A 142,114-nucleotide genomic window follows, 5' to 3' on the forward strand; every position below is an offset into this window, starting at 1 on the left:
AAATGAGACACAATGTCTGGCAAGAAAACTTGCTCAGGGGTTTGAAAGATTTTTTTGACTCAGTTTGGCTTATTGCTTACTATGAAATTCAGTCAGTTTGTGTTTTTTAAAATATTTGGCTGTGTGATCTATAAATGCATATCAATCATGAAGATCACAGAAGTGTAGAGAGTGACCCAAAATGGGCTAATCCCGTAAGTGGCATCTGGTGAAATGAGACTGTGGGCAGTAATCTGGTTAAGCAAGGTGAATGCAATTTTACGCCTGTTTGAACTTTCTTCCTCTAATAGCTAGCAAGATTATTAATGCCTAATTAGCTAATGAAGAGGGTGAGATTTGCTCACAAAAAGGCTTTTGTAATAGTTGGTCCATGGCCAATTTTGCTATCAAGGCCAATTGCTTTTTGCTGCAAGACTACCTAATTAAATGCTATTTAAACCTACTGATGACAGTAAAGATGAGCATTATGGAATGGGCATAATCAAATATGAGTTATTATTACATATCATTTCAGACCTTGTAAAAATAGCAGATTTAAAGATTAAAAGAAATGCTTTGATGATAAAGGGTATGTATTTGTTGACATTTATTATTTAGAACTGTGTGAGATGCACTTTGTTTGTACAAATATAATACATTTCTTTGAATAAATAGAACTTTATTCACAGAAAAGGACATCTATTTTACATGGTGCGACTTTACACAAATTGAATATTTGCCTTAAAACATTAAATCTATTAAATAACATTTCAACTCAAGTGTTCTCCACACACCCACCCAGCGTACACGGCTCTCAATGAATCCCATTCAAAAACGTCTTATAAAGCTTTCTTGAAGAGTGCACATATTTGTTGACAAAATTGTAACTCACAAAATGGCAAATTTTATATATCTTATATATTGTATATTAAATAACTCTCATCTAAGGTGTTGTGCAAACGTTCAGTAAGAGAAATAAAGTAGTATTCAGCCTTCAGTACATTATTCAGCACATTAATCTGCACTGTTACCTTTCCACAAGAGTATGGAGGCCGTCACTTTAAGTAAATAAAGATTATGTTTTAACAATGGAAATATGATCATGTATTTGAACTATGCAGTCATATGACTCTTTAAGATATTAAGATCTTTACAACAATGCAACACTGGTATAATTTCAGTACTGTCTATGATTACTGATAGGCAACTGGTGTGGTCACTTTAAATGTACTGGATTTAGCTGAATTTGTTCACAAAATCCAAAAGGCGATTAAAATCTGTTGATTTGCAGAATATTCCATTAGAACTGCATAGCATCAAGCAGGAAGATTCCCAGTTTAAACTCAGTTCAAATGATTTGTGAGCTCTTTGAAGTCATGCTAAACTACCATCTACAGTATCATCCTTGCATTTGTGAATGGTAAACCTCAAGTGGCAGCCAGTGGAGAAAGAAGTGAAGCCCAACAACTAGTTTAGCTATCGATCAGCAATATCTAGTTTTATTCATTTGGAATGGTGCAGAGATGAAACCTCTGCTTTCTGAAATGAGTGACTGAGATTACTAAATGGCACTCATGACATTGCATACTTTCCACCACTGGCAGCCACTTGTAGGCTTCCGTACCGTACTATGCAACCCCAACACTAAGTGGTGAGACGAATCCTCACACTGAGATCACTACTGTAAGCAAACTGTGACTTTTTTTTTTTTTAATCAACGTGCCTGACGAACATAACAAAATAGAGAGATGACCGAAGAGCAACAACAGCATCGTTGACTAGCAATTACTCTCTTTGAATATACCCTGTGAAAGCACAGTCAACCACAACAATCAAACTGCAAAAAAACATACTAGACTTGTTCTGGCACAGTCTACAGGTGGTGTCTGAGGGGTTGAGAGCTGGCTGGGTGGGGGTCCCGAAGCACCCCCCCCCCTTTTCCCCCCCCCTCACAGCTCCTCGCTCTCCAGGGTAGCCTCCGTGGGGGAACTGGCGAAGAGGATGGGGCAGTTGTCGCTGGAGGGGAAGGCTGACTTGATGTCCAGGCCCTGGCCGGTCAGCGCAGCGTAGCGGCTCACTGGGCGCGTGCTCTTCTTCTGGGGGAGTGGAGGGATGTTCTGGTGCCACTGAGCTGCGGACAGGAAGGAAAACAAGCTCATCAGAATCTGCCTGAAGCTCTCCATCACACCACACAAAACTCCTCACTCACACACACACACACACACAGACACAGACACAGACACACACACAGACACACACACACAAAGACACACACAGACACACACAGACACACACAGACAGACAGACACAGAAAAGAAACGAGCGACGTTTGGTCACACAACCTGGACGAGCAAACCAGTAGTCACATGTCACAACTGTCCTAGGATGATCTATGTGATGCCGATGAGAAAACACTGCAGGAGTTCAGGAGTGTTAGTGTGATACATGGCTCCAACCATGCCTTGCATGCACAGCTACTGTTTACAAATGAGCATGGACCAGAATAACATGATTCTGAGGTTGAATGGCATTAGTAATCCAGACACAGGTCATGACTGACCAAGGACATGGTTGGCAGAGAGTTTGTCTCTGAGACCACCTTGTATCTCCAGTAGTACAAGAACTGTTTTTCTACAACACTTAAAATGCACAATTAACGGTCTTAGAACAACCATTCGCTCCCTTGTACAGTGAGTTTACCTTTTCTGAGCAGTGTGATCAGTTGAATGTAGCTGCAGAAGCTACATAAGAAGTGACATTGTTAAAATGTTAAAAAAGTGTAATATCAGATCAGCTTCTAGCATTGGATCAGTTTCTATCATGGCGGAAGACTGGTTAATGATATAATGTCAGGGGGTTTCATTTTAGCTTGTTTAAGAAACCATCACCTATTGAAAATAATTTATAATAAAAGGTATAAACATAAATGCTGTGCTCTTACCATAAATGTCTAGCCTTGCTGTACATGAAATGATGCCAGCCTCATTCTTGGCTGAAACTGTGTACCACCCAGCATCCTCTTTCCTGGTAGGCTGGATGAGAAGGCAAACGTATCCAGTGGCATCCTGATGCATGCTGGGTGAGGACAATTCAAAGACACATTTAGCCTCTTTACCTGCCAATTTACTTTGGCATAATCTGAAAGTATAGTTTCAAGACTTTGTTTACCTCACACGATCTCTAGAGTGGGGAATGGTCTCGTTGTCTTTCTTCCAGAAGATGACCGGTGTCGGCATGCCCACGACTCTGCACTCTAGTCGGACGGGGATACCCTCGGCGATGCCTGTGTTCTGCAGCTTCTCCACAAACTGGGGCGGGTGTTTCATCTCTTTCTCTGAAAGACAAAAAGTACTTGCATTATGTAACCACCGTCTCTCTATTGGGGCCACCATTTATGGTTAAGCGCAGACACCCCCCTCTTTCAATAAACATTTCCAAATACACTTGTAGGTATGTATGTATCATAATGGCAGCTCATTTCTCTTGTGCATGCAGTGCAGGTTCACAGGAGAAGCAGCTCACCCACGACTCTCAGCTCGAGGCAGAAGGAGCTCTGGCCAGCTTTGTTGGAGGCGATGCAGGTGTAGGTGCCAGCGTCCTTCTTAGTCAGCGGGTCAGTGATGAGCGAGTGGATGCCGTTTTCTCTCACCAGCATCCGGTGAGTGAAATCTGGATAAATGGGCTGCCCATTCCGTAACCACATGATCTCTGGGTTTGGTAACCCACTCACCTTCAGAATACAAAAGCACAGATTTACACAAAGTACATTTGGGGCTATTATAAACACAGTAAATCCTGATGCCATATCCTACTCAACAAGTTAATGAAGAGACATCATGGTCGTGATCTGGCAAGCTACAGAAAGTGCTATCTTTACACTGAGGTACAAACAGCAAGTGTCTAAATCCACTCTTCATGATGCATATTCATGGCAAATGTTGACACAGCACAGCAGGACTTCCCAGAACTCGCCTACTCATAGCTACCCAATACCAGCCAGCAGATGAGGAGCATATCATTTAGGATTCATTTGATTTTATTTTCCCCTTTCATTATTCTATTCTGTGTTTACTTTCTGTAGGCCTAGGCTTCTGACAGTACGGTAATATTATGATAATATTATCAATATCTTGTATTGTGGACAAACATGAGCGATGTCCATATTGACCTAAAGAACACACCATCCAATGACTTGACAATAGTTCTTTGGGCAAATTGCTGCTGTTATCAATTGGTTAGTTAATGCTTAATTTATTTATAGTACTGATGCACAGGGTGTAGTATTGATGTTGGGGTGACGTACCTTGCAGTCCAGTCTGCAGAGCCGCCCCTCATGGGCCACCATGTCCCCTGGAGCTTGCAGGAAGTGAGGCCGAAAGAAGCGCTCCTGGATTGGCTCTCCTTCCTCCACTTCCTGGACCCGAGCCCGTACTCTAACGTAATGGAGAGCACCAGGTCACCACCTATCACCATATGTTTTGCTAGTTGTAATAATTCTTACTGTACGAGTTGCCCCCACCTCTGAGAGTTAATAATTTGCTGCCGACTCCGCACAGGACCCGTTTGGACAATCAGATGGCCAGAGCAGCTCATCCTCCCCTTAGATACAAACATGGATTTGACTATGTGCTCTCTGAATGTTAATGAATGAAATGCTGAGTCCAAAGCTGTGACATACCTGTGGATTGGCAGCCATGACTGTATAGTTGCCGTCGTCGTCATTAGTGACTGCTTCTATGTGCAGAGCACACTTTCCATCGCCCTCCCTGTATTTCTTGTAGTGATCATTTTTCTTTAGAATCTGTTTCCCATCCTTGAACCAGTAGACCTAACGGAGGAAGCATGTTTAGATCACAAGACATGGACACCATGGTTTCCATACTGTGAAATGCCTCACTGGCAAACAGGGTTGTTAGAGATGCGAGGCAGTGTTTCCCACAGAATTAAATTCTATTTGTGGTGGTAGGTTTGCAGAATTAACTTGAATGCAACAGTTTTTAACAAATTAGTGCAGCGTGGTTATGATGCTAACCAGATTTAAGCACAATTTAGTACAACCTGGAAAATCATTGTGTGGTGGTCAATGTTGATATTGTGGTGGGCCGCCACAAATAAGTCAATGTATGGGAAACACTGTGAGGTTAGTATGAGATGGCACTACTACACCTTTGGGATGGGGATTCCAACTACTTTGCAGGTGAATGTGAGAGGAGCTCCCTCCATCGCCCGGTAGTTCTTCAGCTTCTTGTCGAAGAGCGGGGCGATGCACTTGCCCGTGGGGATCTCGTCATGCTGCACGTCGTCATCCGACTCCTCCACTGGGGTCCTCTCCAGACGGAACTCAATCTCACTCATCAGCCTCTGCTCGAAGTTCGACACCTTGTACTCCTGGAGAGAAATAGCGAAGAGTCATAGGGTTTCTCTAGGATTTAATAAACCTACCCAATACTGCCCAACTACCCATGAAAAATACACGTTTAATATACTCTCAGTTTTATTTTTATTGTATCTTAATTCACAGACCATTATTAATGGTCCTCAATTTAATATAAATGTCTTAAAATGATCAGTCAAATATGTGAGCATTTTGCTGATTCCGCATCTTACCCAACACTGGCACGACTACTGTTTTATTCATCTCACCATAATATAAACATTCTAGATCTGCATGACAAATGAGTAGATTCAGTCAGTCCGGATGAGAAGATGTGTATCGGTAGCTGCACAGTATGTACGTTAAGTAAACCTCCCTCCCAAGGCCTTAAAGGGACATTTTAGTAAGAAATGCTGGCACCCACGGCTCCCTTTCTAGCATGCCCGTCTCCAATCGAAAGGTGCTGCAAGTTGCGGGTCAAATCTGGGTAGGTGCAGGCGTGAGCAGGAGCGGTCGATCAAACACAATGCAGTTACAGAGGTACTGACAAACCAAGCACTTAAAGTAGAAGTGAATAGCTATGGGACAATACGTATAACTTATATGTTATGCATTTTATAAGTATTCTAGAAATCAGAAAACAAACTCTTCTTTTTCCAAAAGAAGATAGTTATGTTATGATTTCGAAAAGTCTGGTAAAGATGAGGGGAAAGCAGAGAACAGACTGAAATAAGACATTAAGTCATTTAATCAATGATCAATTATTTACAACATAATACTGTTTGATTATTGTTCGTAGGTACTTTTAATGATCAATTAAGATTATTTGTCTCTTGTAAACTAGGAAATTAGGGATTTGCTTCAACCATGTACAGTAGGCTACCGGTGACCTGTGATCACTGTGTGTGTGTATATGTGTATGTGTGTGTGTGTTGAATTGGGAGAATGATGACTGTCAAACAAATTCATTGAAGATACCAGATTCAGACATAAGAGCTATATTGGATACATGTTTGTTACCCTACAAAAGAGCATAGATTACTTCACCATATCTGTTTTGTATTTCTGTCTTAGCACTGACATTCAGCTATAGAGATTGGCAGAGAGAGATGACAAGAAAACTGTTCATCTATACATGTACTATAATCACTATGCCACTTGTTCACTTACTATAATCACTATGCCACTATGTTCACTTACTTACCCTTCAGAACATGCCAACGCCTATTCATGAGTTAATGAATTAAGTTTACATACAAGTCACCCATCTACAGTAACATTGACCAACCTGTCTGCAAATTGAGGTATGTGACTATGAGCTAAAGAAGCAGGTGGTGGTTTAGAAGGTGATATGAGAATTATCTTCTAATAGTGATTATCCATGCAGATCAGACTATTAATGAACAGAAGCCGAAAGCGCCCACATCACATTACAGGATGGAGGGATGAATGGATGAATGGATGAAAAGAGTGAGTGAATAAAAGCGGATGCTATAGGGCCACCTCCACCACACCCCTGCTGGTCTCCCACAGTGCTAGTAAGCAAAGCGGTGTGGGCGGTAGAGGGATGCTGGGTTTGTACCTCGTCATAGTTAATGACAGTTGCAGTGGGAATGTTTGGTCCAAGAGGTCTGCTCGCTGCTTTCCCCTCATAGGGCAGCTTCTATGAGAGGACAGGGATGAAGGGTGAAGACAGACATGACATGACACACACATTCCACTCCCATTCCTGCTGGGTTCGTATGGCACTGTTGCAGGCCCTGCACACTGACTCAAGTGTAGTAGGGATTGGATTAGTGAGATTTGTACGAGTGGGAATATTCTTGTTATGGGAATGATGATGATTATGATGATGATGATAACAATGATGAAGATGACAAGATATGACAGAGGTCAGTATGCGCTTCTAGAAGGTTCAGCTCTATGTAGATCCAAGGTCTAGTGTCCTTTGAACAGATCTGAGCCTTGTGCTGGGATGTCTGCAGATAGCCACTGTATGTCTGAATAAGATTCTTGGAAAGTTTATGTGTCTTCCTGGATAAAATTATGTCCATGACTTTGTCCTAAAGGTGTAAGCTACATACCACTAAAGAAGCTGACTTTGGGAATCCAGTCTGTATGGAATGTGTGGCTAATGCTTTGACAGACACAAGCTCCTTTTGTAGTGTGCGGACATTACATGTAAAATAAAAATGTCTGGTCTGGAGAACTTTATCTGCAGTTACAAATGTATTCCTCATATCTTTAGATATGGATGATTGGCTGCAGAAAAACACTACTCTTAGTTCCTGTGTTCTTGTAAACTGATTCTATGTAACGGTGGACGTTTTTGGTTTGAAATAACAAAGAAACCACAGAAACAAATCTAAACCGTATATGCTGGATCTCGTCATATGGTTTGCCTTGACCCTTGTTTCTTTTTCCAACATTTCTGATGTTTTTTATGACCTCTACCACACACAGTTTCAAAAAGCAATTCTATATTTCTGTTTTGTGTTATCTAAGTCATAGATTTTAAATGGATTTCTCATTTCCTCTATATCTCAAAATGCAACATCAATTTTGCAACATGCCTTGATTACTGTTCACTTCCTGTGTTTATTCTCTTGAAGTAGAAATACGCAAGCGAACTAAAATCACCAATTTAATATACATAGTGATAAAAATGTCTAATACCTGTGCCCCTTGGCGTATAGTGTCTTCTTTAAATCTCAGCTTTTTCTCGATATCGTGAATGAGGCTTTCTTTACTCTCACGGATATCCTCATCTGATGGAAGCCGTTGGCTTCGCGCTGTCTTCCTCAGAATGCTCTGAGGCCTGAGACAAGGCATCAGTTATGTGTCAAGCAGCCTCAAATGAGTCAAATGCCAATGTTCAATTCTACATTTGAGTGGGGTGTGTTAGTGTACTTACACAATGGGGGCCCTCTTTGGCAGGCCCATGGAGTTGGTGGACTGGGATCCCCCCAGTGAGGACAGCGAGGGCAGGACGCTGCTGAGGAAGGCCACGGGGTTCTGGATGGGGCTGGGCGTGGAGCTGCTGGAGCTCGGGGACGAGGCCTGGGGGGGTGACTGGGCCCGTAGAAACGGGGTGTTGTGGAAGGCAGGAGGAATCATGGTCGGGGAGGAGACGTACGTGGGGCTGGTGGGGGGCTCCAGCACCCTGGTGTGGAAGACGCGCGGAGACGTGGGGAAGTTGGAGACGGACGAGGCCGGGCTCAGCGGAGAGCCCATCTCCCGGGCCAGCTTGAGGTTGAGCTCGGCAGCCAGCTCGTGGAGCAGGGGCACCGGCGACTCAGTGGGAGAGGGGCTCCTCACGGGGGAGAGGGTCTGGGCGGCGATGAACTCTTTGGGTCGGGCGTAGCTGAAGCTCTGGGAGTTGCTGGCGCCAGTGAACAGGGAGCTGACGGGTGGAAGTGGCGGGAGGCTCTGCTGGGGTGCTGGAGCTTGGGCTACAGGTGGAGGTGGACTCAGCGGCGCCACTGGGGGTTTGGACAGCACCGGAGACAGAGGGGTCAGCGGAGCGATGTTGAGCATCGACGAGCTGACGGTGGGCAGAGACGAGGGAGCCACGCTCATCGGTGACGTGGGTGCGGTCATGAACTTGGGCACAGGCGGAGCGCCCACCGCGGGCATGTAGCTCGTGCTGTAGGGCGTGGCATTGAGGTGGGAGGAGCCATGGGACTCATGTGGGGCGGAGGGGCCGCACTCACACTCAGGCCAGCCATATTCATTGGGGGCATCTGGGCGACTGGGGGGGCTGCCAGCTTGGGTGCTGTGGGTGCAGACATACTAACAGGAGGTGCGGAGGTGGACGCCACTCGAGGCATCATGGGAGATAGAACAGGAGGAGCTGCTGGACTGAACTGGGGAACCAGCCTCGAGTCCTGGGGAGCGGGAGGTGGGATTGGGGTCGGGGCTGGCCTGGCCTGCACAGGTGCATGTGTTATGGGCAGCACACAGGACGAGTCAGTGAAAGGTGAGTGGAGTGGTGCTGCTGGAGCCTCCTGAGGGGATCTGCTGGCCCAGGGGGAGGGGGAGGGGGAGGGCTGGGGCTTGTCCTGGCTCGGGGGGCCACCCTCCTGCTGCTGCTCCAAGAGCACCTGGTTGTGGAGCAGCTGGAGCTGAACAGGGTCCCTGCAGAAGAGCACAGCCAGCGAAAGCTTAACATACATAATCACATCTGATCTCAGATCTGTGGTTTGACACCAAACAGTGTTATTAACATTCTTGAATTTCCCCTTGGGGATCAATAAAGGATCGATCTATCTATCTATCTATCTATCAATCAATCTATCTATCTACATTATTAAGTCCACAAAACACAATATTGACACACACACTTTATGACAAGACAAAGGCTGAGGTGACTTTTTGTCTTCTATTGTCTACGTTTACAAGTGTATAAGAGGCTCAGTGCTGAATAGAAATATACTGGGTGGAAAAATAACAACTATTTCTACTATATTAGTACTACCACTTATAATAATAATAGGCAGTGGAGAAGTAATCTTTTCTCACCTTATAAAAGTATGTCCTTGATCATTTTGTACACTACCATGAGTACAACAGTATGGAAACCATTCAGGGCAACAAACAGAAGGAGAGAAACACAGACGTACTTGATTGTAAGCCAACGTTAACCTCAAAACAATATTAGCCTTGTTTTCTTTCTTTAACAAAGGAGCAGTTACAAACAACCTCTCTGGTGCATCAGCCATGCCTTAGGGCTTAGGGCATCACACCTAACTGAAGAAAGACATGAAAAAACAATTCCAATAATTTTTGCTGCCAAGCGCCCAATATGGGGAATATCTTGAACAGCCCACACAACAAACAGATGGCACTTCACTCTCTGCAGCCTGAGCACATCACTCTTTGTGTATCACATGCTATGCTGCTGACTATGCTATGTCATGCAGACAAGAGTATCACAAGTTTTGAGTATCACCAGTTATTGTATCACAAGTTATTTGCCTCAATATTTGTGTTGATTTGTTCTGTATAAAAAAGATAAACGCATCATGTTGAACGCAGTTATAATCCATGAGACCATTAATACTAAAAAAAGCTCAGCTACCATTTACTTTCACAGGAAAGTTCTGCAAATAAATGTCCTCTCATGCCCCCATAAAGTGTACTGAACCTCTTGTTCCTTCACTGACATATTCCATTACACCCCAAAAATACCACCTGATACTTATTTACAAAAATAAATAAGTGGGAATGGAAGACGAAGGTTGATGTAAGGAATAAAAAGCTTCTGCAAAATGGATAGTCTGTCTCCACACTAAGCTGAAATAGTTGTGTTCTATGCAGAGCAACAAGAAATTGCACTTACTTTCTGAAATACTCCCACTTGCTCTTCCAGTGCGCAAAACTCCACATAATGCAGAGAGGGCATGAGCAAATCTCAGACTGGACCACTTTACTTTGACAGCAAGGACAGAGAGCACAGGCTCAGCCCTCCTTTGGTGAATGTTTACTTTTCCCAATATAGAGACAACACTGACTAGAGCTGCAGCTCTTCAGACTGGGAGCGCTCAGTCATGCTAATATGCAGAGGAGCTAGTTTACATCAGTGCCGATTCTACTGAACCCTTAAACAAGCTACATCTGAAGCTGACTTGGCAATAAATTCATTAAGTAAGGTTATTTCTGGTTTCATAATAAAAAACTACATAGCACTATAAAACATGCAGCAAAATATGAATGAATAGAGAGCAACAAAATATGAATGAATATTCAGTCCAATGAAATGTGTCTCCCATCAGGATGCGTCAGGGTACTTACAGTTTGGGTTTGGCCAGTACAGGGGGTGGCTCCTTGGGTGAGGGGTCCTCATGGGTGCTGGATCCGTCCCCACTCTCCACCTCTTCCTCCTCCTCATCCTCTGGAAGTCTGAAGTGCACCCGTAGGCCTACGCGCGACGCTGACCGTGGCTCTCTGTGGTTCACTAGGACGCCCTCCGGTCTGGACTTGAGGCAGGACGCAGGGGGATCTGGGAGGGGTATAGTGCATTTTGGCTCAGGCGGCTTGGCTTTGCTCTCAGCCCTAGAGAGCAGAGGCACGGCACCCACGGGGGGATTGCAGGAGAGGAGGGTCTGGGCTTCGGGGTCTCGTGCTGAGGGCTGGTCCAGCTGGGGTTTGAGGCAAGAGGTTAGAGGCTCAGCGGGGGCTGCTGGGGTGGGGACGGGGCCGGGCTCCGCGGGTGGACCGGGGTCGGCCGCATGGTTGTTAGGCCAGAGGCTGGCGGCGGTGGAATTTAGCTGGAGGGGGCGGGAGCTGGGGGGCTGGTATGGCGCGGCGCTCTGGTTAATGCTCAGCGGGTCGAGGCGCGGCATACTGAAGCTGGTGGGGTCAGCGGCACGGGGCAGGGTGGACCTAAAAGCGTCGAGGTGTGGGCTGCCGAGGCTTAGTGGGTCAAGGCTGGGCATGCTGGTGCTGTAGGCGTCTAAGTGGTGGCCGCTGCTGCTGAGGGGATGGAGGGAGAGGGTACTGGAGTAAGCCTTGTTGCAGTTGGTCAGGGAGCCGTCCAGCTGCGACTTCACACTGGATGCCTTATACTCCGAGGTTGTCTGTTTAGACACTTTGCTGAGCGTGGTCTCCAGATTTAGGCTGGACAGTGTTTTTACATGATTTGTGTTGGTGTCATTGCCTAATAGGGTGCAAAAATAACATAGGGGACACTCCTATCCATCAATGATGAAGTCAATCATTGTTCTGCACACTACTGTGTGGGACAATGTGCGTTTTCTTATACATACTGTGTACTGTGTCATTGTAAACGTCACACAAGCAAGCAAAGTATTACCTTTCACTTTCAGTGCTGCAATACTGGAGACTGTGCCATACTTATTACTGGCCGTGCAAGTGAACGTCCCAGAATCCTCAGGGAAGACTTCAGCAATAACCAAAGTGCATATCTCCTCTTGGGTTTACACACACACAAAAATAAACACACACATATTTCAGAGGCCGCCCACTTGGCTGTGTCCACACAAGGGTAAGGGATATGACACAGCCATAACATATTGACTACTGATAACATTAACACGGACTGTTGTTTACAGAGGCCTCTTATAAGGTAAATTAGGAATATTGAAAAAGTGAATACTGAAATTATAAATCACGGTGTCAAGTGACAAGTCTAGGTAAAAACCAACCAACAATATATTGTATTTTCATTAAACAGTGTCTTCTCTTTCTGCCTTTATGTACTTCTGTCTCGGACTATATCTTGGGGTTACTTAAATGGGTAAAGAACCTGTAGCACTGTTGATTCAAATCTGTCCTGGGCTTTGGACACCTTGAAAGGGTCTGTGGTTGTCAGTGTTTGACATAAGCCTGTTTGACTACCTTATATGGTTAGGACTCAGTTGCTACACTGGCTCTCATTCAGAGAGACACAAGAACACAAGCTTCCCATCTGAAAATTACTCCAGGCTATGAAAAACATTTCATTTATCCGAAAAGTTCTGGAAAGATTTGTGTAATTATGTTTAGACTATAAGTACTAATATGGCTCTTCAAGGAAGGTTACTGTTCCTATAAAAAGATGGGGAGGATAGATGGGGAGGATGAATCTCTCTCTCTCTCTCTCTCTCTCACACACACACACTCACACACACACAAGCACGCACCCACAAGCACGCATACACGCACACACGCAGACACAAAGGTTTCTGGTTCAGGTCTTTTTCATTATTTAATATTAGGGGTTGGGCCGATCGCCTCAATGTAAAATATATGTTTCTGTGTTTGAATGACCTCTAGCAAGGATAGTAACTGAATATGTGATTAAAATAAGTGATTATGATGGACTATATATAAACTTAAGCTTAAAGGTTTAGAGGGACTTGACAAGGTTCCATGCCAGAATATATGATTCAGTCCTGTTGAATTACAGTTTCCTGTTAAATGCATACCTGATTCTGCCAAAGACCTGGGCTCTGCAGAAAAGAAAAGCAGTCATTATTACGACACTGAAAGACATGACAATGTAAGTGCTGCAGATACTGTAGATTGTTTGGAATACGTGTTGTTTGTAAAGTTAGTGCACAGAGGCGCTCCCTACCATACTAGGGATTTCAGCAAGTCATTAACAAAATACAAGGATACAAGGAAGTTTATTGTCACATGCATATAGTTACTGGAAGTAAGAAATGCAGTGAAATTATGTCTGGTGTCAGCCTATTTGTGCAAAGTGGGGGGGGGGGGGGTAAAAAGTGCAGTAGAAGAGGGTAGTAGTAGAACACAAATAAGTACTGTACATGTACTGTCTCTAAAGTGAAATGAGTGTGAACTGCTGGTGTGCCGTCTTACTCTTCTGCAGGATCCTGAAGTCAGGCGAGTCCTCTATGAGAGTCCCCTCTCTGTACCACTCCACTTTCGGGGAGGGCACTCCTTTCACCCGGCACTCTAGCACCACCAGCTGGCCCTCCGACGCAAGCACATCCTGTAAACTCTGAGCCAAACACAGACACACACCGCTTATACTCACACACAGGCTCTTACAGGAAAACAGCAAACTGACCAGTATTTCTACAGCAGCAAGAATTACAATATTCTAGGACAAGTAAACTAAAGTAAGGTAGAAAGAAACTTGTACCAAACTTGTTATTTATTTCACTAGCTGCTACACATTTGTGTATAAGCAACATTTTTCTGAACTGCTGCTGGCAAAAGTAGTCACCTTTGTAAAAACAGGGGCCGCCATGATTGGCCTTCCATCTAAACCTTGCGGATAGCTGCCTCCATTCTGACCCTTTAAAGAGAAACATAAAATGACACACTAAATTCGTAACTGCCGGAACAGTGCAAATCAAAATATTCCAAAACCAAAGCAGCACTGCCTTTGAGGACGTTCTATATTGACGTTTGAATCAGAGTGCTACCTCGAGTCCATTGGACTGGGTGGACACCACAAGTGGAGGTAGCGATGTGGGAAGCACTTCAGCCAAAGGTGCCGCTGTGTCCTCGGGGATGGCCAGAGGCGCGGTCAAGGCGGGGGAAGAGGAGGGGACGCCCAGGGGGGGCAGCAGTGGTGGGCTTGAGTCCAACTGAGTGCTAACCGTTGCAGAGGCCACCTGGGTGACCTCTGGCTGCTCAAGTAAGGGAGGCTCGAGAGGAATCTCCTGGGTGAGGACTGGCACGCTGGTGTCTTGGATCGTCAGAGGAGCTGGCTCAAGCTGCGGGGCGGCCAGTGGAGACACCACCTGGGTAGTGGGCAGGGGTGTGGAAAGGACTTGGGCAGGTGGAGGTGGACACAGCTCCTCGCTGGTGGCTGGCTGTGTGGAAACCTCTGAGGGTGGCGCAGCTTCAGGATAAACTGTTGCCGGCGCAGACAACGAGTCCTCAACAAACGCATTAGCCTGACTGCTGGAGGCTGAAGGCAATGTGGTTTGGGACTGGACTGCTTTCCCTTGCACCCTTGATAGATTCACAAGAACATTCAAATAAGAGGTAAGCTTCACCATTTTCCATGTGGTGACAACAAAGAGATTTGTAAAAAAAATATCAGTACCAACTTAATTTGTATTTATTTCAAGTGCTGTTGTCTTTGTTGACTGACACTCAACTCACTGTGCTAAATGGTCAAAATGCTGCTCTGGTTCAGAATCTGAAGAGGAGGCACCTGTAATCCAAGACACATGATAGAAAACACAAAACATATTAAGATGTTGAGTCAGTCAAATGAAATGAGCTTTAACTTAAAGAGCCCAAATAATGACATAAAATACTGACCTTCAATATAAATCTCTGCTGATGTTGAATCTGTGCCATAGAAGTTGGAGGCGAAGCAGGAGTAGCGTCCTGTGTCTTCTTCAAATGCCTCAGCTATGATCAGGGAGTGCTGTTCTCCATTGTTGATGATCTGGATGTCAGGGCTGTTCTCTAACTCTTTCCCCTCACAGAACCATCTGAAGGACAACACATTTGACCAGAGATAATCATGGCATTGGTATTAACATATGACTTACATGAAAGCCTATTATAACTGATGCATTTGGTAAGAATTACTACAATTAATTGCATTTCTATAAATTGTAAATACATGGCTCAAGCATTCTAAATGTAGAAATAAGACAAATAGGAGATTTAATTCACTACCAGATATGACATTGTTTGTGGATTTAATAACCTTTACATTTAGAAGTGCAACAATCATTTGCTACTGGTTAGTCAGTAATGCAGCTAATTATTCACATGGGGATAAAAATAAATATTGAAAAATATGCTTTGAATGATTTGTAAACAGACATTATTACACATTTACATCAAAATAATAGTTGGGCAAAATATACACATGCAGTCCAATGTTGTCATGTGGTGTCAAAACAGTTATGGGGCTGAAGTTGAAACCCTTTGTTGGGTGGACAATAGCACATGATTATACACCTTATTAACATTTAGCATATATAGGACAAAACTACAACATATTCATACTTAGTCAATATTCATAAAATTAACATGAAATAGGATCTATTCAGAGGTACCCAAACCAAAAAATATGTACAAATATTTTGGAGCTAAGGCCTGGCTTGCTATGGCTTTGTTAGGCCACCTCATTTAGCATAAAGAACTCCAAATGATCATGTTTTCCCTCTGTGCTTTTCTCTGTCCATTTCTCTTTGGGACTGACATGAGCTCCTGACTCTGTGCGCATGCCTATGCTCTGCCCCCACCGCTAGATTCTAGCTTTTAAGATTAGCAACAGTTTATTTTGGGCTGATGAAGCATGGCTGGTGTGTAAAACACCCCCAGTGATAAACAAACAGGTGTGACTGAGTGAGACAGTCTTTGCATGGGTCTTGGTTGAATCACAGTCCCCACATCAACGGAATCTACTCATATCAGTGATATCAGATAGCAGGATTCCAAGACCTGATTAGCTGTGCCAGGAAAATACATGGCACAACAACAAGCCATCCAACGAACCAGAAGTTAATTGATACAGCAATTAACTTTAGACACATCCAATAGTGTATGTATAGCTTAAACATTGTTTATATATAAATGGTGAAAAATCTCTTAACGATAATATAAGTACACCATAGAGTATATTGAGGGACAAATCATATGATTCATTACAAAATCTGGCAATACTGGGTTTATTCTGCTATCCTCCGATACTCTCTCCGATACAAACACAGCATCTGTGGTAAAATGACTTAAACAGAATTAGCTCTCCACATTGAGACATAATAGCTACAATACAAACACAGCAAACACTAAAGGTATACAGAAGCACACTAACTGATAAATATGGGTATATTCCATAGCAACTATCTGTCCCAAGTAAAAGAAAAAAAAAACAAATAGCCACTTTCCTTAATAACTGAATTGAACAGTGACACTGGTACAATACCAGCACAAGCAAGACTTACTGAAAACATTTTCAAGCACAGTCCCACTGAACTGCATCTAGGAATACTAGCAAAGACTTTGTTAATCAGCCCTAATCAACAAAACACTGGAGAAGTGTAAGAGGAAACTTACTTCATTCCATTGACACATCACCCAACTCTCACTATCCTTACATCAAACCCTGGCATTCATAGGCTGTGACAGGGGTGTCCTATTGTAACAGTGCAACATGATCAAAATGTACTGTCAGACTTTGGCTCACGCATGTCCATTCTCATGCGTGCGGGTGTAATTGAACAGTGTGAGTGGTAGGAAAGTGGGACAGTCCTCTCGCTAGGTCCTCCAGGCTGCACCTGTCAGGGGTTAGTTTTCCTCCAGACACACAGGCCAACATCGCAGGAAGCCCCAGTTAAGCCTGACCAAGCACACAAATATGACTGCATACCCAACATACACACACACAGTGCTAAACATAGTTTTACTGCACATATGATCATGTTTGCTGACCAGGTAGTGCTGAGCATACACTCGACCTAGACACGTCACTGAAAAAATGACATGAACGAGGCTGAAAAGACATATTGGGATTTTTTTTTAAAATCCTTAATTAATAAGAACTTGATGGGATTTTTGTTTGGTTGGAATTTTGTTTAGGAAGTTGGCTTTAATTTTTAAAAAGTAATAGCCAATAATACTCTAATGGAGGTTGATGTCTTCTCCCAAAGAAAGTATAATTAACTGATGAAATAAGTCAGTTTGTTGCAGATTCTCACACTGACAAGCTGAATAAGAACAAAAAAAGATACCACATCACAAATTCAAAGAGAACCACATGCTAGCATGCTAACAAGACAGTTGAGAGTGTGGAAACTAACATAGACATTTGGCTTTGGCTTCATCAAGATAACCCCAATAAATAAATTGCGCTGAAAGCTAGAGAGCCTTTCTTACCGAGTCTCTCAAGTCAATTCCAATATCATCCTCCAAGTGTAAGAAACTAAAACCCAAATGTGCCCATTGTCCGCACAGCATGGAAGTCCCACTGCCAAATATACTTGCTTCTTGTCAACATTGTCCACTGGGACCTTTCCGTCACACCCACGAGTTGTTACCCTGACCGCTCTGGGTAACTTCTGTCTTTGTCTATCAATTCAAACACCACACAGGACCAGGCACGTGACAAATGCTGAGAATGGAGCATTCTAATGCAGCTATTTATTGCTGAGCTCTTCAGTAGGGTGAGGATTTGGACTATACACAATGAAAACTGTTTCAAGTGTGTCAAGTTCTCACCCTCACTCACACAAGCAGATGCATACGAAAGAACACACAAATTCAAACACACAGACACACAGACACACACACAAACAAACACGTACACGCACACATTGACTCACAAAAATGCACATGCTCATGTGTCTGTTAACAAAGCTGAGATGACCTAATGTTCCTGACATAACACGGTCTCAGACAGCTGATTAAATGACACTGGAACTAGTGACAGCTGTCCATTTGTGTCGCCTGTCAGACACTCCACTGCACTTCACACTACAGAAGACTTTCTAAGTCGACTTACTACCCCCACATGGACAGCTCCATTTAATTCCTACCCAGTAGACGCTGCTGTTAAATAATCTGAATGGACTGAAGAATGAGAGTGAAAATAAGGTGCACGAGACTGGTATCTATGGAGCTATTTTTGGAGGACGTGACAAGTATATGATTTATGGATATATCACTATGGGATTTCCTCTGAGAACAACCCTTAACATGATGACACAGCCGTACACCATTTTGTTTGTCCCTGAAATAGGATTTCAAAAACTGAGGAGGGAACATGGCTGCTACTCTAGATCAAATGTCAGAAGTCAACATAAACGGATGGGTTTTATTGTCAGCATAAATTACCTCTAAGTAGACAGCCATGTAAAATCTATACAGAGAGACTGATGAGTTTTGTTCAGTGGAGGTAAATTGATAGTTGTTACTTATGAATAGCTAGTTACATATTGAGCTAAAAGCAACTACTATAAACATTAGTGAATGTTGTGAAAAACTTTTTCTAGTATGTGTCGCTTTACATACATCTTAACATAAACTTGATTTTGAGGCTGTGTGTTTTATTTACCGAACTTCAGGCACAGGGAGACCTCTCACAATACAGTCCAGCTGGACCTTGCTTCCCTCAGGAACCTCTCGGCTTTTAATCTTCTGGATGAAGTGGGGCGGCTCATAGACGGGCTCCTCTGAGGTCTGGCCCTCCAGCAAGGCCGTGTTCTCATTCTCTGCCTCAGCAATGGCCTCAGCATCACCCTCGACCTCGGCCATGGCCTCACCTTCAGCCGCAGCTTCCTCCTCCAGGGCATCATCCCCGGGCATGAACGTTTCCTGCTCTGTCATTTCCACTTCCTGTTGGGCAAAGTCCTCACACAGGGCCTCTGACGGGTCAGTGCTGAAGGAGTGAATGGGCCTCTCCCGCTCATCAGCCACATTGAGACTGAAGGCCATGCCGTCCGGCTGGGGCTTGTTCCTGCTCCTGTGGGCCTTGCAGGACCGTGGCCGTACCCTCTTGGAGCTGTTGGCCTTAAAGAGCGAGGAGAGCTCCTCAATGAAGTCGGCCGCTTTGTTGAGGAACTCCTTTTTGGACTGAGTCTCAAGGCCATAAGGCTGGTTCCTAATGGGCCGCTTGAAGTCCTGAGAGGGCTCCCTGGGAACTCTGTTGTTCCTCATCACACCGTCATGGAGGGGCGTTGGGTTTTGGAGCGCTTGTCTGTTTGATGTGAATGGCTGTGTTAGTGAGGTGTTCTCAGTTTTGTCCGCAGGGGGGTTGATAATAGACGAGGTCATCGCTGGGGCCACAGAGGGGGCCGTCTGTGGAGGTTTGGCCTCATTGGACGTTTCATTCTCATGGGGCTCGTGACCAATGGCTTCTCTGGCAAGGTTGACACTTTTGTCGAGCTCCTCTTGACTGAGAAAAGCGGACAGATCGGGGAACTGAGTATTCTCACGCGTCCCAGAATCCTCTGCCTTGCCTTTGAGAGTCCCGTACAGGAGACGCCGCGAGGGGGACGAGTCCGAGTGACCCCCTTCTCCGTGTCTGTGGTGAGCTCTGGCCTCTGCCAGGTAGTTTTCCCGCAAAAACTGTGACAGTGATGTGGGCTGGTCCATTCTGTTCTTCTGTGTGCCTCTAGAAACAAAAACATAGCACTGTATCATTATCAGATATCAATGCAGAACCCCAACTTGATCATCAATAAATGAGGACCAAATCTCATACAAACCTATTGACACTTAAATGCAAGAGTGGATATGTGCAAACAGATCATGTGAGACTACAAAATAGCTCAAGAAATAGTTTTACATTGCTTTCCACAATTACACTGACATCTTAAAATATCACAGACTCACATATTTAGTTGTGCTTCTCTATTCCAAACGTTTGCATCCACCACACACTCAGACCAACTTTAACCATGCTAATGAAGGACATAAAAAGATACTGTATACTGCACAGATAGATTAAAGCTTGGTTAATGCTTGTGCTTGAAAGCATTTAATATATTTTGTTACCTTATAATTTATCTTTTTGCAAAGTGTGTCTTAATAACAGAAAATACAAAACCCTAACCCAAAACCCTGTCTAACAACAGTATGTAGACCCAAAAAGCCAAACATTGTACTAAAAGGATATTGAAGTTGTGTTTTTACTAAACAGTATTTAATTTTCATATCGAAAATGTCTAATACAATCCGTCATCTATCTCATTGATTTTGTCTTGTCTATTAAAAGCTTGAATCCCTTGACAGTTACACAGGCACTTAGTGCCACGAAGATACTAAACAGTTTTTGACACTGGTCCTCAGTCGTTATTGAATCCCGAAACGGGATAGGGCAAACAGATGCTACTGACACTCAAATCAGCGCAATTAAGAACAGCAGCAATGCCCTTCCAATAGACCTGCTGTGGCAGCTGGTGTGTACATTAATCCTTTGCAAACAGAGTCCAACTCTCCCAAGTCATATCTAATTATAGCGTGGGGTCACTTTACATGAAAAAATCAGGGAAAATCACTTTGCTTCATCACTCTTGTCACTTTGAAGCAAATAATAACACATCTAGTCAGTCTTAAAATCCGATCAGAAATGAAAGTGGCCAGGCCTTCGGTTTACGGTTAAGCCAAGGGAACATTATGCAAAGTGTGAAAACACATCACACGCTACCAACCCCCCGCTGCAAATCAGCAGAAATAGACACAAATTGAGCCGGAGTGCGCTCGCCCCTATCCATGTATTCAGCCAGGTTCCCTCTGGTTACTGTCACATTAAAGTTTGCATTCCCTGTCCACCTGAGAAACCAGGGCAGTGCATGGGAGAGTTGAGTCAGTCCAGGATGACTGCATGCGCATACCAAAACAAACAAGTTAATGTAATCAGCAGTGCAGCCAGTCCAACGGATACTATGACCATCAGGTAATGACAGGGAATGAACAGGGCTGCTTTACCTTTCTCTTTAACCCGGAGGAGGCTGCTCCTGAATCAGGCAGTCCTTGAAGCACACCTGTGTACGTGCGTGGGGCGTGTGTGTGTTTTGTCCCGTGGCCGAGCGTATTCCGGGGCTGTCCAGTGAAGGCCCCCCAGGAGAAACTGGCCCGAGGGCAGCTGCCCGTGTTTCCTCTACTTTTTACACAGAGTTAACCTTGGGGTTTGAAGGGGGAGATTTGAAGGCTAGTAGCTGGGGCAACCTGTCACCAGTAAAAGTAGCAACATTTGTCAGCACACTGGTCGCAGGTTATTTTGGGGTGGCCCGAAACCATGTGGCAGGGGAGCGCCCCTCCTCATTGGCCAGGCAGCAGAAATCGGTAAAGGGACTCCTGCATCAGAAGAGCACCTACGCTAGTCTGTCAAAAAGACTCAGCTCTACAGAATTAGAAATCCTCTCATCCAGCCTCTGACACACTAACGTTAACACAGCAGATAACTGGTATTGACTAACAGTGCTGTCACTTAAACAAAGAGTTGCACATTACTTCAACATGTCCATCAGTAAATAGTATACATTGTGTTAAAAGTACAATGAATGTTGCTGAATGTTGAAGTGGCGATGTTTATCTTTCTCTCCAGGGTAGAAAATGATCTGGTAATAAAGAAGTGAAATATCAGTAACATTCAAGAATACCCTGTTATTCAGAGATCTACTGAAATAATACAATAGAATAAGATTAATATATTAGAACTTTAAAATAATATATCAGAACTTTTCATTAAAAGCTGTTGCATAAATAGGATGCATATTAAACAAACATGTGAATTTTCAAGTGTGTTTAATTGAAAGAAGTAGTCAAACTATACATGATTAGAACATGGGTGAGTCCACAACATTCTACACAGGAAATAATGATTAACAGTACTTTGGCATTGGATTACACCTAAAACAGTGCAAATACCTGAACTGACTGAGGGTGTTAAACACAAACACAAAAAAAAAAAAAAAAAAAAAAGATCTATTTTGGCAACCCAAATGTTAAGACAAATGAATGAATATAATAAAAATATAATTTCCCCCATAAATGATCAATACACAACACCTCATAATGGATATCATGTCAAGATTTTCAAAACTTGTTCAAATCCCTGTTAGCTTATAATGTTGCATACCGTGTAATCAAACTTTCACGTGTGGCATGCAAAGACATTTTAAGAGCTTTTATGAACTGAATTATGACACTAATGTCGGTCACATTTCCTGATATCACAGAGAATTACATTCTGAATGCTTTAATGAAGGACATGTAAAACAAAACAGTGGATGAAGATGCATATAAACTCCAGCCAGACTTGCTATCTGCTGATTAAGTCACTTTACCTTCCAACTCATTTAGGTCTATCATGAGGAACCATGATTTCTTCATACCAAGCCACAAAACATGTTGAAGATCACTACAAAGTTACTGACACTAGAACTGTGTTTGACATCTTGCATACTGCTTTCCCAGACCTCTCGGTAATGCACTCTGTGGTAGTGTAAAAAAAAAACAAGTACGCACAAAACAAATATTACCATGATGCAGGGAATTCATAAATTATACAAGAATTTGTTTTGGCGTATACAGAATTATACAAAAAGGCACGCCTTTCGTCAACATCTGGACAAACTTTTTTTGTTGTTGTTGAAATGGCAAATCATACAAATAATCATCAAATCATACAAAATCATCCAGTTTTCTTGTTTAAGAGACATCAGATAAACAATCCTGAGAAGAACTCACAGCTATGGAGAGTGGGCTTTCGTCAAATAAAGCTGACACTAGGGGCTATCTAAAGGATGGTCATGCATAACACATGTGAGCCAGGGGGTACAGAGGCAGTGCCTGTGGAGAGAGGGTGACCAGTGTGCTTCAACAACTCTTACGATTACATCGATGTAGTGTGAACTGCTACGATTCTTCGCTTGCTCTTTTGCGTGACTGGTCCCCCCTGTGGAACGGCAAATAAATAAACATCAACCAACTTCAGGAGATTTCGAGTGAAATTAGGGCTACAGTGTATTCAGAAAGTATTCATCCAATTCCAATGCTGTTGTGTTTATATTACAAAATTCAGACAATTCTAATGTAATTACAACTGCACATTTCATGTCAGTCCTTCCCTTCCTCCTACCAGTTGATACAAAACAGCTTTGCTGTTCTTTCAAATAGGTTTAATGAGTGTCTTCAGTGTGCAACTTAGATGAATGGAAAGTATTCAGGTGAATCCACGCCAAACTGAACATATACCGTAGAAGTGATGGAATCAAAGGCCTGTAGACTGTTATGAGCACCACTCTTCCCCGGCCTATCTACTTCCAGCCTCTCAGCGCCCCCTGAAGTCCTCTAAAGAGCTTTCAGAACCACCAAGACTCTTGTTCAAGTCTATCCAAGGGAATGGTCCTGCTAACCGCCCATTCATCCAGCCACCCACCCTCATCTAAAGTTATGAGTCTATGGTTTTAACAGACCTAATGGTTTCCTTCAGAGTTTGCCCACACTAATCAGAGGCAGCCAATCATGCTAGCATTACTGTTGGGGTTTCCTACAAGACATTGCTTGCCCTTTAGAAACTTCTGCGGTCAGGACTTCTTAACTTGCATTTCCTTGCAGCATGTGGCAACCAGCTTCGTGAGTCACAACAGACATCTTGTCAGGCACAGACTAATGTTCTTCCTCCTAAACCTCTATGTGGTTTAGTTTCAGTCTTGCCTTCATCTGCAGATTCTCTCAGTCATCTGACTCTTACCCCTTCCGGCCAACAAAATTGAAATTTGGATACTCTTCATGTTAATCCACAATGAAAAACAACAAAACAACAAAATGACTCACACACTTGTAGACCCCTTAGGTCTCGTTTTCATGGCGACTCCTGTGGCACACTGCCCAATTTTAAAATGAAAACTTTCAAATGTCTGACATACTCCTGGCTTTGACAATGAAGTGGACTTTTTTGACCATCACAGATTACCCGATAATGTGAAACCTCTGAGACCTCTGATGAGCAAAAGCTGACAGATTCAAAAAGACGATCTTGGATTGCAAATCAGGGCTAAAATTAGGGTTAAAGTTATGTAATCTAACCACAGTTTAACCCATGTCTGACCAGACTGAGCATCTATCTCTTGGCGGCTGAGTCCCTTGGCTTCAGAGGAGTACCAGAAAGTACACCCTCAGATGGATTGCTTCCCTTATTTTGTTTCAAATTTGCTAATATAATGGCCAATCATTATATAATTTTATGAACTACTCTTTCCTTTTTATTGTAGTTTAACACACAACACATGACAGCCTCCTCTGAAAGTGTTAATAGTAAAGGTTCTGATGACTGCTACACTGACATGTTAAACAACAGAGGTGCTATTTACAAGCATGGTGATAAAATTGCAGTCCATGTTCCATACCTGGAGAACCCATTAAGAGAGAGTTCCATCTGCAATTTCTGGTCTTGGGCAGCATAATCGGAAAGCTGTGATTCCATAGTCGGAGGATGGATTTGAGGAATGAATTGGGAAAAAAGAGCTGGGGCGAGATTGGACCATTCTACAGAGGAATAGCAAGGCTTTAATATCACATAAGATACCATCATCCTTACACTACAACTGATACAGTCTTTTAAGAATACATAGAAAATCAAAATAAGATTATTAACATTATATACAACAAAAGTCACACATTTTCAATTCTATTAATTATAGAGTAGACAGAATATCGTTGATAGCATATCACAGAACCAAGTATACAATACTATGAGCACTTTAAAAGTACAAAGTCTCTTGCAGGCACTCACCTGGTCGAAGGGCATAGAGACCTTTCACAACATTAGCCATTGTTGATGGCTTGACTTGAAAAGGCATGGAATGGGCTTTTTGGAGAAGAGCTAATGACAAAAGCAACACATTAATGAAGATACAGTATAATGGATGTAGGAACTATTCACATCCGCAATACAACTTCATATAAGAAATACATGCCTGACTTGTTACTCATGCAGTTATTATTTCCTTTTTCTGAACGACGCTTTCACTAGATGATCTGGCAATCTCCAATACAATCACTCTCAAATAGATTTCATAGATATTGCTTTTCAAATGGCTTCAATATGGCTGTTGAGTTACCTCATGCCTACATGTTCTTGTATGTGTGTAAGTCTCTGTGTTTGTTTGTTTGTGTGTGTGTGTGTGTGTGTGTGACAATGGCATTAAGCCAGAGAAAACACAACATTTAGAAAAGTGACTCCACTCACAGTTCTGCATGCATTTGAGCTTGTCATACAAACATAAGCAGTAACCATATCCATGACTCATAAACCAAATGCTGCCAAATGCACTAATTGTGACTGTTGGAATGGTCCTAAGCACAACAGGAAAACACAGTTAGAAAAAGTGAAGGCACCACACACTCACGTATTATTGTGTTCACATGTTTTTCTGCAACATGATCAGAGAAAAGCTTCATAAGGATATCCCTTAGGTCCTGGTTTAGCTTTCTTTCAATGTAAAACTTGTTCTAGATGCCATGAAAGATAACAAGATGACACGACAGAAATGTACTGAGTGTGAAAAAATGCAAATTGTAACATTAAGTAATAAACTTTTGAGAGGTTTGTTTGTGCCAACGTCTTCCCCATTTGTCATCAAACACATTAATACCAATAACACAGACGCAGTACAGAATATGAGAATGAGGTCAAGAGAGTCACCATGTAGATGAACACAGGAACGATGCATTGCAGAGCCGCTGTGTACTGAGTGAGGACAAGGTTAAAGTGTTCTATGAACCCATCAGGTAGACTGCCCTGTAATAAATAAATAAAAAAAAATAAATAAATAAATAAATACAAAATGCCATGCCATTTCAGTAATTCTCTGCAATACTATGCATTTGACTAAAAAAATATTTTTAGTTAGTGTCCTTACCAAGAGCTGAGCAGAAACCTGGTCTAAGTGACTGGAAATTTTCCATACCAAATCATTGTAGAGTAGTTCTGAGTGTTGCTGACAAACACATTTATAGACATGGCTAGGGGAAAATACAACATGTGGAAATGTTAATAAATCAAATAAATGCATATCCTAAAGACCAAATGTGCTGTTTTTCCGTGAACTAGTAGCTACACAGCTGAATTAGTGGAGCCCTTTACTAATGTGACAATGACCAAATTACCTGTATATCTGTTCATAGGATATGGAATTGTGGTCGGAGGGGCTCTGGGTCAGCAAGTGCTCAATTGCGTTCTCCAGCTTGGGCCAGTAGATATTCTTGTAATCCTCTACAGTCATCGAGTTCATTACTATATCAAAACAAAAGGGGACACCTTGAGTGATCGGTAGGCTAAGCAGATTAAGTGGGGTGATGCTAATTGTGAGATCTGATCTTATTTGCAACGGGGGAAAAAAGATGCCAACTGAGACAGGAGAAAGAATCAGAGCTAGCACCATAAATATGCCCATAGCTAGTCAGGCCATGACCAAAATCAGCAAACGTTCTGGCGCATAGATCCCACTTACAAAACTTTGTAGCCGAGTTGAGGGTTAGTTTTCCAGGCGTAGACGCCGAGGCACTGGGACTGTCTGTGTCGCTGGTTTCGCTGCTGATGCTACTAGAATCCGAATCCATGTATCGTAGTTCTCGTCTGGACGATATCCCACTGCAAGATCCTGTTGGTTCTGTGCTAATCATGGGCGAGCAGAAAAGTTGGGCTTCATTTGACAGTTGTGCTCTCATGAAGGTGTGAGCATCTCTTGGGCCATCACGATAGTTGTGATTGTGGTCATCTAAACGGTCTTCTTCCATTTCCTCCATGCTGTATTTAACTGTCGTCGTCATGTAGCGAAATAGGCATTGAATTATGTTTCTAAAACTGCTAGAGATCACAATTCCCTATTTACACAGTGACTTCCCTGCTACAGTCAACCGTGAGTTTGCGACACTTTGCAGCATTCGTTTCCGGAAAACGGGTGCTTGGGAATTGTAGTATTTTGTCCCACACATGTAGTAGACAGGTGTTTTTCTTACGACGTTGTGTTGTAAAAACAAATTATGTTTTTCTTATAATTACGTTCTCCTCCTAAAACTTTCTGTTAAGAGGGAGTTTGTATATATCCGTATTGTACATAGATAGATAGATAGATAGATACTTTATTGATCCCCAGGGGAAATTCAAGAAATGCTTGGTAGAACTATGTCACTATAGATTTAAGGATATATATATTTTTTCTTCATGCCACCACAAGTGTTTGGAGGTGTATCAATATTCTTTTTATTTTTCAGAAATAAATGCATTAACATATCCTCCGAACCGACACAACGGCAGCCTAACACGTGTTGAGAGAGGACAATCTGGTCAGATAAAGAATTTCAAAAGGTCTGCAAATAACAAGCCCTGCAAGAACAACCTTTTGAGTTTGACAGGACAAAGAAGTCATACACAACACAGAATACAAACATATTGAAGCAGAGATAATAAAAAAAAGAAAAAGGCCGCTGACAGAAAATATCTTCAGGTCAAACACATACGGCATGGGAACATAAAAAAAAATGAAGAGTGCACTAATAAATGTTTTTATTCTTTGAGGTCAAAATTGACAATCATATGGCTTGCTGGTTGGAGTTTATAGTCATGTTCATAAAGGCTTTATTTCAAATATAAAATGTATCCTGTATTGTTCTGAAGAAAAAAAAGTCATGGAAAAAAGTTATGGACATCCATCATCTGGTTTGCAAGTGGATTATACACCAAAGAACTTAGGCTACTACTTACCATAACTACCACACCCTATACCAAATTAATGATCCCTGCAGTGGTAAACATGATTTCACGTGTCTCATCAACATATAAACATATAAATTAGCAATTCATAAAACACCCTAACAATGTTCTTTACAACCTCAACATGTCTGCATTACAACCTTGTGCTTTCGCCATACACATGCTTATGAATTTTCAGTGGAGGTGGTGTCTTCAGAATGTGAAAATGGTAGGTTGATTTAGTTTGAAATCCAGAATTCAACCTATTACAATTTGTACAAATAAAGTAAAAGGCATTCACAATTGTAATACAAAAGGCTTTAGTAGGGACTGGACCATTCAATCTTCTGTGGACCATATAAATCAGCTGTCACATCACATTGTTGGTGGCAGTTTTTAGGTTCATGGAGAAATGGATTTGTTCACTGTAGTTTCTTTTGTTGAGAACACTAAATTTTTCATGTGAAGATTCATTTGAAACCAAAGTGCATCATGGCTATTGGACAGCTTATTACATATGATAAGGCTTCTCATGGTTACGTACACTTTCCTTAACCAAAAAAAAATGGACATAAAAAATAACACTGCCAACTGCTTGCTGGCTGTCTGGATTCAACAGGATTTGTTTCCCAAAAGAAAAAAAGGAACATCACTGACACATCAACTGTAAAAAGTAGCTGCCAAATGTCAAACACAATGCCACCTGTTTTGCTTCAAAATCTTTGAAATTCAAAGACCAAGCGCTTTGGAGGGTTTAATGAAAACATTTCTTGTAGAGAAGTGGAAATAAAATGTTCTTTGGTCTACCTATATGTTCCCTTTAGTCATCCCATGTCTATGTGAATGGCCAGTTCAAATTACACTATTCATCGCCAAGAAGTACCCCATGAAACACAACTGCCTTACAACCACAGAGAGATAAACAAATAAAATAAGTTAAAGGAGTGACTTCACCATTCAAAAAGTTCCATGTTTTTCCATTTAAGTTGTGGATACCCCACTACCCTACTTTCATATACTCTCTCACCATTCCTTTTTGATGTTGAATGCAAACTTGCATGCATCTACCTAAGATAGCATTACGGCCCACCCCAAGTGTGAATATGCACAGTAGAATCTGTGCAATCTTAACAGACGGAAAAACAACAACATGAAGATGCGGGGTTGGGGGTGGCAGGGATTGGGTACAAAAAATATATATATATAAAATGTACTTCAGTACAATAAAGACTTGCTAGTGCTTGTGGACATGTAGTTGAGAAAAGAGTGACTCAGTTTTGTGTTGTTAAAGGTCTGTGGTGTCTGGGACATTCACAGCTGCAGTACTGTTTGTTGGAGAGCTCGGTGTGGTGCTCTCGTGGTTTTGATTCTCTGGCAGTGTGTCTCTAAGGCTGTTCCTCTTCTGCTCCTGCTTCTCCTCCTCCTTCTTCTCCTCCTCTTTCTCCTCCTCCTCCTGTACTGTTATGTGTGCGCTCCCTGCATCACCCTCCTCTTCCCTCTCGCACTCCTCCTCCCTCTCGTCCTCTTCCTCGTCGCTGCAGCAGGAGTCCTCGCTGTCGCACGAGCTGGACGTCTCGTCCTCCGAGTTTGAGTACACTTCGGCTCCGTGGAAGATGTAGTGATTTGGTGCTTGGAATAAGTACTGAGAGCCTGTCAACAAACAAATGTTTGAAGGTAAATACAAGTGCATGGTTGCTTGAATCAATATTAATTTCACATGGCTTTCTGATGAAGTAATTTCTCTAGAAAATTAGCACAAAAGCCATGTGTGGAAGACTTTACTGAATCTTTTTTTAACTTTCCTGCTCACATAAGAAGAACTGGTCTATTCTCACACCTCTGTTTTATCAATGTACAGTATAAATACCACTACTGATTCTTACAGTCTCAGTAGTTTCATTGTTATCTGTGTAACACAACTCCAAAATGTATTTGGTCCACAGCTCATTATAGCACTATCAACTTAGCAGATGTCTTACTCTCAAGGCGTTTGCTGATTGGACTACGACAGAGTCTGTTCAGCCAGCATCGTCGACGAGCGGTGTCTTTTGCTGCTAAGGCCTCGTCTTTTTGTGCGTCTTCTGAGTGTTTTGTGTCTGACGTCTTTGTCCCCTCTACACTGGGGGACTGTGCGTTTGGACAGTGTTCTGTGACTTTGTCTGCCGTCCCTGTTGTGTCCGTCCGTGTGCCCGTCTCGTCTGCAGGCATGTGCGCGGGCTCCACGATGGGCTGGATGTTGGCGTCTGCGACGGCGCCCTCGCTTTGTGCGGCCGGCTCAGGCTGCGTAGGGGTCGGCCGTGGGGGTTTCTCAGTGATCTCGGTGAGTCGGGAGGGCGTGTAGCAGAGCTTGGAGAAGTCGCCGCCCAGCCGGTGGCACAGCTCGTTCACGATGACGTCGCAGTCACCCAGGAGCTCCACATCAAAGTTGAGGTGCGGCAGCTGCTCCCGATTAATCAGGACCTGAGGCACTTCATGTGGGATGGAGCCTATCAACAAAAAAGGTCAGTCAATCAAGTCTCAATCAAGTCTCAATAAAACAAGTTTCAATTCAAATCAATGCATCATAGTCATTTATTCTGTTTATAGCATACTGTGAAAGCGGGAACTCTTGTGAAAACATACTTGGTATAAGTGCCACGGGCCGCACTTTTAAAGAAGACCCAATGACAATGAGAAGGTCCACCTCATCCTTGTCTTGCTTCATTGCCCTGTGAAAAAACTCTGGAAGGTTCTCGCCGAAGAAAACAATGTCTGGTTTCATGATTGCGAGAGGGATATCAGGTGGACACCTTGGACAGCGAGGAACAACCTAAAACACGTTATATTACGTCAGTCTCACCAAAATCTGTCAAGTGTTGTACAGACATTCCACAGAAAATGGATGCATCAAAAAAAACACCTGGTTGAGCACATCTTCAGAGATGATTTCACAGTCAACTTTGTATCTGCAGATGAGGCAGGAGGCTGTGGCAAAGGAACCTGTCACCAAAAAATAAATGAAAAAAAAAGGGAGCACATGTAACATCAGTTCCTTTTTAAAAAGCTATGGCAAGACAGCCTATCTATGATGGATATTTTAATAGCGGTGCTGTAATGGTCTATAGAGCAGCAAGACCTAATTCATGGAGCTTGCTATAAATGGTAACGTACCATGACACTGGATGATTCTTTGTACCCCTGCGGCCTGTTCTAGGGTGTCAATGTTCTGTGTGTAGTTCCGTAAAAGCTTCTCCTGCTGGTCTAGCATAGCGATGAATTTATGACATGGAGACGGCTGGAACTGTCCAGGGTAGATTTCCTGACAAATCAAAGTCAGAAGTCATGACACATGAGAACAAGTAATATCAGCATACTGTACACATTACAACTTCAATCCTATGTAAGCTTCATTACAACTTCAGCCATTGTGTACACTATAAAAGTAGTCCTGTGTATCTCAACCAAGATGCCAAGAACCTGGACATGCTGAATGCAAGGGTTTGAGTCCCTGAAAACAACAATGATTTTGCCCTCTGAACCAAAACAGTGCTACTACTGAAGCCATCAATTCAACTGCAAACATATTTATCGAAAAGAAACAAAAATGCAAGAATCTCTTCAACTGACATAGCATCACTTTAACACACTGTCTTTATAGATAGACTGGATACAATGCTGTGCTGTCACAAGCCACTAGGCCTTGCTCGCAGTAAGCACTTTTGACCAGAAGGTGACTCTAGCGAGCAGTCAAAATCAGGAGCGATAGACTGATTTTCCAATACAATAAGCTAAAACATGAAGGCCCACCTAGGGTAATAAAATAATTTTCAGTTGGTTGAATAACTTAACTTACACAATAGAAACAAACAAAGTAAGAAATAAACCCAACCATCCTGGTAACATGTGTATCTACCTGTTTCGCAAGTTCATGAAAATGTAGGCAGCTATGTGAGTGTCATAGCCGGCCATATCCCATTACACCATTTTGTAACATCATGATTCCTCAAGTAGCAAGCTATTTCCCCAAGCCGTTTCAGAACTTCTATGGAAATATTAACCCTTAAAGGAGTACCGTCACACCGGTGTGACGGGAATGTTGGGAAATGAACGTTCTAAAGAATATCTGGGTTCATTGAATTCAACATAGAATTTTAGAACCTTCAATTGTTGCGGAACTTAGAATGTTCAAAAACCTACACCTTTAATGGACAATTTGCCAGAACCCGCATGTAACTACTTCAGTTACATTTCAGCTCCACTGGCAGAAAACCTCCCCACAAACCAGCATCTCAGTCGTTTTAGACAGAAAACATCAACACATAACGTAAATGCTCTTTATCACAATCAACATACCTTGGCAAACTTGAAGAAAGGCCTTGGGTCACGTCTGAAGTACTCTATGTCAAACATTGCTTGAGGGTCTGGAAGATCTGGAAAATCTATTGCAAGTCTAGCATATATACCATCCCGAGATCGGAAATCAGGTATACCACAAGAAACAGATACCTTGGGGGAAAACACGCACAAGCAGAAATGAATCATCTAATCATTCATTACGTCACTGGTAACTAACCTCACACACACAAAAACTGTTAATGTATTTGCCTGTAAGCAAAGATACTTGCTTTACCCAATTAAAATCAGGAACTTACCCCGGCACCAGTTAGGACGAGGACCTTCTTGCTTTCTTGGAGCAATCTGACAACGTCGTCTAGTGTATTGATATCTTTCCTCTTCTTTCTTTTAGGTGGCTCGGAGATGTTGATGATAATTTGCCACAATGTCATATCATCCAGATCAGGTGGGAGTACCGTATCAGGAAGCAAATCTCTTAGGATGGTTCGAGGGTCTGTCTCCATCATGATGTGTTGCTGAATGAAACTGTACGAGCCTGTTGAAAACATGATAATGACATTAGGCATTGCACTGTACCATTTTGGTACAGATCATTTACTTATTTCCCCTATGGTGAAAAGCAGACGATGCACTTATGTGTGTGGAGGTCTACAGCCTTCCTTCATACCTATCTGAGGTCTGGGGGTCCAGTCACTGGAACTTGCGTGAGATGATCGATCATCATCATCATCATCATCATCATCTTCATTACCACAGTCTGGGGAAGCGAAGCCATTCAGAGGGACCACACTTTCAGAATCACCACACTCTGTTGACAAACAAGAAATAAAAAAAAAAACTTGAAATTATAAATGCATTCCCAACGTGGATAACTTTTCATTTTGCAATTAGGAATGTGTGCACCTAGCTTGGATCACAGAGGAGTAAGCTACAACTTTAGGGGGTATAAAATAAAGCTGCATTTCAAAAAAGCAAGCCAATCATAACGGTATTCTGTACTATTCAATTTAAGAAAAAGGCCATCTGAAAAAAAAAAAAAAAAAGGAGCCGGCATGACAACCAATTTTAATGATTTGAGCATCATTTCACCTCATAAGACAGATTGACTATTCATGCATGTAATTGATGGTGGAAATTTCGCTAAAATAGTCACCTTTCGGGTTTCAAGCATAAGGCATCTTTACGTTAACTGCTCTAAAAGTTTGTAATATACCGACATTAGCTACTTAAAACCAATAAGCTAAGACAGGTAGGTTAAGGTATCTTATAGCTTTAATGTTATTGGGCACAGACATTGAGGCAAGTTCACACTAGAAAGTCAGAATAACTGCTTTATAGTGTAAATGCATTACCTACACAAATTTAATCCGTTATTTTGGACTGTCGTTCAGCTAACTTAACTGGTTATTCAGTCAACTTTAATTGTTGCCCCTCTGTGCAGTGGCAACAGACTGTTGTAACGTAGCCTTCACGTTATTTTGATATAACTTAGCTAGCCAGTAACATTTGCGTTTGTTTAAACTAACGTTATCTATGGTTGAATTGCATGCTACTAGCTAGCTGTGTGTGTTAAATCCTAAACTAGCCACTAAATGGACGAACTGCTTATTACTGCTTTGTGGTAACGACAGACTTACTTGAATTAACTTACAAGTCGGTGTCTGACGTTAAGAGCAAGTACTGTTCAAAACCAAACGCTTGAGGCGAATTCGGCTAATAAGAGCTAGCTATGAGGCTACACCATCAACATCACAACAGGAAGGGGGAAAAAATCACATTACTGATGGCCACTGAGCTATTAGAGTAGTGTGTTACAAATAGCTAGCTATCTATTGGCAAGCAAGCCAGCATTTTTCGGAAGGAAGCTGTCTGGATAGCTAGCTTGCTTGCCATTTAATGTTAGTGCATCATGGAAATGGCCCAAGTCCGCCAAAACATGGAGCGCTTGCTAACTTGTAAACGTAGAGTACCTGCGAGTTCCTCGTCTTGCCCAGACACCGAGGTCCTCTCAATGGGTAAAATATTTTCACCGGGCTGCGGGACTAACAGTCCATTGTCTCCGCCTAGTGTTGCTGTGGCCTGTCCCACCGCCATCGCCGGCTCAACCTCCTCGACAGACCGCGCTGAAGTCGCCGCCGCCCAATTCTCTCCGGTCTCTGGTCCGCAAATTCCTGGATCTTTCTCAACAATTTTAAGTCCACAGCCAACAGACATACTCATCCTAGGTTTTTTCAAAACAGGTTCATTTGATTCAGATGTTCTGGTTTTAGCACCAACAAGAATATTCTCTCCGTCCGCCATCTTCAACTCTACCGAGCCGCTGTAATGGCCCAGCGCTGTAATAATTCTTCCGTGCTCGACTCGACAGCTGGGATATTTAAATGGCGCATGTGACTTTCTTTTGCTCACCGCTAGTGTCCCGACTGCTCACGAATTAGGCAGTCCCTACAATGAAACCGAAGGGCCATAAAACGATACAATCAAAAACAATAAGAAAAACAGAAGCAACAATCCATACTTTTTTACATAGAACAGAAGAAATAATAGGTTAGTCTAATTTATCAATATTTTTACTAACCATTCGCCATTTCACCAATATATTAACTTTGCAATGAATAGTCCTACAGCCCTAAAAAGTGCAATTGAACCTGCTCTTGTAAAAATATTGAGGAGCAATCTCTGATTGTAGGCTATCAGCCTTAGGCCTACACTGCAAAAAGTGAAATTTTACTACGTGTTATCTTATATGAAGATAAAAAATCTAGTTAGTATTGTTTTTAGTATAAGGATACTTACTTTGGGCTTTTTTATTGTAAGATTATTCGACTTGAAATAAGTCAAAATCTTCTTAAATTAAGACATAAAAAACAAGCAAATTTATTTGCCAATGGATTAAGAAAATATTTCGTAAAATTTAAGATTTAAGACAAATTGTCTTAAATCTCATCTTAAATTAAGGACTTTTCTGTCCAAAGCGACTTCAAATAATAATAAAAAAATAATACAAAGTTACAAATGAACTGTAAACCGTTTTAAAATGTTGGTAAGACTACAGTAAGGAAAATAGCAATAATAAACAGTAACGTTAATTTAATATCAGCGATCAATAGCCTAATGATAATAAACAAATACCATAAAAGACAAACCATAACTCATAAGAAGACTTCATTAATTAAGTGTATGCTGAACAGATATCTTTAGACCCCTCTTGAAAGACCCAAAACTATCAGAGGAACGGAGAGCACTGGGCAACTTATTCCACCAACGAGGACCCATTGAGGAAATGTGTCTTGAATTTGACCTAATAATTAATTTTTCTCAGATGGAAAAATGTCTCTCCTGTGTCCCACGACCAATGACATGAGACATTGTGCAGAATTTTGGGCTTTAAAAAAAGCAGATGCCACACAACAATGAATGAAACCTAGGATAAAAAATATTTGCATGTTTTGCCTTGTTATCGGTGTGGTCTGGTCATAACTTCTCATCATTGCTGTCATATTTTACACAATTATTTTTTATTTTGTACAGGCTTGTTTTTATTAGGGCTGGTATCCAACATCGTACATGTTCTACCAATTTACTTTTATTTCATTCCACAAAACGGACCAGAAATTTGTCATGGGATCGATATGGCTTGTCTGCCTACTGGGCTCATTAGGTTCAATTTCCTGTTTTTAGCCTAACTGAATATGCTTCATTGACATTGATTAGAATAAATTGGAGTAGGCTCATTCAAGACTGTATTTGACACAGTGAATGTGAACTTCTTCTATCATTTGACTAACATGACAGATTAACACTACCCTGTTTGTTGTCCTAGCTGTAATGAATCTAAATGGCTCAGTACTGACTGAGTAGTTATTATGCTCATCACAGTCTGTGTCTGTAGCAGGCGCTGCTACGTTGCACAAGGTACCGAGAGTTTCCTGAGCCACTTGAGAGTAGGTAAGTTGAGATGAGTTAGTGTACATGATGAGTTAGTGTACCCAAATCATGGGTTTACAAATTCAAATATGGCATTTCATTCTGATACTGGGGATGAATCTCAGAGGGAGAAGCTTTGTTTGTGCTTGGTTTCTATGCCCCACAGTTCTCCAGACTGACTGAGGTGGAACCATACAGCAAAGTGAGTCAGTAGATATTACTTTTGAAATATCATCTACATTCTGATCATGTTAGTTATGCCACTAATCGATCTCTTCCATTTAACACAAAACTACAAAATAACAACACATTTTGTCCAGTGTTTCATTCATCTTGATTGGCGAACCAGAGCAATACAAAGTTATACTGAAGATTTATAAAACCGAATGAAAATACAGTTCCAATACACAGCTCAAGTAAAAGTAAACACATCACTACCTACAAACCCTCTGCATGTTCATGTTCACATGTTTGTCAAAACTACAGACAATGATAAATGACACATAACAGGTAAAGCTTGTCATTGCAATCCGCTGGGATTTTAGGCTGGTTCTGAAAATACAGGGGATAAGAAATGGATCACTGATCTTCAGCATTTGTAGCCAGCAGGGACTGCCTGGATTTTTTCTTTTTTTTTTTAAAACTCTGTCAGTGGTAAACTAAATGGGATACTTGTGTCAAGTATTCTTCTTGAACCTTGAAGCAACATAAAATCTCAATTAACAGTGAAACATGACTCCCTATTTTCGGTTCAAATTGCTTTACATTTTTTAAAGCATGTATGGCACCAGTCAGTAAATAATTTTTGCACGTGTCTACTTGAGCCTACTGACACAGCACATCACGCTTGAGGTCTTGTCATTTAAACAGACAGGCTTATGCAATAATAATAAAACAATATTTATTGCCTAGGCTGAAATAGGAAGGTGTTTGTAGGGTGCAGAAGCAAAAATTAACTTTTAAATATGTGAGCATTTATTTCCATCCCTGGTAGGGTGGCATGAAAAAATAGACCCTATATGTTCACACTGTTTATAGTGGTAACATCTTGAAAAACTTGTATATGTTCAGAAGTTCATCAGAAGAAAGCTGTGGAATTCGCCTCAGACAGTAGGCCTAACTGAACAGCATAGATGAGAGGAAGGACAAAAGACATTTGTAGAAAAGTCCATTCAAAGTCAAAGTCACAGTCAAAGTCCTCATAAACTGGTGGAGACCAGTGGTTCCAGGAGCTTAGAAGTCTTCATAATGGCAGGAGCCTCACACCTGAGCTGTTAAAAAAATATGTGCAACACGTGCAACAATTTAGCAAACGTGCAAATGAAATCTGCCACAGCAAAAGATTCACAGAAACTATGTAGCAAGCTGTGGCAGGCCTAGGCTACTGGTAATAATAACTTTGTTGCATAACATAGGTTATTATTTATGCAAACATGTTTAGAAAGTGAACGACAACTGTGCACTACTTTCATACAAAAATTAGATTACCCTACAACTCACCTATTGGACAGAATTGTACACTTAAACATTTCACGACATCATGCCAAGTCCAGCTTTTTCTGCGTCTCTGCCAGTTTATCTTGAAGCCTTTTCTTACGCCAATCCAAAAACTTTCGCCGCATTCTATTGGCCTGCCATCCTGCAAGGAATCCTGTTGCAAACGAGATGGCTATGGCTACTTGTAAAGTCCTCTCCGACACATCTGCCATTTTCACCTCTGTGTGTGAATATCACCTCAAAGCGATCTGTAGTCAAGTGAGTTTGACAGGGTTTGTGGGATGGCCATGCGTATGGAGCCGCTGTCACGTGATCGGTATTCTACAGAGCCTCTGGTGGTGCAAATAGTACGGTGGGAAATTTGAAACGGTTTTTTTTTCATATTCTAAGAGGTGTATTTATCAAGCGTTAATGCGCTTGTAATATTACCCAGAAATTTCAGTCCAATGTGTGTTTTTTTTCACATTTCAATGCATTTTTTCACATTACAAGCCAATGGTAATGTATTTTTACAAAGCTGTTGTTTTTCTGTTTTATAACTTGTTCAATGGTATGTTATTAGTTAAATGCATTTTGGGATTCCATTTGCAATGAGGCTAGCAACTACAGCATTTCTCCACACAGAGCCCAATTCTCTTGGGACAACCAGAATTGGGCTACTCATGCAGTCAGTGTCACAGTTTTGAAGTTCAGTGTCACTCAAATCAATATCAGCAATGAAATTATTTTGCCTCTGAGATAGCTTAACATCACAGAATCAGTCAAAAGAAATATTAAACAGAATATTAAAATAGTGCAGGAAGTAGGCTGAGATATAAGAAGACATAATTCAGTGGCAATGGAAACAGACACAATAAAGAGACTGCAAACAATAAAAGGTGTGGGGGTGGTTGCTAATCAGGAATGTGTAGCCTATGCTTTTTAATTGTGAAAAACTATATTTGAATCAGGTGGTATGGGTCCAAATGCTCTTGTACCGCCTGCCAAATGGCAAGAGGGTGAGAGGCTGACTGGGATGACTAGGGTCAGAGAGGATGAGCCTTGTGTTCCTCCTTCAGCTGCTGAGGTGCAGAATGGCCAGAGGCGCAGAATGGCCAGTATCAGTCCTTGTTGTGGGCTGTGCTGATCATCCTCCCTCTGCAGAGCCTTACTGTCATGAATGGTGCTGTTGCCATACTAAGCTGGGGTGCGTTTCCCAAAACCATAGTGGCTAACCTGGAAATTGCATTGCAACCAACAAAGTTGCTAGCAACTATGGTTTTGGGGAAACGCGCCCCTGCATGGGATTCTGCCACTCACTTTCAATGGAGCAGCAGTAACAGCTGGCAAACCTCAACTAATGAAGAATGAAGAGCTGCTGTCTCGCTGCCTTCATGATCACACCTGAGCTCAGATCCTCCCTGATGTTAAGCCCTGGCCAAGAGGAATCTGAAGCAGGTAACTCTGCTGAGGCCCCAATGTGAATGAGGATGTGCATTCCGCACAGCCTCCTCTATGATTAGCTCCAGTCTTGCTGACGTTGAGAAGTTGTTGTCCTGTCACTTACTTAGGGAAAGCTAGGCTTTTTTTCACCAATCTGCAAAAAAAAAATTCTTACCAATAGCTTTTTTTCCCCCTATGTGTTCCTAGGTGTCTAGTAACACCTCCCAATTTATCCACGAGGAAACACCTGGAGAGCCAATCAAGTCTGGGGTGCCCAGGGGGTCTGGGCGAAAATAATGAAAACGTTTTTTACCAATATTAGCTTTTGAGATGTCTATCAAGGGGTTTTTAGGGGGTGCTGAATCTATCCCAGCCATCAGTTTTGAGTAGAAATGACTCCAAGTCCATAAAAAGTGGTTTTATTGAACAATTACAAAACAAAACTTCCTTAATCGGTTTAAAATTTAACAAACATCATCTAACTCTCCTGCACTCCCTCACTCCTGTTATCATCTGGCTGGTTGATGTTCTGGCAAGAGTTACCATGACAGTTCCAACAAGCAGAAATACATTTGACTCCTTGCTTTTTACAGCAGCACCTGAGAGTGTCACAGTCCTCTGCACGGTTGCAGCTGACAAACTTCAGAAGGTAGTCCAGGATCTGTTGTAGGGACTGGTGCATAACCGTGTTGTCCTTGTTTCCATCCATACTCAAGGGCATCCAGTGATGGACTTTGTAGCAGTAGCCAATATATGCCTGCAAAGAGTGCTGTGCTGCAGCTCCTAGTCGGAGGCAGTTTCTCAAGCTTTATACTACGGTAGTTATAATAGTATCTCACAAAACTGAGTACATACTCACATTTTTGTAAATGTTTTATTATATCTTTTCATAGGACTACTATACACTGAACAGATAATGCTTTGCTACAATGTAAAGTAGTCAGTGTACAGCTTGTATAACAGTGTAAATTTACTGTCCCCTCAAAATAACACAACATGCAGCCATTAATGTCTAAACCGCTGGCAACACAAGTGAGTACACCACTGAAGTGAAAGTGAAAATGTCCAAATTGGGCCCAATTAGCCATTTTCCCTCCCCGGTGTCATGTGACTCGTTAGTGTTACAAGGTCTCAGGTGTGAATGGGGAGCAGGTGTGTTAAATTTGGTGTTTTCGCTCTCACACTCTCTCATACTGGTCACTGGCAAAGAACTGTATGAGGTTCTAAAAAAAATTTTTGCTCTACATAAAGATGGCTAGATTATAATAAGATTGCCAACACCCTGAAACTAAGCTGCAGCATGGTGGCCAAGACCATACAGCGGTTTAACAGGACAGGTTCCACTCAGAACAGGCCTCGCCATGGTCGACCAAAGAAGTTGAGTGCACATGCTTAGTGTCATATCCAGATGTTGTCTTTGGAAAATACTCAGACCATATACTGTACCAGACTACCTTCTGAAGTTTGTCAGCTGCAACTGTGCAGGTGACTGTGACACTCTCAGATGCTGCTGTAAAAAGCGTAAGTGTATTTCTGCTTGTTGGAACTGTCATGGTAACTCTTGCCAGAACATCAACCAGCCAGATGATAACAGGAGTGAGGGAGTGCAGGGGAGTTGAGGGATGAGGTTTGTTTGTTAAACTGATTAAGGAAGTTTTGTTTTTGTAATTGTTCAATAAAACCACTTGTTATGGATTTTTTATGGACTTGGAGTCATTTTTACTATGGCTTTACTTTACTATGGCTGAAATAGATTCAGCACCCCTAAAACCCCAAGTTAGACATCTCAAAAGATAATATTGGTTTAAAAAAAATGGTTTCATTATTTTCGCCCAGACCCTCTGGGCACCCCAAACTTGATTGGCTCTCCAGGTGTTTCCCCAAGGATTTGGCTGTGGATAAATTGGGAGGTGTTACTAGACACCTATAGGAACACATAGTAAAAAAAGCTATTGGTAAGAATTTTGTTTGCAGATTGGAGAATAAAATGCCTAACTTTCCCTAACTAACTATGACATCATCTCTCTAAACTCTTCTCTGTAGGCCAACTTGCTCTTACAAAAATATCTGCACTACTTCAAGTGTCAATACTGCAGTTTTTAGTGCATTGCACTAGTACTGCTCTGCATTTAACTATAGAAATGCAATTTTTGAACATGAAAATATTATTATAGGCCTACTGCATCACTGTATATTATAGACGGGTTTCCCTTTTACCAACATTAGATGCGCGCGCAAAGGATGCTCAATGGCTGGCCACGTTATAAACTTGGCTTAAGGCGGCTACTGTAGGCTAACCTATATTTGGCATGTTTTGCATACTCTTGCTGGCTTAATAATGACATCTAATTTCAGCACTGTTTGTTTGTCTTTCTTTTGCATCGCTGTCATTTTCCAGACAGGCTACACCTGCACCCTGGGTTTACGCTCAACTAGCCTCTCCAATGTGCGGAAGGTCAAAATTAAATATGATACTAATACTGATATACAGCGGAGAAAATAAGTATTGAACACGTCAACATTTTTTTCAGTAAGTAAACTTCCAGTGAGGCTATTTGCATGAAATTTTCACCAGACATTAGTATTAACTTAGGTAATCCACACATATAAAAAATTCCAAACATTAATGTCCATAAGTAGAGTTAAAAGCAAAAAAGTGGAATGGCACAGGGAAAAAGTATTGAACACGCTAAGAAAAAGCAGTGCACAAAGGCAAGGAATGGCCAGGAACGAGCTGGAATCTATACACAGTTAGAGAGTAATTATCCCTCATATCTGTCCAAATTAATATGATGGATTAGTACATATTAATGAGCTATAAAAAGGTTTTTCATTACCAAGGTGTCACACAAGAAACATTTCATAATGGGTAAAAGCAAAGAGCTCTTCCAAGACCTTTGCAACATTATTGTTGCAAAACATATCAGTGGAACTGGTTACAGATGCATTTCAAAACTTAAGAATCATCCAATAAGCAGTATTGGAGCCATTATCTGCAAGTGGAAGGAACATCACTGCATCATCAATCGGCCATGCACAGGATCTCCTCACAAGATTTCTGACCAGGAAGTCAGAAGGATAGTCAGAAGTGTAGCCTAAGAGCCAAGGACCACTTGGAGAAAGCTCCAGAAAGACTTGGAGGCAGCAGGTTCAATTGTTACAGAGAAAATCATAGGTAATGCACTCCACCGCCATGGCCTCTATGCACGCTCACCCCGCATGACTCTATTACTGAAGAAAAACATGTTGAAACTCATTGAAAGTTTGCTACACAACATTTGGACAAGCCTATTAAATACTGAGAGAATGTATTCTGGTCAGGCGAAAGAAAATGTTAACTTTTTGGATGTCATACACACCATATTTGGAGGAGAAATGGCACTGTGCATCACCCTAAAAATACCATGCTAACAGTGAGGTTTGGAGGTGGAGGCATCAAGGTGTGGGGCTGTTTTTCATCTCATAGTACTGGCAGACTTCACACAGTTTCACAGAGCGATTTTTCCTGGGAGAATCTTGCCATCCACCAGGACGAGGAGTATGAGACGTGGCTAGACCTTCCAGCAGGACAATGATCTAAAGCATTCAGCAAAGGAAACTCTCAATTGGTTTCAGAGAAAGGAAATCAAGGCCCTGACTTTAATCCAATTGAACAATTTTGGAAGTTACCTAAAGATCAGAATTTACAAGTGGGACCCCTGGAATCTTCAATATTAAAAGACTATCTGTTTAAAAGAATGGGCCAAAATCACACTTGAATACTGCAACTGATTAGTTTAGTCATACAGGAAATGCGTTGAAGCTCTCAAATAATGACTTTTCCACAAAGTATTTAAGAAATTTCAGTAGGCGTGTTCAATACTTTTTACCTGTGGCATTCCACTTTTTTACTCATAACTCTACTTATGGACATTAATGTTTGGATTTTTTAATATGTGTGGATTATCTAAGTTAATAATGTCTGGAGAAAATATCATGTGAATAGCCACACTGGAAGTATACTTAAATGAAAAAAATGTTGACGTGTTCAATACTTATTTTCCCCGCTGTAAGATTAATATCCACTGTTTTTTGTAGCATGTATCGTGTATGACATGGCGCGTTGCACAGTCCTGACCCCGCCGAAGAAATATTGAACATCTAGCTAATCACTGTTTCGGTTGGTGCGCTTTTCTTGGAGAGTGCTGTTCCAAGTTGTTCTATGTTGCTTTCTACTGCTTTCTGCTCTTGCGTGTACATTTTCGTTAAGTTGCTTATGTAATGTAACGTACTGTAACTTATATAGGCCTATATAAGTTAAAGTTACAGTACATTACATTACATAAGTAAATTATTTATTTGTACATGGCATGCTCAATGTGAAATACATTTTTCAACGGGAGCCTGTAACTGCCTCATCTGGATTTAGGATTCACATTTCACAACCAACTCACACCATCCAGGTTGCCATGCAACAGTATATGTACGCAAGGGCGCGGTGCATGATGGGAGTATCCGTGTGATGCTGATTCAGAGCTGAAACCGAGAACGGGGAGGATGGGAAATGGTGCAGCATCAACGAAGAAAAAACTGCAGCGACCCTGGGAACGAAATGATGCGCCTCACCCAAACATGTCCAACTGAGGTCTTACTTCGTCGGCAGGCGAGCAGGTTGGCAGAACAATGGTCTTCTTCATTTTTTTGTCTGTGCAATTCGACATTGCATTATCCTAAGTTAACGTTTTTGATTTTCTGTGTCGCGTGTGTTGGCACCTTGTCAATACTGACCCTATGCATAGCGGGATGCCTATGTGGGAGGCAAACGCCCATCGGATGCGCGTGTGCTTTTGTGATAGAGAGTATGCGCTTTGGGACGTGCCAGTGAGTCTTGATTAAATGACACATCCTTGCATAATCTAAAATGTAGTATTCAAACCTAAACCGTATAATAATCTAATTTTATACCTGTACGACAATGATCATGAATAATTGACAGAAACGCATCAGAAGATCTGCTCATCACAAGTCGCGCAGGTCAACATAGGGAAATGTAGTATTTAGAGTCGAAAATCCTTCCTTATCGCATTAATGATGGAGGCCTTTGGAAAACGACATATCCCAAGCTGCTCCTCGAATCCATACAGAGCAAGGGAATGTTGCCTCCGATTGTCCCTCACATTGAATGATTGAAATTACTCCAATGGGCTATGAAAGAAACCGTTTTCAAAGGCGGGTTTAACTGTAAAAGCTATTCATTGGACGAGAACATACCTAGGGCGGGACCAGGGGTTAGGGTGATCTTGACGTCTGTGTTCAGGCGACGCGCGCCGCCTGTCGCAACTTGAGTATAGCACCACTGTGCTTTCTCACTGTGCGCGCTCGCTGCAGTGCGGAGAAAATGTGAGGGCAGGCAGCAGTGCAGGACGATCGGCCAGGATGTAAATATCATTAGCAAAATCTGATGTTCCATATCGACTGTTTTATGCGAAGGTTCGGGTGGATGTGCTACAGTACAGTAGGCTATGAATCAACTAGGCTATGCTACTACAGTGACAGTTTAAGCTTCCAGTAATGCTAAACACAAGCTTCATGGAAAGGATTCGCTGTCATAGGCTAGTCACTGTGATGTAGACATCGGACGGTAGGCTACTGGCAAATGATCGAAAACATGCTTGTCGTTCAGGTGCATGATGACAATTCATCATTTTGTAGACGTGTTGGTTATGATAGGCTTTGTGCATATGTTTTTTTTTACCTCGCAGTTGTGAAAACAGCTATAGTGTCAAACAGTTTATAGTTGGGAGGAATTCTTCACTTGTGAAATCTCCCCTGTATAATTATAACCCACTGAATTTATATTAATGCTAAAATGTCAGTGAGATGCTTGCCAGTTTCCCCTCGGTACCTCTGCAGTTTTGCGCTACCAAAGATCCTTTTGTAGACTCTGCGCCCCCGCACAGTCCCCAATGAAGGTTACAAAAAGGAAACGAAAAGGAGCACAGCGCTTTATCATCCTTTGGGCGAGGTAAATGACACAAATGGTCTGGCTTTATGCATTATAGTTTGTCTGCTTATTTGTACTAAATTCTGTTAACTCAGATTATGCACTTCATATTTGGTTATCTTGGACAAGGCTCTGTTGCTCACGAGTGTATTGGATAAATCTCTGTTGTTGTCTTCTATTGGGATGGAAATATTGGCTCACCAGTTGATTTTGAAATGTCCTCTTATTTGTGAGCAGTTTTCTTTGTGATCTAACTAATTAGTAGATATTGGTTGACACATTTGTTTCCCATTGTCTTTGATTTAACATGTAAGCTTAACATGCAATAAAGTTGATCAAAATGCAATCACATTAAATAATTTCCATGCGGTCACTTAGCACATGTGAGGTGAGGTGAGGTGAGTATTTATTTTGGGCTCTCATAACAGTGACCAACTCCTCAGATATCTCAGTAGACCTATCTATTATGTGTCTTACCATTAACTGGCCATCTGTAACCCGCTATCCTTAGTCATCCTACCTACGGTATTTAATCTTAAATTACACTTTGAAACATGTACTGACATGACTGATGACAATGACATTGTCTGCTGGACTTGGACAGGTCCTTTTAACTGCTGAGGTCAGGAAGACAGAAGTGTAGGGGAGAAGGTTTAGGAGGTTTCCCCTTTCGTGGTCCTTCTGGTGTTGCTCTGAAAGTCTTTCCTTTTAGTCTATCTCAAGAGCAGGTTTCCAGCATTGGAACAGAGACAGGACTTAGAAGAGTGGTGCTTTTAAGTAGCCTGGAGGTTGTTTTACACAGGGGACCTCATGGTGCAAGAGCTTTGGTAAGCACAATTTGGGTGTACCCTCAGATGTAGACTAACAGATGCTGCTCGGTCACCAGCGCTCCAGTTCAAAAGGGTCATACAAACATTCTGATTGTTCATTTTTTTAGCCATGGGAAAAGATGACATCACCTGTGTTGGTAAGCAGCAGTAATGTAGCTTTGATTCCCTGGCAGTAGAATCAAGTAGGATAGCATTTGGAGATTTAGACTGAGTGCATATGTGTGTCAGACAGTAGTCAGTAGTAATGGTCTAGATCTGTCACCTAACTGACTGACATCTAAGGATTTAACAGACTTTGAGGATATTTATGTGGAGGGAAACTGCTAGAGCCTCTAGCATACTAGGGCCAAAAATAGCTTGTTACTCATCTCTGAGAAGTGAAACAAATTGACTGTACGTCATTCACAAGAAAGCGCCTAGCTGTTTCATGTGGATCTCAAATTGCATTTGAAAGGAGGCCAGTTTCAAGAAGCCGCTGTTCCACAGAGTAGTATTTTTCAAAGCCACAACAGCCAAGAGAATGAATTAAAGCTCATTTAGATATTTTTCACTGAAAGACAAAGGGACAGAATATAGTCTTCTCCCTGCTAAAATGACCATCTGTCTGGGCCAGAGAATTGATATCTGATACTCTGCAATGGTTTGGGATGGGTGTAGTCTGCAGCCTCTTAGGCACTCAGTCCCCCAAGCTAAAGAGAGCTGATGCAGGATGGTTTGCGTGTCTCGTATTGAGATACGGGGATGACGTGGAACTAATTGCACAGGCAGTTTGGCAGAGCCTGTATGTTTTAAGAGCGACCCATGATATCCAGACGTGTGGATTCATACACATACAGATCAAAACTATATGCTGATTTGTTGATATTTTAAATCCAGATTAAAAACTCTATGGCCTGCAGTCAAATTCATCGCCTTTATAATATTTTCTTGATGTGCTTTTAATGTGGTTATTTGTATGGATTTTTAAATTACTGGTACTTTTTTTTTTGTTCAAACATCCTATCACTACTCTTTAAATTGCATTGTTTAATTGTTCATTGATTATGTTTCATTATTTTGTCTCTATTATTTTGCTTAATATTTTGTCTCATTTTACTTTAAATATATAAAATGCATTGAGATCATGTTTCACGGTGCTACTGCACCATTTCTGCTGTGAAATGCTCCTAGTGTTGGGCTAGTGCTGCTAGTTTGTGTTATTGTGTACAGTAGTATCACACAAGTGTGTTCATGTGCACACGTGTGCACAGTGTTACAGACAAAGCTATGAGGGGCAGACTTTATCCTTTTGACACATTGGCTTTTTTCAGCTTTGTTCTTTTTACTGTTGCCAGTTTGGGCACAGGTGTTCATGTGACATCTTTCAAACTGTTCTGTTTGACCCCCATTCTACCTTTGTGCTTCTGTGTGGTTATGTGTGCATTGTTAGCATGTGCTGGTATACTAACTTGGAACCTTGGAACTAACTTGGATTGGAACCTAAGCCTGTATTGGCTGCAATATATTTGTCCTGTCTAAAATGACATATTTGTGTAGCATGAATCATTACCTGCGTATGGTTTGATGAGTAGTGGATGTCTGCAGGACCTTCATCTTATTCATCCTGAAATATCAGACTGTATCCTAGCAACTTATTTCCTTCAGTAATATAGTATGTGAAACTGAAAAATCTTTCCATGCACTGTAACTGATTTCCCCCTCAGCATTTTTCCTACATACAATTTGGTTTGTCGGTGTAGGGTAATTGTACAGGGGAGTTGTCCAGTTAAGTGTTTGACAAGTTCTTGCTTTGTCTGGAAAAGACTGATTGTGTTGTCTGTCCTTAATGGATATGTATGTATACATTTGAAGAAATAGCGTTTATGTTTATGCACATACCTATTGTTTGAGGAATACAGGTCACCCATGCTGTAAAACAGTTAAAACAGTTCAAAGCTGTACGGGTAATTAACATAGTCTTTCCCAGATGTCTTGGTGTTGACTGGGTGTGTTTGGTGTTGACTGGGTGTGTTTAGTGTTGATGGGTGTGTTTAGTGTTGATGGGTGTGTTTGGTGTTGACTGGGTGTGTTTGGTGTTGACTGGGTGTGTTTGGTGTTGACTGGGTGTGTTTGGTGATGACTGGGTGTGTTTAGTGTTGATGGGTGTGTTCGGTGTTGACTGGGTGTGTTCGGTGTTGACTGGGTGTGTTTGGTGTTGACTGGGTGTGTTTGGTTTTGCAGGTAAATGGCAGGGGGCCGCAGGCAGCAGTGCCCATCTCTAGCCGGCCAATGCAGTGTGTAGGGCCTGCTGTCCAGGGCGACGTCAACATGAACGGGGTGGGGGAGCAGGTGGACATCCTGCCACCAAACTGCATGGTGAAGGAGCGCTGGAAAGTGGTGAGTGACCACGCGCCTATGTGTGTGTGTTCATGTGTGTGTGTGTGTGTGTGTGTGTGTGTGTGTGTGTGTGTGTGTGTGTGTGTGTGTGTGTGTGTGTGTGTGTGTGTATGTTTCTGTGTGATGTGTGTCTAAAAAGATCAACTGTGTTCACACATTTGTTATAGTAAATTTGTTTAGTACACAAAGGCACGTACTTTGCACACACTCACATGGTCAGGTGTTTGTGAAGCCCTTTGAAGTCTCGGCCCTTTGCTCTCAGGGTACCAGGTGTGAGAGCTGTTTTCTGACCCACATGCTCACATGCGTTTATCTGTATTGTGCAGTGTATTTGAGAGTGTGCCCTTTTGGGTGATCTTATATGAATACCAATCGTAATGTTGATACTCTTTACACACACAGGCTTAGGGAGGTCAGTTAAGGGCAGCCTTTATTCTATCAGGCTGCTGTTATTGTCAAGTTAACTAGACTACTTAGTAGTTAATATTCCATGATGAACCTCTCCTAATCATTATATTAGACACATACAGTGTTGAGTTTTTGACTTCAGTGACCCCACAGCTTCCCAATACCATTAATTTATGTATCACTGTCTCAAAACAGTTCCAACTATGACACATTTTCCCCTGAAAAATCTATTAGTATGCAGTGTTTTTCTGCTATTGGATAAATCTGCAATACACATTTAAAATCTGAAAGATGACGGTAAGGAATTTTGAAGATTTGAAAGCCATTGGAAATGTATGCTGGTGTTTCATTAGTGATAAATGCCATGATATGTGTGATCAGCAAGTAATAGACAGACTGTCTGTTGTGATGCCACTATAGGGAATATGTGGATATTACAGTTTGGCTGTTAGTTATGCAAGAAACAGGTGTTTTTTTAGCAATGTCATCTGACTATGAGCAGTGAGACATGCACATAGACACATAGACATCAGGTAGTCTTCTGTTCACAGTGGTCTGTGTTAATTAAACCTAGTGACACAAGCCAATGAGCCTATGTAACCATGGCTAAATTATACTATATATGGACTGTACCATAGGCATATCCGTAAACACACAAAGCTACCGGTACTTTAGTAAAGTGGCCTTTTTGTCCAGGGCCCTGGATGTCTGTCTCCACCAGTCTGACTTCGTAATGCTGTAGTAGAAGATAGAAGATGTAGGCTATATTTACTTTATGTCAAACCATAAGCCAATCTTTGGACAAGAAAGTATCATATGACTTTAAAACACAAACTTGATTTACGGATTAAAAACAGGTGTGAGTAAACCACTCCATGCCTGCCTGAGAGTCATTCACAAGAGGTTTTAATAAGGCTTGTAGTTGCATAAACTGAGCAGCTAAGACATACAGTATTATATTATATAATGACTACTTAACAGAAAGTTTGTCCATTGTGTTTTAACTCTCTCTCACTCTCACTCTCCATTTCCCATAACCTTGTTCTCTCTTTCTGTCTGTCTGTCTGTCTGTCTGTCAGCTCAAGAAGATAGGGGGAGGTGGTTTTGGGGAAATCTATGAAGCACTAGACTTGCTGACCAGGGAAAATGTGGCACTGAAGGTGGAGTCGGCCCAGCAACCCAAACAAGTGCTCAAGATGGAGGTGGCTGTTCTGAAGAAACTCCAGGGTAAGCAAGTGTGCTCTCATGCTTGCCTCAGGCAGCAAGTCTCTGGTTCTCTTGCAGTAAATGCTCACAAGCAAATGGAAGCACACATTTATGTGTCACTGATCAGGAGTCCATTTGTCACATTTGAAGTATTGTCCATTTCTCCATTTGAAGAAGTCCATTTCTTAAATGTTGTAGCTAAGTGTATTTTAGTGTGGCTTAGTTCTGCTTACACCCATATAGGCCCTATCCCTATCTCTTGTACCATTAAACACAGTTTCTTACTCACCTGGGGCTCCCTGTACATATCAATGGGAATTATGTGTGAGAGTCTCTGCCCATCTGTCCATCTGTTTCTTGAGGCAATCTAACCAAACTAACTGACTGAGTAGTAGAGGAAGTAATCTTAACCTGCATCTGCTTGAAGAGTTGCTTCCGTGGTGTGCACAGAAATCATGAAGTGTGTCACACATAATCCATCGGAAGTGGGCCCCTGGCTCAGTCAATCAGACGTCTGAAGCTGTAAATGTATAGCATGTTCAACTAACCCGAAAGCTGTGGAGAAACTGTAACATGTAAAGACTTCAAATCTGTACTCGGTGTCTCTGTCTGCATGAGGGAGTGGTGATTGTTCTAAATTATATAGCAGAGAATGTTGCACCTTTTCACTGTTGCTATTATATTGTGTGGAGAATTGTGTGGATTGCTATTTCTGTTGCAATGATGATGCAAAACCTGACAAATTCAGTTTGATTCTGTCGCTTGGTATATAACTATTTATCTAGAAGCTGGAACATTAAATAGTTCAGGTACAAATATTTCCTGTGATAAAGACTGTGAACTATAAATCCAATTGTGGACTCTTTTTCATAAACGTACACTTTCACTGTTTTTCACTGGATGACTCCTATTAGCTCTACTGGAGCCCAGACAGAGAGTCTGATTCGGCTAATAGGCTTTTAGCTTATCACAGGAAGGTACAAACACAAACACAGTAATCATAACCACTTCAGAGCTGTGCCTTTAACATTGCACATGCACATGAGCGGATCAGCGGACACATACACACCCTCTCCCTCTCTTTCTCTCTCTCTCTCACACACACACACACGCACGCACGCACACACACACACAAACACACACACTCAAAGTGCAGGGGTTTTCTTTGGTTGTCAGATCCGTTTTTTTCCAGCTGTGGCTTTGCAGTACTGCTGGGAGCTTCCAATACTACAGGGAGGTTTCCAAGGGTAATAGGCGTGAAAGAGATAGCAAGAGAGCGAGGATCAGGGAGACAGAAAGAAGATGTGTGTGTGTGTGTGTGTGCCCTTCTTTTAGGACACTGTGAAATGCCTCCTGATGTCCTCTAGCCACTGTTCTCATTAAAAGCGTAACGGAATAAGCACTTAAAACAGTACCATTCCACTTCTAATTGTATTGCATGTCTCTTTCATGACCTTTATGTTTATGTTATGTTTACACTATTTTCAGGGAAAAACCATGTCTGCAAATTTATCGGATGTGGACGAAACGAGAAGTTCAACTACGTGGTTATGCAACTGCAGGTACAGTGACCAGTGCAGTGACCACATCATGTGTTCAGTTTTACAACTGGGAATTGTAATGAAATGATCAAACTGTCTGTAGTCAATGTAGTCAGTGTTGGAGTGCATAATAACATTAATAAGTTTATCGATTCTGTAAATCTCATTATCCCCAAATAATCCTTTTACAGTTACCAGTCAGTTCAGTTGTGTTGCAAACAAGAGCGGCGAGGATAAAAGATTGATTCTCTCTCTCTCTCCCTCCCCCTCCCCGCTCTCCTCTGTAGGGGAGGAACTTAGCTGATCTGAGGCGCAGCCAGCCTCGGGGGACCTTCTCCATGAGCACCACGCTCCGCCTGGGCAAACAGATCCTGGAGTCCATAGAGGCCATTCACTCAGTGGGCTTCCTGCACAGGGACATTAAGCCTGTACGCCACCTGCCCTTACCAGCTCCCATCTCACCTCCTCCTATCTCACTAGCTTCCATCTCACCAGCTCCCATCTCACCTCCTCCCATATCACCTCCTCCTATCTCAACTCCTCCTATCTCACCAGCTCCCATCTCACCTCCTCCCATCTCACCTGACCCCCTCTGCTCATTTACTATTCACAATACTAGAGGCTAATTTGGCTACGGCGAAATTAAATTGTTTAAATGTTAGATCGATCCTTCTGCCTCCAATTTTTTCAGTTAATCAATGTCATTGAATTTGCTCGTGGATAGCAGACAGACTTTGCTTTGTGTAGATGTGTGTATGTGTGTGTGTGTGTGCAGCTTTGACATTGCTACAAATCCTGGAAGACTAATTTATGCTCTCTCTCTCTCTCTCTCTCTCTCCCTCCCTCCCTCCCTTCCTCTCCCTCTTCCTGCTTTGCTGCCTTTAGTCCAACTTTGCCATGGGCCGGCTGCCATCGACATATAGGAAATGTTACATGCTAGACTTTGGCCTGGCGAGGCAGTACACCAACACCAGCGGAGAGGTGCGGCCGGTGAGTACCAGCTCCCTGCAGCGGGACCGCCGTCAGCATCGTCACCACCCGGCCTCCATCTTAGCTCTGCTGCCCCCGACACACACACACACACACACACACACACACACACACACACACACACACAGCCGACACCCAGAGCCCTAGAGTGATGCCTTAAGAGATTGAATGTGTCTCTTTCATGTTGATAAAGGGAGAGCAATGGAACACAGAAGGGAAGAGTGGGATATATGGCAAGTCTAATCTTTCTGCTTACTCAGATGGGTCACGTTGATTAAGCACCTGTACTGCTGCAAAAACTCAGCCATTAATTAAACTCAGCCTGCAGAAATCTCCTCCACACATACACATACTGACTCCTCCTAGATTGGACTAGTAATACCATAATTCTTAAAATAATATTTCCTGAGTTAGTCTCCGTATCTTAACTGATGTTCCAGTATATAATAAGAGTGTGTTGTTTAAGCTGGAGGTGGGTAAAAGTCTCTCACTCTTAGTAAATAATGTATGAGGTATGTAGTGCATCAGAGTCCCAGGGGAGATGTGGTGTCATGGCCTGCATGCTCGGCACTGCAATGAACAGCAGAAGACCTTGGGCTGTGTTAACCAGCACCATTAGAAATCTCACAGCCATGTCCTTACCCTACTGCTGTTGAATTGTATCAAGTAAACATGGTGTCATTTAATATCTTTGGTTTTGTCATTGTGGTATCTGTGAAGTATGTTCTGTTTTGTTTAATTTGGATTCAGTAAAACTTGTTATGTTTCATTATTTGTGTCTGAGAATGTGTTATGATTTAAATGCTTTGTCATGTTTGTTTTTGTTCATTTCGCAGTTCCTTTGGTCCTTTTTGTTGGAAGCGCATGCTTTTATTCTCAAGTGCTTGTTCCCCTTGCCATAGCGACAGAGTTGCATTGTGAGTGGTCTCTCTCAGCACCTCTCTGTCCTCTACTGGACTGCAGAGCACCTCACATTCTCCTCTCTGGACGCCCAGTCCACAGCACACACCAGTCCCTCCCTCTGTCCATCCTTTCTTCTTTTCTGCACCCTTTTTCTCAGTTTCTCTCCTCTTTTCCCTCTGCCTCATTACTCCTGTCCTTCATCTCCTCTAGTAAGGGCCTCTCTGTGCTCTCCCGCTTGACCATTTGTTAGAACATCCACACACGTGCCACCAGAGGTGACATGGGGACAAATAACATCCACACACAGGTGCCACCAGAGGTGACATGGGGACAAATAACATCCACACAGGTGCCACCAGAGGTGACATGGGGACAAACAGAAGGAGGGTGACACTCTTCCACTCAGGAAAGGGATCAGGGGATTGGAGAGGAGAGGAGGGGAGAGGAGGGGAGGGGAGGAAGAGAATGGAGAGGAGAAGAAAGAAAGAAAGAGAGAGAGAGTAGAGGAGATCAAGAGCTGGAAAGGAGAGAAGAGAGAAAGAAGAGAGAGGAGAGAGGGATGAGAGCTGGAGAGGAGAGAGGGATGAGGAGAGAGTGGAGAAGTAGCTAAGCTGAGGCACTGATGCAGATGCAAGTGGAGAGAGAAGCCTGTTCCCCTGGGCCAGCCAGTGTACACCGCGTGCTGCACACCGCGTGCTGCACAAACACTGTTCTCAGGCACGCCATATACCCTCAAGCAGTCTCTTCACACAACACATGATAACACACACACACACACACACACACACACACACATATATTATTAAAAGTATTAAATGTGTGAGATCTTAATTCATTTTAATTCACAAGGAGACTGAAATGTTGCTAAATATGTAATTTTCAGCCAAGAACGGTGGCAGGATTCCGGGGGACAGTCCGATATGCGTCTGTCAATGCTCATAAAAACAAAGTATGTGCTGTGTTTTTCATGCAATGTCAACATTTCCTATATCCACATGAATACATTATCTGTGCTTCATGTGAGTGATTAGAAACTGATTCTGCTCCTTGTTTAACAGGAGATGGGTCGGCATGACGATTTGTGGTCCCTGTTTTATATGCTGGTGGAGTTCACTGTTGGTCAGTTACCATGGCGAAAAATTAAGGATAAGGTAATTCACCCCGCTAGTTAGGAGGCAACTGTGTAATCAAGTGTGTGTCACCCTGAATTAAACCTATCACACCATTTAATTTACTGTTTGTCATGTGTCAGATTTCTCTCTGTTGTATTGCTAATCTCAGATTTGATGTTGTGATGAACAGGAGCAGGTGGGTCAGATTAAGGAACGCTACGAGCACAAGATGCTGCTGAAGCACATGCCGTCGGAGTTCTACATCTTCTTGGACCACGTGTTGGGGCTAGACTACTATACCAAACCAGATTACCAGGTACTAGGATCTCCCTCTAAGTCCCTTTAACAGTTTCTTCCATTTGAAATAAACCTGTATGTGTGTTGTGCTGCATTTATGTATTTATTGTATATGAATTTGTCTTGACCCAGCAAATGATATATAAATATTAAATATTATCAAATGATTCATGTCAGTGTAAAATTGTTCAGTCTTACTGGGAAATTTCAAACACCATTATCATAAACCTGCTAATTACCAACCATTTCGTTCGAAAATTCTAAAACAACAATGTTTTTTAATACTACTTTAATACATTTGCTAAATGAACCTTACATTTTTCATTAGCCATAGGTGTGTAGATTTGAACAAAATCTAGTTTGGTTCCTACCGGGGCTTTTACTGCCTGAAATATCCGATTTTGTTTACCACGCTAGGAGTTTAGTGCTGGGCTGGTGGGTGCTTATTCCCAACCTTTCTCACAGCACATCAACGGTTAGCCCGAGAATTCTCGTCAGCAATTCAAAATTCCACTGGAGCTCCAAGCGGATTTGTACACGCAGCCTTACAACACTGTTTACAGCTCTTCGAGTCACGATAAAATTTAATTTTTGGTACATAGCTAATTTAGATATTATTTATATTATAATTAACTGGCATCTAACTTTACTGTACATCTTTCTCTAGGCCTATAGTAGTAGTAGTTTCAGTAACCATATGTTTATTTTTATCTACAATCATAATCTGTTTATTATTATTATTAGTTTGTATTTTCCTTTATTTATTTTTTGTCATTTATGTCTTTATTTTTTGTTTTTATTACTGTTTATTTTATTTCTGAGCACCTTGGGTCAATAACATTGCGTTTAAGTGTGCTACATAAATAAATATGACTTGACTTGACTTGACTAGATAAACGTATGGTGTGGGTGCTTGCGTTTCTCTAGGAATCCGCTGTCTTGGTTTGTATAGAAATGAATATTAAGTGACACATACACGTAAGAGGTTGGACATACGTGATGGTTGGTAATATGTCACGTTCCTATATATTATTTATAAAAGTGAAAACAAACCAGCTGAAATAATTAAAATGTAAATTATAAAGTTGAATGTAAAACAACACATAGGATATACATTAATGGCGTCAGCTGTAGTCTATCACATGGTGTTAGTGTACACTAATGTAGATTTACTGTATTGTATTTACAAAGTGTATTTATTACGTTAGCTCAATCATTCAGTAGTAATTGGCTCTCTTCTCCATGATAGTGATATCTATAGAGGCATGATGTTTTATGGTACAATAAAGAGACCAGCTAACTGCTTAATAACTAACTGATCATTTATGTGTCAAAGGCATCTGCCTCTAATGAGTAGGCACACATTTTTATCTGCCTATTAATTGATGCGATTAGATAAGGGGTAAAATATTGTCTCATTAAAATCATTTAATTAAATGGTCAAATTAACAGGCATAATTGAGTGTCAGTAGTGCATTAAAATCCTCTGTCTAATTTCTAGCCACCTCTGACTCTCTTCACCCCTCCCCTCCCCTCCCCTCCCTCCCTGTCTCTCTCCCTCCTTCTCTCTCATTATCTCTCCCTCTTTCACTCTCCCTATCCCTCCCCCTCCCTCCCTCCCTCCCTTTCTCTCCCTCTCTCCCTTCCCCCTCCCTCTCTCCCTCCCTTCCTCCCTCTCTCTCTCTAGTTGCTGATGTCAGTGTTTGATATGAGCATGAAGGACAGGACCATTACTGAGAACGAGTCGTATGATTGGGAGAAAGCAGGGACAGAGCCTATGCTGTCAACCAGCACGCCTGCCCCACCCCAACAAAACACCAGACCGACTGCTGCAGTGGCAGGGTAGGACACACACACACACTGACACACACTAAATAACCCACTCTGCAATTCTGGCTTGCCAATTATCTCTGTCTCTGTCTCTTTCCCTTCTCCTCATCCACTTCTTTTGAAGCTTATGGCCCCACACACACACACAAACACACACACATACACACACACACACACACACTTATATGGGTGTGTGTCCTTGGGGAGACGGCTCTGACGCCTCCTGCATTGCCTCACCGTCTGATGTGTGTCTGTGATCTCCCTGACTGCACCTCAGGCGGCCCTGACTGGCTGCAGAGCACAATGCAGCAGAGCGCCTGCCCACGGGACTCCCTTCCTCCTGGAGCCCAGCGCACGTTTAGTCATTCTGATGCCCGGCACAGGGCGGCGAGCCTGGGACTGCACACTGGCTCCCTCAGAGTTGGCAGTGGTCCAGAACGGCTGCCTTTCATCTCGTCCACTCCACCCACCCCGTCCCTGAAGTGCTCTCTGCTTGCGTGTCCAAATCCTCTTCTTCTTATTTTGAAGCATTCTCACAAACAAACATGAGCAGTGCTGATTTTCTTTTTCTTGTTTTCCCTTCTACAATAGATGACTTTGTTTACGTATGCTTAGGAATTTCTGCATTCATTTGAAAGCATTACCCAGTCCCATTTGGGTTAGAGCCAAGATCCAGAGCAGGGCATTGGCATTTAAATTCACACGTCGTCCTATTCCCTCATCCTGTGTCTAGACTGCTTTTCCTTTAGAAGAGAAGACCATGGTGTTAACCTGTCATTTGGAGACTATAGATGTGTTTTTCATTTAATAATATACTTTTATGCGACACCTTTACATTTCTGTTTGACATACTGTAGGCTTACATGTAGACCATGATTTATTGCTGGCAGTGACTGCATGGTTCTGGTTGATTAGACTGATGTGGAACCTGTGTGAAACATAAATATAGTAAAAATGTGATCAATGACTTGATCAATGGATTTGACCAGTCAATTTACATAAAGTCTTTTAGATGCTTTCTGGAGAGGACTGTATTCACTTACATCATGAACAACTTTGACTTCTCACACACAATCCAAGAATATCTGAATCAGAGCAGAACTGAACTGAAAAAAATATCTCACTTAAAAAGATTGATCATGAGCAAAATAGATACTATGTCCTGCCAGAAAGTGATATCGAATGGTAGTAGTCGCATTTATGTACATGACATGTTTACAAATCCTAGCCTTGTTTTCCGTCTTGATTTCGTGTTTCTGTGTGACTTTGGCTCTGGCTTTGCACTCTGCACTCTAATCTAACGACTAATCTGGCTGTATGACACCTCCTCCTGGTTTCCCAGAGTGGTCAACATAACGCCGGTTCCTGGGGAGCAGCAGCGAGAGAACACAGATGATGTCCTGCAGGATGAGCACCTAAGTGACCAGGAGAACGCCCCGCCCGCCCCAGCACCCAGCAGGCCGAGCGACGCCGCCCATCCCCCACCCGAGGGAGAGGCCTGGGACGACACAGACTTCAACCGCAACAAACTCAGGATCAGCATCAGCAAGGTTCTCACTTATCCCACAGTGCTACCAGAGAGGGTTAAAGCGGAGCTTTATGCTAGTAATCAAGGATCTTTGGTGCTACCGCCAGTGCAGGCTAGCAGAAACATCCTAATGAGCTTCATACAGTAGCAAGCTTCTAAAAATGACTCTCCATTAAGCTTCAAAGAAAATGCTCTCAGTTAACCTCAACAACGCCCATCTGATCTCACAGTGAAAATGAAAGATAATACAAATTCAAATGAAAGAGAAAATCCTATTTAACGGATGGTTTTTGCTTTGCTGCTGACAGACACAGGTGGCTTTGGAGGAGGAGGGTCAAGCAGGAGGGACGGGCTCTGCCGAGGCGAAAGCTCTGGAATCTCCCAGCGGACAGGCGCGTGCCCTCAGGTTCCGCCGTGTCAACAGCCCCGAGTCTGACCGACTCTCTGGTGCAGATGGCCGTGCAGATGCCTATGACAGACGGTGAAGTTTTGTGTGTTGATTCTGTGCGTTTGGAGTAGATTGATTATCAGGAGACTGTGTAGATGAACTTAAAATAGAAACATTAAAATGAAAATAAATAAATCTATTGAGAAACGGGCATTTTCTCCTCCACTGTTAAAACGAATGTGTTGAAAGCAACACAACTAGGGTCAACATAGTTTGTGTTGTTTCCTTTTTTTTATTTGTTACACAATATGTGTTGAAAACAACACAACTTGCATTGTTTTTTAACACACCTCTGTGTCCAGATAGGGACAACACATTTGTTTTAAAAGTGTGGTTCGCCATTATATGTTTCAGTTCCATTCATAGCTAGAAAGCAAATGAGGAGGCAGAGCGTGACTTTCAGATTGAGCGTGACTTTCAGATTGAGCGTGATTTTCAGATTGACAGACGCTGTACACTGACCTGTGTTGTCTGTGTACCGTGGTGGCCCGCAGGTCTCGCATGGACATCCTGTGCTCCCCGTCCCGGCTGGTCTACTCCTCGCAGCCAGCCCAGATGCTCTCGCTGGACGCGGGGCAGGGCGAGCGGCAGGCCAGTGGGCGGCAAGACGCCTCGGTGGACGCCGACCAGGAGGCCCACAGCAATGCCTTCATCCACTCGGTGCCGCTGGCCGAGGAGGAGGACTTTGACAGCCGCGAGTGGGTCATCATCGACAAGGAGATGGAGCTGCGCGACTTCCTGCCGGGTGCCGAGCCCACCACCTCGGGCACCACGGACGAGGAGCCCGAGGAGCTGCGTCCGCTGGAGGACCACGAGGGCCGGCGGAGGTGCCACGACGGTGTGGTGCGGCCCAAGACCCACTCTGCTGAGCGGACGCGCTGCATGATGGCTCTCAACAACGGGGAGGGAGCGGGGCCCAGCCCCGCCCACTCGCCCTGTCACTCACTGCCTCACACGTGCCCCCGGAGGAGAGAATCCGAACCGTTTGGTCCTCACAGACAGGTAAGAACGACTCTGTGTGTGTGTGTGTGTGTATTGTTGGCGTATGCTTGTATGAGAGAGTAAGAATGTGCGTGTGTCTGAGCAAAGAAATGGTGCATATTTTTGCGTGTGTGTGTGTGTGTGTGTCTACTGGCCCTCTGCGGTGTCACTGCACTCTTCTTGATTTATTCACTTGTCCGTCATGAAAGCGCACATGAGCGCGGGAGGTGAATTGATCAAGGCAGGCTGCTGGAGGCTCGCTCTGCTGACGGACAGGCTACAGGCTCTTTGAACACTCAGCCATGGGTGTTTCAAAAGCTCCCATTTCTCATCTTTTACTGTGTTGTTTTATTCCTCCATTCCCTGCCTGGTGTAAAAAAAGCTGCTTTGAACGGCTGTTTTTACATGTCATTTCACCAGGACTCTTCATGCAAATTTATGGTGATCTTTCAGCATACATTTTTGTTTTGGCCTTTTATTTTCTGCTGTTATATTTTTGTGCCATGTGCGTCAGGGTTCTCGTATGGTAAGTTGTTGTGTTGGGCCACATGAAGCGCTATGACACCATTTCTGTGTGACAATCTGATCTACAGAATGGGATTTACATACATTGATTGTCTAAACATTGTCTTCCCTGCTGTACATTATGGGATACAGTCAGTGAACAGGGTAAACATGGTCATGTAGGTGAGAGCGAATAAATTGTGGTTCAGTGAAAATTGGGTCATCTTTATAAGGCAAATTATGGTTGTTCTTCTGGTTTGTACTGCGGATGCAGTAGGTCTCAGTGGATTGAGAGGATCTGTGTGAGGAACTGTAGCAGAATGTGTAGGCAAACAGTAGATATCAACCTACTGTCTGTATAATTTACTGTGTGTGAGTGGGTGTATGTTTATTGTTTATATTTGTTTGGTTGAGACAGAGAACATGCTTCATTAGGTGCATATCATTGCCTCATAGTCCAGGGTACGCTTTTCCTGTGTGATAGGCTTTCAGAACACAGCAGTTTCACAGTTTTCTTCAGGGACACGTTTGAGGCAGACAGCTTCCCTGTCTGAGCCTGCCGTGAGCTAGTCTTTATTTGGTTGTATTGGAAGATGTTGCATATTGCATGGGGATAAGGATGCTCCCACCATTTTGAATGCATTGGTACTTAACCCAGATGTATATTACAGTACAGTGCATGTATCAAATATGTATGTATGCACTGTACTGTTTGTCTCTTCCATGAGAAAATGAGTACCATACTTTTACATCAGAGTAGGTCTACATTTGTAGAAATTCAAGATTTTGACATTTTGAAGGCAGTGCAGTTTTCATTTGAAAGTAGAGCTCAAAGAAAGAGTAGTTATTCCTGTATTTGTGCAATATATGTTCCCTTTGGTGACAGCATTTTCAAGAAAACCCATCACAAAAAATTGTCCCAAGACCATCATTCCAAAGTGTCGGACAGTTAACCAATGTAATGTAATGATCAAATTCCATTGAGAGTACAGTAAAACTGAAGTCCTTTATTTCGGCGTGCCTGTGTGTGTGTCTGTGTGTGTGTGCGCATTTTTTATGTTCTGTTTTCCTTCTATGGACTCACCATAACAGGGACATACATTAGATAAGAATGCACAAACCACCACACAGTTGAGAACACACAACTCATACACCACACACACACACACAACACGCCGTAGTCTTCCCAGCTTGATTCCTTTTTCCTCCACTCTTATTGGTCTCTTTCAGTTGGAGGAGGACAGGCCACACCCCCAACACTCTTTCCCGAGGCCCGCCCATTTGAGAAGATTGGCGTCGTATGTGTTCTCCTCCAATTCCATGGAAGCGGAGCCCTTCCCCCACGACCCCGCCCTGGGCAGCCCGGCCATTCAGCGCAGCCGCTCGGCCGAGAGCAGCCCCGCCCACCGGCACGCCCACCGCCGACACATGCCCCTGTTGCCAGGCAACCCACGGGCCCGCCACTCTGTGCTCAACCTGTCGCGCCTCCACCTCCAGCAGATGCTGGCCAAACTCATGAACAAAACGTGATGTGCACTCACACTCACGTACACGCACTCATACTCATACACACACACACATACACACACACACACACACACACACACACACACGGAGTCCTGTACTGTAAATGTTTCACACACACATGTGCACTCTCCACACACTCTTATCACTTCAGGAGAGCAATCCTTCTTTGTTATAAACTGACAAGAAAGGAGAAATGGAAAACCTTCATCCATCTGCTTGTGCAATAACCGTAGGCCAGGAGCCGTGTGTGTGTGTGAATGTGTGTGGATGTGTGTGTTCATTCCTGAATGAATGTGCGGGTCTGGTTACACTCTGGACGAGAGAGACAGAAAAAGGTCACTTGATACCTGTGGCCACTGAGCTCTCAAAATGGCTGCCAAGGGCCATAGGACGAGGGAGAAAATGCCAGAGATTTTACTGTATACACATTTCTTTTTATGCAAAAAAAAAAAAGATATTTTACTGTTTTTAAAGCTCTTGTAATGGACAGCTGCGGACCTGCACATGCTCAGTAGTAATAGGGAACAGGACGAAATCGCAGAACACCCTCTTACCATGGAAACACAGCCACCTATGCATTCACATCCTCCTCATAGCCATCATCACTGTTTCCATCACCACATCATGAGTTGTGTCCCTTAAGAGGTCACTTCAATCCTCAAGACACTAAACCCTACAACAGGAACAGCCAAATAATCTCCTATTTGGACGAGGCAAAGCGCCCATGGGGACTGAGCTTTGTCCGAGCTGTTGTAGGCGTGCATGTGCACATGTTCCTCTTGAGACGGGGAGCATCTGCACTCCTGGTCACTTGAATGGGCTGAGGGAGCCGTGTCCGGCTCTGAGCTCTCCACCGTCTTCCCCTGCTTCACTCTCAGCGCATGGCCCGGGAGTGTGGCAGACAGCATCCTGCTGAGGGCTGGTCAGTGCACTTACAGTACAGTCTGGTCACACCCATGAAATGGAGATCCTAGCGGATAAACAGAGCAAGATGGACCAGTTGGGCTGTAGGACTGATAGCTATGGGAAAGCACTGACTTTGTTTGTTTGTTTCTTTGTCTTTCTTTGCAATGTGGTTTCTTTATGGTTGCAATATTTAATGATGAACATGAGGGAAGACAGATCAAGGATTTGTGCCATCACAAAACATGGTGATGCACACAATTCTGTTTCTGTGTGAGTGGGAGTGTGTTTGTTTTATGTCTGTGTTGGTGGCTGTGGTGTGTCTATATGTGTCTATATCTGAGTGAACCTGTGCGTCCTGTGCTGACGTGTGTGTTTGCGTGTGTGTGTGTGCGTGTGTATTATGTGTGTGTGTGTGTGTGTGTGTGTGTGTGTGTGTGTGTGTGTGTGTGTGTGTGTGTGTGTGTTTGTGTGTGTGCGCACGCACACTATTTGGGAAGGACATTAGAAGGGCAGAGGCTGCACACTAAGCACTTTCCCTATAGGCACTCAGACGTCAGCATGACCCCCAGCGCATCCCACCTCCCACTCCACGACCAGTTTAGCGCGCGGCCGGCGGCTAGGGAATGGATGAGAACAATAAGCGAGGCTGACAGCACACAGATGGATGAGCCACGCTGGGCAACATCAACAGAGTAGCGTAGCAATACTGAAGCGCACACTTGCTTTTCATTCAGTCGGACTGCCTGAACCGTGTCGGCAGCTAGTGTCTTTGGAAAATCAGTGTTAGCATTAACAGCTCATTCTTACACAAAGAAATTGCCCTTGGGGTAGATTCGGGCTTCCCATAATGCTTTATACAGTAAATGCTGATTGAGTTTCTCATTTAAAAAACTAGTAGCATTTTATTTAGCTAATTTAGTTGCAAGAGAAAATCAAACTGCTTATTAATAGCACTTTCTTTCTAAAGGAACTGAAGAGTAGTATGTTTAAAGATCAGAAGGCACAATACAGCGAAATGGGAGATAGTGCTAATTAAGTAATTGATGTGGATGGTGTTGTGAATTGTGTTAAAAGTATAGATAAAGAGATCATGTGGTGGGCTGGGCAAGACCACCTCAAATACTCTTTGGAGACAGTATAGTATAGTATAGTATAGTAGTATAGTATATATACTTTTTTGATCCCGTGAGGGAAATTTGGTCTCTGCTAGGGATGGGCAAAGCGAGGCTTTATGAAACACTGAAACGTTCGAAGCAATTGTGCCGAATTGTTCCGAAGCTTTGAAACAATTCCGACACCTCAGAGCTGTTTAGGGTGAAACAAATCTGTCAAATGCTTCGTATTAGAGATGCAGTCTTTAAAGTTCGTGGCTCGCTGTGTTACCTGTGTTCAATCTTTGTCAAAAGCTAAGCAGCATGCCCTTGGTCAATTACTGGATGGGAGACCACATGAAGTCACAATAAAGGGAGTCTTATTGCTGCCACTATGTGTTCTCTAAATCACGTTCTTCTTATAAAAACTCTCGATTTTTGACCATTCTGAGAGTTTAGTTGAAACTGTGTGGTTAATGGTGAAGTAAGAAAACATAAACAGATACGATCTGAAACAATACCTTACAAATCAAACGGGGATCGAACCACATTTGAGCAGCCTAGGCTACCGTGCAAAAAACACCCTCACTAACCACTACGGTTAAGCTACACTGTTAATTGAACGCGCGGGCACGCCTGCCGACACTGGTGAAATGCACCGAAGGTTCACTTAATTTTGGTCACATGACATGGCTGTTTTGAACCACGTTTCGAAGCAGTGTTTCGAAACACTTGTGCTTCGAAGCCCCGACACTGATTCGAGACGTCGGTTTCGGAAGTCACACCCCTAGTCTCTGCATTTAACCCAATCGGTGAATTAGTGAAACACAAACAGTACACAGTGTACACACAGTGAGGTGAAGCACACACTAATCCCGGCGCAGTGAGCTGCCTGCTACAACGGCGGCGCTCGGGGAGCAGTGAGGGGTTAGGTGCCTTGCTCAAGGCACTTCAGCCGCGGCCCACTGGTCGGTGCTCGAACCGGCACTCCGGTTACAAGTCCAGAGTGCTAACCAGTGGGCCACGGCTGCCCGTCAGTAGTGCACTGGTTGCAGCTACAAAGGTGCAGTTCCTGTTTCACTCTGTGTTGAGTACTGTACTCATCTGCGTCTGAGCCATGGGGAGATACAACCTGTACTTTTTCCAGCCAAACGGACATAGAGCTCTGCTGGTTTCCTCTGTATGAAAGCCTCAGCTGAGAGGTTGAACTAAAGTGAGCTGAACTTTGTCCTAGATGCTGCTTTGTCACTCGCACCTATAGATAACTAAGTGAAAGTCCAGTTAGACTGAATGGCAATAGAGAGTTTGGCAATAGTTTGGTGTTTGGGAGGTCATTGTGCTCCCATCATGTCAATGTGTATGTTCAGTGTTGTTCTTTGTGGCTGTGCTGGATATGCATCTGTGTGCTTTTCCGATGACAGATTAACCGGATCAGACATTTGGCAGCAACACTATGGAGGCCCAAGGGCAGTAGCGCAGCAGTGTAAGAATAGATGATCCAACTCTGTCTAGTTCCTGAGTCACCAAACAGGGAGACAAAAAAAATGATACAGACAAGTCATAAGTGTTGTCTTTGTATGTCCATCTAATCCACTTGTCTTTTAGTTTTTATTTATCATTAGTAGTGACAAATTCATAACGTTTATAATTTCCCCACCAAAGAAGAGTGGTATGCAAAACCCATTACTGTGGACCATTGCTGTGGTCATTGTATAGAACCCCATTGCTGCTATGACTACTGTACAACATGGACAGCACCCCTGTGCAGTATCATTCAGTCACCTCTATTTTTATGGTTCACTATCATGTCCATGTGGCATTCTGGAATGCAATGATGCTCTGGCTTTGTGTGCTAGGCTGGATGAACAGGGTTCTCTCTCTACTTATAAACGTATAGAGCTGTGCAACAGCACCGTTGACATACCAGAAAACCTGCTAGAGTGCGCTACCTATTAAATTGAGCCTGCCACAGAAATCACTTATATAGAGTGAGTGAGATGGTAATGCAATTTTGTGCTCGTTGAGGTTTAAAGGTGTCCTCTTAATGGATTAGTGCAGCATTTCAGCTTTAGCGGCGCAGTGCTAGTTCAGATAGTTCCCATACTTAGAAGTTCATTTTTTTTTTTATTATTTCATCACAAAATTGTAAAAAAGTGTATATTTCTTTTATATCAGAAATGTACAATTGTTTTGCTACACAGAGAGAATGCTATCACTGATTGCTGGAGGGGCGGCCACAGCTGCACCGGTCATGTTTTGCTTTAGCTCGTACTGCTCAGTGCACTCATTCACTTAAACATCCTTCGCCTGATAGAATGCTCTTAGCTTGCTGCTTTTGGTGTCTTAATGCTAAGCACAGCAAACATGGTTTACATGCATTTTCAAACACTCAGAGACATACAGTTACCCTCATACACTACATGTAACAACGCATTCTGTCCCTTTTATAAAAAAAAAACAAAAACAAAATGACTAAACTACATTGTTGAGGTTTTGGTCAGGAGTTGTACTGTAAATAACCCCACTTTATCACAATTCATAGATGACGTCTCTGGATTAAGAATGGGTCTTTCATGTAAGACAAGACAGGCTGCAGTATGAAAGTAGATGCATGTCTGATAAAAGTTTGTCGAAGTGTGTTGTGTGTTTCTTCTCATGTGTTACAGTGATCAGCCTCTAATATAACTTCTTCTTTTCTTTGTGGGCCCCAGTGGCATATGTGGCTAAAGCTTAAAATGAATCTCAACTCACGTCAGATCATTTGCACTGCACTGTGCCTTTTTAACATGGAAATATCATTTGATTGTGCTAGCAGTCTACACAAATCAAGATATTTGTCGCTATATTCAAAGTCGTGTTTCTGTCCGTTTTGACCGTCTCCTACTACAAACAAAACATTGATATGTGTTCACATTCCTCTACCCGTTCCTTTTACGCTCACAATCAGTTGATGACTGCTCCCAGTGTCCACAACTGACAAAATTATTCTACTGATGAGGTCTTGAGAGAGTTGTTATGCTGTGCTGAGTTGCGTGATCATTTTCTCACTGTAGGCTATACTATACAGCTAATGAGGTCAGTGATGGTAAATGATGCGGTAAAACTAGCTCATTTGCAAATGTACACATCAGTACTGTACACTGGCCACCAGTGCTTTGACTCTGCAGTATTTAGTATTTTCTAAAGTGTTTGTGGCCTAATATGCGTCATGTCTTGCGTGATAGTACAGACATGTAGTCTTGGTAACATTGGTCTGGTGTAAAGCGTTGTTGCAGTATTGAGATGGGTAATAATATGGTAGAGAAACTTAGTGGTGTTTAAGATGCTGAAAAGGGAAAAAAATGTACGATGGCTGTACAGTATGTTTAGTAAATATAGACCAGACGTGGAAATCCAAATTCAAAGTTCATTGAAAGTCAGGTTTATGGAGTAAAAAAAAGTATTACATGTAAAATCAGCAGTATGTCACTGAAGATATATTAACAAAACTCTTCTAGAGTGTTTACCCATATATGTTGTCAAAAAAGTAATTTGGATTCTTTGGGATGCAGGTAGTTACATAAACATATTTGACAGTTTGAGGGCACTGGGCAGTGTTCAGTTATCCAGTATGTGTAAATAATTGTTCACACTGGTTTCGCTCCATGTAATGTTTTGTAAGCCATTTTGTCATTTTTCTTTCTCACTCTCTCTCTCTCACACACACACACACACCCTACCAATGTGACTAGGGAGACACTGTGCGTGTGATGAAATAAAAAGAAAAAAAGGGAAATTTGCTGTGTATGTAGTGTACTGTTAGCTTGATAACATCTCTCTTGGAAAAGCCTCATTAACAAAAGTCAGCAATCCTGTATAGGAAAAGACTTTAGAACTTTATAAAGACAAACAGAGCATTGTTTTGTATTGCAATAACACTGTACAGTTCCACTTGTATCATATCTAGAAAAGCATGTGTTTTGAGCTTTTTATGCTTTTTTCTTAAAAGACTAATGTGTTATTGAACACGCTGCTGGATTTAACATGTGAGTGGTGTAACCGTCAGCATGCTCTGTGTTCTGCTTCCTTGTGCTTCGCTGCTGTACATGCCTTGGGCTAAGCACTGTATTTTGAGCCTACACTTGAAATCACAACGGGCTTGGTGATTTAACTACAAAAAAAAAACAATAGGGACGCAAGATAATATAACACTGTACCATGGTCTTTTGTGCCTTTTAAAAAAATGTATGTCAGTTACTCAAGACAATCCTGCAAAGCTTGTATACAACCAAAATATTAAAGGAATTGGGGAAGAACTCATGCAGTCTGTTTACTCTTTCTCAGTGCTGAATCTAGTAATGTGATGGCGATATGTAGTGTATGTCAGTTAACAATTCTTGCAATCACTTTATCAGCCATGTACATGTAGAGCTACTGAATTCAAAACTAACTTAAATGTGTCTGTTTTTTCTATACACATACAATATTTCCCACTGAATATACTGCTTTCATCCACTGTTAAATTAGATGGCTTTATCAGTTACTATAATTACTAACCTTAGATGTGCTTGTCAGTGTACTTTGTAATGGCATCACTGAAACCAAGCATATTGCTGATTTTCTTTTGTAGGACATCCAAGAGGCACATCCTGAGGTCCCGCCCCCCCAGACGAGGCCGAAGCGAGTGGACTTCCTGTCAGGGGTGCTGATGTTCGACGTGCCTCGGGAGGAGGGCCGAGAGGGCCCGGGCTCTGGCAGCGAGGGCAGTCCAAAGAGCAGCGAGGGGAGCCCGGAGAACGCCGCATCCACCCTGATGGCCCCCGCGCACAACAAGGAGCACGACCAGGAGGACGCTTCACGCACCCTGGTGCTGGCCTCTCCGGCCAACGGCCTGGCCTCCCCCGGCAACGGCCTGGTCTCCCCCGGCGACGGGCAGGGCACGTTCACCGCACTGACGCCACAGAGTGAGCGGCCGCCACCACAGCCGGACGAGGCCGAACCCGGAACGCTGCCGTTCACCATCATCAGGTCCGAGCCCCGGCCCATCATCGCCATGCCGACCGTCAGCATGGTGTCCAGTTCAGGAGGCACGTCCTCGCCGCCGTTCACCAAGGTGGAGCGCACCTTCATCCACATCGCCGAGACGTCGCACCTGAACGTCATGACGGCCAGACAGCAGCACCCCAGCTCCCACGAGGAGGCAGCGCCGGAGCCCAGCCAATCAGAGAGCGCCAAAGAAGAGGAGGACGAGGATGAGGAGGGGAGAGAGGAGATGAAGGGTGAGAGCGAAGGCGAGGAGGAGGAGAGCAAAAGTGAAGAAGTCTTGCAAGAGGAAGAGAAGGATAGAGAGGATGAGGATGAGGAGGAGGAGGAGAAAGAAGAAAACATCAAGAGCGAGACTGAGGAAGAGGAGAAATTAGAGGAGGATAGAGATGAAGAAAGCCCACAGAGTGAGGAAGAGGAAGACAGAGTTGATGACTCAGAAAAACATGAAGATATTCCGTGTGATGCAGTGATCCTAGAGGAGGAAGCGTCAGAGAAAGGAGTGAAAAAGAGTGAGAAGGAGGGAGCGAGCGAGAGCGACAAAAGTGCTGAGAGCAAGGAAGAATGCAGAGAGAGCATCTCGGCTTCGCAGGAGGCAGAACATGAGCACATGCCTGAGGCAGCTGTCCAATCAGAAGCTTCCATTCGAAATGCAAAAGAAGCCGTTGTGCAGAACATTCTAGAAGCCGGTGGGGAAACTGATTTAGAGGCAGCGCCGTGTGTTCAGCAGGAAGAGGATGCTGATCAGGAAAAGGTGTGTGAAGTCCTCGCTGCTGATGCAGAGACAGGGGAGGAGATGAAGGAAGAGGCGGGCCTGGAGGGTGAAACACCACCTGTGATTGGTGCTGAGACAAAAGGGGAGGAGCTTGAGACCAACGCTCCAACCAGCCGTCAGCGCCGGAGTCGGATTCCGGTGCCCGTGTCAGAGGAGGAGAGCGGCTCGGACCGGTCGATTCCGAGGGGCCCCGGCTCCCCGCACCACCTGAAGACCAGACGCCCCCACCTGGCTCGGCTGGTCCTGGAGCGCCGACAGAGCAGCCACAGACCGCCCGGTGTGCCCTCCTCCCCGAGCCGGTCCACCACGGCCTCCGAGGACGACACACACCAGTCGGACGAGTCCGTGAGGGAGAGGGGCAGGCCACGGGCGGCGGAGGGCCAGAAGAGGAGCAGGATCCCCAGGCTGGTGACGCCGGTCAGGAAACCCCCGTCGGCCCCAGTGACCACTCCCGCTGCACCCCTACACCCCCAGACAACAAAAGCAACCTCCTCTCTGCGCAGGTAAGTGCACCACACCTGGGCAGCGTCCATTCTAAACCTACATATGTACAGTATAGGCCTTAATGACCATCATGGGGACATGACCATCTACATACTGTATGTATAGGCCTTAATGACAATCATGGGGACATGACCATCTCTGGCTCATGACTGTCAGCATTCACTGTTGTCAGGGTGCCATGTCATTCGTGCTTAGCAAATGATGCACAATACCTCCAGATCAGTACAGTTAGCTTTAAATTAAACCTAAATTGCCAGTTGCACTGGATGAAGCTGAATGCAAATATAATGTAAATGATTGTTGAAATAGCACAATCACGATGGTAAATAACGGACGTGTGGTAAGGGTATATTTTGTTCTCTTCTCTGCAACAGGCTTCGGAAGGCATCCAGCATGGGCTCCTCGTCGCCCAGGTCCCAGCCCTGTCCCTCTGCGGCTCCACAGAGCCGTCCCCTCTCTACGGCAGGCCCCACCCTGCTCCGCGGGAACCGCAGCGGAACCTCAGCGGGACCCCCCGGGCCCCGGGCTCCCCGTCGGCCGCGCGCAGCATGAGCACCTCCCCGCGTAGTTACTCCACCTCCCGCACCGACAGCCCCTCCCCTCAGCACCACAGACGCCCGCCGGCCGCCGGCGAGAGGAGGAGGCAGCCTGCAGCGCCCGTGCGCCCCACCTCCACGCCCCCGCCCAAAACCAGAACCCAGGAGCCCGTCTCCAAGAGGACCAGGCCACTCGCCTGTGCGGCCACGCCCGCTAAAGGGAAGCGAGAGACGTCCGAGGGGAAACCTTCCGGTAGATAATAGCCTCACACCTAGCCATACGCTACCCACAAGACATCTGCATTACCACAACAACAATTGGGCAAAGGCCCAGGCATAGGCGGTCACTACCACCATATATCCTCTACGAAGACAGATCTCAACTGACCTGACCGACCAAAATGATGGGAGTCAGAGTGGCGGTCTCGTCTATCGCCACAGCAACTGCTGCAGCTGCTTTGTCAATCCAGATGTGGAGAATATTTGCCATGCACGCACACATAACATACAGTTGTTACCTTGGGGAGTGTTTGCCTGAGCGAATGTGCTTGTGTGAGAGAGAACTGATGGGAGTGTGTTGGAGTGTGTTCAGTTCAACACACCTCACTTGCCTTAATGAAATAATGCTTTGTATTGAAACTCCACTGTCACAAATGCTTCCAGTAGAGATGAGTCATTGTCGTCAAACAGAAGTCCTTCATATGATCAGCCCATCCTACATGCCAGGTCAGGATTATGATTAATAATTTATCTGAAAAATCAAAGCACTTTCCTGTTCTCTGAGCGTGATCTGATTGTTATTTTTCATCTCCTGAAGAATTGGGTTATGGTTTTTTCCTTATAATCTTTTCCAGCAATTCAAATAGCAAGTCCTATAGCTCTCATATCTCTCTCAGATTTCTCATTTAAATAGAGAAGAAATCATAATGTTAGGTTTGACAAATATTACTTGAAAACATTTCTCGACAGATCATACAGCTTTCAAATTCAAATGAACATAACAAGCTATTCCAAATTTTGAGGAATTCTCTGCAAATAGCCATAAAGATGATACACCTGCCAAATATCGATCTGGTATGAAATGGATGCAAACCGTCTAGAAACCTTGCTGTCTATGTTTAAAGGTGCTTGGTACTTGGTACTGGTACACAAAGCAAGAAGGTCAGGACACTTCCACCATGTCAGTTAATCATATCAAGCATACCAAAAGGATACTGAACGTCCTGTACTATAGCACATACAAACAGTGCACACTGCATAGTCTGTCCAAGAATATGAGGTGGGAAAGCCAAACTGCTCATTGTGATGCCAGTCCTTTATCAAGGCTACACTCGTGTCACACCATTATGCCATTTCCTCCTATGGGTCCATCAATTGAACAGCAGCCAACCAGCACTCCTCAGAGAGCAGGCATGCCTTTGGATACCTTTGCTTTTGGTGTTGTTTGATAATCATTTACTATACATCTGTAGATTATAGAGTAATTTCTTGAAACAAAAATTGTATTAATTTTTTTATTCAGCAATCTAAACTGAGAGAGGCAAAAAAGTAAAAAAAAGACGTAAGTTACATAGGTTTTGCATATGTTTATGTATTTATTTTTTCCAAGTCTTTGAAATGCTTTGGTTAATCACACAGCAAGCTGTGATTGCAATGACAACCAAATCGCACGACTCTGTGAGGTGCAAAAGTGGGACATTAAGCTTTATTTTGTGTTTCAACTGGCAAGCGCAAAAAACGCCACAACGGCCCACAACACTCTGCCTGCCCTCTGCTCATCTCACAAGCGTAAGAAACAGACAGACAAGCTGTTTCAACAGAACAGTCAAAAGCCAGTTTCGTGTGTTAGAGTGGATGTGTGTATGAGAGGTTCAAAATATGAAAACAAAAAAGCCTTCTTCCCGATTGGTTTATGAGTCTAATCTAATAAAACACCAAATGGGGTGATGGACTACAGAATACTGAAGTAACCTTAAAATGGGTAATATGGTCTAGAGCAAACACTTTACACTTGAGCTAAGTGATTAACTTGAATGGAATAGCTCAATACTGCCCCCAACAAACCCTCACCAAGCCCAAGTCTCAACAGCTACGCAGTAATATTAGTTATCAGTTGAGATGTGCACATCTCAACCATGTACGGAGGTGAAGAACAGCAGCAGCATCTTGTCAGTGAAAAATGAAATATTGAAGTTCTTTAAGCAAGCTCGATATGTATTGATGTGTACTTGACATGTAATGATAAATCAATAAAGATAAACAACAACAGGGTGACAAGTGAAAAGAAGAGAGAGGTACAGTATGTGTATTGAAATGTCCTGTGAATGTTTAATTCCACAATTTCTCTGTGATCTATACCTTATTATTGATGGATGGAAGAAGGGTGACATTCATCAACCAGGCTGGGGTAGTGGTGGAGGGTGCCAATCAGAGTCGATAGCTCCGTCTCCCTGGTTTTGGATCCTGGGGCCCAGAGTCTAGCGTGGGGGACAGAGAGAGGGTGTGTCAGGAGAGCAGAGTTGCCCATTACTCCGCCTTTGTCTTCAGTGTAATGAACGTGTGTTCTCTCCTCTACGGGACTCGTTGACACAGGAGGGACATTGCATGAATGTGTGTTTCATAATTAATTCATTGAATATCTGCTTCTAATAATGACCTTTCTGACAAGTTGTCTGGTTTATCAAAGGTTCCAGTCAATAAAAGTAGCTCCATTGATTCCTTTGAGGTGACTTTGGGAGTTTTCTTCTGAATCTTCCACAGATAGTGTCTCTGTTGAGAAAATCTCTAATATAAGAACCCACTTTATACTTCATACAACTTATAATTGGGTCTGTCTGTCATTAAGCCTTTATCTGTGGAATGGACATCGGGGATTCAATACTGTTATTCAGAAAGATGAGGATGTTATTTTGTGAGGCTCTATTACATCTCATTGAGTTGCGTCCACTATCCTATTAAAAAAAAAAAAGCTGTATATAAGTTAAAAGAGCTTAAAAGACTTTACAGATCTCTTTAATAACCTGTACCTCTATTATGAGTGGGTAGCTAGTTCTGAACATCATAACCATTATCATGACTAAAACCAGTCTTCAGATGATTCACTGATCCTTCAGTGTTTTTTAAGCTACTGCTTTGTGAGTGTTCCTGGATAATATATATAAAAATCAGCTCCTTGTGTGCAAAGGTGAAGCAAAGTTATAACCCTGTTATTTTTTCACTAAAGTCCCACAGAAGATGAGCTCTGAATAAAATTTGGTGGGTCCGGTAAATTATTAGTTTGTTATTGCTGAGGATAATGAGTAGCCTAACGATTATTGTCTTTGACACAGAAAGTCATTCAGATGGATATCAGAAGCCAGGGACACAGTTTGTGGGGGAGGGGGGGTGCGGTAGAAAAGCCTGTGTAAGAGGTGCAAGATTGTCGTCACTGATCATCATGTTTTCAATGTTGAACACTTGGAGACGGACTTTGTGATGAGACTGGCGCGGTTTCAGGAGGGCTGTCACAGGGCTGCTCTGCTGGAGGGCCCCAGCTGCTGAGGACTCTTTGGCCCGTGTGACGTGCCACAGCGCTATTGTTGGGTAATATGAGCAGATGTATCAAAACAACACACACCACTGTACGAATCCTTTGATTTGCACTCAACACGCTCTCGCTGGGAACCACATAAAGAATGTCATATATATGATTTGAGAGGGACTTTTGGTGTTTAGTGAGCACACAGTGGGATTAGGGGGCTCAAACAGGGCCGTACAACTACAGAGGTCAGCACAAGCAAAACCGGACCGTAACACTGTTTACAAAGAAAGTCATTTCAGGAATTTCAGGTTTCGCCTGTACAGTATCTAGTTTACTTGTTTGTCCTTTATGCGAGCAGAATACTGAAAAGTCTTGCTGGACTGGACTCTCAGTGATTTAATGTCCATAAATTTCCAGGGTCCTTCCGCTGCGACAAAGCCGCTTTGATCCTGATCCATAGAACACAATCACCAAACACAATAGGCTCCAGTGTTAATGAAAGCACGTGCAAGCTCTCTCTATAACTCTTTCTCTCTCTCTCTCTCTCTTTCTCTCTCTGACACACACACACACTTACATACACACACAGACTTATAACTTTTTTTTATTTTGACCAACCAACTTGACATGCACAAACACATAACCCTGGCACAGTAGTCCACTTTGAAGTGGGCAAAGGGTGAGAACCAGAGGTTCCCAAGGCCGAGGAGGGGGAGGAGAAGAGGGGCGGGGAGGGGTGGTCTGAGACATCCACCCAGTGTGCCATGTTTTGGCCCCCTACCTGCCCTCATTAGGAGAGGGCCACTCTCACTACAGGAAACCTCTAGCAGCTGGTCATCCCGCAGCGCAACTCTCTGCAGAGTGCCGCGTTCTCCCCTCCAGCAGGGACGAAGGAAGAAGAGGGACTCTGGACAGCACTGGGCTGTTTGGTGTAGGTGGTCAAGGAGATTACTTCTGACAAGCCACTGGACCCTTGGACCACAAATTTGCACCTGCATCAGTGCACAAGCTTAACAAGATCCTCTTCTTCCATAAACACGTCTGAGAACTGAGAGACCAGGGCTGCCAGTGGTCAGTTTAGATCCTCTGTGGGAAGCTTCAGCATACTGCCAACAGGTGACTGTTTTATATTCTCATATTCTTTACATTTCAATTAATCAATTGTTTTTTGCTTACTGTCCTGCAAGTTTTTCATGTCATATATTGTTGTAGGCTACCAACAGAAAATGCATTTGTCTCACTTTCAAAGAACTTATATGATTGATATGGTATTCCAGTGTATTTCTCCATGGACAAAATATGGCACCAAAATATACAACAGTGTCCTTATCATTCCTGCCTATTCATGCATGCTTGTATGCTTAAATGAGTCATTAGTTTGAACAGACACATAACTTCTTGAGAAATCTTAGCTTTGCAGACACAAATATGCATAGTAATCCTCTCAAAATTAATGAGAGAAAATATGGAGCCTAGATTACCCAGGTAAATCTTACACCCTGCTATACATCTTTGAAGTGGCTCGCACTTAGATGTAGGAAACTTACATGGAGGAAACTGCCACATTCCTGCTCAGGATCTTTCTCTTTTCAGGAGTTTTTTCTTGTACTCCCTTGTGTTCCATGCTGTGTTTTTGTGCTTCCTTTTGATTACATTACAATAGATTCGATTTGCACTTGCCATGTTCTGTGTTGCCCACTTCTTATTGCTGTTTTGACCAGGCACCTTCACCCATTGTTAGGGCTACCACCTGCACAGCTATCACCCTGGCCGTTGCTGATGCTAGACCCCTTTACTGAGGCATGTGCCCCAGTATTGATCAGCTCAGCCCCTGGAAAATCACACCAGACCTGTCAATCCTCTTATTTTTTGGGGTTAACCCCTATTTTTAACTTTATCATGTCCATGTTTATTTGTTATACATGGCATATCAGGAGTAAAATAAGCAGTCAAGGCCATGACTGAGTATTTGCACCTTGGAACTGCAGTGAGCCATCATCCTCAAAAAGGCGGGCTGACAGACTGGATTTCCTATGTTAAGAGCCTAAGGAACCAATCCCAGCAATTTATGGGATACTCAAAGCATCCATATATGACGAGTTGGGATTGAGACTGTTGTCAGAGACGGAACGAATAAACTCCAAAATGAGACAAATATGTAGAATTATATATCCGAGACATTTAACTGCCATGAAGGGATTTTTTCATGAGATGAGTTTTTTAGGGGTTCATCAATGCCTGGAGTGGGTCTTTAATATAATCTCATGAATGTCCTGTATTTGAACCTTTCTTAACGTTGATCAGTGTGTTCTTACTTGTCACTCAGTTAATGTAGGAACTAGTCAATTCAATCCGTATTGATATTTTAAAGCGTGTGGTTGCTTTGGTGATTTTGATTTAATTAAAATCACTGACTTATCAGACAATTATTTGGATGTTTGCAGAATATTACTAGAGCATGTCATGTCAGGTGTTTATGACCCCTGTATAACTTTATGCTCTGGATTACTGTTTGCGTAGTTGGATTGTTTGGATTACAAACTCTGAACTGTTAGATGTAGGATTTTTGCCTGGCAACCTGTAGTGAAGAACCTCATTAAATCTCAACTCATCTCTCTGTCCGAGGCTGCATTTCCAGCCTATTAAATGAATTAATGGTGACTGTGGGTTTGTTTAAGTAACACACTGGGGTTGCCAGGAGACAGAAAGGATTAGATTAAATACTTTCAAAGAGCAAAATAGATTTAGTCATCTGATATATCACTGACACTGATAAAAGGTTGATTTGTGGGGCAGGATGAAGTTTGAGAACATCCTAGCAGAGACGGATGGATTTGGCCGGTTCCAGATTGCCCTCATCGTACTGTTGGTGGTACCCCGCATCACGCTGCCCTGTCACTTCCTGTTAAACAACTTCATAGCAGCCACCCCATCGCATCACTGTGACCTCAGTGGTCTGGATACAGAAGGCGTCTTTGAGAATCTGACTGCGGAGCAGAGGCTGGCGGTCAGTATCCCGGCACGGGTAGATGGGACACCCTCCTCATGTCTGATGTTCCCAGAGCCCCAATTTCACCTGCTGGTCAACTCCTCCAACGCCACGACCCTTCCTGCAGGGCCATGCCAGAATGGATGGGTGTTTGACAACAGCACTTTCAGAAGCACCCTGGCTACAGAGGTATCATCAGTAGCCCATCTCTGTCTCTTTCACTCATAATGTCCAACTGCTAAGCACATACCCTAGTCATTTCAAAAAATAATTATATCTGCATTTTATTTCATTTCGCATGAAAATATATTCCAAAATATTGGGCATTGAAGATCAAATATAGTATATAGGTCCAGGGGAATTATCTACAAAAAATGGGCCAAGTCGTTACGCGGTGGATAGAAACAACAAAATTGGTACAGACACTCCTCATGATGTATCCCATTATTTCAGAAGGGGTGCCCAACATTTCTTGTTTATTATACCGCCAAGGGAAAATCCAAAATGGCCACCAAAAAAGACCCAAGGATAATAAAACATTACATAGTTTGGGCATCATGGTTTATTCTGCTACTTTATCATTTTGCATTTAATATATAGATGGCTAACCCATCATATGTGCAAGATAACCCATGGAAATATTCTTACATGCCTTTTATACAGCTTTAAAAGGGGAAAAAACAGGCTAAAACAGTAAGAATGACATGACTCTCCAAATGAATGCTCATCTGAGTTTTAAATTATTATGACCGCCGCGCAGAGAAGTATCCAGAAACAGGTTTGTCTGGATTCCCCCAGGTTAGCTAAATACCACCTTGATTGTCTTGTTAAATACAAAAACACCTACAGGAGTATCTAAAGGTTTGAGAAAAGCTTATTTAAAAGAAACTCAAAAAACGTGCTGAAGCTTTGGTCTTTGCTGAATTATCATACATTGAAAGCCATTTAGAATAGGGAGGACGTGTGCGTGTTCAAACTTTCAGAGTCGGTTAAGTCAGCTACAAAACCATCAACAAAACCAGATTTAAAATACACATTTTGGAGCATTTTGATGGATGTCAGAGGTCCTGTGGAAGGACAACATTACTTGTGTTCAATGAGGGAATGCAGACCATGCTCAAGGAAAACTAGTGTGACTGTGATAAAGGGGCAGTTTCTATGACAAAACTAGTGAAATAAATTTCTAAAGATGTTTGACTAATCTGAAGAATTTGAATTTGCATGGCCATTTTCCACAGAACTGTTAGAATTACTTAGTCCTGACAGGTTTGAAGGTTTCCATGCTGCTGAATGGCCCCAACATCACTTCTCAATATACGGATGTTTCTTGGGAATGTCTAACAATTTCTCAAATGATACTATTCAATGCTAAGAAAAGAACTGGTAATGAAGCAGAACCATCAAGGTCCTCCAAACTCCAAAAACCTTATCTTCCTCTTTATTGGCCTTCAAGCCTAAACTCAAGAACATGATGAATTCCCTTAACACTTTGGGAGTCACTTTTCTCTCTCCATCTCCTCCCACTGCTCTGTGTATTTACTATCTTTGTTTTGTGCCATTCAGTTTGATCTGGTCTGTGATAAGAGACAGCTGACCAAAGGCACTGCCACAATCTTCTTCGTTGGAGTCATGCTCGGGGCAGTGTTTTTCGGTGTCCTTTGTGACAAGTAAGGAATTGTTTAATTAATCTTCAAAAAAATAAAAGTCCCAAAATGTTCTGTGGTAAAACCTACGCCACAAATCTATATCTGTGATGTTGTTTTGTCTTTGATTAAAGCATTTTTGACATGTCCATCATCTCTTTACGTCCAGGTATGGTCGGAGGAGTATGTTGCTGGTGTCCTACACCTCTGCTATCATATTCAGTTTGATCAGTGCCCTATCAAACAGCTACATCATGTTTGCAGTGTTTCGCTTCCTCACTGGCTTCGGAATTACAGGAATTAGCATTATTACCATTGTCCTCAGTGAGTATACCAGTTTGTTTTCCAAAACCACAATGAAATGTACAATCTATAGCCTACATTAAATAGGTAATATCTTATGTGTTTACTAAACAGACAAGACAACATGCTTGATAGCGAAAGTAGACATAAACATGTTGAGCACTATTACTTATACCTGTGAAGCATAAGCTACTTGCTCATCTGAATCTTTCCAATTGTACCATACCACTGTCCCGTGCCACTTGCCTACTGTCCCGTAGCACCCGTCTACTGTCCCACGCCACTGTATCGTCGTGCCACTTAACAATAGGCAAGTGACATTAGATGAGTAGTGCAGGACAGTAGGTGACAGTGGGTGCACCACCAACAACAGTACAGTACAGTTTTTGCTCCTATATGCACTTATTAAACTAAATAGGCCTAGTAGTCTACACTGTTAGACAAACAAAGAAAAAAAACAAGCATGAATAGGCTCCATGCATCATTTGGTGGTCTTATTTTCTATTAAGTTTCACCAATTATGATATAACCTACATATAACAGCTTTGGGCTATTTGTCATATCATAACATGTGACCTCATTTGTCATATTTCCAAACTGGTGAACTCATGGCTCTTGGAATATGCTGATTGCACTGGTAGGCCACTTCAAGCAAACAATTTCTCATCAGACGTTACAGGTGCACACTCTGTCAGGTAGGCTATAGGCCTAACAGTGGCCTATAAAACATTTCGAGCCATCAAAGGCTAAACACAGGCTGACTTTGCATGGCTTTGTTCCGTAAACGAAACGAAACTGACCCAATGGACAGGTGGGCCATGTGGTGTCTAAAGTTGATAGGATTGACTTGAACAATAATTGAAAATGTGTATTGAATAGTGCATTATTAGTCTGCCAAGCCATCAGGATTTGCAAAAATAGGCCTATGCATCATGTCTTTAAAAGGAATTCATTTTGTAGTATGAATTTTAATGGCAAAGGTAGGCTACCATTTCTGGAAATATTTCGGTTTGCACAAGAACTTTTCAATAGCCTATGCCCCAAAAGTTAGGCTACCATTTGATAGCGTCACGGTGCCGACCTATGGATCAGTCTAGTCAGGACATTTTATTTAATTTAAGGCACTTTAATCTCACAATTTACAGAATATGTAAAATTCCCATAACATTTGCCTACCACTGTGTTAATCAAAAGTTGTAGTTGTAGCCTAACCATGCGCTGTGGGATAGCCTACACTTTTTGTAATAAGCTGAATCAAACCGACCAGAACATCTCATGAACCAAACACAAAACATCATGAAAACGTTTTTTTTATTTGTAGGCTACAAACCATTGTGCAAAAGAACATAACATTTAACACAACAACATAATCAACAACATAACTATTTAGAACATATGTACATACAATGCTGTCCGCTGACAGCTAACGTTAATTGGTACAGTTCACCTTCAGTCAGTTGCGTAGGGACAATAGCGACGGGTGTGCGCTTTATCCCCCGTTGCCTCACAGGTAGGACACACGTAGCTCCTCAAAATAGGACAGAGTACCTTGCCATCTCTCGCTTTCAGTTTGTGACTGAGGTAGATATCGGGAGTTTCTCCGTTCTGTCGACAAAATCCACACCCGTCCCGCGAGTTCCGATTGGTGCTGCTGCTGCATACGCTGTTCTCAGAACTGCTTGTTGAGCGTTTCTGGTTATTGGCAGGTGGAGCAGGCTGTTCGACATCCACCACCGGTAGGCGCTGTTGGAAGGCATGGCCTGTTATCCTCTGTGTCCCACTCTCTGTCTGTCCGAGGTTTTCTACAACTGCCCCGAGTTGAAGATAATCTCGCCACATATTAAAACATCCGTTCAGTCGGAACTTCTCGGGCATAAACGGTTGTCGTAGCATCTTGTCAGACTTTGGGCATGGGGGAGAGCAACGTTTAAATAGCCCTTGCACCCCGCCGGTAGCATGCTGCCATCATACAATGTAGCAAATCATGCAGTCTGACCGTCTCACCCTGTCTGGTCCTGAAAGTTTTGCAACACTTTTTGGATGCATTAATCAAGCCGTGCACAGTCAAGTCTTGCATATTTAGCATATGCATCCATTAATCGGATGTCTTTCAAATAAGTGAGGGTGAATTTAGTGCAGCCTGTACAGTGTGCCAGTGTGACCCAGTGGAGGTTCTGTGACTTCTACCATGCACGGTAAGTCATCCTGTATTGTCACCAGATTTGACCAGATTTGGGATCAATTAAAAGAGCAAAATACTGCTCAGCTAAACATGTCAGATTCATAATTCCTAACAGTATCCTACACACACTTTTGCCTTATTTTTTATTTGGAGCAGTGCTGAGAAAAATGAGGATCGTAGGCTATAGGCTATTTCAAACATGTTTCCATTTTATTTTTTTCTCCTTTGATAATTTATCTTTAAAGTAGCTCGTCTTTAACGTGGGTTTATCAAGGGTTCACAAAATTACGAGACTAGGCTTCTGGAGCAGACGGCAGTAAAATCGGTCAAAAAGTAGCGGAATTAGACTATGTTTTGATTAAAGCAGCGTGCTGGTGACTTTTACAGTGTTTCTTTTTGCATATGGCTCGTGCCCTTTACGACAGCCCTCAGTCTTCCCTGAGAGAAAACACTCATTAGCCTACACAAACCATTCGCCAGTCTGTCACCATGAGATGTGATCAAAGATAGTCTACGTCATATATGTTACAGTGTTTTAGTCCTAGACATGCTGTCTGGAGATGTAGCAAAGAGTAGGCCAACATGAAATTGTTGATTACCAAGTGGGATTACCTGCTAAAGTTTGTTTTGTGATAGCTATAGGTTAGGCCTACGGGCGCTATATCCTCCAAGCCAGTGCGTTTAGCCTACCAACACGAATGGTTGAAGACACCTACCGATGCTGAACCGCATGCTGGTAGGCAGGCTATTCACCCTTATTCACTTGTAAGTGACAACTGCAGAGATGACACTTGAGACTAGGCTACTTCTCTTTCTGGGTATACTGATTAGCCAAACTAGTCTTTTCAGAACCTGGAGAGCCTAGTATATTGTTTTTAAAATTGTTGTTAAAATTAAGACTGACTGTAGTCACCAGTTTGTTCAGTTTACAACATGTTTTGTTTATAACTTAAACCAACACACTTTTCCACGACATTCTAATTTTTGAGCCTTTACCCAAATGTGCTTAGCGGATATTGTAGGCCTGATCCCTGCTCCATCTGTTATTAAGAATGCTCTGCTTCTCCTTGTCAGAGTAGCGAATAATTGCATTTATAAATTGCAGTCATAGGCTGCAGAGCTTAAACCTTCTGACACGGTGAGTGTCACATCTATTTCTCTCTCTTCTCCTCCTTATAGTCTACATGTAGGTCCTGAGTAAGATTTGTATGCACTTCATTTAGCGGAGAATATCTCAACTGTTATAGATAATATGACCCCATTGAACAACGTGGGATGTGTGCCAAAATCTCTACCCCGGACGAAAAAAATGAAAATGACCAATAGGTGACACTATTATCACACTACAAGTGAATAGGACTTTTTTCCCTTTATAGATAGATATCCTCATACATTTCTACCAGTTTAATCTTAATATTAAGACAAATACTTTTTGTATTACACTTTGTCTTAAAAATAAAATATGCATAAAATAAAATATGCAAATTAGGCAATGTCTCATTAAATATGCGTACATATAAACTCTTGAAGCTACAGATTTTCTGAGGTGATCACAATGTCTACAATGACCATGTAGTGTAAGAATTCTGTTTTGATATTTTGATTGTGTTTAGATGTTCAGTGTGGATGTTGTGTGTGTGTGTGTGTTTTTTCCTGTTTAGTGCTGTATTTAATGGAAAATTATAAATACAATTTTATACAGACAAGGGACTGTTTTTGAAAAGAAAGAAAACAAGCATTTGATTAATATACAGATTTTATATCCAACATTGCTATTATCATTGGGACGTTTACTTAAAGTGAAACATCCAGAACAACAGGTTTAATCCCTGTATTGCAAGGTAAAACTTTCACAACAGAGTCAAGGTATGGGGATGATGATGAGATCTCATTCAGTGATAGGATTTTTACAACTATTGCCTCCCTTGCATTTGCAGTACTTGTAACAACGGAAACCAGCTACCCGACAGGGACACCCATTCTTGTGTGCACACTTGGGGCAGCCGTGGCCTACTGGTCAGGGGTTCGGGCTTGTAAGGGTTGCCGGTTCGATCCCCGACCCAGTAGGAAAAAGGGTTGAGCACTGCTCTCTCATGCACATCCACGGCTGAAGTGCCTTTGTCAACTTTTATGCCAACAATTGCAGGATTGTTCATGTTTTCTTTAAACATGCATGTAGGTTTGTTGAGACACAAGGAGAGGCTGTGCAAAGGTGCACATAGCTCTACAATAAATTAATTCCATCCAATTTAAATAGTAGGCCTACAACATAGAAAATCATTGTGTTTTAGTCAGTGTTGATATTGTAGTGGGCCGCCACAAATAAGTCAATGTATAGGGTCAAATGAGTAATTGGTATGTACCAACTTATCTGTTCTTTGTGAGGAATAATGCATATTTAATGATATATTGTCTCATTTGCATATTTTATTTTATTTTATTTTTTAGGCAAAGTGTAATACAAAAAGTATTTATCTTAATATGAAGATTAAACTGGTAGAAATGTATGAGGATATTTATAAAAGGGGGGGGGGGGTCCCATTCACCTGTAGTGTGATAATAGTGTCACTTATTGTGGTCATTTTCACGACTTTAGTCCCAGGTAGAGATTTTGGCACACATCCCACGTTGTTCAATAGGGTCATATTAGTCTATAACAGTTGAGATTTTCTCCGTTAAAAGAAGTGCATACATCTTAACCAGGACCTCTACTATTACTCTTTCTCCTCAAATGTCAGCATTAATATAGCTTGTTTCAGTGCTAGGTCCTTCTCCACTGAATTTCAGCATAACATTTCCAGTAATTGGTGGCCCTGTTGCATCTTTGTTGTAGGCTATTTAACCATTGTTTTGACATGTCAGAGGCAGTTGGCAGTGATCTGATTTACTTGACTCTGGTCATTCAAAAGACTGCCGGTCTCGGAATCCTACAAAGTCTCCTGAACAGCCGGGACAGGCTCTCTGAGAAACACTGACATAAGAGTCAGGGAATGGTTGAGGGAGATGCCCAGGTGTAACCTGGAAAACAAATATTGATCTCAAACAACAGCCAAATACAATAAAAGTCTGGTTTGAGCTACCCACCCCAACCTCCATCCCAAGTGGAGCAGGCAATAGTGGAGGGAAATATACATCATCCTATCCAGGCCTTCTTGGAAGTATTATAGTGTGTTTGGACATACTGTACTATAGAAGTACTTTAAGACTATACTATAGGAACATAGAGAGTAAGGATATTCTAGAGGTATTCATAGTGGTCTTATATACTACCATAGAACTATAGAAATCTTATAGGGTTACTGTAGTCATTTGTCTGGTGAGTTTTCGCAACACTGTCAGTGCATCATGACTGACAGCACATGACTGTGGTATTGGACGCTCCTCAGCACATGACAGTGGTATTGAAAGGGATGGCACAGACGCTCCTCAGGATGAGAATTGCGTTGGCCATCAAAGGTTTAAATGTGTATTGAACATTAGGACAGAAAGGTGAAGCAGTATAATTATTACAAGAAACGATTAATCTGACTTAGTTCTTAACTAAAATTAAGAACTTGACCTAAAACAATTACCAAGTAGTTTATCAACTATAGCAGAGTAGTTGCATGGCATATGAGAAGAAATATATACATGGTGGTGAATTAATAATTTATTACCAGTAAATCATAAAGGTAGACGTGACCCATATAACTTAACATTGAATGTAAGGTAAAACTCAGATAGGTCTGAGAAGACTCTGGGTTCATCCCCTTATATCTAAAACATATTAAAGGGACACCAGGCAAGCCTGATGCTTTTTCTCTACGAAACTCCCCCTAGCGTCTGTACATGTCGATACGTGTGTGAGCCCTCGCTCGGTCTGAAGCTCTTTTCCTTTTATTTGCATCTTCTGTCAAGGGTTTTCGCTGCTTCTTTGCCGGCTCTGCCATTATACACACGTTTGCAACAATTGCTAGCGTTTCGTTAGCCTGCCTGCTTCGGTCGGCGGGTAGGATACACTGAACTTGCAAGCGGGATATTCTTCCTACAGGCAGTAGGGGCGGGCAAGAGAGTCTTCATTCACCCTGTAACGAGTCATTTAACCATATACCGACTTACGAAGATGAGTAATTAACACGAAAACGTTGGTGTCCCTTTAACATATAGATGGCCTTCATCTGGAATCACCAGGGCATCTCAGTTATCTGAGAGTAGGGGGTATGGCAGCATCTCCTCAGAGAGGGCAGCAAATATCCCAGGTTACAGAAACATTATATGAATTAACTTTACTGTTCTACAACTGGCAATACTGTATTTCTCACATGGATCCTTTTAAAATTATATTAGACATGAGTGGATTATAATTTCTCCTTTGACAAATATAGTTAGAGTTCAGGCATTTTCCTGTGGTCCAGGAGAGGCCCGGGCCTGAGTTAGGCCCTCAGCAGAGTGACGAGAACAGGACCAAATGGCAGCTGAAAACAGTGACTTCCTAGTTCACTGTATGCATAGACATCGATGCTGTTGATTACAAAGGCGTTTGTCAATATGAGACCTTTCCATTGATTTAGGTATGCACATTGCTGGCCTTACAGTATTGAATGTGGTATGGACATGCATGTTCCCCACCTCCACTCCCCTGAGTTCATTAAAACTGCTGGCATGACCCCAGACCAGAGGTGAAAAACTACCAGGTGTGTCTGTTGGGAAACACAGTTGGAAGTTGGAAGTTTATAGCTTTCTGATGAGGTGTTAACAATACACACCCTCAAACAGGGTGTGTGCAGAACATTTAAACCAGGCTTGTGCACAATTCAGAATTTAATTGAGAATGACTCCTAAATTCCAATTCAATTCTTGAATTTGAATTGAATTTGAATTAAGGTCAAAAACAGGATGTAGAATTCCAATTTGAATTTGAATTAAAGGAAGTAGAATTGAAATTCAATGAAATTCGAAGAAATTCATATACATAATTTAAGGGTAGTGTTTTACAATGAACCCTCACAGTATATGTCAGATATGATAGCATTAAACACACAACTTGTAACTTAAACAGTAACAAATTATATTTCCACATTGTAAAACATAATAGTTTTACTTACTTAAAATGTTATAGTAAGTAGAATTCAGGTTTTGTCTTTTGTTGAGATTACTTGCGTAAAATGAGTGTTACTTCATTTTGAGGTAGAAAAGTAAACAGTTAAGTAAACTATACTTGAATTGCTGAAGTTTGTGCTACACTGTAAAATTAGTTTATAATCTTAGTTAACCTGTTAAGAAAAGCATGCAAACTGATTGTCTATGCAATTCCCATTCCAGATTTGTCTGTAATATCAAGTTGTGCAAACGAATGCTCACTTAGTGTAGTGCACTTACAGTACAGTACACAGAATTGCTATTTCAACTAACTTGGTCATTACAATTACAAGTAAAGTATACTGTATGTTTATTTAACACAAAAGGTGTATTGAAGTTGTGCTAACTAATGTCACAGTTCAGCTAACTGATATGACAAAAATGCATTTCCAGAATACCACAGACCCGGCCTACATATTGTTTAAGGGATCACATATTAATCTTTCCTGAAATTCAATCTTAAGTTACAATAACAAATAAGTGACAGTGACACTAAAGGCTGTATATAGTGTTGTTGTGTAATTGATATGTGATTTATATAGATACATCACCCCATCAATGACAATCAAAAACAGACCAAACCTGTGAGTAGAACTAGTGCTGACAGTTATAGACAGGCACAGATCTGTAGCTGGAAACCATACATACAGGTACCCTGTCTCTGCTAAGTTACTGAGGCTAAATGTGAGCTTGATTAAGATTTTTATGGGTGCTCTCCTTGCAAACTTATGTTGCTATTAGACATGGTGGTGTTAGTGGCTGTCCATTACATGCACTCTCCTCTCTGGTCAGGATATTAATATCAACCCCAATGCCTTCACAACATCATGGATACACTGAAATGCCAAAATCAGGCCTTTGAATGAAGTGGTAAAACAAAGTCCTGACTCACTGTGGACATCAAAGATTAGGGGGTTCCCTGAACCGCTGGACAAACCCAGGTGTGTGCCACATATTGGTGGTACATAGTGAGGTCTCCCCTTCATTGTGCAGTACTTTCAGTGTAGTAAAACAAAATACCAATGTAACATGTTGCTGAAGTTCTACCCACAACATTAGAGTGTTTTGGATAGTCATCCACATAAATTACACACCAACAGTATATATTTGTATATTTGTCACTGTCACTTGTAATTTAAGATTGAATTTCAGTAAGGATTAATATGTGATATCTTTACAAATATGTGGGCCAGGGCAGTGGCATTCTGGAAGTGAATCAGTTAACACACCTTGTGTTTACACAATATACTTGTAATGACAAAGTTAGGTTAAATAGGAATTCTCCTTAGTGTAAGTGTACTACACAAAGTAAGCATTTGTTTGCACAACTTGGAATTCCTATCCCAGATTAGTCTGTAATTTCAAGGCAATCGGTTTGCATTTTTTACAGGTTAAGTAAGGTTAACTAACTAACTAACTTCACGGTGTATCAGAACTTAAGCAATTCAAGTATAGTTTACCCGATTTAAATGATCATGTTCACTTAAATTACTCCTTTTAGCCAAGTTATCAAAAAGCAAAATCAACATAATCAACAAAAGACAAAAACTGAGTTATAGTAACTAAACATTTTAAGTAAGAATAGCTATTCAATTTTACAATCCAAAGTAACTTTCCCAAAACTGAATGCATGTGAGATTCAACACATTCTTCCTGTTGTTTGACTGTGGAATTGCATTGAATTGCCATGAATTTAATTCCACTTCCTGTCATTCCAATTCCAATTCAAATTCAACTTCCTGTGGGGCAGAGCCAATTCATTTCAAATTCCAATTCGTGAATTGAATGGACATCCATTCTAAAATTCGGAATTTTGCACAAGCCTGATTTAAACAGTTGGTTTCTGGTAGGCACAGTTGTTAACCATATCCATAGCATCAGGTCATAGTGGCCATGCACGTTCGGTCCAAGAAAGATTTATTAAGAGCGAGCGCTTGAGTGCTTTTTTTGAGTTTTCAACTTTTTGGTTTTATTTTTGGAGTTGAGTGTGCCTGTTCCTGTGTTAGATTTTTGTTCATATCATTATAGTTTTGGTTATAATTTGTTCATCCCTTGTCAATGTCATTACACAGAATAAAACAAAAAGGGGAAAAACAGGGCTATGTAATACGATTAGACACTATTTTTAAAACAAACATATACAAACACACACACACACACACACACACACACATATATATATATATATATATATATATATATATATATATATATATATATATATATATATATATATATATATATATATATATATATATATATATATATATATATATATATACATGAATTTGTATATGGGACATCTTGTTTCTAATCTTGTTTTATGTGCATTGTTTTGGCCTGAAGGTGTGGAGTGGGCAGATATAGAGCATCGGACATTTATTGGAGTCTTTGGGAGCGTATCCTGGACTCTAGGCAACATGTTGCTTGCAGGGATTGCATACTTGGTTACTGACTGGAGAATGCTGATTATCACTGTCACCTCTCCTTTAGTGCTCGCAATTCTGACTTGGTGGTAAGAACTCTAAATGTGTGCCATGATAGTCTATGGACCCTTTCAAGAGAGTTCCATTATCAGCATCATAGTTGGCCCCACAAGACTTCCTTTTCAACATTCCATATGTTATCTTAATGCAGAGGAAGTAGATTGGGTCCCAAATAGAACGTTCAAGCATTGTTTTTGTTTACCTTGTTGAAAGGGTCTATAGGATTTAACATAACCTTTGTGATTAACCCCATTTCAGTTTTTGATGTACCAATGTTGTCTATTGCAAACCCTTCAAATCACCAATCCATCAGTGATCTAGTTAGTTTCTTTAATTACAATTTGAACAATGAAGTTATTTGCATGAAATAAAAGGTGAAAGACATGAAACATTTTATTTTGAGATGCAGAAAGTTTAGCAGGTTAACCAATAATAATTTATAATTTAACAACTGTTTAAACTATTGTGATGTGTTCATTCATGGCTGGGGAGACAGGTGGATTCCAGAATCGGCTCGCTGGCTGATAGCCGCTGGGAAACCCGAAAAGGCTCACTACTTCCTCCAAAGATGCGCCACCATTAATCGCAGGGATGAATTCTCTACCAGAATTAAGCCAGAGGTGGGATCCTTTTCTTAAAAATTCTCTTTCTGTTTGACAAACTGTTGTTGTTATGTGCTTCCTACACTGATAGTACATTTCCTGGTTAGACTTTATCGAGCATCGTATCCGTGGATCAGAAGCACAGCTTCACATACCTGGATCTGGTCAAGACCCCTCGCATGAGGAGACTGACTGTACTCACAGGCATTGTGTGGTAAGTGGTGTGACTGTGTGAGTGAGTGAATGAGTGTTATATGAGTAAATGACTTAAATAAACCTGTTTAACATCACATGTGTCTCATCTAGGTACGGAGTCGCATCTACATACTATGGCATCAGTTTGAACATCACTGGCTTTGGACTGGACCTTTATCTGACTCATTTCATTTATGCAGCCATCGAGCTCCCAGCCAAGTTTATCACCTATTTCAGTCTTAATGTCATTGGCCGCCGATATAGCCAAATGGGGACACTGCTGGCCACAGGGATATGCATTTTGATAAACATCTTTACCCCCAAAAGTAATCACACAAACACACACAGAAAGAGACAAAGAAAATATTGCTGTTTTTGTTTTCTTCAACCAATGATAAAGAAACAGGATTCTGGTTGGTGTGTGTGCATGGGTTTTAGGTTTTTGGATGTTTCGCACCATTGTGGCAGTGTTGGGAAAAGGTCTTTCTGAGGCTGCGTTCACCACAGTCTTCCTATACACTACTGAGTTGTATCCAACAGTGGTCAGGTTAGCCATTTCACTTTCAGTTAAGTGAGAGCTACCTCACATATTGTGACTGATGAAGTCAAGTTCAAATTGAGAAAATAATCTTGGACACTGACACATTAATCTTGGATTAATCTGACATACTTTGTTGTGTCTACGAACAGACAAAATGGTGTTGGCTACACCAGTTTCATGGCTCGTTTGGGTGCCTCCATTTCGCCTCTCATCATGCTGTTGGAGGATGTGTGGAAGCCTTTCCCTGAGGTGGTGTTCTGCTCAGTGGCCATTTTCTCTGGACTAGTGGCATGGCTTCTCCCCGAAACCCTCAATGCACGGCTGCCCGAGACCATCGATGACATTGAGCAAACCAGGTGTGCTCAGAATCAGAATTAATCACAAGTGCATAGCCTAATCTATAATTCTATAGGCCAAATACCAAACAAAGTTAGACACGTATTGTAGACATATAGGCACCTATTGTATCCTAATAATAACTTGGCTCTAACACACCCCTTCAAATCAAATCTGAACATCTTTGTATTTTTCCTGCAGAAAACGGTCCATCTGCTTGTCTTCTCAAGACCAGGTAAAACTGAAGCCTGAACCAGAGGCACTAAAGCCAGAGGATAACGCGGAAAAATTAACCATGATGGAGTCGTGATAGTGTAACAGTCTTACTATGGACTTTTTACCAAGAGTTTTTTATTGCCATGTGATAAGATTAATAAAATATTTTATCACTGATTAAAAACCATTTGAGTTATTTATATTACATATGAACTACAGCTGCAGTTTTTATGGTACATTACAATATTACCAATAATGTTACTGTGTGTGTAAAACAAATATTAAGGTATGGCACGGGAGCAATTACATCAATGAAATGTGCATTAACACAACATGTTTGATGAAATCAACGTGCAGATTGGATACCATATTAAATAATCCTGGATGCATGATAGAGTAACCCTGAATGAGTGAGTCAGGAAGTGAATGAGAAACAGTGATTGGTTGAGTGAGAGATGGAACGATAAAGCAGAAGAAAAGAGATGACAAAGACAGATGAAGAAAGAATCTTGCTGCTGTACATCATTCAATTCAATTCAATTCAAATTCAATTCAAAGAACTTTATTTTTCAGTTAGGAACTTCACATGTGGAGGAGCAGCAGAATGTGTCCATACCCAACAAAACATCCAATAAACAAACACACACACACACAACACACACAACACACATACACACACACACACACATCATCAGCCCACACTAGACATATGGCAGATAATAAAAACTTTGCTGATCAGTGCCAATCAGTGTAGCCACCACATCCACAAACCAAGGTTCGCTGAATTCTTGCTCATTCTTATCCACACTGTCCACACCATGATAATTTTAAAGGGGCGTAGCCAACTTGATGGATGGGGTGGGTCTTCTTTCCCAAACTTGTGGACCTTTTTAGTGTGTTTGCACAACCACTGTTCACTGACAATCTCATAGAACCAAATAAAGTATTTGAAGTTCTGAAATTTCCTTTAACTGTGTGTGAGTGGTAGTGTGGTATATTTTTATATAGATTTCTCATTTAATTAAATGTTTAGTTTAACTATGCATGTGCTATTGGATTAATTTTGACTGCGGTATGTGAAAGAGAGAAAACATAGTAAAATAGCTGCATAGTTTGAACGATAGTCCCCATTCATTCTTTAGGTGCCGTGTCTCCTCGTTTATAAAGTCTCTGTTGTAGTCAGATCATTATAGGATGCTTCTGGAGTGAAGTTTTAACAGGAACTTCAGGACTAACCCCCTTCACTTCAACGGCAGGTTGTGAACAACATGCAGACGTAAATATCCTTCAGTCTGAAGAGTTACAGCTTTATTCTCTGGGGGCGGTGGTAGTGTAGTGGTTAAGGAGCTGGGCTAGCGTGCAGTAGCCTGAAAGTTGTCGGTTCAATTCCGGCTTCCACTGTTGTGCCCTTGAGCAAGGCACTTAACCCCAAGTTGCTCCGGGGACAATGTGATCTGTTGTAATATAGCTGACATATGTAAGTCACATTGGTCAAGAAGTGTCTTCTAAATGTAATGTAATGTAATATTCAATGACTAACAGTTCTAATTATACATCTACTAGCTGTTTTACTGTGAAGGAGAGTAGATGTATAATTTGAACTGCTGGTCATTGAATATAGCCTCAACTCTTCAGACTGAAGCATACTGCGTCTGTTTGCTGCAGATTCAGATTCAACGCAGATCCACAAATCTTTCGTTCATGGTTTTTGGGTTCATATATTTATGGTTTTGTAGTCAGCGGTGCAAGACTGGAATAAGATGTGGCACATGGAAGCATTGTGGAAGTTCCTTAATAAGGGGAGCACAAAAATGAAAGTGTTGCAGCTATGCTTTGCAGAAATGGTGCATATGAATGATTCACCTTATTTGATTAACATGGGCCAAATCAACATAAAGTATTCATTAGCCTAATGAAATTATTTTATTTAAACATATACCCATATAGAGCTATAACAAATACAAAGAAGTAGTTATAACTGTCCATCAACAAAAGAGTTGGGGCAGAGATGTAGACTTTCAGATGGTGTGGGGTGGGCCTGCATGTGTATGTGTGCCTACAGTATGTGTGTATGTTTTGTGCACTGTTTCACTGAGACAAGTCTATGACAACAACAAAGTGGGCACATGCTCCACCAGGGACCAGAACCTTCTATTCTTTATCAGCCCATAGGACTAAACGCATGATCCACCAGGGACCAGAAACTTCTATTCTTTATCAGCCCACAGGTCTACAAGCAAGTAATTTGAGGGTGATGCACAGTACCATTTCTTCTCCAAATATGGTGTGTAGTATGACATCCAAAAAGATCAATTTTGCTCTCGCCTGACCAGAATACATTCTCTCAGTATTTCATAGGCTTGTCCAAATGTTGTGTAGCTTTCAACGACCTTCAACATGTTTTTCTTCAGTAATAGAGTCATGCGGGGTGACAATTGAATTTACTGACTACTGAATTTACCCCTTACTTTTTTGATTTCCCTTGAATTTCCCCCTTAATCAAGGAATCCCTGAATTAACAACATAAAATAACAAAGGGCCACTTAATTTAAATGATTTGGTTTTCTTATGTTTCCAGGCGTAATTTTAAGGCACATTTGAGTAGCCTATATCGCGTTTCGTTGTGTTGCGTGGAGCGGGTTGCGCTGCACAAGCGGCTGCTCGCCGCCCGGCTAGCCCTCCCGCAGGCAATGCTCACCACCGCGTGCTGGCTACTACTATTTTGCACTGAACCCCACTGGGAAGGACAGCATACCGCTTTCTGGCAGTGGGGGGTAGGAATGTGGCGATAAGGTTCAAATATGGATGATCAGTTCCCTTGTTCCAACAAAGTTTGTAACATTTAGAAGCTGGAAGGCATACATTTAACTTAGCCTAGCCAACAATTTGATAAAACTACCCCACGTCCATGGGTGACTGAGCCAACATTGCAGAAAGCTGTCATTAGCCTACTTTTCAGAAAATCAGTTCGTTGCTATATCCTTACACAGTTACAGTGTTATTAAATGAAGATCATAGGGACGGCTTAACGACCAGGCACTTTGAAAGTTATGCGTATCCATTTACAACTGCATTGGACTAGGTTGCATGTCCATAGCCTAGAAATCTAGACGCGCCCCTAGCGGCAGAGAATTACATTTGCTGCCAGGGCTATATCCATAGGGGAACGATTGAAAGCATTCACACAGAGCCTGTGTGATCTGTGATAATCCAAACAGCCTCCCCCAAACATGCAGACTCTATCTCAGACTGGAGAAAAGAAACGTTAAAGAGCACCAAAATAGCCTCTGCAGCTACCCTAAACTAGCTCACCGAACGTCGCTTAGCTCGCCGCTAGTAACATTCTTTCTCCAGTTATTTTTTTTCCCCTCCAGGCACAGGACCGAAATAGACCAGTGGACAATCCGTGCCACACAAAGGATAAAGTCTTGGACTTGCATGAAAAGATACCCTGATCACTGATAATGGTCATGCTATGTTTAGGCCAGTTTTACCCCTGAAACAAGTGACAGATTAAATGTAGGCACTTCGAATTAAAAGACAATTACGGTTAGGGAGTGGTTCCCAAAGTTTTTTTTTAATTATTATTATCAAAGGGAGGCCTGCAATGTTAAATTAATTTATGCCTAGACTACTTGAAACGTTTTGTAAGCGGTGAAGGGAGTTACAAAAGTCAACGCCTGTTAAAATTGGTCTATTTATAGAAAGGCTAGTCATGTCGTAGTGTATAGCTAGGCTGTGCGCCAGGAAGATGGTCACATAACAATCGCCTGTTTGACTATCTGTCAGTGTGAGAGAAGGCAGTGGCTTCAACAGGTAGGCCAGCGACTGGGGTGTTTGCGCATAGACTGCGCGCGACAGGCTCACACTTAATTTGATCTATTTTAGATCTGCTAAATGTCAAGCTGGGTGTGAAATCGATTAACATCAAAATTAAAAGAAAAACTGAAATGGGCATGTGGGGACCTCTATGTGATTTTGCACTGAATCATGGAATTTAATATGCTAAGAATGAGAAAAAACTGAATTCCAGATGACCGTTCAGCAGTCACAGCATTTTTTTCTCAGATCATCAAGATGTATAAGAATCATATACAGATTATAGGTGATATGAAAGTTATGGTTAGCTGTCCACATCAAATCATAGGTTAAATGAGGATATGAAAATATGCAATTTTTAGTAAATTGTAAAATCTCAATCTCATTTCAAGAAATATGTTTGACCTTTTGAAGCTCTCTAAGGATATATATAGGCTTACTGTATATATATTTCTGGCCATATTCTAGAGCAGTGGTCGCCAACCCGTCGATCGCGATCGACCTGTAGATCTTTAGGACTTGCCCAGTAGATCCCGAGAATAACAGGAAAAATAAAAAACAGTCACCAAATTCTTGCATGGTCGCCAACGTTTACAGGGCCTAAAAATCAGCGCGGAATTGCGGGTATAGCGTATGATTTATTCAAGACCCGCAACACCGAGGTGAAGTTAGTTTGATATTTGATAATCGGATATTCGACAGATATTCAAAAAAAATGTATGCAGCTGGTTTCACCCCGTGTTTGCAGACAATGTACAAACAGATGACCTGTCTACTTGCTCCCAGCCGACCTTAGGGACCGTCTAAAAAGTACCTTCTGAATTATCTTCATAGTCTTTTTTGTCAATAGCTTTGACATCATGTGACCTAGTGACTCCAAACCAATTCAAAATAGTTATCCTATATGGGACTCATCAGACACACCTCTTTTTATAGTCACTATATGCACACAGTATTTTATATGAATATTTTAAAGAAAATACCTTATTTCCCATAAGGAATGGTCTCCTTTTTTCAATACCTCCCAAGTCATGTCACCTAGTGACTCCCAAACAATGCAGAATAGTTATCCTATATGGGACTCATCGGGCACACCTCTTTTTATGGTCACTGTATGGACACTGTATTTTACATTAATATTTTTTTTTAAAATACATTATTTCATATAAGAAACAGTCTCCTTTTTTTCAATACCTCCCAAGCCATGCGACCTAGTGACTCCAAACCAATGCAGAATATTTTTCATATTGAGGTGTGTCTGATAAGTACCCCATAGCAGAACAGTTCTGTATTGATCTGTGTTGTCTAGGACCCCTTATATGGCAGCTATTGAGCAAAAAGCTGTTTTCCATAGGAAATAAATATGATTCTTTAAAAAAAATTAAATATAATAGTTCATGCAAAATATTATTTCACATTGACATGTGTCTGATTAGTATCACATAGCAGAACAGTTCTATGTTGATCTGTGATGTATAGCGAGAAAAAAGCTTGCGAGGTATTGAAAAAAGGAGACCATTCATGATGGCAAATAATGTATTTTCTTAACAATATTCATATAAAATACAGTGTGCATACAGTGACTATAAGAAGAGGTGTGTCTTATTAGTCCCACATAGGATAACTATTCTGCATTGGTTTGGAGTCCCTAGGTCACATGGCTTAGGAGGTATTGAAAAAAAGGAGACTGTTTCTTATATGAAATACTGTATTTTCTTTAAAATATTAATATAAAATACAGTGTGCATACAGTGACTATAAAAAGAGGTGTGTCTGATGAGTCCCATATAGGATAAATATTCTGCATTGGTTTGGAGTAACTAGGTCACATGGCTTGGGAGGTATTGAAAAAAGGAGACCATTCCTTATGGGAAATAAGGTATTTTCTTTAAAATATTCATATAAAATACTGTGTGCATATAGTGACTATAAAAAGAGGTGTGTCTGATGAGTCCCATATAGGATAACTATTTTGAATTGGTTTGGAGTCACTACACATGATGTCAAAGCTATTGACAAAAAAGACTATGAAGGTAATTCAGAAGGTAGGCTACTTTTTAGACGGTCCCTAAGGTCGGCTGGGAGCAAGTAGACAGGTCATCTGTTTGTACATTGTCTGCAAACAAGGGGTGAAACCGGCCGCATAATTTTTTTTTTTTGAATATCTGTCGAATATCCGAATATCAAATATCAAACTAACTTCACCTCGGTACCCGCAACTCTAGCCATCATAATGCGAGAAATTCCTGCACATATTTTACAGCGCTGTCTGATAACGTTAATCTAATAATGAAGCGGCGTGATGGGGGACCGGACGGACCAACTTCTGACTTGAACCGAACGTAACCCCATGATGCAGACACACACACGAACAGCACCACTTTGCAGGTGCGCGCTCTCTCTCTCTCGCAACAGGACTTGTCACCGCTGAAGTCAAATTATGCTAGGTGCTTCTACATCAACTGCTAACTGATAGAAAAAGAAAACGAATGTTTAGCGATCAGGAACTGTCAGGAATTTGTTCTCCATTTGAAGAATGCAATCGATTACGTACGTGCACAGACAGCTGTAACAGACACGCGTTGTAGGCCTTGGCCACATTACTTACGGTTACTTTCACTTCCTAGAGTGCGCATTCATTACGTGAAAGATGCTTCATACCAAAACAGCGATCAAACATTATCAAATTTACCATGACGTGTTGTCACAAACACTTACTCCAATTAGAAAATCAAAACCAAAATCATGTACATGTAAATAAAGACTATGTTAAGTGTTGTTATCTCATTGATGCTTGTAGCTTGACCTGATATATTTGCCTAAATAAAAGGCCTTAAATTGGAAGTATTTTAGCTTTGATTCTCTTTTGACGCTTCATGGTAGATCTTGTCTTTGTCCAGGGCGAGGTCAGGGATCTTGGGCTCAAAAAGGTTGGTGACCACTGTTCTAGAGCCTCAAGGGACATGTTGGGAATTTGTTCTTATTTTGTTTTTGAGCTCCTTTCGAGTTCCCTCACAATATTTTTGTGTTCCCTCACAAAGTCAAAAGTATTTTGAGGGTACTCAAAACTAAGGGAAAGCAAAAGATGTGTGGGAACACAAAACTTATTGTAATGGAATGCAAAAGTATTGAGAGGGAACGCAAATTATTTTAAAAATAAGTTTCCATCTCTAAAAAGTAATTCCCATGGACATTTGGGGGCTCCATAATATTCTGATCCTTATAGGAGGATAAGAGACACCTGATAAGATTGCATCTTTGAATTTTACAGCAGGCAATAAACAAAGTCACCAAGTTTCAAAGTTGCCCATACCATATCAAAGGACCTCCTTGTTAAAACAACAAAATATCACTGATTCCAACATAAAACACAATACAAATACACAGCACAAATAGTATGTTAACATTATGAATAAAATGGGGAAATATATAAAAAGGCAGTCTAAAAGCATTCACAGTGATAATTTACAACATTTTCAATACAGAATTTAAAATCAGAGAGTAGTTTTTTAAGTGCATTCCAGGATGAAGGTAGCCCTGGCAGCAAATGTAATTCGCTGCCGCTAGGTGCGCGTCTAGATTTCTAGGCTAGGATGAAGGAGCATTATATCTGAAGGCTGTCTCACCAAATTCAGACTTAACAGTTGGTATATTGAAAAGGATGACATTATAAGACAATTTTCTTTTGGGAGGTTTTCATCATAGCCTACATCTGAGTGTCATAGCTTTATTTAGTCCAAAGTGTTCCCATTTGTAGCTATCACCCCAAACCTTACATTGTCTAACTTTGGTTACCCTGGTTATCTTGGCAGGTAATTGGTGTCATTTTGAAGATCTTTTCACCTTCATTCAATTTCTTTGAGGGTTAGATGGCTTTGCAGTAGGCCTACAATTGAGCATGGTGGACCTATGCAGGTAACCTAAATTGCACCCAGAACCTCAAATATTCTTTAAATCTTCTTCACCCACCTGGCCCATGTCCTTCATATTGCTTTAAGACACTTGTGGTTCACATCAGTGACCACTCACAGTGCGGTCAGTGAATATGAGCTAATCCCATGCATGTCCCATTCTGAGGAGTTTCATATGGTTCCTGAAACCTCCATTTATCATTCTGACCATTTTTTGATTGTTTTCATTGAAAGTCTCGAAAGGTCAACGGTCAACATTTTGACTTTTGAGTTTGGTGGCAGGTTTTCAATGGCAGAAAAGGAATTGCAGCTAGGCTACAAACTGTAAAACTTTGGACTGCAGTAACTTGGAAGTGGGGAGGTTTAAGAAAAATATTAATTTACGGGTCATGGTAGGCTACCGCTTTACATGGAATGTCTCTATTTTAAAAAGTGTTGTAATTCATCATTTCACCATGGCAGGGCAGTAGTTCAAAGGACCTTCAAACAGTAGTCCAGTGGCTATAGCCTACAGTATGTCTGCATTTTCGAAATTAGACACTGCAAAAATAAGAATGGACCTGATACCAGTGCACGATATTTGTTAAAATCTAAATAATTATCTTGGCACGACAACACTGTCCATCCATGGGTTCTTTCAGACTTAATTAGACTACTGTCTAAACATTCTTTTGTTGAAACTGCGTGCATCCGGGATCTGACCTCAACCATCAAACAATTACGAGCGCGAGTTGGTTCTTACACACACACTTCTTTCTGCGAGTGCGACAGGGCTGTGTGAAGGAAACAGTGAGCGCCTATGTCTCCGAACAGAAGGCAGACTTTCCTCTTTTTCCCACGTAAGTAGATTAGACGAACGTATGAGTGAATACTTGATTAACACTTTTTCCAAATGTAGCGAGCGTATCATTAGGTGTGTGAAACTTGCTTGAGCATCTCGAAAAACGTTTTCCTTGAAAAGGGACCTCAGACCGACGAGGAAGCAACGTGTACTGCTAACGGTAGATGCTAAGAGCATCCTTACGTTATAAGCGTGAAAAACCGGCATTATTCTGTTTAAGGTTAGCCTAACGTTACGCGCTTAAGAAGGCCACGCATGCTACCCTTATTACGTTTTGTGCCTGGAAAAACTCTTTGGTGTGTGTGTGTGGTATCGTTCTGTTTTTTATCATTTGAATAATTTAGGCAGATTGGCCTCATGATGCTGCCATTTTGTTCAGTATCATGCATTTAGGCTACAATAAACCTTACTTTACTTGACAATGGCTGGCAATCACGACTGGATGAGTTATGAGTAGCATTATCTGAAGTTGACCTCCATATGCCTTCGTGCTAGAGCAGAATCCTAATGCTGTAACGTGAACGTGGTCCGTTACTCAGCACTACCTTTTTATAGGGGTAAAGAGTGTATGCGTAACGTCATAGAATTTGCCTCTAAACGTTTTTCTTGTCTCAGTTTTAGATTTGGAGGGGCTCTGGCAGCCTATAGGATCAGTTATATTACAGGACCTGGGGTGAAGATCGACCCCACACATGCTGCCGTTGAACTACCTTCCAAACTCTGTGAACTACCTACTGGGGATAACTGATCCTGTAGGGCTGAAGCAGGATCTTGTGTCGGCACGAGAACACATCTAGAGGTAAGACTGTTAGCGCACATTTTAGTGATTTACATTAATTTATACAGATGGTGCTGTCATATACGATCTGGCTATGGTTTAGTGTCAGTGAACGTACATTTTCAGTTGCCCTTCTCGCTTCCTCATTGCTAGACCTGTGGATAAAAAAGATTGGGTCTTTTTAGGCAGCGATTCTGCGCAGTTCAGACCGTGCTTCCTCTCCGTTATAAGGGAAAGATGGAGCACTGTCCTTAACACTAGCGCAAAAACAGTAAACCATTATACAGTTGTTGGTGTTGTTTCTGGTCATGACAAAGAAATGTAGCCATCAGTCAGTGACATCTGGACCCAGACTCGTTTTGGAGATCCAATCCGCCTCACCCAACTCGTAAAAATATGCGTTACACATCTAGACGTAGACCCGACTAATCACTAGGCCTAATCGCTAATTTAATGATAGGCCTACGTGACCTTATATCCATATCACGGAGTGGCTAGGTTTAAATATGTGCTTCGCATAGTGTTTCGTGTTCACCTCACACAGGTTCACACAGCGTCTGTCTATTGACTTCTGAGTGAATTATAGAGTTGTTTATAGTTCAAGTCTCATTTCAAGTCTCATTTTGTGACGCTAACATAGGCTAGGCTTACTCTATGGATAGGGTTAAATCATCTTAATTTCCAAATCCGCCGATATAATCTCCGGTCTTCATAGTGACAATCAACGAACGTTTCGGTGGTGTAGCCTACTTTGAACAAAGGTTCTAGGCTTCCACTCAGGGAAAACACACATAAAACGAATAGCCAATTTTAAGAAGACTGGACTGACTTTGGCAGCATAACATTATGCCAATTAAACATAAACAATGATGATGGTGGAGAGATGCGTGGTAGTACCTTGTGTGGAAATAATTTGCGCTACTTTTTTATCAAGAGTGAGCTGAGCAGCAGAGAAGTCATCAAATTGACTGTTAAATGCTATCGGCTGTTTTACGACATAGAAGGGTCATTTAGGGTATCGTTTGCATATATTCAAATGGAACTTTAATGTATTGTGTTGTAGGCTAGATGGAGTATTTTGGATCTGACCAACGATGGCGACTGCACCCTCTGCTGTGCATGTGCGTTTGATACAAAGGAAGAGAGGGTGGAAATCACACTTTAGCCAAAGTCTACCTGTCACACGCAAATCTGCACATGTACCCAGGACGCTGCTTTAAGTGACTTAGACCAGCTTCGCCTGCTTTCTGCAATGTTATCAAGATAATTTACCTACATCCGCCCGACCAATGTTTTCTGGGGTGACTAGTTTTCAGCATTGCTGGTATTTTAAACAGGCAGGGTTCGTACGGGTGCTTGAAATCCTTGAAAATGCTTGAATTTTAATGTTGCGTTTTCAAGGTTTGAAAAGTGCTTGCATTTCGGATAAAGTGCTTGAAAATGCTTAAAATTGTAAGTGTATTTCTTTTGACACAAATAGCTATCTGACGGAATAGTTAGCTTATTAGATGCAGAACGCCGGAGAGTTTAAAATTAAAACTTCTCCGCCATGGTCCTCGGTTGCGCACCGATCTCGCGTGAGGGCTATGTGACTGATCTGCCAGTCTGTTTTCATGCGTGACAACGCCCCCCTGCACACAGTCGGAGATGACCATCAACATGAAGTGAGGTTGCCGTTTCAATGAGCGTTGGTTAGAAAACGGCTATTTCGGACTGCTTAACAGAAATCATGTAGGCCTAGGGTCTTACAGATGCATTGCTAGCTAGGTCGCCATTAAAGCTAACATATTATTGAATAGGCTACTTAGCTCCAATCATTGGAAGACAAGGAAAAAGTTAGGTTGAAGAGGGAGACGAAACTTTATGGCATGTGAATGCAAAACCGCACCAGTCATGTCTATGGCCGTATCTACCATAGAGGTCACCTTTCTTTCTTCAAATTTCGTTTTATTCATTAACTAAAAATAGCCGACAAGACAATTATCCTTGCGTCAACGCAGCGTCACGCAACACGTAGTTGTAGAGTAGAGTTGACTGCCATCGCGGAGCTATGTCCTAACTAACGACGCAACACAGTGTCTCACGCAGCTCAAGTAAAAACTTCAATACCCACAAATCCATTGTCCAAAATAAATAATCGTCAGACCTGAACAAAGGCTGACTTCAAGGCCTACTCAAAATGTTATGCTGAAATTCAGTGGAGTTGCAGCTAGCTAACCTGCACTGATAGTAGCCTAGATAGTAGATAATAGTAGATATTTATATGGATATTATCCAAGCATGATATTGATTATCGGTCAGTTATTTACACAGGAGAAGGGAGAAGGGAAATCAGGCAGAAAGATGGAAATGAGGAGAAAGAGTTAGGAGAAGGGAGGGAAATGATAGGCAAAGGGCCCTCACAAGTGAGTGAGAGACAAGATGTGACACTCACTGTGTCAGAAGGTACAAGCTCCGCAGCCTATGACCCTGCAATTTATAAATGCAACATTCACTACTCTGAGGAGAAGCAGAGCATTCTTAAATAAAGATGGAGCAGAGATCAGTATAAATATCCTCAAAACCAATTGGAGAAAATGCTCTTGAAATATACAGGTGCATCTAAAAAAGTAGAATATTGTGGAAAAGTGTGTTGGTTTAAGTTATAAACAAAACATGTTATAAACTGAACAAATGTTTCTACGTCATACGGCAAAATGATCATGATAGCCTTTACATTACAGCCCTCTATGGTTAAGTCTTTCATAGGCATATATAGGCTACTTGCTCTGCTCTTTTATAAATGTACCATATGCCTAATAGGCTGTATTTCTAAGTGTGATTTATGCTATAATGTATAAATTATATTTATGTAAATGTATCTATTAGTTTCCGCAATATTCACCATAAGTCATCATTTAAGGGTTATTTTTAAATTTTTTCTTCCTTGGGGGCATGCCCCGACCCCATAGTATTTTCGCTGGGGCAACATTTCTATCAACACCCATGACCTCGGTATTTGAATCCTGGCTTGGTCATGTCAAACTTCAGCTCAGTTTTGTGGTTTAATGCTTATAGGCTCTACAAGTGGAAAGACATTAAAACACCATGCATATGTGCATATCGTGCCTTTTGGCAAGAAGTTAAATTTATCCAATTATATGACAACTCAGTCATCTTTACGTCACCCAACGTCACATCTCCGCATTGTTAGCCTACTGGTTGGTAGCTCATGATAACAAATGTAGGCCTGTCTGCATGCCGTTGTAGGCAAGAAAGAGACATAATCAGTCTTGACTGTCATGAAAGAGCAGCCTTAAAAATTAGTTTGAGTTCATATATTCAGCAAAGAATAGTTATTTGTTGGGTGATTATTTTCTTTTCTTTTTTTTTTTTTGGTATATTGACTCAGCCAGTTAGATAGCAAGCAAAGTCTACTTCCAGACAGGTGACACATTTTTAAGTTTTCCTTTAATTTCTTTTCCTGCTATTAAGAAACACAATTTTGTCTGTCAAAACCGTTAAAAACTGTTAAATCTTTAAATGATAAAAAGTGATAATCATTTTGAGTTAGTATATTTGTATAATGTCATTTGCCACCGCTGTAAAGTGCTGGAAAAGCTTGAAAATTGACCTTGAAAGTGCTTGAATTTGATCTTGGAATAGGTGTACGAACCCTGAACAGGGCTCGAATTATCTTTTTGTCTTTAAGGCATACCTGTCAACACTCCCGTTTTTCCCGGGTTTCTCCCGTATTATAAGGTCATCTCCCAGCACCCTCCCGTTTTGTTATTTCTCCCGGAAAACTCCCGTAATTTGCATGGCCATCAAACTTAATTTTAAAATCATTGATCCATTCAGGTTGCCAGATTGTGTATGAAATACACCTTACACATACACGATCACTTAGTTTCAATTTCAACCGTTTTGTCATAGGCTAAAACCTGGCAACCCAAAACCCAAATAAGGAAGAGTCTCGTCGTAAGCAAGCGGGCTAGTTGAATGGCCTAGCCTACTCCATTGGGAATTTAATTGATTAACACATCACATAAACTGTTATTGAGTGTTGTTGATACACAGAACTTGTGCCCTCGGAACCAAATCTTTGGAGTTTTGGAAGTAGGCTGCAGGCAGGCAGCTGGTGGATACATAACTGGCATGCGTAAGGTAATGGTAAGGTAAAAGCAACGACCGAAATGCAGTGTTGAAACGTATTAAATATGCAAACACAGATCCGGTATAAACACTGCCATTGTGTTTATAAAATAAAAGCCATTGCAGCCAATTATGTTCTATTATTAGGCTAATGTGTTGAACCGTGGAAAATTAATAGATTTTGGAGTTTGCACTGAGATGTTGTCGGGTAGCCATTTAATATTCCGACATCAGAGATTGCTAACAGGTGTTTCAAAATACCTGGGAACTTTCTGGAGCTCTGAATGGCAGAGGATAGCTACAGATCATCAGACAACACTTGTAGGCTGCATTATGGGCCATAATTTATGGCTTTGTCAATCAACATAAATGAGGTGAAGCGCAAGTTCAACAGCAAACAGGACTTCAGCAAACCATGTAGGCTAGCCCAATGAACGCCTATGTAAATAGACAAAACACTCGCATCAAAGCAGGGTGACTACTTCAGATTTGCGAGTGCTGTCAAAACGATCGTATACGGTTTGCTCATATAGTCTAGTGGTGTGGTGGTGAAGTCATGCTGCGTTCAAGAGCGTAGGGTAGGTCTACGTCCCATAGTAGCCTATATTTTAATTTCACGTCTTTAATGGTAAGAGATCGCACAGTTATGGAAAATGAGCGGTTGTTTTAAGATTAAATTGCAATGCCAGACACCTTCAGATATGAGAGACCCCCTCAGGTTTTTGACTTTGTTGCTTTCATGGGAGCCAGTCCTCACTCTATGGGAGCTCGGCTCCCTCTGGCTCCCACATAATTCGAGCACTGATTTAAAATGTTACCCGTTTCAGCTGTTGAACAGTTGGTGGAAATGATACAGTAATGTTTTTGAGATCTTTAGTTCACGATAATGAAAACTCATGTCTTATAACTTTGTCTATGTAGCTCACTATCATAAGATTTTGGTAGGAATATTCTGTTCATGCCATTGTCCACACTATACAATAAGTAAGTCATATCTTGTACTATTAAGTATTTAGAACACTCAGGAACAACATGATGGTTCTTTCAGATAGAATTATATATATTCATATTCCCATCTCACTCTTTGCCCATCAGGTACTTAAAAAGGGAAGAAGCTGTTGATCAACAAGAGTTTGTGCAGAGGTCATGTCAACGACTCTTCGGTGACCAGTACAGCACATTGTCTATCACCAAGCTAACACCATGAAGTTCGAGAGCATTCTCTCCGAGATCAATGGGTTTGGAAAGTTCCAGCTCATGATCGTTCTTATCCAGTCGGTATCACGCATCACCCTGCCTGCTCATTTCCTGTTGAATATTTTCATAGCGGCTGTGCCGTCTCACCATTGTGATACTGATAGCTGGCTTGCAGAAGATCTTGTCTTTAAGAACCTGACTCTTGACCAGAGGTGGAATGTTAGTTTTCCAGTAGAGGAGGATGGGGCACCATCGTCCTGTCTCATGTACTCAAAGCCCCAGTACCACCTACTCTTCAATAACTCCAACACCACCAACCCTACCACGGAACCATGCAAAGGATGGGTTTATGACAACAGCACATTCAAAAGCACCCTGGCCACAGAGGTACAATAGCCCACAACAGCCTCATACTATCTTCATTTCTATTCAATCTTTTCTTTCTTTCTCAGTTTTTTTTGTCTCTTTTACATTGATGTTATTTGCTTTCAATCTCTCAGTGGGATTTGGTATGCTCAAACAAGGGGATGAACAAAGCCACAGCCACCATCTTTTTCATTGGCATCATGATTGGAGCTCCAGTCTTTGGTCTCCTTAGTGACAGGTTGCTTATACTGACCCTCATGTTCTTATACACACATATTAACCATCATCCTCAATTAGCATTTCAACTCCATTCTCATATATATTCTGATTGTGTATGTATGAATGTATGTGTGTGTGCCCCTTTGTCTGGTCACAGGTTTGGCCGGAGGCCTTTGTTGATGGTGTCCTACCTCTTGACTATGCTCTTCTCGGTGGTTAGTGCACTCTCCACCTCCTATGTGATGTTTATGATCATGCGCTTCCTCACTGGTTTCACCATCACTGGGATCAGCATCATCTCCATCGTGCTCAGTGAGTACAGGACCTAGAGCACTCTGTCATCCCATCTGGATAACCAGTGGTCACGGCATGATTGCGTCTCCTTTAAAGTGTCATTTGTTTGCCGGTAGGTGTGGAGTGGTTCGACGTTGAGCACAGGACGTTTGCTGGCATCATAGTGAGCCTGGACTGGACCATAGGGAACCTGATGCTTGCTGGGGTGGCGTGGCTGGTTAATGATTGGCGCTGGCTAATCATCGCAGTTACATCCCTCTCCTTTTGTCCGTAGTTCTGTGGTGGTAGGTTCAGTAGTATTGCTAGGTTTAAAGAATAATCAAAATTATTATTGATGTTATTAATTAATTGCTTTTGTCCACTAATTTGGTCCCAATGCTTTTTGTCAAAAGGTGGCTGCCAGAATCGTCCCGCTGGCTGATAACTCGTGGGAAAGCAGAACAGGCTCATGTGTATCTGCAGAGATGTGCCGAGATGAACAAATGCAAAGCTGACTTCACACCAGAGGTAGATTACAGGACATTGGTGGACAGTACATATTGTGGTTAACCAGAGATTATCCAATGACACCTTGAGATTACAGGCCCAGGTAGTAATAATGTAGAGCCTGTTGTATTATTGCTTAAGAGATTTCACAATATGGCACTCTTTGCCCAGTTGGTCTTCCTGTCTGAGTTAATTCTGCAAACGTTTTGCACATCATGATGAAAAGTTTGTGTTGACTCATCATATATACACCGCCCCCTAGTGGTGAGTGCAAGTTGGTGGTATTATGGTGCAGGGTTTATATGTGTAAATATTTGGATGTACGAGAGCAGTGACGGCAGGATACACCTGTGTGAGATGCACACTCAGAGTCTGGACCTGTGTATTCAGCTGACTGCAGTTTGACAAATTCCCTTGATCTCTCTTCATTCTTTGACGTTCTCTCTGTGATCACAGTAGTACAGAGGAGAACGTCCTTTGTTTTGGACTCTAGCTGTGATTTGTGTAGTTACATACTTGTGGTTACCCGGCTCTATCCATAGATGCCTTAAGCGTACATCTTGTAAATTAAATAGGTATAATGTCTTTCTAAATGATGGTTCCACAGCCATAGTCAAAGCTTTCCTCTACACCACTCAGATTGTTGCTCTGAAAAGTTGTTATTGTTATTCCTGTTTTTACAGCTGTACAGTTGGATGGATGGGTGGGTATAAAACATACCTGTCAACCCTGTTTTTTTTCCTACACCAACCCCCATTAGCTTTTTTTTTTTTCCTCTGTTTTCCCCATTTCATTTCCCCGCCTTTATATCCCATATTTGTACCTTTTCATAATTGTTAGCCCTACTGTCAGACCTGACAGTCTGCAGTGATGGGCTCTCGTAATACTCCCCCTGCAGTGATGGGCTCTCGTAATACTCCCCCTGCAGTGAAACATTTACTTTAAGCATAAAAGACTGAATGCTTCTAGCATCATGTTCCATGAACGATAAATAGAGATACTTTCATACACGTGTGTGTGTGTGTGTGTATATATATATATAGCTATAATTGTGAGATGATGGTGTATCCACCTGATTTTTGCAGGGAACTGACAGTGTTGTAGTACTAGTATGCACAAGTGGAAGTAATGCAGCGAGATGTTATGGTAAGTGCATGAGTACATGGAAGTAGTGCAAAAAGTGTACAGTGCAATAATTAATGTAGTTGTATAAATGCACTAAACACAAGACTTAAACAATCACTTTTTTCTAGTTCATTATTGGCCACTGTTCATTCATTTATTTATTTTTATGTAATTTACATGCTCTCTTTTGCTACAGTTGTGGATTGTCATGGATAAACCATCAGTCATGTATTGGAATCAGTTGCCTCACTGAAGCATGAATGCCAATATACACAGTTCTGTGTATGTATTTTAATCTCGTCAGTTGGCTCTGAAAGATCAGGTTCCAATTGAATTTAGTTTTAAGTGTGTAAATCTACTATGATTCATTTTCATTAGCATTAGTTCTGTTTTTGGCATATGCCTGTTATTAGCTAGATCAGCTGGTCATTTCACATAGATAAAACGTGAGTCTAAAACACTGTAGCTAACAATCTAGGGTCTATTTTTAAATGATGATGAATGTAAATTTTTGTTGGTGACCAAAATAATCTAGTGTAGTTTTGAATAAGACTGGAATAGGGTCATTCCACATCAATTCAACCAGGGCCCACGCACTTAGGTCTCAAAAAAATCTGAAAAAAATTACCAGGTGTACCTATGTTACCCAGGAGACACACTGTAAAATTACTCTTATGTAAGATCAATACTTTCCAAGATGCAGACAGTTTTACAGGGGGAGGGGGGTGTCGATTTTGTCCAGCCTCTTTTTTTTGTCAAAGTTCACAAGCCCACAGCGCAAGAACTAAACCATGTAGGAGGCTCAAATTTTGCATGCTGGTACATAAATAGGAATAGTATGTAGCAAAATCATCACGTTTGGTCTGGATAATCCTGCATGGTCATAGCTATCCCTCAAAGTTGATACAAATTTTATTGGAGTTTTTGGCTGGGCTCTGTTTAAGCCTTTAGAAGACATATTTGTACTCAACATAGGCTCTTGATTTATTTTCCTTAAGTAGAAACACTCTCACAAAAAGCAATGAACAGAAAATAAATTCCTTCAGGGTCTGAACAGCAGACCTTAGAAGTCTAAAAATCATTTTGGTTCTCATTTTCAGAGCCCCTAAACACCTTGTGGGAATATACAAAGATTTTTAAATATTTCTTTTTTTTTTATCTTTTCTTTTCCATGATGCAAATCTTTCTTTTTTCTTTTTAAAAACATTGACATCAAATTAGAGCTACCACAGGTTCTCTATATGCAAATCTTTAAAACATATTGATGTCAATGGGGCATTTTGCCCATGTTGAACATGGAAAATAAAAAAAAAGCACCATTGAAAAGAAAAGATCAATATTTATCACACCAAAATGATCTGAAAAATGAGAACCAACATTTTAGACTCCTGGGTAACATAGGTACACCTGGTAATTTTTTTCAGAATTTTTTGAGACCTAAGTGCGTGGGCCCTGGTTGAACTGACGTGGAATGACCCAATAGGCATTTGCAAGGAAATGGCATATAGCAATAGCCTTGGGGACCATTTTGATATGTTAGAGTAAATTGCTACTTTGAGCCACTGACTAGGCTTAGAATATCATTACACTTCTGTGTTACAGTGGGGAGGGTCCTTGTAGACAAACCAAAATTGTAGCATACAGCATACAGAAAGGCTATAAAAAGGACTGTTTTGCATTCAGTGCTTTATCTATTCACCGCCATCTTGATGGGACTCGTCAAGATGGCGGCCTACATGGCAGAGTAGCGGGAAAAGTGTAATGACATTTAGAGCCTTGTCAGTGGCGTTGTCGTATCAGATATTCAGACTCGGGCCAGAAATTGAGTCCAAATATCTTGTCTACAACTTAACAAAAATACGCCATTATAAGTGCTGAAGTCAAAAGCTTATCCCAAAAAGAAGGCGCAAAAGTCTGGCAGAATTCAATGCAAAATTCATTTAATGACTACATGGCGCAAAGCCTGAGTTGATCGCACTCCCGAACATTTGTTGAACACCAAAATTTTTACCCCCCTCTTTAGATGCTGACACAACATTTGGCAACTTCGAACCCACAGGTGGCGTTATGAAAGGATCGTTGTTCGGTCTTATCTTCGCAAGTCAGCACTATTGCTGCCAAGGGTACCAACTTTTCACCGTTACAAAAGTTCAGAGGTTTATACAGTGATCACAGGTCACACATCGTTCATGGGTTACATATCGTTCACTCGTTTTCTCTCATACTAGGTGTTTTGAGTAGAGACCGCCTCCGATGACGTCTTTATCTCTGCAGCTGCAAGGCCAAGCATGCTTTTTTCAAACAGGCTTCACCCATCCACAGTGAGACACAAAGCGACAGAGAGACATAGGGATACAGAGCACACATAGGGGGAATTCTGGTAGAATATCTCCAGTATGTTAATAGTATTAGTTAAACGTAGGTAGATGTAGTATACAAAGTATGTTAGTAAGGAATAACTTCAGTGTATTACCTGAATATGGTTTAGGTTATATAAATACATGCTTTACAGTTTCAAACTCGTTCTGTCATCATGATGTCTACAAACCATAGTGATAATTTTCTACCACAGCGTAAAGTAGCAATTCCCGTATTGATTACACATTATTAACCTATCAAATTTGTCCCCAAGGCTATCGTTAAGTGCTATATCGTGTTTTACTCAAATTAACGCTGTTAACATCCCCAATGACTCTTCGTTATCATGCAAAAATAGACCCTAGGTTGTTTTGTAAACCAGACCGTTCCTTTAATCATGTTCCCACTTTAAATGTGAGAATCTGTTGGTTTCAGACTTTGGCCAATGCAGTGACTGTGGAGCGGGACAGGAGGTATACTGTCGTTGACTTGCTGAAAACTCCTAACATCCGGAAATTAGCCATTTGTACTGGAATAGTGTGGTGAGACCTTTTACTAAAACTCACTGATGTGATGTTCTTTTCATATGAAGATACCTAAATAGTGGCATGCTTATCCAGCTTGTGATTACAAACACACAGCTCAACAGTTTTGAGAGAAGCAATCGTTTTCTCATTTTCTTTAACACGTGTCTCCACAGGTTTGGTGTGGCTTTTACCTATTATGGAATCAGTCTCAATGTTACTGGCTTTGGCCTCAACATCTACATCACCCAGTTCATCTATGCCTTCATCGAAATGCCCGGGAAGATCGGTGTTTACTACTTTCTCAATAAAATTGGACGAAGACCTGGTCAGGTGTGGACCCTGCTTCTGACGGGTGTCTGCCTGATCATTAACATGTTTGTGCCTTCAGGTAATGGTTGCAGTTGTAATTTTGCTGCCTGATGTGCCATTATTGTGTATTGCATCAGGTGTATCCAGGTTTTTGGCTGAAATGTGTTCATCGTGCAGGTTTCTGGATTGTCCGCACTGTGGTGGCTGTGCTGGGGAAGGGTCTGTCTGAAGCTTCCTTCACCATAATGTTCTTGTACACAACCGAACTGTACCCAACTGTAGTCAGGTAAGGTATAGGTGTGTATGTTGTATGTTGACTATGCGATGTGGCCGTTATGAGCTACACTCGTAAGATAATGTATTAAACTGTTTATTTTCAGTTTTAACTAAACTTTAACCCCCCGAAACATTCATGATTTGTTGGACACTGCAGACAGAATGGAATTGGATACACCTCCTTCATTGCTCGGATGGGTGTAGCCATTGCGCCTCTGATAATCTTATTGGAGGATGTGTGGAAGCTCCTCCCAGATGTGGTGTTCTGTTCTGTTGCTGTCCTGGCTGGAATTGTCGCATGTCTTCTCCCAGAGACACGTGATGCTCGTCTGCCTGAATTCATTGAGGACATTGAAGAATCAAGGTACTATTCAGTTAATCGCCATTTGGCTGAGCTTAAAACGTCTTGTTCTTGCTTTGCGTCTCCTTTGTCAGTGTATGTGACCCTAAACAATAATTAATTTTAGTAAGGCTGTGGAGCTGTGTGATTTTCAGACTGAAGAATTTCTACATTTTCAGGTTGGCTCAACAACCGGAGCTCCCAAGCACCCCAGATCTTACTCGGTCCCTCTGTGCCCAAGAAAATGGAAGTGTTTGTACTGAGATTCTTCGGCAATAATGTTAAATAAAACAAGCAGCTTTCAACTTTCAGACATTTAGGATCTCGTTAATTTAAAAATAATGTTATTTTAATAGGCCAGAGTGGTGTCCTGTTTAAGCTTTAAATGGAGATTTTTTTTTTTCTTGGAAAATGTTTTGTTGTTTTTTTTTCATCGTAATTTTTTGGAGAGTTTGTAATATTTGGAGTGAAACGAAAAAATAAAATTTCAGTTCTGCTGAAAATGAGAAGTTATTTCACTGTCCGTAGTAAAAAAAAGTCAATCATAACAACATTTGGTTCTTTCACAACAAATGGGCTTTTTGAATCTTAACATTTTGGCTATGAGCTGCACTGCACCATATTTCACAGGAATGTTTCTTTACGTTTCTTTTTTAATTGCAAAATATCAGTAAAATCACACACACAATGCCCATAATTCTTGTGACCCCACTTGGAATGACTTGGAACATCTGGTTTACATTTTTAAAATGGATGAAGAACCCACATGTATTAACCAAACATGAGCATGACTGCTGTCCTCAGAGTTCCTATTACTGGGCAGACAGGGTGACCTGACACTGCTTCACACTGTTCAGTCTTGGGAGATCTCAACAGTACTGGAATAGGAAGCAGCGTTTACACAGGCTCCCCCTTGTTCAGCCACCTTCTGATCAATAAACTAGGGATCTTTTAATTGTGTCATGACTAAATACTGCAGATAACTAAGAATGCATTGGTATAAACTGGTTACTTCCAGCTATGAAAATAACACCCAACCATCCTCATCAACAAAACAATATTTTCATAAAGATAAACGAATCAATATTTCAAATAAGTGTCCTGATACTGGCAGTTAGATTAATTATCAACCTGAAAGCCAAAATATGTCCTTCACAAGTGTGATTCCTTTTTGTTTACCTTAATTTCTGTAATCTCTTACTGGTGTGATTTTGTAATGTCAGCTTTCTACAATGTCATCCAAACTAGGTCATATCCACAACCAGTAACCAAGCTTACAAAAGTAGGCCATTCCTTCTTGTAATGGCTGGAAGATATGGTTAGTCTGTTGAACATTGATGGGTATTTACAGCCTCAAGTGAGAGTGCCAAGTTCTGCATTCTACTTGCCATTCTTCCAGTCTTGAGGAGACGTTCACTACTGATGAATGCAAGATGAAGTTTGAGGATGTTCTGGTGGAGGTCAATGGGTTTGGACGATTCCAGAAGTTAATCCTGAGTCTGAGCTTTCTGGGCCGTTTCACTTTACCTTGTCACTTCATGTTAACTAACTTCATAGCTGCTGTCCCATCACATCACTGTGACCTCAGTGGTCTGGATACAGAAGGCGTCTTTGAGAATCTGACTGCGGAGCAGAGGCTGGCGGTCAGTATCCCGGCACGGGGAGATGGGACACCCTCCTCATGTCTGATGTTCCCAGAGCCCCAATTTCACCTGCTGGTCAACTCCTCCAACGCCACGACCCTTCCTGCAGGGCCATGCCAGAATGGATGGGTGTTTGACAACAGCACTTTCAGAAGCACCCTGGCCTCCGAGGTAAAAGCAATGCTTGAACTACTAAATATTTTGTCAGTGATTACAGCAGTTACCTAAATATAGAGGAATATTTTTGTTGCCAATTTTGTCTCTGAACCATTCCTTGCTGATCTGAACCATTCCTTGCTCATTTTTTTTCTTTCAGTGGGACTTGGTGTGTGAGAATAAAGGGTTGAATAAAGCCACAGCCACCATTTTCTTCATAGGAGTGATGTTTGGAGCTGTTACTTATGGAATTCTCAGTGATAGGTACCTCTTTAGTACAGTGTTGTTATTATTTAAAAAAAAAAGACGTCACATCACAGATAAACTTGAAACGTACAAATTGCATTTCCTTTTGTAGATATGGGCGCAGGCCAATGCTGTTGGTCTCGTATGTGTCAGGGATGGGCTTTGCATTAATCAGTGCTTTCTCTACCTCCTACATAATGTTTGCTGTGCTAAGATTCCTTACTGGTTTTAGCATCACAGGCATCATCATTGTCTCCTCAGTGCTCAGTAAGTTCTCTGTTCTTCCTTCTTATCTATTATTATTCTGCACGCTAAACTTGAACCGTTAAACTTAGTAACTTTGTTCAAACTTTGTTATGTAGGTTTTCTAAAGAAAAAACTTTTTCGCAAGCAGGAACTTATTGTTCATGACAGCTCCATTTCTCCATGTCTCTCTCTATTCAACAAGAATACAAGACACCTTCCATCCAACTGTCTCTCATCCATCCGATTCAAACCATTCATTCATCCTTTAAATTATCTACCTATACACATCCATTCAACTGTTTGTCTGTCAACATTCATTAAACTATCTGTCAATCAACATCCATTAAACCATGTCAACTTAGGATGTGTTTGGACACGCTCTGGACTCTCCAAGAGTTGGACGCTCTGAATAAACACACGATAATTCCATCCACGCTCCGAATTTAGTTTACGGTTAGGTGTGCTCGGAGCGCTCGCAGTGGCAATTTATAAACCCACCCTTAGCAACCACCAATGCAATTAATATGATTACCCTAGCAATTAGTATAGTATCCACTTTATTGGGCACAGCAACCACAATATGTTCCCTAGCAACCATTTTATTTACCCTAGCAACAACCTAGCAACCTAGCTACAATGTCAACTTAGCAACCATCATAGCAACAGCTTTATTTTACATAGCAACTGCCATATGTACCTTATAAACACACTAGCAGTCATCTCAATTACCCTAGCAACAACTTAGCAACCACTAAAATATTGTCAACCAACATGATGACCCCAGCAACCAGCCATAGCAACCACTTATTAGCGTGTAGCAACTACCATATCTACACTAGCAGCCATCTCAATTACCCTAGCAACAACCTAGCAACCACCACTGTAAGGTCAACCTAGCAACCACCCTAGCAACCAACATGATTACCCTAGCAACCATCATAGCAACAGCTTTATTTAGCATAGCAACGTCAAGTGTCTACTTGTTGTCTCATGTCTACCTTAGAAACACAATTGTAACTATCTCTGCTTTGCCTGTTTTAACTTTTTTACATCATATTTTGTATTTTCAACGACTGATAATTCCTTGGAATTGCATTTCTAGTTTATTCCAGCTGTCTTGCGTCAGTTGTTCTCTAATTGTCTTTCTCAGATGTGGAATGGGTGGATGTTGGAAGCAGAAAGTTAGTAGGTGTGGTGGACAGCCTGTCATGGACATTTGGGGGAGTCTTTTTCCCCCTCATTGCTTATGGGTTTAGAGACTGGAGGTGGCTTACCATTGCTGTGACCCTCCCTCTTATTCCAGCCATCATATCTTGGAGGTGACCTACATATAAAATCATTTCAGTAGCAAAGAATCAGTATATTCCAATGGATATAACACCAATTTTAAAAACAACTACCGGTACACTAAAGAAGTAACCACTATTTCAATGTTTTTGTAATTTCTTATAAGCCTAGCAAGACAAGTAGATTCAGTAATGTCCATTTTGGTAGGTGGTTCCCAGAATCAGCAAGGTGGTTAATTGCCAGTGGGCAGCTGAAGAAGGCCCAGTTTTACCTTCAGAAAAGTGCCAAGATGAACCAGAGAGAGGTTACCTCATCAACCAAAGCAGAGGTTAGTAGGACTGCCTTTCTGATCACAAATCAGCGTTTCGGCCATATTCCATCTAACGTTTTCTCACTTAATGTGTATCTTTTTAGAATCTCGCCTTCATCGTGGTGAAAGAGAAAGGAAGTAGGACGTACTCGTATTTGGATCTAGTTAGGACTCCCAAGATGAGAAAACTGGCAATGTTAACAGGCATGACATGGTATGGGATAATATGCGCAGGACTTCACTGAAAACAGGGACTTACTTTCAAAGAATGTGAAGAATGCTGGCCATGTAGATAGTATCTTGTCTGCATGATCTGCATATAGACCCTTTCAATCTGTTTCCAGAGAGTTTACTGTTAAGAGTGTGTTGCCCTAAAACAAGGAGGCGGTCCTAACTCCCCCTGGGTTGTTTCAAATGTTGTACTATTTTGGCTTTTTGAGTTTTTAGGTGGACCCTTCAAACTGTCCAAGTTTCATCAAAATCGGTGACGTAGCATGTGTCACCCCCGCCTGGTCCTCTCATGGACACACTCTTAAATTTGTTCAAAACCAACACAGGTACTTTGAAATGAAAAAGATTTGAAATTTAGTTTAATGCTCTACAAAGTGTCAACTAAAACATTTTTTTGTTTTTTTTTTGTCCCCAAGTTACCATTACCTCAATGTTGTTTTCTGTGCCACCGAAAAGCCTTGGATACGCACATGTTAGTTTATGCTGTTGAAAGGGTCTGTAAACTGCATGAGGGGGCAGCCATGGCCTTATGTTTTAAAAGGTTCCTCAGGATCAGGAGGAAAAATTCGGCGTGGGGAGGGAATATGTGATGCTTACCTGCACATCCACGGCTGAAGTGCGACCAAACCCCCAGCTGCTCTCTGGGCGTAGTTCTGTAGCTGCCCATTGCCCCTGCTCGGAATGTGTGTGGTCACTGCTCCTGGTACTGATAGGTCAAATGCAGATGTTGAATTTCACTGCTCACTGTGTGTGTGTGTGTGTCAAATAAAGAACTACCTCACCAGTTTACCAACACTAAGAACCTTTCGGCACTGTATACTGGGAGGACAGTGATGTGTGCTGGGTCTAACTCTGCCTTTGAATACTATGAATTATGTGGCCCTTCTGGGCAGAAAGCAGTTCTATAAGAACACTATGGCCCAAAATAATAAAATGTATGTCCCTAATTTGGAAACTGTTTTATCAGTTAGTCCTGAAAGTAAGTACAGCGTACGGAATGATCTTTGGAATATTGTATCTAACATGCCATATGACATTACTCTTCTTCAATCTCAGGTTTGGAGTGGCAGCAACATCCTATGGGATTGGTTTTAATATCACAGGATTTGGAGTAGATTTTTACCTCACCCAGTTCATATATGCTGTTACTGAACTTCCTGCCAAACTCTCAGTGTACTACCTGCTGGAAAAGTTTGGCCGTCGGAAGACTGAAGCTGGTTCTCTCCTAATTACAGGTGTCTGTCTAGGCATCAACATATTTATATCCAAAGGTAAAATATTGTCATTTTTACTCTTCATGATGTCAATTGTCTAATGCCCACCTGTAAGTTATTGGATCAGCCCTGCCCTGTAAAGGCAAAGTGCAGTATCTGCTAAAATTCAAAACTGAGAAGTCTTTCATACTATTCTCTCTTGTTTCTTTCATACATATTGGGATATCAAAAACTGACCATCTTCCTCTCTATGGCAGATCGCAGAGTGGTTCGAACTATAGTCGCAGTTTTGGCTAAAGGTTTTTCTGCTGTGTCTTTTTGCACAGTGGTTCTGTACAGCTCAGAGCTCTATCCCACAGTAATCAGGTGAATGAGTGTGTACCTGACCTGTTCATCTTTACTTAAAGGGACACCAGGCAACGTTTTCGTGTTAATTAATCATCTTCGTAAGTCGGTATACGGTTAAATGATTCATTACAGGGCGAATGAAGTCTGCCCGCCCTTATAAGATAGGAATGAAGAATATCCCACTTGCAAGTTCTGTGTATTGTACCTGCCGACCTTCAGTCTCTCAAAGTCTCAGACATCTCGAGAAGCAGAATCAGTTTACATCCTGCATCCACAGCACAGAGGCAGGCTAACGAAACGCTAGTGATTGTTGCAAACGTGTGTATAATGGCAGAGCCGGCGAAGAAGCGGCGAAAACCCTTGACGGAAGATGCAAATAAAAGGAAAAGAGCTTCAGACCGAGCGAGGGCTCACACACGTATCGACATGTACAGACGCTAGGGGGAGTTTCGTAGAGAAAAAGCATCAGGCTTGCCTGGTGTCCCTTTTAATGCTATCCAAATTTCCATACAGGCCAACCTTTCTGAGATTTAGCTATCACCGTGTTGACTGCCTTTGTCTACTGCCTTATTTGACAGGCAAAATGGAATAGGGTACAACTCCTTTATGGCACGGGTAGGTGTGGCTTCAGCTCCTCTGATCCTGCTCTTAGAGGAAGTTTGGACAAACCTCGCCCAAGTCGTCCTGTGCTCAATTACTATTTTAACCAGCCTAGTGGCCAGTTTTCTTCCGGAGACAAGGGGCAAGTGTCTTCCAGAAACCATTGAGGATATTGAAGGGAAAAGGTATGCCAGTTACACACCATTATGACATGACTTCAGGATGATCCATAACATTTAGAAATTATCTGGGTTTTAGATTAAAGGAAGATTATTAATCAATATCAGTATGAAATATTAATTATTATTAAGATGTAGTTGTATAAAGATATTTAAGTAGCAAGCCCCCACATAGTTTTACTGTATTATTTCTCAAGCTACCAGTTATTTGTGCTATGTCTGTGTTTCACATTTTGAGCTGTTTATGTGTTAATGTTCATGTCAGGGAGGACCCTGTTGGATCTCCATCAGACGGAAGAAACAAAATGAATTATGAAGAACCAACCTTCATTTCAGACACATGTACAGACTGAAGTGGAATGTCTTCCTGCATAATGTCTTAGAATTATGGATTAATTTCCCTGTGAAAACATTTGGGCTAATTAAAACACATTTGTATGTATAAGCCATTTTTTTTTTTATTTCAGGACAAAACCACCTTGAGTTAAAAACTTAGGTGTTTGGGTTTGTTCTTTTTTAGTCAATATTTACACTGTAAATGGATCACTTAATCCTATACAGTAACTTATTGTCCTATGAACCTTCATTTGTTTTTTTATACTTAATTGAATGCTCTCAGTGCCCCTAGCACCACAGGCACCAAGGCTGTAGTCCATGACTTCAATTCAGCACACTTGTGTTAGTCCAATATGGCAAATAACACCTAACGCTCTTCTGGCTGCCCACTCACTTTCCAAAAAACTCTGGTGGTCAGACACAGTCGTGTCTTTGTAAATGGCTCACAAACAAGTCATCCGATTCAGTAGAATTTCATTGTCATTTAGAACATTCCCATGTTCTATGCAGCAGCCCTCTTTAGGTCAACTCTGTGCCTGAGATTCAGCCAATGCTGGAACCGACTGAGTTTATTCCCTTGAAACAGGAGGTGTGGCCTATGTCTCCAGTTGTGTGAGGCTCTTTGTTGGGTTGCGGTCACGAAATACAACACAAGTCCTTTGTTGTGAGACCAGAGAGTCCTCTGTTGAACTGTCATTTCACTTTCTCACCACACTTAAGGAATCTGTCTGCTCATTATGTTTGATCAGTATCCAAATAAGGGTCCATAACTGCATGACAATGGAAAGCTTGAGTTAAAGTGAGCTAACCAGTCTTCTGAAGTGAAATTCTCACATCACTCATGGTTACATGCATTTTTATTTTGTGTGAATAAATGAATAGAGCTGTATAGTTGAATTGAAGGTGGCCATTCAAAATGTATTATGTATAAATATATTTCAGTAACGAAATTATACTGACAGCTCACTAACAGAAAATCTACAACCCCAACACAGAAACATTGTTACATTGTGTAAAATGCAAATAAAAATAGAATGTGATAATCTACAAATATCATAAACCTATATTTAGCTGTTCATTTTCAATTTGATGCCAGCAACATGTTTCAAAAAAAGTTGGCACAGGGGCATGTTTACCACTGTGCTGCTTCACCTCTTTATTTAAGAACATTCTGTAAATGTTTAGGAACTGAGGAGACCTGTTGATAGAGTTTTGAGAATGAAATGTTCCATTCCTGCCCCATCCAGGATTTCAGCTCTCAACAGTCTGGGATGTTTTTTATTCCATTATGCACTCAATTTGACAGGTCAGGACTGCAGACAGTCCATTTTAGCACCTGAACTCTTCCTCTATGAAGACATACTGTTTAAATATGTGCCAAAATAGTTTTGCCATTTGTTTTCCTGAAATATTCAAGGTCTTTTTTGAAAAAGACACTGTCTGGATGGCAGTATAAGTTGCAAAACCTCTGTACATCATTTTGAATTAATTGTGCCCTCCCAGATGTGCAAGGTGCCCATGCCGTAGGCACTAATGTACTTCCACACCGTCATAAATGCTGGGTTTTGAACTGAGCATTTTAACAAGTAGGATAGTCAGAAGTTTTATTGGAAGTTTTGCTGAGTCCATACACTGATTTTCTCTACAGAAACAGGTCTGGTTTTAATGCAGTGCCATCCAATATTGTTTTTCAGATCTGTTATGTTGATATGTTCTCTGTGTCCTTTTTACAGCTATATATGTGTTTACGAGATTTCCATATTGTCACATTGTGTTTTTTTTTTTTTTTAAATATATTTTTGGGCTTTTTATGCCTATAATCAAATAGGACAATGGAGAACGACAGGAAGTGAGTGGGAGAGAGAGTCGGGTGGGATCCGGAAAGGACCACGGGGCGGGAATCGAACCCGGGTCGCCGGCGTACGTGCAGGTGCCCCAGCCAGTTGCGCCACAGCTGGGGCCGTCACATTGTTTTTAATTTTATATATAAATTTTTGATGGGGTTGTATAGTATAAAATAATGAAAATTTTCATTTAATAAATGTTTAATCAGTCCTTTTAAAAACAGTTTGAGTCCAACTGGATTCCAAACCAGCATTGCAAATCCAATCATGAGTCAGTCTGTCAAGGTTCTTTGTTGAAGGTGGAGATCTGGGGGGGATGTTTCACAGAGGATCTATGGTGACCCTTGTGGATGGATAGAGAGGGTCAGTAGAGCAGGGGTCCGGCCACCTCTTCCAGTGTGGTGTGGATTTATCTTTTCTCTTTCAATTTTAAACCAATACCAACACATAACGCAGCCTAGACCCAGCACTGACTGGATCAAAGCATGTGCATGATCAAAGCACAAGGTATGGCTGTGGTCATCAGTTGTGAAAGTCTTTGGGGTGGGACAGGCTGTGTAAGGTGCGTTTGGGGTGGTAAAGCAGGGTCACTGGGGTCCAGGGTCAGTTGCTGGGGGGGATGTGCTGGCGCGTGTATTCCCAGACCAGCAGGGCGGCGCTCACGTGCACGTTGAGCGAGCGCGTGATACCCCGCTGTGGGATTTCCACACACACGTCCAGCAGCTGCAGCAGGTTTGCCGGGATGCCTTCCCTCTCATTTCTGTCAGGTGAGGAGACACATGGAGAGATCAGAAGGGATTCAAATGGGACAGAATCACAGCAGAACTGGGCTCAGCCTCATATATGCAGAGTTAAATAGATTAAGAATATTAAGTATACAGAGTTAAATAGCAGAGTTAAATAGATTAATAATAGATTAAGTATACAGATACATTATAAACTCCCAAGAATTTTGTCTCATTACTCGATGCAAATAAATTATTTGTTTTCCATTGCATAATGCACTTCAGATATCATCTCATGTCAATTAATTGAACTAGTGCAGTGCCCGTTCAAACATGCTATTCCTGTAGCCCAATTACATGCCTGCAGGTAGGCCTGCTTTACAAATAGGATGATAGGGGAAAACATAATTCCAGGTAAGCATTCAATAATGAATAGGCCTACAGATAATATAATAATATAATAAATGTGAAGTGAGCATAATTTAAGCATGGCTGCATGTGACATTTTTTACAAATCAAAATGACATAATCCTAACAGCTGTTTTGAGTCAAGGCTATATGCTTAGCCTATTGAATAACTTGACGATAGAGAAAACAAACCATTTTCTGGAATGATGCATCATATGGAATTTGCAACGGTGTGACTCAAAAACAGTCTCTGGTGGCCTATAAGTGACCTCACACTATGTTTGCTTGTCACTGGTTATGCTTTGCATGTGTGGCATTCTGAGACGTTCTTTAATTCGGGACCATTATCGCTCGTTTCAATTTAGGACCTTGCAGTTGGAATTGTCGTTTGCTTATTCAAAGTCTAAAGACAGTCCAAAGTAGCCTGGGCTATTCGAAGTGTCCATTTATTACACATCATTTTTTACGTCATTTTGAAGAGCCACTGCATAGCCTACCTGTGTGTGTTGGCATGTTGGCTTGTTGTTGCCTATCCACGGAGTTATCTTGCACTCGCTAAGTTTTTACCCATGTAACCTACACTGATCCAGTTCTGCCAAAGCCCTGCTTCTATCCTCACTGGTAGCTCACAGTACAGTGCTGTGTGGGAGGGGGAGCGGCTAGCGGCTAGCGGCAAAAGCCAATATGCTTCTTTTACCGATATATTTAACATTGGTTTTGCATTGGTTATTCAAACAACGTCAAATTTGGCACTGCACTTACTCATGCCCCTAGCAAGACACCTGCCAAGTTTGAAATCAGTCTGACAAACAGACACTTATTGGTTTATAGATAGATGATAGAGAGACGCTGCTTTCCCATGCAGATGCTGAGAAACTGGCCCATGCTTTTATTACCAGCACACTTGACTATTGTAATGCTCTTCTTTCTGGTCTAGTCAAGAAAGTGTTGAACAGTTTACAGATCATACAAAATACTGTGGCACATGTTTTAACTAGGACCAGAAAGACAGCCCACGTCACACAGGTTTTAAAGTCCCTTCAGTGGTTGCCTGCTGTTACATGAATAACATTTTATTCATTGATTCAAACCCAGATTGGGAGTGCACATTTGGACCGGCTGGCTGGCGTCCCCTACCCCAGGAGCAGGAGGCTCTTCTCAGGGAACCTGTAGTCCTGCAGGCTCTGGCTGTTGGCCGTCTGTTCCACTCCAACAATGCAGTAGCCTTCCGCCTTCTTCCCCTGCAGGAAGCCTGACAAGTCGACCGGTTTCACCTGAGGAGAGGAGTGCATTGCATGCTGGGGGTCTTGGGGAAGCCTCGAATGCAAACATATGCTCTACAGACTAGCCATTCAGTAGTTTATCAGTACACATGGCACTTCACCTTTAACACTGAATTACGATGTACGGCAGAGTCATGCAAAGTATAACCCTGGGGGACTGCTTGCAGTTATTAATGCTACACTACTACAATGCAGTAAGGGAGACAAAAGAGGGCCTGTCTGTCTACGTACAAAGAGAATGTATTTAGTGTATTTGCTATGACGTATAAATTATGGAGTGGAGCTATGAATCTTGGGTTACATACCCAGGTCATAGGCTATAAATGTTGTAACCAGGGGGATTCAAAGGAGGGCCTGTATCTGTATCCAAGTGTAAACATGAAGTGGGAGTGTCAGTGTCTGTTAGGCTACATTTGCTTTATCATACAATGGCAATAATAACGCAGTAAAACTAGCTCTAAAAACAGCCTCTGTCTTACCTCCATCAGCGGGAGCCACAGTTCTGAGGAGACGCTCAGTGCCTGGAACTGCTTGTCGCTGACGTGGCGGAGGCTATCCAGTACTAGACCACTGGCCCCAAAGATCTCGCAGGTGCGACACAACCCTGTGTTCAGACATAACAAAATAGATATCAAACAACAGAACTTTCTTTGTGTATGTGTGTGTGTGTGTGTGTGTATGTGTGTACACTTCCCCCGGATGGACTAAATGCAGAGGACAAATCTCCTTCAAGAAAATAAAGTAAAAATATATAGCCAATGAGGAGGCTCTGGCTTACTGCCTCTTGCTAGCTGCCTATTCATTATAAAGGCTCTTAAATGCTTCTGCGTCGACTCCATGCAATGACTACGCCGTCGGAGTCGGAGGGAGGTACACAGAGACGCAGAAGGGTCTGCGGGGGTACGCCATCGATTTGACGCAAAAGCATAAAACAACCATAACGCAGGATGACTTCTCTGCATAAATTCACATTCTGACAGAGGGGATTTCAGTCACTGCCTATATTTGAGGGGTGCCACAGTCTCACCCTTGGGAGTAAACACACTAATGTGAACAAAACTCTTCCCGTACCTCCAAGGTTGGTGGGCTTGTCGATGAGCGAGGCGACCACCAGGAGGGCACTGGTGAGTTTGCCCAGGCGCAGCGCCCTCTGCTGGGCTGCCAGCTGTGGCTCCTGGTCCTGAAAGCTCAGCCTCCAGGCGGTGATCTTCTTCTGCACCTCTGCCCAGCGCTCCTCCTGCTCCAGCTCTCCTGTCACAGTCACAAGCACAGTACATATACAACGCAAAAGGTATTCGCTGACTTGGCATGTTTGTGTTTGTTTATAGCAAGGGCCTCACTGAAACAGCGCAGGCCTGTGCGAATGTTACAGTAGTCAGACTTGTTATCAGGTGGAAAATATCTTTGAAACAACAAAAGACTGAAAATGCTGCTACAAAACAGCACCGAGCCCCAATACTGCTTGTTTACACTGTCTGCTTCCACCCACTGGCCGTACCTTTGTCCTGCTGGATCCAATCACCCGGCTGCATCTGGCTAAGATCTGCCACTGGGTTCCTCACAGGGAGCGATGAGTTCGCTGAGAACACCACCATCTTCTCAAACTTCCAAGGAGGTATCCATTCGTCATCTGCCAGTTCAGACAAGTGGGGGAATGCATAGAAGATGGTCTGGGGGGAGAAACAGAATGTAACAGATTGAATAGAGATACAGGATTGTGAATTTTCTGCAAATAGCATTCAGTCACAGTAACGCAAACCTACCTCTACACTATAGTCTATCAGTGGGTCAAATACACTGAAGAAGAAATGCTCCTGTATCCTAACCCAGTTTTTCATGGCATTTCTGCAAAGAAACAGTGATTATTAAACACCACACACACACACACACACACACACACACACACACAACTCCATATAAATGTAACGTGTTGTTGTTGTCAACACACAGTCACTGCCACAAACTAATCAAATGTGTCCAAATGAAATGTCCACAGAAACCCATCCACTGTCCCACCCGGTGTTCTGCATGGCCTCAGCCTGGTTCAGACAGGCCTGGATGACTGTGGCCAGCCCCCCGAGAGCGTCCGCTCCACCCAGCGCCTCCTCAGCCGCGGCCCGTGGCCCCTCTAGGCCCCAGACCCTCTTCAGGGCCAGAAGCGCATACAGACGCACGCTGAAGTTATGGCTAAAACACCACTGCAGGATCACCTCAAGGGCTTTGCGCCACTGTCCCGTCTAGGAGAGGGAGAGAGAGAGAGAGAGAGGGGGAGAGAGAGAGGGGGAGAGAAAAGAGAGAGAGAGAGAGGGAGGGACAGAGAGAGAGAAAGAGAGGGGAGGGAGAGAGAGAGAGAGAGAGAGAGAGAGAGAGAGAGAGAGAGGGGAGAGAGAAAGAGAGAGAGAGGGAGGGACAGAGAGAAAGAGAGGGGGGGACAGAGAGAGAGAGAGAGAGAGAGAGAGAGAGAGAGAGAGAGAGAGAGAGAGAGAGAGAGAGAGGTCAACAACGTAAACGTAACAAAGTCAACAGACATTTCAGTATTTGACCAGCAGTGAACATATTCTACTGGTGTTATTGTGATCATCCTGTACTGTATGTGTGTATGTATGTAGGGGGTCAAACAAAGACCCTCTCTCACCTTGTCCTTCAGTGTGGGCAGCAGCATGTCCAAGTGCACCAGCACAGACAGAAAGGTGCAGATACTAGTCTTAGTCTTCTCTTGGTCCTGAACAGATGATTGGAAAGGTAGACATTTTACTCACAAAAACCCGACCCGTGTGTGTGTGTGTGTGTGTGTGTGTGTGTGTGTGTGTGTGTGTGTGTCTGTGTGTGTTTGTTGTTGTATCACTGTTGCGACGGAAAATGACAAAGATGGACTTTAACTTTCTCTTGTTTTTACTTTGATACTTGTGTTTCTGTAAACTCTTAAACTCCTGAATGGATTCTTCTGTTAACATTTAACATAGTTCTTAATGTTTCTCATAATTGATACTTCTATTGCCTTTTGAATTGATTCTTCTGTTGGAGCTTAGTTAACCTAGTTCTTAATGTTCTTTTCTATTTGATACTTCTGTTCCTGTATTTGGTGGTCAAATCATGTGTTGTATGACGATAGAAATGTTCTTAACCCAGTTTTAATGTCCTTGGTTCTTAATGAACTCATTGTATTGAGAAAAGTGTGTGTGTGCAGAGAGGTGAAATGATACAATGGTACTATGATACAATGCGAGGTACAAATGTGTGTGTGAGAAACAGCTGATTGTCTCTTGGGTGCACAGACTTTGTCTCTGTATCCTGATTGCCTGATACATACGAGACTTCTCTGGAGAGATTAGTAAACTACTAACGAGAAAGACACAACCTTATCTCAGACTTTCAGTGTGTACAGATCTTTAAGCAACATTTCTTCCACACTGTATATATGCTCTTACACCACTAAAGCAGGCCCAGAACTGGTCCATGTGTGAAGGGTTGTGGTAGAGCATGAGCAGCATGGCCCACTCGATCAGGTACTTCACTGAGGCCTGGTTACTGCTGAAGCCGGCCTCAAAGGCGTAGCCCAGTAACGTCCCCACAACAAACTCCTGCAGACAGACACAACAAACACACACAGGTGTCATAACAACGGAGAGGGGAAAGGCAGGTGAGAAAACAACATCTGAGGAGAACGGAATGGGATGGAATGAGAGAGAATGGAGATTGAGGGATGACTGGAGAGGACACAGGACAAACTAATGTGGAGAGAGGAAAAAAGGAGAGAATGTATTAGTCAGAGGGACAAATAGAAAATCAAAGCCTGAAAGAAGGAGCAATATAGAAAGATAGAGATGGTTAATAGTTAGAAAGACATGGAGAGAGAGAGAGAGAGAGAGAGACTCACCCTTCTCAGTTTGGGCAGCAGAAACAACAGGGTCTGCCACACCCTGTTCCTTATGCGGTGCTGCAAGGAGTTGCTATAGTACCGCGCTTTAGATTTGGATATTCCTCTATCCTGTTAGAGAGGGAGGGTGGGGGGGCAAAAAAGGGTACGGGGGGTGAGGGAAGATATTCACACCAAATCAGAGAAAGAGCAAAAAAATAAACTGAAAAAAAACAGTCATTAATACCAACTACATAACGGACATACACTCACACCCCACCTCCCCAGACAACCAGCCCCAGTGTCTCATTGGTACCTTCTCCACTAACTGCAGCACCAGCTTCTCCATGAGTGTGTGCTGGAGCTCACTGGATGGTTGCAGGTGGCTGAGGAAGGCAAGTGCAGAAACACGTGGAAACTGCTCGTCCCTGTTGTCACTAACAAAGCAGTGGAGCAGAACAAAGTTACAATGCTTTTATTATAGTCATCACACCTCAAAGCCTCCAACCACTTCAGACGGGTAACTATGACATTATATACTTGGCTCTTATATGCAAAGTAAGGGATAACGCCCTTATCGCGGAGGGTTCAGATTAAAGGTGGAGGCAATTCCGTATAAAGGCACACCTTCAAGGCCGTTACTTGTTCAGTTTGTTGTAGCCTACAGTACAACTTTCTTTGGCCCTAACAGTGATAGTGGCTTACAGTTAGCTTGCTTCCAAGCTCAACCATCGTCCTACTATGGTTGTTATAGTTACCATTCAATAAGCATTGATATGGAACAGTGATTAAACTTGTTTTACCAGATCTACTTTATAGGTGTCCCGTTATTCAAAATAAATAGCCATGCACCAACCAATCAGAGAAGAGCATTTCTTCTTTCCAGGTGATAAGGTGTATTTAAATATGTGTACAGTGGCACACACGAACACAAACAAGCTTGTGCTTGTTGTCCTTTCCTCAGGCTGGGAGTGGCTCACCTGGTGATGACCATGTTGGCAGCACACTGGTCCCCAAGCTGCTCCACATAAACCTGGACTTCCTGGATCAGCCTGTGAACATGAGCTCACTGTTAGCACAACTCACACTGGCAAGTGGAATATGAGGGGGGCAAACACAAACACGGCAGCTTTAAGCAGCAAAGACGGGAGAGGACACAGGACAAACTAATGGGGAAGTTAAAGGTGGAGTCTTCAATTCTACTCATTTTGTCTTTTGAGCAAACTGCTCATGGTGCCCAAGCTGTGCATTGGGCGTGTGCACTCCAAAAACATCCCTGGAGGTCATACACAGACATGAAACAGCAAATATGTAACAAAGTGGTGTTGCTATTGCACCCAACCAGCGACATAGACTCATAAGCAAGGAGGGAAGGAGTGTAATTTGCTCAAATCTCAACAACCTTTCGGCAGAATCAGAGAGCCTGGGGAAAAGTGAGTAAATAACCTTTATTTATATAGCACTTAGTCACAAAGCCCTGTACAGTAATAATAGAACAGGCAGGAAAGGGAGACAAAGAACATAAGTCCTTGTACATAAGACAATCGGCTACACACAAACACAGGACGCCAGACAATGAAACGCATAAGAAATATGAATCATCACCTCTGGTCTCTGCGGAACACAGGCCCATGCAGACACGCCTCTGTCAGGATGTCTAGGTGCGTCAGGGTGCTGGAGAGGCAGGTGTCATCCCCAGGTGCACTTCCTGAGTTGGAGGGCAGCCAGGTGTGGCAGCAGTGGCTGATGAGCGTGTTAAACACGCCAGACTTGACCTCTGACAGCTCCATCAGCTCACAGCCGATCTAGATGAAGAGTCTCACATCACCACTTACATTAACATCCATCGGGGCAACTTTTTGAACAGTGTTGTTCTCTGTATCGCCCGTCACCTTTTCTCTCTGTATTAGTATGTCCCTTCTGACCTGACAACAATGATAACTTCATGGGTCACGTTCATTACATCTATTCATTTAGCACACGCTTTTGTCCAAAGCGACTTACAAAAATGAGGAATAAGCTGCAAGGTACAAGGAATAGCATTCAAGCTACAAGTCATGTTTAGAAAACATTTTCCCATGATGTGTCACTGTCTCTGTGCTCGATTTGTTGGTCTTCCCCTACTCAATCTCATCATATCTACTTTTTTCTCTCTCTCTCACTCTCCATCTGTCTCCCCCTCTCTTTCTCTCTCCAGCATATCTCCTTCTCCTGGTCTGTTCCTCCTGACCTGCTGTATGGTGCTGGTCAGCGTGGGTGCCTGTTCTGGGGTCAGCTCCAGGGCGGTCCTGTGGAAGGCCAGCCGTACGAACGCCTGCAGCGCTGGCCAGAAGTCATTAGCGTTACCGCTCAACCCCTGCAACACCTTCCAGCTGAGAGCCACCGCCTCTGCACAGAGAGACTCTTCACACAGCACCATCTAGTGGACATGGAGAGACTTTAAAGACCATTCACCATGTTCACTATGTGTCAACTGACTGGTTGAAGACAAGCATGTTAATACGTATAGACATAAATATGAAACAATTGAATGCAAGAAAGTAGTTAAAAATATATATTAAGTAATAATAAATAATACGTCTAAAATATAGGAATTCTAAAAAAACATACAACCTATCTACATGACAAAAATATCAAAGATCCGTAACAAACATCACTCCATGCCTCTAGTTCTGTACCAATGGATGGGATGATTCAAATGTGTCCAATAAGGTCTTTCTAGGGACCCTGTACTGACCTCTTCACTGCAATAAAAGCCTGAGATATAGGACGGGTTTCCCACATATGGATTAAGCCTAGCCCTGGACCAATAGTGTTTCAATGAACATCTACATTTAACAAAGCTTTTAGTGTAGGACTAGGCTTAGCCACGTCTGGGAAACCGGCCCATTTAAGCCTGACGTAGTGGACTGGACTGTGAATGAATGAAGCTGACCTGTGGCAGCAGAAGGGCCATGAAGTCCAGCACGGGCAGCACCAGGTTACTGGGCAGCAACGCGAGCGCCTCCACTGCAGCCTGCAGGGCCACACGGAGCCCTGGGGCCTCTGGAAATCTCAGGGGGCCAGCAGCCCGCTGCAGGACGCTCAGGCAGGCCCACTGGTCACAGATGAACTGGGCAGCAACACGGCCCCAGTCTCGAAGCAGGGGACTGTCATCAATATCACTGGACAGAGAGAATAACAACACATATCACTAATAATATACTATCATTATATCTCTAATCATATATAATGATGAATATGCAGCAGGATTTGGGAAAGTAGCGATGCAATGTATTCAACATCCTATGGTAGAGCCAGTTGTTCCTTATACTGTACACTGTTTAATGCAGTGAAGAGAGAGAAGAGCTCCATGTCCCACCCACCTGGCTGTGGCCGTGGGCTTTAGTAGGGCCTGGTTGAGGTGCTCAGGGAGGTAGAAGTAGTCTCTAAAGGAGTCGAGAGAAACGCTGCCATGAAACGCTTCGCTTGCAGTCACCTCACACAGCAGAGACAACACTGACATGGCCACAGCCTTCTGCACCTGCCCATGGACCGAGGGAGCCTGCAAAAACACACATCCAGCCAGAGGGATGAAATACACACATTCTGGACACTCTAATCAGACAGCGCAGGAACACATTTCAAGATTTGGACACGCAGAAGATTTACTGTAACAGGGTCAGCACTTATTCCAGCTGTTTATGGTGGCCCACATTCCCAGGGAACCCAGTTGTGAGATTATAATTTAAGCTCAGGACAGCAGCAGAACTTCATGCTGCCACATACATTCCATAACTCTGTCACACAACAACATACTTCTTCCAAGAAAATGAACCCTCACTATGTACTTGTGAGTGAAAATCTTGAATTACCCCTTGGGGATCAATAAAGTATCTATCTATCTATCTATCTATCTATCTATCTACTTTCATGCCTAAAAGAACTATGGAAATGATCTGATAGCCTGGAGACATGAGGATGGCATTTGCTCTGTATGCTCTTGAATTTCCCCTTGGGGATCAATAAAGTATCTATCTATCTATCTATCTGTCGATCATATGGTTAGTGTGGCAGAGTCTGGCGGTGGGGTACCTGCTCGGCGGGTTCGCTGAGGATCCGAAGGCTACCTGCACAGACACCAGGCAGGAAGCTCTGTTGCATGTTGCCCCGGTACCACGGCACCCCGCTGAACTCCTGCAACAGCTCTCGGAGCACGGCCAGATACAACCCAGCCCGCTCTATGTCACACACCTGACAAGACATGAGGGGGAAAAGAAACAGCAAGAAAGAGACAGAAGAGAGAGAGAGAGGGAGGGAGAGAGAGAGAGAGAGAGAGGGAGAGAGAGAGAGAGAGAGAGAGAGAGAGAGAGAGAGAGAGAGAGAGAGAACAAACACATGACGTCTGTTAAGTGCAGAAAACATCTGTAGGCACATGAACATAGACCATAAGGACGGTAAAGACAACTGGTAAAAGTTCAGGTTCAGGAAGGCTGCTGATGGAACAATACACTGTAGATGAAGTAGAGGCTGGCAAATAGCAGAGAGTAGGTAGGAAATATTGCATGGAGTAGACAGAAAGGCAGAGAGCAGACAGAGGAGTGTCTGAGGGCTCACCTCCTGCAGCTCCCCAATCAGCCTGCGGGCCATGAAGGTCTGAACAGGCTCCACCACACTCAGCGCTAGGGCTGAAACAGCAGCCGCTACACCGTCACCTGGGTAAGGCAAACGGACAGAACCACAGAACATGACCACAGCATCAGACGAAGCAGCCAAATGCATCCACACACACACACAGTCTCACACACACAGTCTCACACACACACACACACACACACCTGCGCTAGACTCTGGGCCCGCGGCGCCTGTGCGTCTCCTCCTCAGCTGGAGGAGGCGCAGCAGTAGCTGTAAGCTCTTGTCACTCTTGCGCAGCGGCAGGTAGAGGCTGGTGCTGAGCCGGCGCAGGACGTCCACCAGGGGGAGCAGCAGGCGCTCCAGGGCCTCCTGTACATTGCCCCCGTCTCCACCACGGCTCTCCGCCACGTCCGCCCAGAGGAGGATGGCGAGGGCCAGGAGATCGGCCTCTCCACCGTCCGGCAGGCTGTCTGTAGGCTCTGGGAGTCACCGCATAAAAACGCACAGCCAGGCTCTGTCATTTCCACAGACACACAGTTTTTCATTCCGCTACACACACTGGGCTTAACTGCTACTTGTGTGTAAGAACATATTGATACACTCAAGTACTTGGACTGTACAGTACTAGAAGAATTACTGAGAACCCTCTCATACCACAGTACAGCACCAGCCCAGCTGAGTCAGCTGTCCATAGATGTGTTATATGGGACTTTCAATGAAGCCAACAGGCCGGTCTGTAAAAACCCGCTGATAGACCTCTGTTGTTGGGTTCATTGCGGCTTTACATGACATTCTTTACAATCATATTAGATGGTTTCTACTACCCACATTTACTTCCACTGACAGCCTGTTCTTGGCTGTGAAGGACTAATTCCTGATCTTGCGCCCTGTCTCAGGAGCTCACCTGCACTGGCCGGTACAGTGAGGAAAGCCTCCAGTCGGCGCTGGACGTAGCCCTCCACCGAGGCCTCCTCTGTGGCTACACTGGTCAGCTCGACCTCCTGTGGTGTCACGGTGCTTGATTTCCCCACGGTGGACCTGAACTTGTCTTCATTATTCATTAGCCAGTCACAGACCTGTTCAAACTCAAGTTTATTTCAGAGGAAATAAACAAACGTGATATTTCTGAAGTTGTGAAAAGATGTTTGAAGAGTTCTACCTCCTTCCACAGTGCAGTTCCTCGGCACAGAGACTCATCCGGACGAAAGTGAACCAGGAAGCTAAACGCCTCTTCTAGAGTCACTGTTTGCTTCAGAAGAAAGAGAGAAGGAATGGACCGAATTCATGCATACGGTCCTTATGAAGGCAATTTATACAGAAAATATGGTCACAATTCATTGAGGCAGAAATTGTAATACCACATCAGTGAGGCAGAGGGCGCTGTGGAGCAAGAAGCACTGAGCAGCACCTCTGAGTAGAACCTGGTGAGTGATCATCGTGCAGCGCAGCACCTCCCTACAAACACAGACCAATGGTTTACAAGCATGAAACTTTTAATCACTTTTATTTGTGTTTAGTGTACAAGACTCTAATCACTGCATGTTCAATCAATGAGAAATCACTGTGTTTGATTGCTGGCAGGAAACTTTTGCAATTCAAAACGTAAGATACCAACCATTCAGCCAATTGCAAAAGTCATATTAATCTATAAATTTTCCCCCATATTCCATCCCGTTAACATATGGATTGTGAATACCTGAGTGCCAGCAGCCCCTCTGGGTTTAGCAGTGGGCAGGGTGGGAGGCGAGCCAGGGCCTGGGACAGGAAGAGGAGGGGGACAGCACACCAGTGCCGAGATCCCAGCCGCTGCACCAGCTGCAGAAGCACCGGTCCTGGAAAACAGCAACGTCGTTAAAACAGCATTAGAGCTGCATGTTCAATATACCATAGAGACAAACGAGCCATTAAAACAGCATTAGAGCTGCATGTTCAATATACCATAGAGACATCCTCCTCAAACTTCAGTCTCGTCTCTGCCAATACAGACTCAACAGTCATGTCTGCTTTAAGTAAGTGTTTAGTTACATTGGCCTTTTCAAAACACTTTACACACTGAAATTAAGACAACAACTTCAAAAAATCCATAGATCAAATTATTTCATCAGTTAAACTGAACCAGCTGAAATGTACAAGGGCATTTCAGAGAGGTTTGACAAGTTATTATTTAGCTTACTGTACCTTTGTTCTCTTGGGGTAAACTGCCAAAGAAGTTGACAAAGAACTCCTGAAGCTTCAGCCCAACTTCAGGACATTCCCCAATAAGTTGATTTGTTGACCTAGATATGAGATGTTAAAACTGATTACATTTATTTTGTTAAAATAAGCAACAAAATAAACCATAACAAAAAAAAACACATAAGGTCCTCAAGAATGTGTCAACAGTATGTAAATATCTAAACTGCACACATTCTTAAAGATCCACTTTAACCTACCACACCCATTGGCACCCAACAAAGTGCTTCAACATCAAATCAGTCTCAATGTCTTCCATAAAGCTAAGCTAAGGTTAGTCTTACCTGTGGTAGAGAGTGCTCTCAGACAAGACATCCATGAAAGGGCCAACAATGAACTGGAAAAAAATAGAAGCAAAATTAGAACATGGTCCTCACTTACTTCATCCCATTTACATAAGTAAACAAACAACAAGCCATTCCTTTAAAACATGTTTCCAAGTAAGTCTGCTATACTGGGGAAAGGTTGTTGATACTTCAGATTGACAGCCAATTAAATGACATCCCTCCATCCCTGGCTCCTAAAGCTACATGTTGATGCCTTGAATTGTTTTGTGGCCAAAGTCCAAGCCACTATGTTTCCAGCTGACAGCGCAGGAATTGTGTATTGAATGTCCGTGTTTAGTAGTGAACAGACACACACAACGGACAGTTAAAGGACAGTACAGAACAATTTGATAAATTTAACATATATTTTGTTGGATTAGAATCATGGACAGTGCCACTGAGCTGCTCACTCCCTCTCCGCCCCACTACTCTGGATCTTCAGAGTTGAAAATGTAATGTAAATATAAATGTAAATCAGGTTTATTATAGTTGAAGTATACTTGCGTGTACAAGGAATTTGGTCTCTGCATTTATCCCATCCGTGAATTAGTGAACCCACAGAGCACACAGTGAACACACAGTGAGGTGAAGAACACACAGTGAGGTGAAGAACACACGGCTGAAGTGCCCTTGAGCAAGGCACCTAACCCCTCACTGCTCCCCGAGCGCCACTGTTGTTGCAGGCAGCTCACTGTGCCGGGATTAGTGTGTGCTTCACCTCACTGTGTGCTGAGTGTGTTTTACTAATTCACGGATTGGGATAAATGCAGAGACCAAATTTCCCTCACGGGATCAAAAGAGTATATATATACTTATACTTATACTTACACTAACCCGGAGCAGTGAGCTGCCTTGCTACAGAGGTGATCGGGGAGCAGTGAGGGGTTAGGTGCCTTGCTCAAGGGCCGTGCCCACTGAACTGTTAGCTTGAATATGGAGCAGGTAATGAAGAGACCAAACCTGGGAGTAGGCCAGGGCGATGTCCGGACACTTCAGCAGCCGCAGCTCCAACAGGTGGTACACTCCTTCCTTCATCACCGCCTTGTTCTCGCTGTGGAACATACGCTGGTACACGCACAGCAACCACGAAGGGTGCACCAAGGCAGCACCTGAGAAGCACGCACACACACAAACACATACGCACACCCACACACACAAAAGGGATTGTTGTCATGGTGGGGATAAATAAGAGAAAGGTTAAAGGATTGACTGTTAAAGGATTGAGTTGACTGTGGGAAACTCACCTTTGTTGTCACTTGCTGTTGTTTCAATCAGTGTGTTTACCCGGTTTAGTACAGGAAGCACCACATGAATCTGGAAAAAAAATCCATTCATCAATAATGTAACCTTGATTGCTATCATTTTCACAATTGATTAAGGGTATTTGTTTTATTTTTTAGTTCATCACCTGATTTTCCTCAAGAGTCTCTATCACCAATACATAATCCTGCCAGAATCGCTGCAGTACTTGACTTTTGCTGGGTGTCCATCTGAAAAAGCACATCTCTTCAGAAGAAACATGCCTCTTAAGATCTGCCAATGACAGGAGAATAATTTAAACCAGGGGGATGTCATGGGCTCGCTCATGTACCATGTTACTTATCTGAATATTTCACTTTTTAATAGACCTGGTTGTAGACTATAGCACCCGGCTGCACTATGTGACAGACAGAACCGTAGTCAATAAATTAGGGGACACGCACCTCCGTCTGAAGATTCGAGAGACGCGAACTCCATGTTCTCTGCTTCGGAGTGAGCGACACATTTCTTCAACAAGTAAAGGGCTCGCTTGCGTGCCACGTTATCTCTATGGGTCAGTCCTGACTGAATAATTTGCCAAAATGATTGTGACCATCTTGGGTCTGGGAGGTAGTTATGATGGTCATCGTGTAGTAAGGACATTTCTCTAGGTGGAAAGAGGTAGTCTGAGACGGCAGTAAGGCACAGTAATGTCCGAGATGTTGCAGTCGCATTATTTTCGCCTTGGTGCCAGCTGCAAATATCAAACAATATGCGATGGAGGATGTCTCTTCTGTTGCGGTCACTAACACAGTTGAGAAGCCCAAACAAAACACGAACGAGGATTTTGGACACCCGTTCATCCGACAGGATTCTCACTGCTGCGAGAATGCATGATGTCAACTTTACTATAAACTCCGGGTCAGACGTCAGTGAAGGTAGCAGAATTGTAAGAACCTCTACTGCTACGTCTATATCAAGCTGTGTTTTGCATTGGGTGCCATCCTCCGCCTCCAAGTTTTGAAACACTGGTAAGATGATAAGAGTCAGTTTTTCTACTTCCCCAGAGTCACGCAAAAGAGCTAGACAGCTGCTAAGCAGGCGACAAAGAGCGTGAAGCGTCTTATTTCCGGACTCGTTTTTATGTGAACCATTTTCTGAAATTTGTCTTAGAAGCGGCATACATCTCTCCCACAAGAGAGCTCTCACCTTGCCAGAAAAATTATCCCGATTCTCATCAGAGCATCTCACATTAACTGCGTCCAACAAGATGGTTACTGCCTCAACCCTCTCCAAATCTGGCCACGATTCTATCGGCCAGAGAAAGGAGTCTAAAACCATACATGTGTTGGAGCAATTCGTTAAAAATTCATTTATCAGAAGAGACGACATTCTGAAACATTATAAATCAACCTCTACAAGCTGTCTTCCCCACGCTTTCCCCAGCGCACGACTTCCGGACACAACATGTGCAACATTCACCACACATGCGCAGAATGATAGAATTATCAATGACGTCAAAAGCTAGCGAGTCAAGTCTTGGCTGATAGTAGAGGGTTCAAGCTAATCAAGGATCTTTGCTGATGAAGTCTGAGTTCACCGTGCTACAATGATTTTAAGTACCAGTTTTTATGTTATGTTGACAATCGATTCATTGCCCAAAAGTAGGTCCGCAGTTTTCCACTTACACAATGAGGTTGTTAGCATTAAAGTGGACATGAAACACTGGATGTAGGCCTATTATCATAATGTATAGGCTCACACTTTGACCTGTTATCACCTGTCTCACACTGACAGGTTTAACACTGTCAAAGAAGAAGAATAAGTAATCTAAAGTAGGCTAACCTATTTTGAACGAGTACCTGCCAGCTTTAGCTTAGTTATAGTCAGTAGATGTAGATTAGTACTCTGCCATTATTTGCATATATAACTCCATAGTGTTGGCTGCGACTTTCAACACCATGTCAGTTTACAAGGGAAAGAGGCTACAGCTAAATGCTACACTAGGTAAAACAGAAAGCAGTATACAACTCAGTCTATATCAGTGTTTCTCAAACTTTTTTTCTGGGGACCCACTTTTTAAAAATGATAGACTATCGCGACCCAACTCGTGACTGTGGTAGTTAACAAACTAGATCAGTGGTTCTCAAACTTTTTCTTTCATTCCCCACTTTGATCAAGGGAGCATTCTCGAGCCCCACCTGTCCCTCATCGCTCTAAGAAAGTGGTAGGTCAAGCTTTAAATGGTCAAATTTATTGAATGACAAGTTCTAAATATATCCTCTTCAACAGAGTTAAAATCAGCTGGTGTTGCATATATAATAATAAATAAATACATAACACACATATTTCGGTTTTCCAGCAACATATTAGGAAGGCCATTTTACAGCATTACAATATATTCAATGAAATACCAACATGCTGGATTAAATGGATCCATAATCCAGTCATACTGAGCACTGCTGGTTGGGAAATATTTTTGAAATAAACTTTGCAGGGATGTGATGTAGGCCTACTGTTTAATACATGGGATCACAAGAGTGCCTCCCAATCAGACGTTTCAGCGATTTCGCTCAGAAATCTCAAAGGCATAATACTGTCGTGATCGAGGCGCCTTTCCCATACTCAAGTTTTTTTGGTGAATGCAGTAATCTTATTTGCTAGGTGAGGTAGGTGCTTGTCTTTGCCTTGTAAGTGGACATTTAACTCAAATGTATCGCTAAGATAGGCCAGCTTTGTCAATAAATGTTCATTAGTGAACGTGCTTGCAGATTCAAACATGCGCTCTTCCTCCAAGAAGAGGCGACTCGGAGCTCAAACACGCGCGACAGCACTTTACCTCGGAAAGCCACCTTGCCTCGCTGTGAAACAGTACAGCCTTTTGGTCAGCTACCATCTCTTCGCAAAGTGCGGAGAATAGACGCGCTTTTAAGGGCCGGATTTTGATGAAATTCACCACTCTCACAACAACGTTCAAAATCTCATGTAGGTCGGGACTAACTAAGCTGCCTTGACACGCCTTCCCTGTGAATAACACAGTGCGTCCATTGCACATCGGGTGCTACCTGGGCCAAGGCTACAGATAAAAAAATAAATGTAAAAAACTCCTGTTTTTCACGTCAGTTCGCGCCCCCCCTGGCATGTCTCCGCGACCCACAGTTTAAGAAACACTGGTCTATATAAAGGTAACTTGATTTTATTTGAAAAGAACTAATCAATCAATTATGTAACATCACTATTCCAAAAAAGGTGTATTTCATCACACATGTATTTCATGCACAAGCAATCAGTTTAGCATTGTGATTAGGATTATTACCATACTGATAGAAAAAAAAAACAGCATTTCTTGTGTCTTTTACATAATTTATGTTAATTTCACCAGTCATCCTATGTACAGATTTTTCTTCTATAGCTATGCTATTTACACTGGGTGTTGATCCATTGAAAAGTCCTGTTTCCAGATGAATTCTGGGACATATTTGTTCCCCTGCTGACAGTTGTTTGCACATGTATAGACCAACAAGGTTCCCCAGTCAATGGAGGCATCTGTGCTGTCCACCTTCAGTTTGATGAGTAACTGCGGCATAACCTTAAAAGACAAATGAATTGGTACACAGAAGTTAGAGCAATGGCTTCCAGTCGGCTCTTCTTCTTCAAGCACACGTGCATGATGCCAACAACTGAATAGGTAACTTTGTTTCTTCAGATGCATTTTGAAACCAACCTGAAATTCAAATATTCTTTTGGCACCACATGAACATTTGGGAATATTCTCTTCCAGAGTTTTATGCTCTGAGGACACCCATAGGGGAACCCCACCTCTTTCGTATCGCAGAACCTGTAGTTCAAAGAAAAAACAGGTTACATTCATTCATCTAACATCAGCAACCCTCAGCCAGGGCTATGGATTGTAATGAATCTATGGGTCCACCAAACAGCATTAAGAAACAAATGAATAGCAAACCTGATGCGGCTCTACAGATGTCCTCTGTTTAAAAATTTGGACCACTTTGCTGTCCTGAGTTTCATGAAGGGCCATGTCCTCAAGCTCATTTTCATCCAAGTCTAGGAGGAGGAAATGCAAGGGAAACTGTATTCAGATAGCCTGGGTGAACCCAAATGAATCTGCGAGTGCATCTGAATTTGCTCTGCAGATCCATCTGGCAACCCTCCAATTCACAGCGATTTCCAAAATTACAGAAAACTCTGGAACTAATCACAACTGCTTATCCGGCATGGGGCAGGCTAAACTACAGAGCAGTATGGTTACAGTATGTGCGCTATACGGGGGCAGCCGTGGCCTACTGGTTAGCGCTTCGGACTTGTAACCGGAGGGTTGCCGGTTCGAACCCGACCAGTACGGCTGGTCACGTGCCTGTGAGCAAGGCACCTAATCCCTCACTGCTCCCGAGCGCCGCTGTTGTTGCAGGCAGCTCACTGCGCCTGGATTAGTGTGTGCTTCACCTCACTGTGTGCTGAGTGTGTTTCACTAATTCACGGATTGGGATAAATGCAGAGACCAAATTTCCCTCACAGGATCAAAAGATATATATATATATATATATATATATAGTTATTAAACACATATATATATAGTTATTAAACACAATGTCTGCAATGATGGTGTCAGTATTACACGACACAGATGTGTATCTTCTTTGGAATTGAGCGAGCAACTGCATTCAACACATTGGTTTACAAGACAGATATGTCTGGTCTATTTCTGTAAAGTTTGGGTATGAGTTTAATGTAACAATTTCATTCTACTGTTGGCTACGCCCCTTGGAAACCTGAGGTAAATGAAGGGTTCCCAGACCAATTCTCTTTTGGCTTTAGTCTTCTGAGGTCTGATGTGAGCCAGGCTAGTAATCAGAAACATACCAATGTAAAGTTGCAATCTTGTCTTTATGGATGTGTCTGTATTTACATATATGTACCGTTATCAGTGTGGTGAGTGTCGGAGTCCTCCACATCGTCTGTGACATTAGACTCATCTTTTTCCTCTAACTCCTCAGGTTCCGTGACCAGCTCAAACTCAGGAAACAGGAATGGAGAGGTAGACACTGTGATGCTAGCTGCAACAGATGAGCAAAACATTTAAGAAAATTCTGGTACCCATACAACCAATGGCATGGAGGTCATTCCATGTGAAATCAGATAAGATTGCTGCAACCTCTCAGATTTTGATCAAACCTGGTCATAACCTAGGCCTGTAAAATTTCTGTTAAAATCATAGGCCTTCTTATTGTTTTCAGCTCTTGACATTACTTTTACAACTAGGGCCCTATGTAAATTCAATGGACATGCATTATAAACCTTTAACCTTCCAGTCATACTGAAAACATGTTTCTCCATCCTACAAAGTTTTGACAGGCTAGGAATAATATGTTCTAAGATATTTAGGTACAAACATGGCTCCCAAAATAAGGCATTTTAGAGTGTAAAAAGGCCAAAGACCATATGAAAACATTGGATGGTGCAGCAACCATTTTCCTAGATTAACATTCTGTTTCATTTGACACGGAATGACCCATGTTTTTCCCCCTCTAATCCAGATTTAATGAATATCAGTTTGAATGAAATGTCTGATAACTACAGTGTAAATGAATAATAATAATAACAGTTAGGCTAATAAATTATGAATCCACTTGCCTTCTTTACAACATTCTTTCTTATGACTGTGTTTCCAGTCTATGGTCTGGTGATCCTTGCTGCAGTAAGTAACTGCATGGCAGCGTGAACAAGCTTTATGTCCAGGACAACCACACACTCTGCAGAGCTTAATTCCTGATTCCAGCATACAGTCACTACTGCTCTCTTCTGGTTCCTCCTCCGGTGGTGGGTCATATGGGTAAAAGTCATTTTTCCTAGACAACTGACTTCTAAACACTGTGGACATAAACAGAACAATAAATCAACATTCACCATTGTATAACACAACATAAATAACTACTGACAGAACAACAACGGAAAACATGAAGCAAAGAGGCATCTTACAAATAGACACTAGGCTAGCCTACTCTACAGCAGAACTCGTAATCAAAGATATTGTTTCATATTTATGCACATTTGTCAAGCACAAGAATCTATACAAGTAGAGTAAAACGTCACCAGAAAAGTCCTGCGAAGCGCACAACTGTACTCAGGTTGTTGCTCAGGCACTATGAAAACAATGTAGTCTATGTGTGAGAAGCTAGCTATCTAGTTTTGAGTAATAATAGGCCTAACCTTACCTTTGAAGCACTGATTATCGTTCCGTGTGTGGCAGGTTGGCGTCTTGCAACAGAATACAAAAAGAGTCCTATGAAAACTCCAGTCCTGACCGACAATCGGAGCATAGACTTGTAGTAAAAATGCTGTGGGGAGCTGACATTTTGCACATGTCAGATCAGGCAGAGATGGTAAATCCGACTGGCTCAACCAAGCAGGTCTACCACCCACTTTACTGGGAAACTGAGAACTTCGGAGTTGCCAGGCGTCGGCTTCTTCCACAAATCCCAACGCAACCCCCTTTTCTTTGTTGGAAGTGTTTGATGGCGTAGCTTCCATTATTAACTAATACATTTAGTTTGTAAAAAATATTTTCTCTGGGACAATGTGGCGAGATGGTTGTTTCGAATTCATTTCTCGTGTGGAACAAAGGTGTCGAACAAAAGGTTCCGATGTTCCTTTTTCGAGTAATGCTACATTGTAGCTAAAGAGCTTCCATCAACATGCATTTTAATTAATTGATCAGCGTCAAGGCGTCGGTGTCATCTAGGGACAAAAATGACACAGTGATTATTGTAATTTGGGAAGATACCTCCAATCACCATCATTTGCTGTAAACAAACTTTCATGATTTGCCCGTTCGCTACTCACATCAACAAAGTAAAAGAATAAACAACAAACAGAATGAAAACAATCACAGCTTAAATCGTGTACAAATCGTTTGTTTTGAAGATTCTAGGCAGTCAGTAGATTAGTGTCCACCCGAAATGTCCATTCTCCCCCACAGCACACTTAATTCCACTAGATGGCTCTACTTCCACATCTCACATTCTAGCAAGTGCACCTAAAGTGAAAAGAACTAAATAAAATTGTAAAAAAATAAATGTGCACTGATAAATTATTCACATTTAGGCTATTCCTTGGCTAACCTAAATTAAACTGGTGGTCGCATGATTAAATGAACTTTTTGTGAAATTTGCTAGTCTAGAATTT

At 42.2% G+C, this 142,114-nt stretch overlaps 10 protein-coding genes and 1 pseudogene across 16 annotated transcripts; 4 read left to right on the forward strand and 7 right to left on the reverse strand.

Annotated features, from left to right (window-relative positions):
• Window positions 1–641: 641 nt before the first annotated feature.
• On the reverse strand, window positions 642–9,087 carry LOC125311301 (myopalladin-like). 3 transcript variants are annotated; one of them, XM_048269205.1, is made up of 12 exons: window positions 8,268–9,087; window positions 8,030–8,171; window positions 6,936–7,016; window positions 5,146–5,367; window positions 4,658–4,807; window positions 4,499–4,578; window positions 4,283–4,412; window positions 3,502–3,709; window positions 3,148–3,313; window positions 2,921–3,054; window positions 2,680–2,720; window positions 1,974–2,110 (listed from the first exon to the last, which is right to left on the reverse strand). In XM_048269205.1, the coding sequence occupies exons 1-11, from the start codon at window positions 8,987–8,989 to the stop codon at window positions 2,698–2,700; spliced, it is 2,058 nt and encodes a 685-aa protein (XP_048125162.1). In that variant the 5' UTR covers window positions 8,990–9,087; the 3' UTR covers window positions 1,974–2,110; window positions 2,680–2,697. The 3 variants fall into 3 exon arrangements, with proteins under 3 accessions (XP_048125160.1, XP_048125161.1, XP_048125162.1); XM_048269203.1 differs by lacking the exon at window positions 2,680–2,720 and having other exon boundaries at window positions 642–2,110; XM_048269204.1 differs by lacking the exons at window positions 2,680–2,720; window positions 6,936–7,016 and having other exon boundaries at window positions 642–2,110.
• Window positions 9,088–22,028: 12,941 nt separating this feature from the next.
• cacul1 (CDK2 associated cullin domain 1) lies at window positions 22,029–27,170 on the reverse strand. 2 transcript variants are annotated; one of them, XM_048269207.1, is made up of 9 exons: window positions 26,758–27,170; window positions 26,414–26,540; window positions 26,167–26,269; window positions 25,950–26,045; window positions 25,654–25,756; window positions 25,038–25,127; window positions 24,652–24,790; window positions 23,134–23,198; window positions 22,029–22,735 (listed from the first exon to the last, which is right to left on the reverse strand). In XM_048269207.1, exons 1-8 carry the CDS (start codon window positions 27,074–27,076, stop codon window positions 23,159–23,161), a joined length of 1,017 nt encoding a protein of 338 aa, XP_048125164.1. In that variant the 5' UTR covers window positions 27,077–27,170; the 3' UTR covers window positions 22,029–22,735; window positions 23,134–23,158. The 2 variants fall into 2 exon arrangements, with proteins under 2 accessions (XP_048125164.1, XP_048125163.1); XM_048269206.1 differs by having other exon boundaries at window positions 22,029–23,198.
• A 684-nt stretch (window positions 27,171–27,854) lies between these two features.
• sirt1 (sirtuin 1) lies at window positions 27,855–34,714 on the reverse strand. The gene is made up of 9 exons (XM_048270425.1): window positions 34,304–34,714; window positions 33,001–33,141; window positions 32,630–32,868; window positions 32,331–32,483; window positions 31,149–31,296; window positions 30,898–30,977; window positions 30,621–30,807; window positions 29,978–30,484; window positions 27,855–29,648 (listed from the first exon to the last, which is right to left on the reverse strand). The coding sequence occupies exons 1-9, from the start codon at window positions 34,632–34,634 to the stop codon at window positions 29,284–29,286; spliced, it is 2,151 nt and encodes a 716-aa protein (XP_048126382.1). The 5' UTR covers window positions 34,635–34,714; the 3' UTR covers window positions 27,855–29,283.
• A 1,856-nt stretch (window positions 34,715–36,570) lies between these two features.
• Window positions 36,571–38,053, reverse strand: LOC125311717 (mitoregulin-like). Its single transcript, XM_048270007.1, has 2 exons — window positions 37,761–38,053; window positions 36,571–37,531 (listed from the first exon to the last, which is right to left on the reverse strand). The coding sequence occupies exon 1, from the start codon at window positions 37,967–37,969 to the stop codon at window positions 37,799–37,801; it is 171 nt and encodes a 56-aa protein (XP_048125964.1). The 5' UTR covers window positions 37,970–38,053; the 3' UTR covers window positions 36,571–37,531; window positions 37,761–37,798.
• A 5,643-nt stretch (window positions 38,054–43,696) lies between these two features.
• Window positions 43,697–70,615, forward strand: ttbk1b (tau tubulin kinase 1b). Of its 2 annotated transcripts, none has more exons than XM_048269507.1 (15): window positions 43,697–43,829; window positions 48,213–48,368; window positions 49,856–50,003; window positions 51,471–51,544; window positions 51,811–51,951; window positions 52,409–52,513; window positions 54,300–54,365; window positions 54,475–54,567; window positions 54,719–54,844; window positions 56,513–56,667; window positions 57,998–58,205; window positions 58,492–58,664; window positions 59,126–59,633; window positions 68,250–69,940; window positions 70,316–70,615. In XM_048269507.1, the coding sequence occupies exons 2-15, from the start codon at window positions 48,261–48,263 to the stop codon at window positions 70,491–70,493; spliced, it is 3,774 nt and encodes a 1,257-aa protein (XP_048125464.1). In that variant the 5' UTR covers window positions 43,697–43,829; window positions 48,213–48,260; the 3' UTR covers window positions 70,494–70,615. The 2 variants fall into 2 exon arrangements, with proteins under 2 accessions (XP_048125464.1, XP_048125465.1); XM_048269508.1 differs by lacking the exon at window positions 43,697–43,829 and adding an exon at window positions 44,514–45,183.
• Window positions 70,616–74,818: 4,203 nt separating this feature from the next.
• On the forward strand, window positions 74,819–90,786 carry LOC125311203 (solute carrier family 22 member 7-like). The gene is made up of 11 exons (XM_048269034.1): window positions 74,819–75,113; window positions 76,794–77,175; window positions 78,550–78,653; window positions 78,799–78,953; window positions 88,579–88,747; window positions 89,215–89,338; window positions 89,428–89,534; window positions 89,627–89,841; window positions 89,954–90,062; window positions 90,206–90,412; window positions 90,594–90,786. Exons 2-11 carry the CDS (start codon window positions 76,795–76,797, stop codon window positions 90,700–90,702), a joined length of 1,680 nt encoding a protein of 559 aa, XP_048124991.1. The 5' UTR covers window positions 74,819–75,113; window position 76,794; the 3' UTR covers window positions 90,703–90,786.
• On the reverse strand, window positions 80,305–81,091 carry nanos2 (nanos homolog 2). The gene has a single exon (XM_048269037.1). The coding sequence runs from the start codon at window positions 80,823–80,825 to the stop codon at window positions 80,382–80,384; it is 444 nt and encodes a 147-aa protein (XP_048124994.1). The 5' UTR covers window positions 80,826–81,091; the 3' UTR covers window positions 80,305–80,381.
• Window positions 90,787–98,875: 8,089 nt separating the features above from the next.
• On the forward strand, window positions 98,876–112,101 carry LOC125311204 (annotated as a pseudogene).
• A 495-nt stretch (window positions 112,102–112,596) lies between these two features.
• On the forward strand, window positions 112,597–118,490 carry LOC125311206 (solute carrier family 22 member 7-like). 2 transcript variants are annotated; one of them, XM_048269036.1, is made up of 10 exons: window positions 112,597–113,402; window positions 113,548–113,651; window positions 113,746–113,900; window positions 115,030–115,198; window positions 115,374–115,494; window positions 115,581–115,690; window positions 116,764–116,978; window positions 117,248–117,287; window positions 117,848–118,054; window positions 118,314–118,490. In XM_048269036.1, the coding sequence occupies exons 1-10, from the start codon at window positions 113,022–113,024 to the stop codon at window positions 118,399–118,401; spliced, it is 1,590 nt and encodes a 529-aa protein (XP_048124993.1). In that variant the 5' UTR covers window positions 112,597–113,021; the 3' UTR covers window positions 118,402–118,490. The 2 variants fall into 2 exon arrangements, with proteins under 2 accessions (XP_048124993.1, XP_048124992.1); XM_048269035.1 differs by having other exon boundaries at window positions 112,598–113,402; window positions 117,179–117,287.
• Window positions 118,491–120,803: 2,313 nt separating this feature from the next.
• Window positions 120,804–136,384, reverse strand: tarbp1 (TAR (HIV-1) RNA binding protein 1). 2 transcript variants are annotated; one of them, XM_048269040.1, is made up of 29 exons: window positions 135,376–136,384; window positions 135,081–135,205; window positions 134,917–134,986; window positions 134,633–134,781; window positions 133,631–133,683; window positions 133,293–133,390; window positions 132,811–132,946; window positions 132,473–132,569; window positions 132,274–132,363; window positions 132,019–132,190; window positions 131,318–131,593; window positions 131,097–131,194; window positions 130,575–130,733; window positions 129,866–130,044; window positions 129,436–129,664; window positions 128,731–128,919; window positions 128,106–128,305; window positions 127,481–127,552; window positions 126,817–126,886; window positions 126,522–126,632; window positions 126,073–126,225; window positions 125,280–125,366; window positions 124,661–124,881; window positions 124,408–124,489; window positions 124,143–124,314; window positions 123,716–123,895; window positions 123,124–123,248; window positions 122,499–122,635; window positions 120,804–120,988 (listed from the first exon to the last, which is right to left on the reverse strand). In XM_048269040.1, exons 1-29 carry the CDS (start codon window positions 136,301–136,303, stop codon window positions 120,832–120,834), a joined length of 4,815 nt encoding a protein of 1,604 aa, XP_048124997.1. In that variant the 5' UTR covers window positions 136,304–136,384; the 3' UTR covers window positions 120,804–120,831. The 2 variants fall into 2 exon arrangements, with proteins under 2 accessions (XP_048124997.1, XP_048124996.1); XM_048269039.1 differs by having other exon boundaries at window positions 126,817–126,937.
• Window positions 136,385–138,091: 1,707 nt separating this feature from the next.
• pdcd2 (programmed cell death 2) lies at window positions 138,092–141,639 on the reverse strand. Its single transcript, XM_048269889.1, has 6 exons — window positions 141,145–141,639; window positions 140,564–140,800; window positions 139,849–139,986; window positions 138,876–138,976; window positions 138,636–138,749; window positions 138,092–138,500 (listed from the first exon to the last, which is right to left on the reverse strand). Exons 1-6 carry the CDS (start codon window positions 141,458–141,460, stop codon window positions 138,333–138,335), a joined length of 1,074 nt encoding a protein of 357 aa, XP_048125846.1. The 5' UTR covers window positions 141,461–141,639; the 3' UTR covers window positions 138,092–138,332.
• Between the last annotated feature and the right edge of the window lie 475 nt (window positions 141,640–142,114).

Source organism: Alosa alosa, chromosome 18, assembly GCF_017589495.1.
Source record: "Alosa alosa isolate M-15738 ecotype Scorff River chromosome 18, AALO_Geno_1.1, whole genome shotgun sequence".
NCBI classification, from domain to species: Eukaryota; Metazoa; Chordata; class Actinopteri; order Clupeiformes; family Clupeidae; genus Alosa; species Alosa alosa.

Bases quoted from the DNA above. Each gene is read 5' to 3' on its own strand.
- LOC125311301 (XM_048269203.1), bottom strand. From the start codon at position 8,989: ATGCCCGCGGTGGGCGCTCCGCCTGTGCCCAAGTTCATGACCGCACCC. The intron at 5,368-6,935 runs GTACAAACCCAG...ATTTCTCTCCAG, and splicing joins CTGTCATTAACTATGACGAG to GAGTACAAGGTGTCGAACTT. The intron at 4,808-5,145 runs GTGTAGTAGTGC...TTCCTCCGTTAG, and splicing joins TTGGAATCCCCATCCCAAAG to GTCTACTGGTTCAAGGATGG.
- cacul1 (XM_048269207.1), bottom strand. From the start codon at position 27,076: ATGACGACGACAGTTAAATACAGCATGGAGGAAATGGAAGAAGACCGT. The intron at 25,128-25,653 runs GTGAGTGTGTGG...TTTTGTCATTAG, and splicing joins ACATGTGAACACAATAATAC to CTCTTCTCCAAAAAGCCCAT. The intron at 23,199-24,651 runs GTATGGAACATG...GCCGTTCCACAG, and splicing joins TCTCTTAATGGGTTCTCCAG to GGGGGACCAGTCACGCAAAA.
- sirt1 (XM_048270425.1), bottom strand. From the start codon at position 34,634: ATGGCGGACGGAGAGAATATTCTTGTTGGTGCTAAAACCAGAACATCT. The intron at 32,869-33,000 runs GTATGAAGGAAG...TGTTTTCAACAG, and splicing joins GACCCCCAGACCTCAGATAG to GCTCGTACAGTTTCATTCAG. The intron at 30,808-30,897 runs GTGTTTTTTTTG...AACGTGTTTTAG, and splicing joins CTGAAGATGTGCTCAACCAG to GTTGTTCCTCGCTGTCCAAG.
- LOC125311717 (XM_048270007.1), bottom strand. From the start codon at position 37,969: ATGGCAGATGTGTCGGAGAGGACTTTACAAGTAGCCATAGCCATCTCG.
- ttbk1b (XM_048269507.1), top strand. From the start codon at position 48,261: ATGCAGTGTGTAGGGCCTGCTGTCCAGGGCGACGTCAACATGAACGGG. The intron at 50,004-51,470 runs GTAAGCAAGTGT...CACTATTTTCAG, and splicing joins TGTTCTGAAGAAACTCCAGG to GGAAAAACCATGTCTGCAAA. The intron at 58,206-58,491 runs GTTCTCACTTAT...TGCTGCTGACAG, and splicing joins TCAGGATCAGCATCAGCAAG to ACACAGGTGGCTTTGGAGGA.
- LOC125311203 (XM_048269034.1), top strand. From the start codon at position 76,795: ATGAAGTTTGAGAACATCCTAGCAGAGACGGATGGATTTGGCCGGTTC. The intron at 89,339-89,427 runs GTGGGATCCTTT...TTTCCTGGTTAG, and splicing joins CTACCAGAATTAAGCCAGAG to ACTTTATCGAGCATCGTATC. The intron at 90,413-90,593 runs GTGTGCTCAGAA...TTTTTCCTGCAG, and splicing joins GATGACATTGAGCAAACCAG to AAAACGGTCCATCTGCTTGT.
- nanos2 (XM_048269037.1), bottom strand. From the start codon at position 80,825: ATGCTACGACAACCGTTTATGCCCGAGAAGTTCCGACTGAACGGATGT.
- LOC125311206 (XM_048269035.1), top strand. From the start codon at position 113,022: ATGAAGTTTGAGGATGTTCTGGTGGAGGTCAATGGGTTTGGACGATTC. The intron at 113,403-113,547 runs GTAAAAGCAATG...TTTTTCTTTCAG, and splicing joins GAAGCACCCTGGCCTCCGAG to TGGGACTTGGTGTGTGAGAA. The intron at 115,495-115,580 runs GTTAGTAGGACT...GTATCTTTTTAG, and splicing joins CCTCATCAACCAAAGCAGAG to AATCTCGCCTTCATCGTGGT.
- tarbp1 (XM_048269039.1), bottom strand. From the start codon at position 136,303: ATGTCGTCTCTTCTGATAAATGAATTTTTAACGAATTGCTCCAACACA. The intron at 133,684-134,632 runs GTTTGGTCTCTT...ATTTTTTTCCAG, and splicing joins TCGCCCTGGCCTACTCCCAG to TTCATTGTTGGCCCTTTCAT. The intron at 124,315-124,407 runs GTAGGTTTGCGT...TTCTCCCCCCAG, and splicing joins TGATAGACTATAGTGTAGAG to ACCATCTTCTATGCATTCCC.
- pdcd2 (XM_048269889.1), bottom strand. From the start codon at position 141,460: ATGGAAGCTACGCCATCAAACACTTCCAACAAAGAAAAGGGGGTTGCG. The intron at 140,801-141,144 runs GTAAGGTTAGGC...TTATGTCCACAG, and splicing joins CGATAATCAGTGCTTCAAAG to TGTTTAGAAGTCAGTTGTCT. The intron at 138,750-138,875 runs GTTTGCTATTCA...TTTGAACTACAG, and splicing joins CATCTGTAGAGCCGCATCAG to GTTCTGCGATACGAAAGAGG.